General features: G+C 57.8%; 7 protein-coding genes, 1 long non-coding RNA gene and 2 other non-coding genes across 25 annotated transcripts; 6 read left to right on the plus strand and 4 right to left on the minus strand.

Annotated features, from left to right (window-relative positions):
- The first annotated feature begins 4643 nt into the window (after positions 1 to 4643).
- Positions 4644 to 7295, plus strand: GPIHBP1 (glycosylphosphatidylinositol anchored high density lipoprotein binding protein 1). 4 transcript variants are annotated; one of them, XM_044928919.2, is made up of 5 exons: positions 4644 to 5164; positions 5357 to 5467; positions 6008 to 6124; positions 6736 to 6846; positions 6950 to 7295. In XM_044928919.2, the coding sequence occupies exons 2-5, from the start codon at positions 5416 to 5418 to the stop codon at positions 7183 to 7185; spliced, it is 516 nt and encodes a 171-aa protein (XP_044784854.1). In that variant the 5' UTR covers positions 4644 to 5164; positions 5357 to 5415; the 3' UTR covers positions 7186 to 7295. The 4 variants fall into 4 exon arrangements, with proteins under 4 accessions (XP_044784854.1, XP_044784855.1, XP_006045197.1 ...); XM_044928920.2 differs by having other exon boundaries at positions 4644 to 5081; XM_006045135.4 differs by having other exon boundaries at positions 4644 to 5026.
- Positions 7296 to 13400: 6105 nt separating this feature from the next.
- ZFP41 (ZFP41 zinc finger protein) lies at positions 13401 to 22727 on the plus strand. Its single transcript, XM_025264919.3, is given in 4 exon segments — positions 13401 to 14150; positions 17434 to 17928; positions 17930 to 18961; positions 21594 to 22727. Coding segments are annotated over 2 exon segments (594 nt in total). The 5' UTR covers positions 13401 to 14150; positions 17434 to 17614; the 3' UTR covers positions 18210 to 18961; positions 21594 to 22727.
- A 4109-nt stretch (positions 22728 to 26836) lies between these two features.
- GLI4 (GLI family zinc finger 4) lies at positions 26837 to 33124 on the plus strand. 2 transcript variants are annotated; one of them, XM_025264910.3, is made up of 4 exons: positions 26837 to 26979; positions 28314 to 28482; positions 31220 to 31336; positions 32066 to 33124. In XM_025264910.3, exons 2-4 carry the CDS (start codon positions 28353 to 28355, stop codon positions 32986 to 32988), a joined length of 1170 nt encoding a protein of 389 aa, XP_025120695.2. In that variant the 5' UTR covers positions 26837 to 26979; positions 28314 to 28352; the 3' UTR covers positions 32989 to 33124. The 2 variants fall into 2 exon arrangements, with proteins under 2 accessions (XP_025120695.2, XP_006045200.2); XM_006045138.4 differs by lacking the exon at positions 26837 to 26979 and adding an exon at positions 27013 to 27266.
- A 118-nt stretch (positions 33125 to 33242) lies between these two features.
- LOC123329354 lies at positions 33243 to 35234 on the minus strand. Its single transcript, XR_006544748.2, has 2 exons — positions 34453 to 35234; positions 33243 to 34314 (listed from the first exon to the last, which is right to left on the minus strand). It is a non-coding gene; the product is annotated as an uncharacterized LOC123329354 (long non-coding RNA).
- A 44-nt stretch (positions 35235 to 35278) lies between these two features.
- Positions 35279 to 47681, plus strand: ZNF696 (zinc finger protein 696). Of its 12 annotated transcripts, XM_045162744.1 has the most exons (6): positions 37325 to 37463; positions 38120 to 38231; positions 38980 to 39053; positions 43516 to 43619; positions 44552 to 44658; positions 46121 to 47681. In XM_045162744.1, the coding sequence occupies exons 2-6, from the start codon at positions 38222 to 38224 to the stop codon at positions 47170 to 47172; spliced, it is 1347 nt and encodes a 448-aa protein (XP_045018679.1). In that variant the 5' UTR covers positions 37325 to 37463; positions 38120 to 38221; the 3' UTR covers positions 47173 to 47681. The 12 variants fall into 12 exon arrangements, with proteins under 12 accessions (XP_045018677.1, XP_045018676.1, XP_045018679.1 ...); XM_045162751.1 differs by lacking the exon at positions 38980 to 39053 and having other exon boundaries at positions 43520 to 43619; XM_045162743.1 differs by lacking the exons at positions 37325 to 37463; positions 38120 to 38231; positions 38980 to 39053 and adding exons at positions 41983 to 42257; positions 43194 to 43244.
- Positions 47682 to 57454: 9773 nt separating this feature from the next.
- On the minus strand, positions 57455 to 63197 carry LOC102391915 (DNA topoisomerase I mitochondrial). Its single transcript, XM_044928471.2, is given in 10 exon segments — positions 57455 to 57888; positions 58107 to 58138; positions 58141 to 58174; positions 59876 to 60052; positions 60254 to 60318; positions 60321 to 60420; positions 60664 to 60808; positions 61715 to 61850; positions 61853 to 61865; positions 63078 to 63197. Coding segments are annotated over 10 exon segments (1041 nt in total). The 3' UTR covers positions 57455 to 57669.
- Positions 63198 to 66210: 3013 nt separating this feature from the next.
- Positions 66211 to 68984, minus strand: LOC112577747. The gene is made up of 3 exons (XR_006640022.1): positions 68460 to 68984; positions 67198 to 67309; positions 66211 to 66545 (listed from the first exon to the last, which is right to left on the minus strand). It is a non-coding gene; the product is annotated as an uncharacterized LOC112577747 (transcript).
- Positions 68985 to 71514: 2530 nt separating this feature from the next.
- TRNAC-ACA lies at positions 71515 to 71586 on the plus strand. Its single transcript has one exon. It is a non-coding gene; the product is annotated as a tRNA-Cys (tRNA).
- A 17952-nt stretch (positions 71587 to 89538) lies between these two features.
- On the plus strand, positions 89539 to 98764 carry RHPN1 (rhophilin Rho GTPase binding protein 1). Its single transcript, XM_006045143.3, is given in 16 exon segments — positions 89539 to 89740; positions 92566 to 92681; positions 93700 to 93828; positions 94226 to 94301; positions 94850 to 94927; positions 95214 to 95338; positions 95430 to 95596; positions 95782 to 95975; positions 96327 to 96483; positions 96564 to 96668; positions 96895 to 97089; positions 97380 to 97456; positions 97662 to 97808; positions 97893 to 98054; positions 98389 to 98526; positions 98528 to 98764. Coding segments are annotated over 16 exon segments (2106 nt in total). The 5' UTR covers positions 89539 to 89659; the 3' UTR covers positions 98687 to 98764.
- Positions 98765 to 131567: 32803 nt separating this feature from the next.
- MAFA (MAF bZIP transcription factor A) lies at positions 131568 to 134038 on the minus strand. Its single transcript, XM_025264912.2, has one exon. The coding sequence runs from the start codon at positions 133888 to 133890 to the stop codon at positions 132832 to 132834; it is 1059 nt and encodes a 352-aa protein (XP_025120697.1). The 5' UTR covers positions 133891 to 134038; the 3' UTR covers positions 131568 to 132831.
- Positions 134039 to 136984: the final 2946 nt, after the last annotated feature.

Consider the following 136984-nt stretch of genomic DNA (forward strand, 5'->3'; position numbering starts at 1 on the left):
CGAAGGAAACTATAAGCAAGGTGAAAAGACATCCTTCAGAATGGGAGAAAATAATAGCAAACGAAGCAACTGACAAAGAATTAATCTCAAAAATATATAAGCAGCTCATGCAGCTCAATCCCAGAAAAATAAACGACCCAATCAAAAAATGGGCCATAGAACTAAACAGACATTTCTCCAAAGAAGACATACAGATGGCTAACAAACCTATGAAAAGATGCTCAACATCACTCATTATCAGAGAAATGCAAATCAAAACCACAATGAGGTACCATCTCATGCCAGTCAGAATGGCTGGTATCAAAAAGTCTACAAATGCTGGAGAGGGTGAGGAGAAAAGGGAACCCTCTTACACTGTTGGTGGGAATGCAAACTAGTACAGCCACTATGGAGAACAGTGTGGAACTTCCTTAAAAAACTGGAAATAGAACTGCCTTATGACCCAGCAATCCCACTGCTGGGCATAGACACAAAGGAAACCAGAAGGGAAAGAGACATGTGTACCCCAGTGTTCATTGCAGCACTGTTTACAATAGCCAGGACATGGAAGCAAAGTAGATGTCCATTGGCAGACGAATGGATAAGAAAGCTGTGGTACATATACACAATGGAATGTTACTCAGCTATTAAAAAGAACGCTTTTGAATCAGTTCTAATGAGGTGGATGAAACTGGAGCCTATTATACAGAATGAAGTAAGTCAGAAAGAAAAACACCAATACAGTATACTAACTCATATATGTGGGATTTAGAAAGATGGTAACGATGACCCTATATGTGAGACAGCAAAAGAGACACAGATGTAAAGAACAGTCTTTTGGACTCTGTGGGAGAAGGCGAAGGTGGGATGATCTGAGAGAATAGCATTGAAACATGTATATTACCATGTGTGAAATAGATCACCAGTCCAGGTTTGATGCATGAGACAGTGTGCTCAGGGCCAGTGAACTGCGATGACCCTGAGAGATGGGATGGGGAGGGAGGTGGGAGGAGGGCTCAGGATGGGGAACACATGTACACCCATGGCTGATTCACGTCAACATATGGCAGAAACCACTACAATATTGTAAAGTAATTAGCCTCCAATTAAAATAAATAAATTAACTTACAAAAAAACATGAGGGAAAATAAAGAAAGAAACAAGAGACAGAAGAGAGGGGAGCTGGAAGCACAGGAGAGCAGAAGAATGCCTGGGGTGGGGAGGCTGGAGTGCCGGGGAGGCCACAGCAGAGGAAGGGGCATCCAGAGGGTGGGTGACACTGGGCAGAGGGTGGGCAGGGTGCCAGTCTGGATGTGGCAACCTCGTGGCCCTTGCCCTGAGAGGCCTGGCTTCTCATAGAAATGTGGGGTGGGGAATCTGAAGGGGCAGGGGCAGGGGCGCTGACCAGCACCGTGGATGGGGGGTCCACCACAGGCCGCCCTGGGGGCAGGGGCAGGGGCGCTGACCAGCGCCGTGGACGGGGGTACACCACAGGCCGCCCTCGGGGCAGGGGCAGGGGCGCTGACCAGCGCCATGGACGGAGGTCCACCACAGGCCGCCCTGAAGCAGGTGCTGCACACTAGGGATCCCTGGTGGGGCTGGGGCGAGGGCAATGGGAGGTGAGACTCTCCGGGCTCAGTGTGGATGGGCTGAGTGTTCAAGGGTTAGAGAAAATTGACCTGGGGTGTGGACGTGTGGAGGCAGGAGGGGGCAGGATGAACAAATGGAGGGTAGGCGCCTGCAGTCAACAGGGGGCTCCTCCACCCCAGTGCGTCTCCTCACAGGGTCCTGGGGTATGGGCAAGTGGGTCCCATAAGACCACCCGGAGCCTGCTCCCTCTGACCGGCCCAGCCCTGCTCGCCTGTTTCTTGATAATGGATTTCAGGAGAGAGAGAGGCTTGGCCCCCATCAGAAACCCTGGGAGCTGCCTCATTGGCCAGTCACTGTGGGGCCATCGGAAGCAGAGAAAAAATCCATAAGAGACCTCTTGTGGCCCCTGCCTACCCAGGAGGAGGGTCTGGACTCTGGTCTAAGAAGGAAGGCAGTCTCTCTGCTCCCAGAGAGCGTGGGAAGGAGCCCAGAGCAGGGAGTGGGGCACGAGGGCCAGCGCATCTGCAGCCACATTTGCCCTAAAGGCCCCCTCCCCCATGGCTGTGTGCTGCCAGCAGGGCAGATGCCTTTCCTGCCCCCAGGACCCCAGACCTCAGCCCCTCAGTTAGAAACACTGAACATCTTTTCCCTGGTCTGGGTCCGATTCACGTTGGTGACCCCAGAGGCCTGGGGTAGCAGTTCATAGCCCAGGACAGGTCCACACAGCTCCCCAAAGAGAGCAGGGCCCATGCCCGCCCCCTCCAGCTCTCCCTCTACCAGGGCAGGAGGGGTGTGGATGGCCAGTGTGCCCTGTCCACAACTGGCACCGAGGTCTGATTCACTCGGCCAGAGGGACGCCAGGCCTGGCTGGGAGGGGACCCAGACCAGCAGTACCCACAGGGCCATTCTCAGGAGCCAGCCCGACTGAGCAGGGCAGAGCAGGCAAGGCCAGGCCCACGTCAGGCATGGGTCTTTGGGCTGGAAGCTGGGCCCCAGGCTGCCTGGGAAGAGCGCCTGTGGGTGTGGGCAAGGCTGAGGCAGAAAGCACTGACATCCAAGGGCAGAGGCTCTAAAGTGGGCCTCAGGTGCCCACGGGGCCTCCAGCCCTCAGCCTTGGCCCTGGGAGTTTGAGGGAGGCATGTCTCCACCCCGGGGGTCTTCAGGGAAGCCCTTGTCCTTGAAGCCTAGGGTCAGAGAGTGCCAGGAGGGGTCGATTTTGTGGTCAGAATGCTTGAAGACAGCTGGGTGGGGACGGAGCCAGCATATACTCACTCTGACCTGAGGACTAGGGGCCTTGACCACTCCTGTGGCGCCCCAGCCCTGGCCAGGCCTGGCTGTGACTGCGTCTGCGTAGGCAGGGAGAGCCCCCGTTGCCTCTCCTGGGATGGAACGAGGGAGCAGGGCAGGGCTCGGGGAGAGGAGGGATGAGGGGCACCCTAGGGTTGGGGGTGGTGAGGAGAGGGCAGAGTCCAACCCCGGCAGTAATTCCTAGTCAGTAAAGTAGTGATGTTAACACTACACACCCCTAGAGTTGTTGAGGACCAACAAAAAGGTATTTAATTTTAACTAGTGAATTAAATGATGCTATTTATTATTTGCATCTGGGCCAAGGAGGAGCTGGGCCTGTCTGGGGGGTCAGGCGGCAGGTGGAGACCCCCTGCTCCCTAACACTTCTGGGAACCCCCATGGGGCCCTGCCTGGGAGCAGCTCTTGGGAGCCCAGGTCAGAGCACCTGCAGGAGGAAGGCAGTGTGCAGGGCCAGCACGCGGGGCGACCGCGGACACAGGCCTGAGGAATGCAGAGGGCAGGTCCTGGGCCATGAGCACAGAGGATGACCCTGGCTGGAGAGAGATTTTGGCCTACAGATGGGGGCGGGCTGGGGACAGCTGACAGTCAGAAGCCAAGGCTGTTTAAGCAGCCCAGTGCCCACAGGGAGAGGACGGTGCACTGGTTCAGAAAAGCGGGTGGGAGGATGATGCTTGGTGGCTGAGACTGCAGAGGAATGCCATCCCAGCCGGCCCTGGGGGGACTCTGCCGGGCACTGTCCTACATACCAGCAGGCACTGGCTCTTGATGGCCATGACCGCTTTGAGAGCACGGAAGTCCACAGAGTCAGGGGAAAGAGGCCTAGGCTCAGGCTCAGGTGGTTTCGCCCAAGAACCAGGTCTCAGTCTCTGCTCCAAGTGCCCCTGAGGATGTCCCACCCATGGGGAGACTCAGGCTGGGCAAGTTCAGGGAGGAGCCCCGGTAAACAACAGGGGCGGGCTCGCAGCCCTGACTCCAGGCCTCAGTCTAGCCTCCTGCCCTGCCCCACCTTTCGTTGGCCTCCGGGAAGGGCTCCTCAGTGCCCACCCTGCGGCCCACAGAGGAGGAAGTGGGCAGCCCCTCCCACAGTGCAGCGCTGGCAGGAAAGGCAGGCTCCCAGCGGTCCCGGAGGCCGGCTCCGGAGGGCAGGGGGCCAACACAAGGGATGGAGAGAGAAGGAGGTATTGGTGGCACAAGACCTCTCTGAGAGTGTGACACGTGCAGATGGGACTGTGGGGTAGTTAGACATTAGCCGCAGGGAGGTGACAGGCGAAAAGACAAGAGGGGGTGGATCAAGCTAAGCCCCAACCATCTGAGGACCACCCCCCGACCTCAACCAGAATGGGCAAAACTATGGTCTGGCAGTGGGCAGTTACCCTGATAGAGAGACAGCGCAGTGACACAAGAGAACGCCCACGGCTGCCAAGGCTGCCCGCGCCCAGACTAGACAGGTGTACAACCTCTAGCAAACCCAGCTCATTATACCAACATTAATAAAGTCTACAGGTGGTTTCATGCTCCACTGGGTGGACTGTTCTTAGCAAATCTAGGGTAAGGGTGTGTGCAATAATGAACTTGTTAGAGAACTCACGACAGGCAAGCCAAGAGCCATCGCCTGTCACTCACCCACGATCGCACCGCCTCCTCCCCCATCACTCCCTAACCCTAAGGCCTGCCTCCTCAGCGAACAACTCCGTATCAACACCCTGAAGCCAGTGCGGAAGGGGCTGGTTTCTCCTCACAGAAACAGACGGCTCTTCCTCTGAGAGTGTTTATCAATCCTTTATCTTCCTGTACTTAAGCAGGAAGCAGTAGTTTGCAAATATGTGCTTGCTATCACAAGGACTCAGATGTCTGGTCCGGTCAACCGTTGAACCTCCTGGGTTGAAGCTCTCTATCTGTACACAGGGCACGCCACCCCCGGGCAGGACGGCCTCAGGACATCAGCGGGGACTGCGTTCCAGGGAGAGGAGGCAGCGGGGCGGAGGCCCTGAGGCGGGGCGGAGGGCAGCAGCGACCGGCGGGCCCGCACAGTGCTGCTGGGAGAGGGAGGCCTAGCAGGAGGACCACAGTTGGGTTTCACTCTGAAATGCTCTTAACAAGGCCCCTGGAGATGACGCAGCTGACTCGTGGTTGACGGTGCCGCTCAGCGGTCTGCAGCTGGAGGGTCCACGAGGCCAGGCTCCCACGGCTGCAGCCCGGACCTGGTCTCAGGGTCGAGACAAGGGGTGGGGGCTGGCCAGCCTGCACTGCAGGGCTGAGGCTGCAAGGCCAGGGCGGAACCGCTCAGGTGGACAGGACAGCCCACCGGCCGCCACAGTGGCTTCCCCTCCCCCGCCACTGGAGCCAGGGAGGGAAATGACCATCCCTGGCCGGGTGCCTGGCCTGGGGGCCAGCGTGAGGCCCATTGTTTGAGGCTGGAGCTGGGGGGCCCTGGGCCTTGGGAAGCCCCCGGCAAGGCCCTTTGTTCCACTTCCCACAGATTCAGAGCCCCGGTGAGGCCCTGGTGAGCAGACGCGGCAGAGGTGGCAGCCCCACAGGATGAAGGCGCTGGCGGCTGTCCTGCTGGCTCTGCTGTGGTGCGGGCAGCAAGGTAAGTGGGACGAGGGGTGGCCCTGCAGCGAGAGGGACGCCCAGTCCAGGCTGCAGACCCTCAGGGTCACCCAGCCCAGGGGCAAGACGTGGCTTAGGGAGGAGGTCGGGGAGCACCTGCAGGCCGAGGCCAGAGGGAGGTGGGTGGGCTGTGCTGGGTCCCCACGGGTCCCCAAACCTCCAGCCCCGGCCCCAACCAGACACCGGGGCGTGGGTGACCCTCCCCACCCAACCCCACCCAGTTTCAGCCTCTCAGGCTTCGGGGTGGCCGCCATCCGGGGGCCAGAGTGGGGGGCTGTGAAGGGCCAGCGCCCAATCCCTAGTGTCATTGGCAAGGATGCCGCCAGGCTGCACGCCAGTCAGGAGGTGGGGCGGGGCTCAGAGACCCAGGCAACGACCTCACCAGCTTGGGAGGGCCAGGGAGGTCAGAGGGACTGGGAAGGGGGTGCCGGACCGAGGGGAGGGGGCGCGGCACTGGGCCCCAAGCCTGTGTCCTCTGTGCCTGGGTAGTGGAGGTTTACAGGTGTCCCTGCGCGGCCAGGGAGAGGGCGGGCGCAGGAGGACGAGGATGATGACCAGGATGCTGGGCGCGAAGGCTACGACGATGAGGAGGAGGAGGAAGAGGAGGCCGGCGTGCCTGCGGGCAGCAGGGGCTCAGGTACCTGCCCACCCTGCCCCAGCATGGGGCCGCTCGACTCTGTTTCTCAGCACTCGCATGGGTGCCTTGAGGCTGACAGTGAGTAACCCACAGGCAGAGGCCTCCGCTGCGAGCGTCCATGCCCTCAAGGTGGGGGAAGGGGGAGGAGGGGCCCCTGGCACTCAGCACACCCTCATTTCTCACCCTGGCAGTGACCCCCAACTGCCATCTGGAGGAGGGGGCTAGAGAAGGAGCCAGTCCTGGGAGGGGCAGTGGCGCTGGGGCAGAGAGGTTAAATAGGAGTTCACCAAGCAGACAGCAGAGCCCCAGGATGGAGAGACCAGCGACTCAAAGGTCCTGGGTGTGGAGTCCAGTTCAGAAATACACATCTGTCCCGGTGAGGCACGGCAGCGGGGGGCGAGACAGGAGTGTAAGGGTGCCAGTCCTAGGGGGAGGGTGCAGAGGGCTCCACCAGGGCAGGGTTTGAAGGGGTCAGCTGAGAGTGGGAGAGGCGGACCGGAATTGGGAAGAGACCTCCAAGGGGAAGAGGCTGGGAAGCGGCAGGCGTGGGTGAGCTGGGGGCGCTCTGGGGGCTGTGCCCCTTGCACAGCTGAGCCCACCCGGCCCCCCAGGGCCGCAGTGCTACACGTGCCAGTCCCTGCACAGGGGGGAGAGCTGCAAGCAGGTGCAGAGCTGCGTGCTCCCCAGGACGTGCAAAGCCATCGTCTCCTCCTGGAACACTGGTGAGGGGCCACCGGGGAGGGGGCGGGATGGCGTCACCCACGCCTGTGAGGGGCCCCATCCCTGCCGTGTCCCGTCCCACGTGACCCGCTGTCTCCCCCACAGAGTCAGGTCCCCAGACCACCTACTCGGGATGGTGTGCAGACACATGTCAAGCCATCAGCAGAACGGTGGACGGATCTCTGACGACCATATCCTGCTGCCAGTCCAGTCTGTGCAACACCCCACCCTGGCAAGACCCCCAGGGGAGGGGGTCAGGCGGCCCCCAGGGGAGCCCTGCGACTGTGGCCGCCACCGTCCTGCTCAGCCTCCTGGCCAGCCTTCAGGCGATGGGGCTCTGAGTGGGGCGGTCCCTCCTCGCGCCCTGGCTGGCCAGCACTCTGTCCGCTGTCTGCTGTCTCCTGTCTCCTCCCCCAGACCATGGAGAATAAACTGGAAGCACCTGTGATGACCCCATGGCACTGGTTCCTCAGCCACAGCAGCCCTTCCTCGGTTTCCCCTTCCAGCATCCTGGCCTCCTCTCCCTGCCTGAGCATGGAGGATGGCCAGCACGTGGGCCTTAGGTCCAGGCCTCAGAGGCTCACAGGGTGGGTCCACACAACTCCCCGCCCCCAGCAGAGAAAACACTCACTGCATGCTAGCAGGGAGCCCACCCCAATTTGCTCCCCAACTTCTTGCCAAAAAAAAAAACCTCCATCCATCCATGAGAGGGGCGGCCCTTGTTGGGAGGAGACTTGGGGAGGAAGATTTCCTTGGCCTACAGGAGGAAAGGCCCCCACCCAGGGCGGCTTGGGGTGAATGGAATTAATGAGGGGCTGGAAGACAAAGAGAAAAGAGAGGGAGGCAGGTGGTGTATGGCTCAGATGGGACTTTGCAGCCAACCACTGAGCTTGGGGCGGGGACGGGGCGGAGGAGGGGGCAGTCAGGGAGAAGCGGGGGGGCAGGGCAGGAGCCCCACGGCTTCCCCAGCCTCTGCTCCAGCTGGATGGGTGTCGCTGGCTACTGGGCGCTTGGCCTCTGTGACTGGTTCCGGGATGGAGCCAAGTCCCAGAGTGGGAAAGAGAGGGCTGGGCTTCAGTTTCCCCGTCAGAGTGGTATGGAACAAGGCACAGAGGGCCCTGGTGCCCACCAACTGAACACCCCCTGGGCAGGGAAGCCCAGCCCTCCATCTCGGCTGCCCCGCGTCCCTGCAGGTAGAGCAGCTTCCCACCGTATGTTTCCCCTTTCCTCACCAAGGGAAACCTCTTAGTAAGGAAACACCAGCATCCGGGCACACGACAGTCCACCGACGGAGGCAACGCATCTGCCCAGGGTCACGCAGTTGGTGGTAGCAGGTCCGGGACCCAGCCCGGGGCTTCTGGTCAACAGCGGCCACCTTCCTGGGGGGCCATAGGCCGGTGGACAGCGGAGCCAGGGCACCTGAGCCAGAGGTTGCAAGCAGCTGGATGGCGGCCGAGACCCAGCTGGATCCCCAGGCCGAGTCCAGCCTGAGGTGCCAGTGGACAGTCACAGCCAGGGCCTTGTCACGGGGCTCGGCACTCAAGGCCAGTCCCTGGAAGGAGAAGCCAGAGGCCCCGGGAGGCTGTGTGGTCAGCCCCTCCTTCCTATCCGGCGCAGCAGCACCTCTGCGCCTTCCCAGGAGGCTGGCGGGGAACACATCCGTCCGGATCAGAGGCCCTGCTCCCCATGGCTGCCAAAGCAAATGACCACAAACCACACACATGAGTTATCTTATGGTCCAGAGGTCAGAAGGAGCGGCAGGGCTGTGTCCGCCTTGGAGGCCATGATAGTCCATTGTGTGTGTCAGCGTGCCTGGACTAAGGGATGCCCGTGCAGCTGGCAAAACGTTATTCCTGATGTTTCTGTGAGGGTGTTTCCAGAAGCACTTGACATGTGAATGGTGGGCCTGAGAAAGAAGATCACTGCCCCAGGTGAGTGGGCGTCACCCAGGCCATCCGAGGCCCAGACGGAACAAAAGGCAGGAAGGACCAGCTCCCTCTTCTGGAGCTGGGATGCTCATCCTCCCCTGCCTGCCAGTGTTGGAACTCCTGCTTCTCGGGCCTTTAGGGCTCAGAGGGAATGACACCACCACGGCCCCACTCTCCTGCTTCCAGAGAGTGGACTGGGGGCTTCTCAGCCTCCAAGATGGTGTGAACCAATTCCTCTGTGTGTGTCTGTGTCCTGACCTGCTCTGCTAATAAGGACACCAGTCAGCTTGGGTTAGGGCCACTCTCATGACCTCACGTACCTTAGTTCAGTTCAGTCACTCAGTCGTGTCTGACTCTTTGCGACCCCATCAACCACAGCACACCAGGCCTCCCTGTCCATCACCAACTCCCGGAGTTCACTCAAACTCATGTCCATTGAGTCGGTGATGCCATCCAGCCATCTCATCCTCTGTCGTCCCCTTCTCCTCCTGCTTTCAATCTTTCCCAGCATCAGGGTCTTTTCAAATGAGTCAGTTCTTCACATCAGGTGGCCAAAGTATTGGTGTTTCAGCTTCAGCATCAGTCCTTCCAATGAATATTCAGGACTGATTTCCTTTAGGATGGACTGGTTGGATCTCCTTGCAGTCCAAGGGAATCTCAAGAGTCTCCTCCAACACCACAGTTCAAAAGGATCAATTCTTCGGCACTCAGCTTTCTTTATAGTCCAACTCTCACATCCATACGTGACTACTGGAAAAACCACAGCTTTGACTAGATGGACCTTTGTTGGCAAAGTAATGTCTCTGCTTTTTTAACATGCTGTCTAGATTGGTCATAACTTTTCTTCCAAGGAGCAAGTGTCTTTTAATTTCATGGCTTGCAGTCACCATCTGCAGTGATTTTGGAGCCCCCCAAAATAAAGTCTATCACTGTTTCCATTGTTTCCCCATCTATTTGCCATGAAGAGATGGGACTGGATGCCATGATCTTAGTTTTCTGAATGTTGAGTACCTAAATCACCTTTAAAAACCCCCATCTCCAAACACAGGCCCATCCTGAGGTCCTGATGTTAGGACTTCAGCTCATGAATCTGGGGGCACAGTTCGACCCATCATAAGGGGCTAAGACAGGGCTCTGTTGGGGGCACAGAACATGATCAATATCCTGAATTGAATTTAAAGGAAGTGTTTGCCAGGGTGGTGGAGATGGGGAGGAGGGGCAGGGGCCTGGCTTGGCCCAGGGGGACCTGCAGGCAGACAGGAGCTGGGATGGCTGGAGCTTGGTTCAAAAAGCCAAGACTCGACTCCTGAGCACCAGGCCCCATGTGTGGCCTTCACGTGCATGGCTGGTGGCCAGGCAGTGTCGCCCGCTCCTGCTGGCTCCCTCATTACTCTGTCCATCTGCTCCTAAGGTTGCCTCTGTCCCCCACAAGCCCCATAGCCACAGCAGCCAAGCTCAGAGAGCCAGGTCCTTCCCACAGATCTTCTTCATAAATGCAAACAGTCCTCTACCAACCTGCAAACCCCATCCCCTGGGCCTTCTCCACCTCCTCTCCAGCTGCTGCACCAACCCCACTGGAAACCACCCCCTGGGATCCCCTGAGGTCCTGTGTCCCCACCCAGCCCTGGAGTTGGCAGCAAGCTCAGGGAGAATGCTGTATTCCCTTCTTTGCTGGGCTCACCCGAGTTACCAGCCGGACAAGGGGCTCGGGGGTCCTGTCCCAGCAGGCAGATCCCCCCCTGGTCACCCCACCCCACACTGGTTCCATTCATTTGGTGTTTTTTTCCGGACTTCCTCAGCACAGGAAACAGGTGGCCATGGTCACATTTCCTGTCCTTGTTCTCGACCATGAGAACTGGGTGAGGATGAAGCAGTGACTCCAAAGCAGGACATTCCTGAGGACAGAGATTCCCGGCCGTTGGCCTTGGACAGACCGAGCGGCGCCCTCTGGGGACCGCCAGGGTTTGCAGAAGCTGATGGACTCAGGCACTGGTCAGCAGTGGGAGTTGAGCGAGGCTGCCGACTCTGTGGCACCCAGTCCCACCAGGAACTCTCCGGAACAGAGGGGACTCAGAGCCTGGAAGGCATCTGGCCTGAGAGCAGGGAGGCGGGGACATGGGGATACGGAATGGCATTTCAGTGTCAAGAATGCTGACCAGAGCAGAGCAAAACTGCCCTCACCTGTGGGACCAGGGCGGCTCTGGGTTCCCACAGGTGGAGAACTGGGGTGGGGGCTATACTGGAGTAACGTGGGAAAAGAAGCCCCTCGGGGTGCCCCGTTACTCAGCTTCATAATCCTCTCAGAAAGAAAGCCAGGATACTTGGTGGAGGTGGAGGCAGGCGGGATCTCAGCCCCACAGAGCGGGTGTTCTGGAGAGGAGCAGTCCTGTGAAGTCCCAACCTCAGGACATCCTGGGCGAGAAACCCTTGAAGAAAGCCGCAGCTGCTGGGACACCCCCAGGGGCCAGGCTGTGATCTACCAGCTGCAGACACAGCCCTCCTTCGCCCAGGGTGCACGAATACCGAAGGACATGCGGGAATGCCCGGCTTCCCTTGCCCGGCCCTCTCCCAGTCCAGGCTCAGGTAATGCCCAGGGATTTACCTCCTAGTAGGTAAGTCGGAGAAGGCGATGGCACCCCACTCCAGTACTCTTGCCTGGAAAACCCCATGGACGAAGGAGCCTGGTAGGCTGCAGTCCATGGGGTCACGAAGAGTTGGACACGACTGAGTGACTTCACTTTCACTTTTCACTTTCATGCATTGTAGAAGGACATGGCAACCCACTCCAGTGTTCTTGCCTGGAGAATCCCAGGGACGGGGGAGCCTGGTGGGCTGCCGACTATGGGGTCGCACAGAGTCGAACACGACTGAAGCGACTTAGCAGCAGCAGCAGCAGGTCTGTAAGTGCGTGAACATCGGGAAAGTTACATAATTGGAAAATGGATATAGTTACCACCCATCCCTCTCCTTCAGCCGTAAGCCTGAGGGGGCGGATTTAGCTTTCCTAAGTAAATTTTTGTGACGCGTAGTAGAGGAAACACCCACGGTTCAGTAATCTGTGTCTCCAGGAAGAACCATCATAAAGTCGCCCAACTCCTCCGGTCCAGTGCACGCCCACAACACTCTCTGGATTTACCTCCAAGCCGCGATAGCTCCTATTTCCTGAACTGCAATTCCTTGGGCTATTCCCAACGAAACTTGCTTTTGCTGGTAAAAGAACTGGCTACCACTATATTATTGAACATAATATAGTAGCAACAAAGAGGGAGCAGAGTTGAATTTGGTCTTGAGTATGTTGAGACTGCAATACCTGAGGCTCCTGCAAGGATAAAGTCTAAGGGACAGATGCACAACAGGAGCCAGAGCCAGAGACACGTGAGAGAAGGCAGCATCTGGGGGCATCAGGGCCAAGTGCCCATTCACTGAATTGCCATAATGAGAGCCCCACCACCTGCCAGGCTACTGGAAGAAAACATCAGAAATAGAGAAAGCAAAACAGCCCACCCCCAGAAGAGTTGATTTTCTGGTGTGGGAAGGGAAGATGAACATAATAAACACAACAGGAAATTCCATAGCCTGTTGGAAAGCTGAAAGTGCTATAGAAAAAAAAAAAGTAGGGAAGGGTGGGTACCAGGAGGTGGAGGAAGAGGCAGAATGCTGTGGTATTACAAAATGTGATCACCACAGTGCCAGTGGTGTCCAGGACGTGCTCCTAACCAGTGAACTACAGCAGAGGTGATGGGAGGTTAGGTACCACGAGACTTCACCCCAGCAGACTGGGGCCAGAGGCTTTCTGCTGGCCCTGAAGGAGCACAGAGAGGGCCACGTGGCAGGGAACTGTGGGTAATCTGCAAGACCTAAGGTCAGCCTCCCCACAGCCCAGAAGAAGCTGGCCCTCAGTCACACAACCACCAAGAAAGGAAGCCTGCCAACAGCCACACAAGTGTGGAAGCAGATCCTCACCTCACGCTGAGAACCTTGACTGCGGCCTTCGGAGGCTGAGCCGAGGACCAGCTAAGCCTCGCCTGGACTCCTGTCCCACCGTGATATAACAAACGGTGGATAGGAAAAGTGCTATAACCGTGATAGAGGAAACCGTGGCACAACAGAGGAACCCTGATATAACAAACAGATATTGCTTTGAGCTGCTAAGCTTGTGATAACCACAAAACTAACACACCCAGGGTGGTCAGAGGTCAGGGGTCCCCTCTAGGAGGTGAGCTCTCCGCAGGCGGTAAGTGGGAGTGAGTCAAGAAGACAGCTGGGGACAAGTGTTCCAGGCAGAGGGAGTGGCCAGTGCGGCTGAACGCAGGGCACAGCAGGCCTGCTGCCTCTGTGGAACTCAAACAGGTGGCGGGGGTGGGGGGCACGAGTGAGGGAGGGGGTGCAGAGGGGAGCGAGGAGGGCTGGGGTGAGTGATGGGGGCAGGAGAGGAAGGGAGGGAGTGCGCAGGTCAGTGGGGCAAGACTGGGTGGGCGGCCGAGGTAAGGGGGCGTGTGCTGCGACGCGAGTGAGTGGGAGGAGCTCGGGTCGGGGGCGGAGTCACCCGTGGCGCACCACCGAGAGGCTGGGGCCTCGCCGCCTAGAACGGCACCGGAAACGCCGGCCCGGGAGCCGGCTCTTCCTGCGGGTACCGACGGTGGGCGAGGGGGAATAAACTAAAATGAGGTGAAACCAACTGCAGGGGCGGAGCCCTGCAGGGCGCACCACCGAGAGGCCCGCGACTTCGCTTCCTAGAACGGCGCCGGAAGGGGCGGGGCCAGCGGCGGGCCTTTCCGGCCGGCGCAGAGGCGCGGCTACTCGACTGAGAAGATTCCCGGTGCTCATCGCTGGCAGCTGGGGGTGCGGCTGGCCTTGATGAGGACGCGTCCCTTCCGGCCCAGGGACCCTGCGAGGAGCGCACCCGCCCCGATCTCCATGCGGGAACTCACTGGGTCCCTCTGGCGTCGTGTGGACCCCCCACCCAGGGCATCGGCCACCGCTCTCTCGGCTCCCTGGTTCCGCGGGGACAAGGGCGAGGTGCGCGAGGACTAGCTCCGTGCGAATCGAGGTGAAGGAGACCTCGGCCCTGCACCCGCGGCTGGCCAGGCTGTCAGGGCCCCTCTTCTCGGCTTCGACACCGCTGCGGGCCTTCTGACAGGCCCAGGGCCTACAGACTGCTTGGGTGCATGTTTGCCCTTGGATCTTAAACCCATTAGTAATCCCATCTCTCACTGAGACCCTGGCTTCCGAGGGCGATTGAGGTTACCAGGGAGTCCTGCTGCAGTTAGATACCCAAAGTTTCATGTTACAAGCGGCCTCGCCCGGAGAGTGAAGGAGCTACACTGAAGTGGCAGAGCACGTACCTTTAGGTCAGGGCTGTGGTCTACTCTGGCAAGGTAGATTGCGTTTCCTGCGTGGCTGTAGCAGTTACCAGGCCTACAGATCTGTGAAATGAGAAGACCAAAACAATGACCTCAGATCGGTTCCACTTCTAACAATTATTTTATTGCTTGGTGTGCACAGGGCTTAGAGAAGTGAATATGTCCAGTCTCTGCCATTAAGCACCTGCTTGAGTTAGGCCGACATGATGATGATCTAGAATGTTTTGGGAGCAGCAGAATGTGCAGTCTCCAGCCAAGTAACTAGGGATTCCGGAATGAAAAAGAAAAATCCTTGCCCTCAGCTTATCAGGAGACTGCACATCAGTGACAAGCCACAGGTGGAGTGACAAGAGTCCTTGTGGGAGAACAGTCCTTGGAGCTCAGCCAGCAGATGTCAGGCTCAGTGGGTCCAAGGACCACTCCTCTCCATCAAGTGGGTCAGCATAGAGCCAAGATAAGTTTACATCTGCCCTGGAGAGCCATGGGCTAGAGGGTTGATGGCACTTTCCCGTTGGTCTTGGTTTTCACCTGTTTCCTACTAAAACTAGACCTCAGCTCAAACTGCAGCCTGGCTGACTGGGGCTCTGGTCCTCTGCCCTAGTTCTACCTGCCTCCCCAGCAGAGATGCCCCCATATTTGTATGCTTCCTTCAGCCTAGATGACCTTCTGCCATCCTCAGTTCTGGCTCCCACCTAATGCTAAAAACAGCCTCCTCCCAGAAGCTACCTCCAAGAGAGCCTTCAGAGAGTGACACTGGCCTGAATCTGAGTCAAGTGTATGTAAACATTTTCATTTAGAAGAAACCAGATTCTCAAACTCTTGTCAAGATGGGAAAACTGTCCAGTCATTTTATGTGTTGCCTCTGTGCACGGGAGAGTGGATGAAGATTTAGTATCCACTTTGACTTAAAGGAAATGCAAAGGATTTATCCCTCAAAACATACTTCACCTGAAATGTTACCATCTAGAGCACCACATTTTGGAGTGAGACAGCCTGGCAGAATGTAGATGTCCCGGGAGATCAGGTGACCACACAGGCCATGGGAGGTCTCTCAAGGGTGACTCAAGGACTCAGAACAGGATCTGCTTTCTTGGGAAAGTGCTTTCTTCTATCTTGTGAAGACTTCTTTTGCCTGTGGTTAAAGACCCTGAAGTTTGTCAAGCTTTATCTTAGAAGTCCATTTGTTAGCACTGAGGGAAGAGACAGGTTAACGAAGCTCAGAAATAATACAGAGAAGGAATAGGTGAAGCTTCTTAACCAATGAAACATGAGCCATGCTGGTAATGCTTATACAGGTACCTGGGCCTGACCTGTCACTGGGACTGACTGATTCCTGTTTGAATTTTGTGGTGATATTAGAATGCTTTTAGATGGGATTAGGGACAGAGACTGTCAAATTTTTTAGATAATGCACTCAAGAGCCTAGCGGATGGTTCCCTGGGGCTTTGGCCCTCAGTGGACAGTCAGCTCCAGTTAAGGCCACAAGGAGAATGAAAGCCTGGTAAGGAAACAGGGCATGAGGTCAGGGAGGCTTCTCTGAGAAGAACCCTCAGAGCAGAGCTCTTAGTGAGTGATGGGCCAGCACCAGTTCTCAGGACCTGTTTGTGGGCAGCCAGGTGCTGAGGCAGGAAGGACTGGGAATGTGTGGTGAACCTAAGGGTGCTTGGGAAGGGGCAGGGCAGCAGTGTGAGGGGAACCACGGGGGATTTGGCAGGGATGTGATGGGGTTCACTGGCTGCTGGGTGGAGGATGCCACCCAGCAGAGGACTCAGGAGGGCCAGGGTGAGGGTGGGAGCGAGTTTCATATGGGTGATGGGCAGTTAGAGGAAGCACAAGCTGGAATCAAGATTGCTAGGAGAAATATCAATAACCTCAGATATGCAGATGATACCACCCTTATGGCAGAAAGTGAAGAACTAAAGAGCCTCTTGATGAAAGTGAAAGAGGAGAGTGAAAAAGTTGGCTTAAAGCTCAACATTCAGAAAACTAAGTTCATGGCATCTGGTCCCATCACTTCATGGAAAATAGATGGGGAAACAGTGGCTGACTTTATTTTGGGGGGCTCCAAAATCACTGCAGATGGTGATTGCAGCCATGAAATTAAAAGATGCTTACTCCTTGGAAGAAAAGTTGTTACCAACCTAGACAGCATATTAAAAAGCAGAGACATTACTTTGTCAACAAAGGTCCATCTAGTTAAGACTATGGTTTTTCCAGTGGTCATGTATAGATGTGAGAGTTGGACAATAAAGAAATCTGAGTGCTGAAGAATTGATCCTTTTGAACTGTGGTGTTGGAGAAGACTCTTGAGAGTCCCTTGGACTGCAAGGAGATCCAACGAATCCATCCTAAAGGAGATCAGTCCTGGGTGTTCATTGGAAGGACTGATGCTGAAGCTGAAACTCCAATACTTTGGCCACCTTATGCGAAGACCTGACTCATTTGAAAAGACCCTGATGCTGGGAAGAATTGAGGGCTGGAGGAGAAGGGGATGACAGAGGATGAGATGGTTGGATGGCATCACTGACTCAATGGACATGGGTTTGGGTAGGCTCCGGGAGTTGGTGATGGACAGGGAGGCCTGGTGTGCGGTGATTCATGGAGTCCCAAACAGTCGGACACGACTGAGCGACTGAACTGAACTGAACTGATGGGCGATACCTTCTGTGAGGGTCGCACGTGGCTCTCATGGACAGTAGCTCTAGAAGCACGTAGTCTGGTCCCAAATACAAGAAGTGGAAAAGGAGCAAATAAAGGGCAGGGAAACTCCACAATTGGGGGGCCACACAGCAGTTATTGGTCCATGGTGCACATGAATCCTGCTGGATGCAGGTGTGGAGATGCCACCCCTGGCAGAGGAATAAGAATTCTTTGGTTAGGGACTTCCCTGGTGGTCCAGTGGCTACGATGCCACCCTCCCAATGCAGGGGGCCCAGGTGGTTCAATCCCTGCTTAGGGAACTAGATCCTGCATGCCACAACTAAGACCTGGCAAAGCCAAAGAAATACATTAAAAAAAAAATTTCCTTGGTGACCAACTGAGTAAATGATGACATTTACCCAGATGAGGAAAACTGGGAAGAGTGAGATTGGGGTGGAGGTGTTCTGGGAAATCAGTTCTTTGGTCATGTCCAGCCTGAAACTTATGAGATGTCCGGGTGGCATACACCAGCAAGAAAGGAAGGGGGCCATGTCTGCATGCCTCTGCCCCCCCTTTCCCTGCCCATCTGTCCCTTTGTAACTCAGTTCCTCCCAGACATTCACTTAATCTAACAGTTCATGGTCTTGTTTCTCTCCAGCCTCAGAAGGGTCGCTGGTGCTCTTCTGTTGCAGAACTTCAATTCCAAGCTTGGAAAAATAAAGTCCTTTCTGAAGAAGTGAATTTACAAGGGAATTTGTAGGCTGGAGGATTTTGCCCCTGGCCATTCTCCTTGACCCTTGCCAGCTTCCAGGGGGCCTTCCTCTACCCTGGAAACAAGGATGGAGAAGCCCACAGGCAAGAAAAATAAGACCCGGACCCCAGAGGCAGAAGTGCACATGCAGAAGGACACTGCCAAAGAAGAGAAGGCATCTGGGAAAGAACAGCCAAACCAGAGCCCCACTTTGGCCCAAAAGCACAGGAAGGAAGCCCGCCTCAGTCCTGAGAATGAGAAACACATGTTTGAGGCCTTTGATGCTTCACTTAAAGATGACTTTGAAGGAGTTCCCCTGTTCACTCCCTTCCAGAGGAAGAAGCCCTACGAATGTAGCGAATGTGAGAGCCTCTTTAAGCACAAGATGGATTATGTTCGTCACTAGAGTCCACACTGGAGAGAAGCCCTTCCAGTGTGCCCGGTGCAGGAAGATATTCAGGCACAGCTCTGATGTGACAAAGCACTGGAGGATTCACCCCAGAGAAGAGCCCTTTAAATGTAGTGAGTGTGGCAAAGCCTTTAACTGCAGTTCCAATCTCCTGAAACAACAGAAAACCCATACCGGAGAGAAGCCATACAGATGTAAGAAGTATGGAAAGAACTTTGCCTACAGTTCATGTCTCATTCGCCATCTGAAACATCACCCATGGAAGAAGCATTGAACGTGGGGAAGCCACCCACCAGACTCGGAACTTTGTGCCTGTGAGAACATCCTGGCAGGCCTGCCTGGGGGTCCTTTTCCTCTGGAGTCTGAGTGGGCGGCGGGGGCTCCTGCCCTCACCAGAAGACCCACCCGAACCAGGTCAGCAAACACCCAAGCCATACAGAGAATCTCCAGGTTGAGACATCATGATAACAAGCATGCAAACTGCTGTCCAGATGGCAGGCTTGGACCCAAGCACAGCCCAGCACCTCCCACTGCTGCCTCACCTGTGGCACCCATGCTGGCCTCAGCCCTCCCACGGGCTCCTTTGAAGAGTGGTCTGCAGACCCTTTGCCCCCTGTGTCCCAAGTCCATCTCCATGCAGCCTGGCAGGAGGCCTGTGTCCCTGGGCTGGACAGCAGTGCTTCTGCAGTGAGCACTGGGAACTCCACTGTGCCCCCCACCTCGGCTGGCTGTGCCGGCAGTGATGTGCTTTGTCCCGTGCCTTCCCTCCTCTGCTGGAGCGCCATTCCTTAACCTTGGCCCCCATCCCCAGGAACTGGACTCCCTCTGTGTCCTCCCGGCTCAACCACCATCCCAGCTGGGCAGCCTGGCTTTCCAGGTGGACCACTCGGGACACTAAATGCTGCCACCATGGGCGCTTCCTGCCCTGGCCATGTCAGCCCCAGGATGTTGATGGCAGCTTGGATCCAGCTTTTGCCTACATTGCAGCTTTTCAGACACAAGACAGAAGGCCAGCTCTCTGTTCAGGTGAGTTCCACTTCTCCAAGCCTGGCTCCCAGTTCTGTCCCATGTCCTGCACATCCATGTGCTTGCCTGCCCTTGGCTTCCCTCCAGGAGTGGTCTGGCTGGGCCTCTGCGCTCTCCTGGCTGCGAGTGTGGCTTGCCCCAGAATTTCAGCACAGTATAAGAGGGAGGAGGGGCTAGAGGGATGAGGGGCCTGTCATCCAGGAAGTAATACAGCTTTTTATCAGTAAAACGTTGACACCTACATTTTCAGCTGTTTGGACCCAGAAAACTAATAATGACCCTGGTCTTGGGGCCTCCTCCATCAGAAGACAGGAGAGAGTGCTCCCAGTGCAAACGTCTCTCCAGGTTAAGACTCTTGTTCTTTCTAAAAGCTACAGCATTACAACAGCTCTACCTGCACCAGGCACCTCCATCCACAGCTCAGTGGGCCTCCTCCTGTACCAGCAGCCCGGCCCCGGGTGTGACCAGGCATAACCTGGCACTGTGATCCTGCTCACACAGTCCCAGAACTGGAGATGTGATGAGGCAGAATTGTTCAAACAGGTGCCGGGAGGCTGGCTTAGGGAAAACACACCTGGAATCCTGGTGGGAAAGATTGCTCTAAAGGATGCTACTGGGACATTTGGCAGACCTTGGGTCTAGACTGTCCACCAGTGGGGGAGGGGGGACATCGCATCCAAGTCCCCTGGTTTGATGGCCTGCAGCCATCTCAGACAATGTCCTTGTCGTGAAAGATGTCTGCTGTGGTCTTCAGGGCCACAGAACAAGGTCACAGTGTCTGCAGTTTGCTCTCAAAAGGTGAGCAAAGAAGCAATAACAACAATACACAGACACTGAGTGAGTGACCACACAGGCTGGCAAACCTTCTCTTAAGGGATGGATAATAACTGTTCTTGGCTTTGTAGCCATAAGATCTTTTTAGCCATGACATGCAACAGCAGTCAGAGCACGGAAACAAACAAGCACGACTCTGTGCCAATAAAGCTTTATTTTACCAAAGCAGGTGGTGGGCCGGATTTGGCTGATTCTAGACGAAAGGATATGTGACATGTCCTAGGAGTGTCTGCATCCGCTTCAGTTTGGTTTGTTTTTTATTTATTATGGTTTATAATCATGATGAGTATATTGTTATATATAAAGTATTGTTGTATAACACGTATTAATACCATAGATAGAAATATATCACAGGTACTGTAGAAAAATTAGCACTTTCTGTGTTAGTACGTCTCCCATGTTATTACCAATGGGAAGCATTTTTTGTGGCTACCTAATGATCTGTTCAATAAAAAGCCGACTTAACCATTTCCTAACATGTAGGCTGTTTCTAGTTTCAGTTCAGTTCAGTTCACTTCAGTCACTCAGTCGTGTCCTACTCTTTGCAAGCCCATGAATCACAGCACACCAGGCCTCCCTGTCCATCACTAACTCCCGGAGTTCACCCAGACTCACGTCCATCGAGTCGGTGATGCCATCCAGCCATCTCATCCTGTGTCATCCCCTTCTCCTCCTGCCCCCAATCCCTCCCAGCATCAGAGTCTTTTCCAATGAGTCAACTCTTTGCATGAGGTGGCCAAAGTACTGGAGTTTCAGCTTTAGCATCATTCCTTCCAAAGAAATCCCAGGGCTGATCTCCTTCAGAATGGACCAGTTGGATCTCCTTGCAGTCCAAGGGACTCTCAAGAGTCTTCTCCAACACCACAGTTCAAAAGCATCAAGTCTTTGGCGCTCAGCCTTCTTCACAGTCCAACTCTCACATCCATACATGACCACAGGAAAAACCATAGCCTTGACTAGACGGACCTTTTGGCAAAGTAATGTCTCTGCTTTTGAATATGCTATCTAGGTTGGTCATAACTTTCCTTCCAAGGAGTAAGCGTCTTTTAATTTCATGGTTGCAGTCACCATCTGCAGTGATTTTGGAGCCCCCCAAAATAAAGTCTAACACTGTTTCCACTGTTTCCCCATCTATTTCCCATGAAGTGATGGGACCGGATGCCATCATCTTCATTTTCTGAATGTTGAGCTTTAAGCCAACTTTTTCAGTCTCCACTTTCACTTTCATCAAGAGGTTTTTTTAGTTCTTCACTTTGTGCCATAAGGGTGGTGTCATCTGCATATCTGAGGTGATTGATATTTCTCCCGGCAATCTTGATTACAGCTTGTGTTTCTTCCAGTCCAGCGTTTCTCATGATGTACTCTGCATATAAGTTAAATAAGCAGGGTGACAATATACAGCCTTGACATACTCCTTTTCCTGTTTGGAACCAGTCTGTTGTTCCATGTCCAGTTCTAACTGTTGCTTCCTGACCTGCATACAGATTTCTCAAGAGGCAGGTCAGGTGGTCTGGTATTCCCATCTCTTTCAGAATTTTCCACAGTTTATTGTGCTCCACACAGTCAAAGGCTTTGACATAGTCAATAAAGCAGAAAGAGATGTTTTTCTGGAACTCTCTTGCTTTTTCCATGATCCAGTGGATGTTGGCAATTTGATCTCTGGTTCCTCTGCCTTTTCTAAAACCAGCTTGAACATCAGGAAGTTTACGGTTCACGTATTGCTGAAGCCTGGCTTGGAGAACTGGTTTCTAGTTTAGGTCACCATAAACAATGTGGTAAATATCTTTTCCACATTTAGGGCCAACGATGGGTTGCCAGAAATGGACTGATGGATGGAGATCATGCTGGCAAATACCTTCCTCCGGGTTGTGCCCCAGAAGTTCTCCAGCAGCTCACAGACAGCAGGTGAGTTTTAATGTCACCAGTTTGTTAGAAGAGAAGAAACACTCTAATCTGATGTCTTTGATTTCCAAAGAGGAGGCGGATGCAAAGAGCATGGTCTGTTGAGCCAGGGTTGCTGACGCACCCTCGTGCCTTGGAGACATGGGGCCTCGGCCGGTCCTCACCTCCCTGTGCCTCCAGTCCCCAGAGGTGACACTGGGGCACTGATGGTGCTCAGCCTGGTCACTGCCTGTGTGTAACCTCGTGCCACACGGACCCCCAGTTTAGCCACTGTCACCTCTGGTCACATGTTAGTGTCCTTAGTGGGCAGACATTGGCCCACAGGCATGAGAGGTGGCCATGCAAGCAGACAGCCTTCAGTGCCTCTCCCAGGAAAACAAGAGAGACACGAGAAAACAATCACGCAGCTCGTCTGCAATCAGCCACCGGCTCTTCTGCCGCCTGGTGTTTGGTGCAAATTGATGGTCTCATTTCTCATTTCTAGTGAGTTAACCATTACGACACCACACCGCCTCCAAGCACTGAACCCCACACCCTTCAGATATCAATCTGTTTTGATGGTTTTGTTGGCTGCTGCTCTTCAAATGAAACTCAAATTCCAGAAAAAGAAAACCTTCTAAGTAACCTGAGTCAAAGAAAAAACCATAATGAAAGTTATAAAATACTTAAACCTGAATGATAATGAAAATACAGCTTGCAGGAACCCATGCCTCTGTGGTCAGTTAATCTACGACAAAGGAGGAAGACTGTACAATGAAGAAAGACAGTCTCTTCAGTAAGTGGTGCTGGGAAAACTGGACTGCCACATGGAAATCAATGAAATTAGAACATTCTCTAACACCATACACAAAAATAAACTCAAAATGGATAAAAGACTTACATGTAAGACCAGATAGTATAAACTCCTTAGAGGAAAACAGGCAGAACACTTTTTGACATAAACTTGCAACGATATCTTTTTGGATCCACCTCCTAAAGTAATAAAAATAAAAACAAAAATAAACAGATGGGACCTAATCAAACAAAAGTTCTTGCACAAGGAAAGGAAACCATAAAACAAAAAGACAAGCTACAGAATAGGAGAAAATATTTGCAAATGATTCAACTGACAAGGAATTAATGTCCAAAATATACCAATAGCTCATGTTGCTCAGTATCAAAAAAACAACCCAATCAAAAAATGGCAGATCTAAATAGACATTTCTCCAAAGAAGACATACAGATGGCCAATAAACATATGAAAAGATGCTCAACATCACTAATTATTAGAGAAATGCAAATTAAAACTACAGTGAGGTATCACCTCACACTGGGTCAGAATGGCCATCATCAGAAAGTGCAAATAATAAATGCTGGAGAAGGTGTGAAGCAAAGAGAGCCCCCCTACATTGCTGGTGGGAATGGAAACTGGTGCAGCCACTGTGGAGAACATTATGCTGCTAAGTCACTTCAGTCGTATCCGACTCTGTGCGACCCCATAGACGGCAGCCCACCAGGCTCCCCTGTCCCTGAGATTCTCCAGGCAAGAACACTGGAGTAGGCAAGAACACTGGAGTGGGTTGCCATTTCCTTCTCCAATGCGTGAAAGTGAAAAGTGAAAGTGAAGTCGCTTAGTTGTGTCCGACTCTTCAAGACCCCATGGACGGCAGCCTACCAGGCTCCTCCGCCTATGGGATTTTCCAGTCAAGAGTACTGGAGTGGGGTGCCATTGCCTTCTCCGGGAGGACAGTATGGAGGTTCCTTAAAAAATTAAAATTAGAGATACCATATGATCCAGCAATCCCACTCCTGGGCATATATCCGGAGAAAACCATAATTCACTGAGCAGAGGAGTGGATAAGAAGCTGTGGCCCATTCACACAACAAAATACCATCCATCCATCCATAGAAAGAGCCGAGCACTGCCACCCACTACGACATGGGTGAGATCCAGAAGCATTATGTTTAGTGTAGGGGCCAGGCACGGAAGGACAAACACTGTATGATTCCACTTATATGAGTTCCACTTCACTATGTGTATTCATATAAATGAATTGCCCTGGAGCGGGCACATGCATGGGAAGTGGAGTAGCAGTTACCAGGTTGGAGGAGGGCGCTGAGGGTTTGGCAGGAACAGCTTCTGTTAGGTAGTGGTGACATGTACACAGCACTGGGAGTATTTAATGCCACTGAATTTCTTACAGTTTGTTAAAATAATAAATACTATATATTTTTTTACCACAACAAAAAAAGTCTGTTGAATTTGATATGCTAATAACAAAATGCAACTTTCTACAGCTGTCATCCATTTTAGCAACAAAAATGGCATTTTCTGGCAAGTGGAAGATGTGCTGACCCCCTGACCCGGAAACATCACTTGCTGACACGCCTTAGCAGAACTCTGGGACACGGGCTAGAGAGACACCTACGGCAGTATTTACACTGAAGCGGGTAGACGTGCATCAGCGTCTGCGGGTCTCAGACACAGCGCTGCGCAAAGACAGGAGAACATGCAGTGTGATTTCAGTCACTAGCTTATGCAAAGCCAAGAAAACAGCGTGTCATTTGGACGTGCACATGGGGAGAAACAAGAGTCATTCCCCAGCCGGCAGGGCTCTGTGTTTGGTGGCCTCTGCTTCCTGAGGTGGGTGGAAGCCGGGCAGGGTGTGATCCACCCCTGTAATTTCATCATAGCACATACACCCTAAGAAACAGTCATTTGTTTCCTCGCAATCCTGTTGCTAACCAGGGTGGGGTCCCCCCGCTCCAGAGCAGCATGGTCCTGTGACACCTTCCAAAGCTGAAACAGCAGAAAGCAAAGAGGCAGTTACCTCGTTAGAACACATCTCATTCAGGGTGCACGAGACAAATCAAGATGATGCCCCCAGACACGGTTAGCAGCCCTGGCACCTTACTGCTGAGCCTGGATCCAAAGGAAGGAGCTTGGCACGCCTGCTCTTAGCTGCCTCGGGAGCAGCTGCTGTAGAACAAAGGCTGAGCAAGCTTTTTTTTTCACTTTTTCCCTTTATTTTATCAAGGCTAAAATCCTCTTTGGATTTGTTGAAAACCAGGTACCCAAAAGCAAAGTGATGTAAAGCGAACTTTCAAAAAGCAGCAGGGACCTCTTTGCCTGGGAACAGAGCTGGGCCGTGTCATTGCTTGATGCCCGCCCCACAGACCCTCTGATCACTCCATCAGGGACCAGTTCTGACGTGCTCATCTGTCCTCCCCTCTGGGTCCTACCCACTTTGCCTCGTTAGAGTGGAGGTCCTCACAAGGGGCGATTCTGCCCTCAGAAGGGGATGCTGGTAATACCTGGGGACACTTTGGTTGTCACAGGCAAGGGGAGGAGTTCTGGCAGTTGGTGGGTGGGAGGCAGGGAAGCTGCTCAGAGCCCAGGATGCTGAGGGTGAGGACCCTCAACTCAGGAAGGGCTGAAGAGTCTCGAGGCCAGAGACAGAAAGTAAGAGCTGTCTGCTGGAGGTGTCAGAAGCTGGAGATCTGGAAGGGAGGCAGCTTTCAGCAGAAGCTTGTGCACTTGAGTGCACAGAAGCCCATTCAGGCTGAGAAGGCTGGCAGGGCCCAGGCACCCCAGACCATGGGGCAGATGTGGGCAGAAAAATGGTGATTGGCTGAGAGTAATTAGATCCCCTCAGGTCTCCCCAGCCTTGTAGGAAACAGAAGCCTGCCTCCATCCCTCTGAAACAATGAGCAGGACAGAATGAAGAAGAGGACGGGTGAAAGTCCAGCCCACGGCCACTTCTGTCCACCATCAGGGAGGACACACTCGAGGGTGGTGTGCACACTCATCAGCAGCCCCCCCTTCCCCAGCCATCTCCCCATCTCTGGAAGCAGCCACCAGCCACACTCTAGCCAGAACCCCAAGATGTCCTCACACCCACATCCCAGCCAGCAGCAGATACGGTCAGTTCTGTCCCCTACACGCCCTCCCCCAGCCTCTCTCCACCTTGCCCATCTCTCCCTTCTCTCCTGCCTCCCCACTGCCCTGAACTGACCTTAAAGGCACTCTTCACTCCCTGCTCAGGACAGTTTGCTGGCTCCTGGTACAAGAAGAATGAAATCCAGGCTCCAAATTGACTTTAAGACCACTGTCCAGCTTGTTTTGGAGGCAGGGACCTGTCCTTTTCCACACTGTACCCCTGAGCCTGTGTCTCAGGACCTGGTACCAGGTCAGGCAGAGGAGGGCAGGGGGTAACCTTCCAGAACCTACAGGGCTGGGACTCACCTCGAGTCTGGGGCAGGAATCAGCTGCTCAGGCACCTTTTCTCCAGCTCCAAGTGTGCTTCAGCCTCTTTCTCAGTTCTCATCCTGGTCTCACCACCCACCAAGGAAGGCCCCTCCCCACACACTTGGTCCTTCACATGTCCCTGGTTATCTGGTCTCTCTGCTGCCATGGCAGCCACCTGGGACCAGATGTCTCCTCCTCCCTGATGAGATCCTCAGGCCTGGGGCTGTGGCTCCTCTCTTGCTGTCTTCTGTCCTCTACCTGCCCAGACTCAGAAGTAGCCATGGGGAAGTAATTCCGCTGGACATCCATCCCTGGTGGATAGGTTCATAGAATCCTCCTCCAGCTGTTGCTTTTCCCAACGAGAGAGAGTGAGCCCACTTCTCTTTCTGGTTGTAAGATCTGGGCTGAGAAAGAGACTTAGTGAACATCAGGAAATTCAGGAAGAATTCCATGAAAAGGTTGTGGGAAAATTTGTAACACTCCTCAGGACCTAAAGTTTGGGAACACACTTCAATGGCAGGGTAGTTTAGGGGGCATTTGAGACACCCCAAAAAGAGAGGAGGACTGTCTTCAGCAAGTTCCCTAGCAAATGATGGCCGTCCATGCTAGGGAAAGAGATTCCCCCGAGGATGCTTTGGGTGGAACTTTTCTTCTTGCGGAAGCACTCCAGTGGCTGCACTCCAGTGGCTGTAAGAACTGTGCTTGTAGAATATGTGTGAGCCATCCCTGCCAGGCGCGCGCTGCTCTGGAAGTGTGTGCAACCGGGGACCGAGAGCTCAGCAGACGAACCTGGGGCGACTGACCTCGACAGGCTGCGGGCACCTGTGATCAAAGGCCACAGATACTTGTGGGGCAGGTTCACCGGCCTCCGGCCGGCGCCGCACGAGTTAAGGAACTCCCCGCCCCCCGCGGCGCCCCGCCCACCGCCCCGCGAGGTCACAGAGGCAGTGGTCCTCCCAGCACCCAGAGCGTCCCGGAAGTGCTCGCGGCCGGGCGGGGCGGGACGCGGGTGCACTTCCGGCCGGCGCCCGGGCGGCCACCTCCCGCTCGGAAGGTGAGTGGGTACCGGGCAGCGGTGGTGGAGGCTGCCGGGGCGCCCAGCCCCACTCGCGTTCGCGCGTTGTCTCCGCGGGCCGGGCCCGGCCCCTGCAGCCGCCGCGACCTTGGCCTCGACCGGGGCTGGGGGCGCGGGTGGGGGCCGCAGCGGGCACACTGTCCCCGAACGGTCGCGGGTGTCCGTTTGCGGGGCGCCTCCCCACCCTTCCGGAACCCCAGAGACGGGAGCTGTGGCAACCACACTCTGCAGACGGGAAAGAGGCTCAGAGCCGCCTCTGGCCCGAGGTCGGTGGCAGGACGCAGCCCGGACTGCATGCTCTCTGCTGCCAGGCGCGCGGAGTTCGGGCCCTTTCCCGCTGGGCACAGGCTCCAAGCTGGGGAAGAGGGAGTAGACAGGGTTCGTCCCTGGGCCAGTGCCGTTTGTGTCCCCTCCGCCTTCAGCCTGTCACAGCAGCGTGGAGGTGGAGGGTTTGCGTCCATGTGTGACTGCCACCTCCCCTCAGACAGCCAGGGTAGGGGTGGCCGTGCATTTGCCCGGCTAAGTCCCCCGGGTATTAACTAAGTGATTTGATGGGTCTTAGCGGGGGTGAGAACCTGCACCCAGGTTCAGGGCTGCAGCCCCACGCTGTGGCAGTTTACCTAGCTGCCGGTGACCCTTGCCATCATTAGGGGCTGAGGTGTGGTGGGGGCTAACCTCGAGGAGCCCTGTGGCGGCTGCCTCCCCGCTTCCTTGAAGCAGGTACCGTCTGCACCATTGCTGGATGTACGTTAACTTTGGCTTTTCTCCTGCCCCTTTTTCACCCCCAAATAAGACCTTCTACTTCATTAAAGTGTGAAAGAAAAACTCTCCCCTTGGTCGAAGCTGTTGTTGCAAACCGGATTAAAGGAGGGTGTTTTTGCCTGAGAGGAGACTGAGAGCATCGAGGTGTGCTGGGGCCAGGTCTGCAGCCTCTGAGGGCTCTGTGGAGGGTTTTCCTCTCTGGAAGAGTCTCCTAGAGAGTTAACCTGGAGTGTTCATGCTCCAGCAGGCAGGGTTCAGTTTTTGTCTTCCCCAGAGCCAGCGGCCCCTAGCCGTGACAGGAGGTTTTTCTGGAAGAACAGCCTGCTTCTCTCGCTGGGCAAGGCCTTGGGTTGGGAAAACATTCTGTTCTTGTAGGTGTGCTGGTGCTGTGCGCCTGGTGGAACTAACAGTTCCAGCACTCTGGGCCCCACAGTTTGCCTCTTGGAATTCCTTACCCAAGGAGGGAGGCTCCGCCTGTGGCTGATTGCCACCCCCTACCCCTGGCACATCCCTCTGACCCCCTCATCCTGCCATGGTTTTCATTTTCCCAGGTCCCCGGTGTGCACTCCTTCAGCAGGCCTTGGGGGAAGATGGCGGCCCTGGGGGACGGTCAGGAGCCCCCTCATGTCCTGTCCCCGGTCAGTTTCCAGTCACCCGGGACACCTGGAGCCCACCACCATGAAGCCCAACTTCACCTCCACCTCCACGGTCATCAACATGGTACTTGCCTCCCTGCACCATCACTGTGGGCAGGCAGCTTGCTGGGCACTGGGGCTCCTGCACCCTGGTACCTGGGTTGGGACTCGGGCAGTGGTGGTTGAGCTTTGGGCTGAGCTGTGTGAGCCGTAGCTCCCTAGGGGACAGTCCCCTGGACTGTGTTTGTTTAGGGCATCAGGGCTGCAGAAAAAGCAGCCTTGATGGCCAGGCCTGTGTGACAGAAGCAAGTCACTTTGTCTCTCTCTTCCAGCCGTTGCTCCCATGCCAGGAAAATAGTGTCTAGAGATCTGGGCAAGCTGGTTTGGGTGGGGACCCCTGTGCGGATGGAGCCACCAACCTTGCTTCAGCCCCCAGCAGGATCTGGGGGTGTCCAGGTGTGGAAATAGCCAACAGCTGGTTGGGGAGGACGCCCCAGCCCTGTGGCGTGTGGTGCCCCGGGGCCCTGCTCACACTCAGTCATCAGAGTCTGGGGCTTCCTTCCGTGCCCCACGTTCCACAGGAGGCCTGGCCTCACACCTCTCGCAGTGGAGGACACAGATGCTGGTGGCAGCTGGATGGGAGCCCAGATGTGTCCCATCGCTCTCAGGGCAAGTCTGAGCCTGTGCCACTGTCCTGCAGAGCTGGCACTGTGCCCAGGGCCCACTCTGTGCCCAGGGTTCTCACTCTTGGCAGGTCCTGGCATTATAGCAGATGATGTTATGGCAGCTGAGATGGGCTGAGCAGCGGCTGTGCTGGGTGCCGACTGTGCGCTTAGGGCTCTGTGCGGGGACAGAGGAGGCCGGGGGTGGGCACTGAGCACACGGGGACAGTGAGGCCCACGGAGGTCACGGGGGCAGCCTGACGTCGCACACAGCTGAGATAGCGGGCCAGTCGAGGATGAGCAGGTGCTCCCAGCGTGCCCTGTGACGGGCCAGGCTAGGGCGTGTGCAGTGGGTGTGGAGCTTGGCGCTACCCTCAAGGAGCCCAGACCCTGCCCCCTGGGCACACAGTGGTTTCAGGGCCCCCACGCTGCCCCTGGGGGCCTGCACTTCACCTCCAGCTCCTCATATCACCCTCACACCAGCCTGGGGAATAGGACCTCCTGTCGCCACATCTCTGATGGGGACCTGGAAACCCAGACCTGAGCCAGTGGAGACCAGCAGAATCCAGACCCCACAGCCTGAGTGAAGCGCTTGCCCTCAACGCCCCTGTGGGCCCAGCGCGCCACGGCTCCTCCCCGGGGAGGCAGACCAGCAGGACACAGGACTCGGGAGGGGCTGCCCTGAAGATAAGAAGGCTGGTCCCCAAGCCCCTGCAGAGCAGGGCTGCCCCTGACTTGATCTCGTCCAGCCATGGGCAGCATTGGTCCAGAGGCTGGTCTTGGGTGCTCTGAGCCATGTCCAGGTGCCCTGAGGTGCCTGAGGGTTGCCCCATAGGAGGGAGTGGGGCTTCACCCCTCCCCACTGCATCCAGGCTGTTTTCCAGGGCAGAGAGAACCCCTCAGACTTTCGAGCCTTTCCTCTGCTGCTGAGGCTTCACTCTTCAGGGGTCCACAGAGGCCTCTGCAGGAAAGCCCCAGCATCTCAGGAACCTGCCCAGGGCCCTCCAGCCAGCGAGGCCAGGACTTCTGGAGCCCCAGCCTCCCGATTCCTGGGTCCAAGTTGGTGAGATGGGCCAGAAAGAGCGTTCGGGAGATCCACCCTGGCAGGCCTGGGGTCCCTCAGACACAGCCAGGCCTGAGCCCAGCGACCCCCCCACCCCCACCCTCCCCACCTCAAGGACCATTTCTGAACCTGCGGCTGAGCAGAGTGCTGGACGCCAGGCAGGGCCAGAGGGTGTCCTTAGAAGGGGAGCCCTGGTCAGCTCGAGGCGGGCAGGGAGCAGCATGGGCCGAGGGGACGGGGCCTGGTCCCTGGCAGGGATGCTGGGTGGGGGGTGCAGGTGTGGGGCAGGGCTCAGCCCCTCTTCGCTCGCAGCTCCCAGAGACTAAAGCGGAGCCACGCTGCACTGGGCTGGGCGGCGGGCCTGGCGCAGCCCCTCAGGGACTAGTGCCCTGCAGATGGGGGGGCTGGACCCCTGGGGCTTGCAGGCTGGAGGAGGGAGGGGCCCCTGGCCAGGAAGCAGTCTTCCCAGAGGTGCCCCCGGCTGGCGCCTGAGACTGAATTCCAGGTACCCAGTGGCCAACCCCACCCACCCTGCTCCTCTCCTGCAAGTGTGTCCAGGCCCAACAACACACTTCTGGGCTGTTTTACACAGAAAACTTTGAGCCAAAAAACCACCCACTGCCTTCCCCCTGGAGCACCAGCCACACCAGCACACTGTTCACTTGAGCCTCAGGCCTGGGGCCTGTGGCCAGAGTCAAGCAGGCCTGTCCCTGTTGCTAGTTGAGGGTGGCCTGCCTTCAGGCCAAGCTGTAAGCCTTCCATCAAAACCACCCTGGAGGTGCCCAGCATAGGGGGACACAGCGCTGAGCTCTAAGAGGCTGTGTCAGGATGCGGCCGTATGAGCAGGCTGTCCACCTGGCAGGCCGGGCCTGGCCAGCCCCGGACTTCACGTGGTTTAGTGAGTGGGTGAAGGTTGAGTGACAGCAGCCCAGAGCAGCCAGCGCTCCAGGCCCAGCCCCTGCCTCCCCACTGCAGGGCAGCCACGTGGTGTCTCGGGGCCCCTCTACACACCCATCTCCTGAACACTCCAACCCTTTGTGGCTCTCAAGAGCCTCCAGAGGAAGGGAAAATGAGCCCCAGCCCCCTGTGACCCCCAGGCTTCCCCAGCAGCAGCCCTGAGGTGCCCTCCCAGCCCCCACAGGAGCAGGAGCCATCAGACCTGGACTTCCAGGAGGTGGCAGAGGTCCAGATCTGCAGAGACACCTGCTGGTCAGGTGAGTGAGCAGGCCACACCAGGGCCCTGCCCGCAACACAGCTATCTGCAGCTGCTGCCCACCAGGCTCCTGGCTATGCCCACCACACAGCCAGGCCCCCAGGCCCTTCTTGTCCCTGGCTCGGAGTGCGCTTCCATCCCCCACAGCCCGTCCCCACTGATGCCCATCCTGTTGCCTCCACTGTCTTGCTGTGAGTGCTGCCCAGGCCCCCGTAGCCCCAGCCTGTCCAGGTAGTGTCTGCCCCAGCACCACTGGCACCCCAGGCCGGCACTTGGGGAGTTGTCCTGGCCCTCCTTCGCCCAGTGTACTTCCCCCCTGCCTCCTCTAGCCCCCTAAATCAAGCTCTGGCCGCATCCCTTTCTCCCCAAGGCCTGGACCTGGCTTCACCCGTCCAGGCGCTTAGCCCCTCATTTCTTTGCTGCCCCACCCTACCCCACCTCTCCCCCAGAGAAGCCCTTGTGGTGTCTCCCGGGGGTCCCTGAAGCAGCTCAGGGGCCGCAGGGGCCTGGAGAGGCGCCTCCTCGGAGAGGACGTGGCAGGCGCTGGCATCCCGGACCAGCAGCCTCGGGAGCAGGGCCTTTTCTGCTTGGCTCCGAGTTTGAACTCCTGTCCGCCCCGCCCCCGAGCAACCCACAACGTCCCGTCCGCTCCCACCCTGGCGCAGGCACCCGGGGTGGGACAGGGTCCCGTGAGGGACGGCCTCTGAGAGCCCTCCGCCTCTCGTTTCAGGTTCTGAGTCGGAGCCGGAGCAGGCCCCGTCGTCTCCCAGCCCGCACGGTCCTGAAGACGAGGTGCACCAGGCCGGGGGCGTGCTGAGGACCCTGCTGAGGAGGCTTCCCCGCAGACCCGGGGGTGGGGACCGCTTTGGGCAGGAGCCCAGCCTGGAGCGGTCAGCAGGCCAGACACCGAGGGCCGGGCCCCGTTCCCAGAAGAGAGACACCTGGCTCGGGTCGCAGGGGGCCTCCGGGACGGAGGGCAGCTCGGGACGCACGGCCGAGCTGGCGGGTGGCCTGAGCCGGGGCTCAGGTCTCGGGACCCAGCAGGGCGGCCCACGGGGCGGGAAGCCGCACAGGTGCGAGGCCTGCGGCAAGAGCTTCAAGTACAACTCACTTCTGCTGAAGCACCAGCGCATCCACACGGGCGAGAAGCCCTACGCCTGCCACGAGTGCGGCAAGCGCTTCCGCGGCTGGTCGGGCTTCATCCAACACCACCGCATCCACACGGGCGAAAAGCCCTACGAGTGCGGCCAGTGCGGCCGCGCCTTCAGCCACAGCTCGCACTTCACACAGCACCTGCGCATCCACAACGGGGAGAAGCCATATGAGTGCGGCGAGTGCGGCCAGGCCTTCAGCCAGAGCTCCAACCTGGTGCGGCACCAGCGACTGCACACGGGCGAGAAGCCGTATGCCTGCAGCCAGTGCGGCAAGGCCTTCATCTGGAGCTCGGTGCTCATCGAGCACCAGCGCATCCACACGGGTGAGAAACCCTACGAGTGCCCCGACTGTGGCAAGGCCTTCCGCGGCCGCTCCCACTTCTTCCGGCACCTGCGGACCCACACGGGAGAGAAGCCCTTCGCCTGTGGCGCCTGCGGCAAGGCCTTCGGCCAGAGTTCCCAGCTCATCCAGCACCAGAGGGTCCACTACCGGGAGTAGAGAGCGCTGGGGACACGCGGCAGCAGCCTGGGGTCGAGGCGGCATTCTCGCGGAGGGCTCCTGCCTGCGCGCCCTCCTGGTTGGCACAGCCAGCATCACATGCCCTGTCCCGAATAAATTCTTTGTGCTTGATGGAGACGAGAGGAGGCCCGGGAGCTGACGTCATCACCATCTTGGGCTCTGCGCAGGGTGTGGTGCAGATTGCATGTGCATGTGGGTCAGTAAATAACAAAAATGGACCTAAACCTGGAGACTTCAGTTGGATACAGGGGGGTTTTATTTTTACACGAATAGAAGCAGTGTACCATGATGGCTATGAAAATCGACTGGAATTTAAAGCCCAACTCTACACTTAACTGTAAGGTTAGACAAGTTAATCTCTCCAAATTTTTCTAATTAGGAAAAAAAGATATTAGGGCTCTCCAGAGAAGCAGAGGCAGTTGAAGAGACGGGTAGGTTAGGAATCCGCTCGTGAGGTTACGGAGGCTGACACCCCAAGACCTGCAGGGGGCTGCTGGAGACCCAGGAGCATCGATGGTATAGCTCCAGTCTGCAAGCCGGCAGGCCCAGGACCCAGGAAAATGCAGTGTTTCAGTCCAAAGGCAGAATGAGACTGACACCCCAGTTCAGCAGTCAGGCAGGAGTTCACTGTTCCTTGGCCTTTTTGTCCTATGCAGTCTGACCGGCTGCGACCCATGCACGTGAGGGTGAGGAGCCCAAGCACTTTACTCAGTCTACTGACTCAGATGGCCATCTCGCCCAGAATAATGTTTGACCATATATATGGACACCCTGTGGCTCAGTCCAGTTGACACATAAAATCAAACATCATTAGCAAGGATAAGATCGTACTTGATGTCGTAGAGTTGGCCTCATTCCTCCTGGGATGAGAGAATGAGGCCTCATTCTCTCTGGGATGCAGACCAGAGCTCAAAGGAGCCCCAGACCTATTTGCTTCTATTTTACCCACTAGAGGGTAAGGGAAACATCCCAGAGAAGGGTTCTGTTGGGGTCTTAGGCCACTTGCTGTCCATCTCTGGGCTAGGGGCTCTAACGAGGGAGATAGGCTCGGAGATTGCCATTCAGCCTGATTCAAAGTCATACCCATGGCTTGTGTCAGGATGCTGGGATGAGCAGACAGAACCACAAGTTCCTCTGCCCACATTTTTAATACCGTTATTGTCCACGTGCTTGTCTTTGTCGGTTGCAATGCATCATTCCATATGGGGCTACCTCGGTATCTTCATAAGTCTGAACTGGACGAGGGGTTCGGCTGGACCCAGACTCCCGAGAAAGGAGCATCTCCAAGGCTGGGGTCAGAGCTTGCTGAAAAACAGATTCCCAGACCCCACATCAGGGAAGATGGATTCAGTAGATCTGGGGTGGGGCCAGGGAATCTAGATTTAGCTCCAACACCCCCAGTGATGTTGATAGTGTGCCAGGCTTGGGGGCCTATGGACTCACCCAGCCCCTCAAAGCAGGTGTTTCTGCATGGGCGACGGTCCCAGCCGTACTCAGACACCATCTGGAAGGGGGTCCGGCACTTCTGGACTGCCTAGCTGAGGCCGGGGTCTGCCCTCCAGCACCAGCCCTCCCAGTCCTGCCCTCTGGGCCTGTCATAGCCTGGCTGTACTCAGTGGAGGAAGAGCCCTCAGGATTTGAAGGTGGTGGTCACGCTAGGGGCCGTCTCCTCGCCCCTGCAGTTCTTTCCTAAGTGCTGGGTTCCTTCAACTGGTCGCAGGGATCGTGGACATGCCTCAGCAGCGGACAGTAACGTTCTCACCTCAGACCAAGCCAGCATGCGCCATTCCTCCCCTGGGCCACCCCAACAACCCAGAATTCGCCTCCGCCTCCCACCCCCTCCACCAGAGTCTTCTGAGTCATGAGTTGGGTGGTGTCCCTTGCTTGCTTTCCAGAGTCTCTCCTACCGCGCTCAGGGCCTTACGCGCTGGGCCTCCTTGCCCTTTCCCTCCCAGGCTGTCTCGGCCTCACCGCCCGGTTCTCCGAGGTCCCACAGCCAGTTGCTATCCAGCACCTCGGACAGCTCCAGGGAAGCGCGCCGGTCCGAGCGTAGGTGCACCGCCCCGAGGCTCTCAGGCTCAGCCCAGTGGCTCCCGGGGTCTCCTCTTCGCGGACTCCTGCCCCTGGCAGGCCCCCTGCGGGCCCCCCACCTCGAGCTTCCGAGAGTTCCGGGAAGTGCTCGCGGCGCGGGGCGGGACTTGCTGTGGGCGCGGCGTTCGCTCGCTTCCGGCTCCCGCAGCCGCGGGGAGGAGGCGGGGTGGCCCCGCCCTGCGGGTCCCTCGGCCCTGCGGCCCGGCTGGCGGGGGACGCGGTGTCACGGCGGGCACCCTCGGGCCTTCCTCCCACAATCCCCACGACCCCTGACCGCAGAGCTACGTCCGTGCGCCAAGAGGGCGTCCCCCGCCCGCTGGGCCCAGGGACCCGACGGCCGCAGGCCAGGTTCCCAAATCATGCTTCTTCCACCTCATTTTCGGGAGTCCGCTGGAAGAGTTGACAATCCCGGGAGAGGCCGGGTTTCGCTTTGGAAGAAGTTCGTCTGGGAGTGTGCGGGCGGAGCTCGTGAAGTCCGGACCGCTGTGCCCCTGAGGGGAGCTCCCGGCCTCGGGCACGGCCCCATCCGCGCCGCTGGGGTGTGTTTCCCTGGGACCTCTCCAGGGATCAGCACGACGTCCTCGTCTCGCCGACGCCAGCGCTGTCACCCGCTGTAACCTCACCTGCCACTGCGCCTGCCAAGGGCACCAGGCCAGGCTCTCCTCTTCCGGAGGAGGGGACCCAGGGACACGGTACTCCCCTCTCGAGCCCCGGGCTGTGTCCCTTTGGCCACGGTCCTGACCTCGGCATCTGTTATTCAGTGTGCGGCCCAATCCCCTCCCCGCTGCCCTGCTGCCTCGCCCCAGGGATCAGCCAGATTCCGGGTCTCAGGGGAAACTGAAGGCTAGTCCTCAAAGAGGACAGGTTTTAACAGATTTTTTTAATTTTTGTTTTAATTTTAAAGGTTTATTTGAGCAAAAATCATTTGGAATCAAGCAGCTCCAGACCGGAAGTGGTTAGGAGGGCTCCCAGATTTCTTTTTTTTAACGACACTGCCGGTTGGGGAGTGGGGTGGGGGAAGGGGGTGGAGACAGGTAGTGAGTTGGAGATCGACTTGTACACACTGTTATATTTGAAATGCATAAACAGCAAAGACCTACTGAATAGCACAGGGAATTCTGCTCAATGTTATGTGGCAGCCCAGATGGGAGGGGAGTTTGGGGGAAAGCTGATACATGTATATGTATGGCTAAGTCGCTTTGCTGTCCACCTGAAACTATCACATTGTTAATAGGCTATACCCCAATACAAAATAAAATGTTGAAAAACATTTTTTAAAAAGAAGATGAAAAAATAATAACATTTTGGGAGTTTGTTCCCTTCTCACACACTTCCTTTCCCTGACCTTGATCCCTGTGTAACCCCATCCCAGACACGGGGTTTAATTCCCTTGTTCCCTGAATTAAAGAGATGACGCGCCTTCCCCAGGTCTCTGCATGCTCCGGTTTAGAGGCTGCTGTCATCTGCTGCCTCCCCTTCTGGCTTCAGCTCAGAGTGAGGAGGAGATTCCAGGGCAGGAAACCCCGGAAAAGGCAGAACCCCAGTGTGTCCAGGGGACAAACACCTCAAGTTTCCGGTGGTGGGGCCAAGGACCTGCCGGACTGTGCAGAAGCCATCAGGGTTCCCAGCTGGCAGGGCTGCCACAAGAGACCTGCCCGCACCAGGCGATTCCTGGGGAGGAGAGGAACCAAGACCTTGAGATGGGAAGCAAATTCAGCCTCACCGCCAGCCTGTGACCCGCCAGGGAGACCACACAAGAGAGAGGTTGGGCGCCGTGAGCCCGGCTGTTTGAGCCACTCCAAATCTAGCAGGCGTGGGGAGCCCCAGCCTGGGAACCAGCTCTCCACCAGCCTGTGGGACCCAAGGCCTCCCCGCACGGGCCAAGGCCTGGAGCGGCAGAAGCTGCCCCTTAGGGAGAAGCCTCACCAGTGCATGCAGGAGAGTTTTCGGATGGACATCGGACTAGAGGATCCACACTGGCAAGAAGCCATCTCATGTAGCCAGCGCGGGAAAGCCTTTGTGCACAGCTCCCAGGTCACACAGCCCCCACGGTTCCACAGCAGAGAGAAGCCGGTTGCGTGTCTGCGGTGCAGCCCTTCCTTCAGCCAGAGCTCCAGCCTCACTCAGCACCAGCGGGGCCACCCCGGGAAGGAGCCGTATGCCTGCCAGGAGTGCGCGGCGCCTTCAGCATTAGCGCCTTCCTCAGCGAGCATCCACACCGGGGAAAAGCCCTCTGAGTGCAGCCGCACCTTCAGGGCCCTGTCGGACTTCTTCCAGCACCAGAGGCTCCACACTGCGGAGAAGCCTTTTGCTGTGCTAAGTGAGCAGGGCCTTCCTCTGAGCTTGCACCTGAGCCAGCGCAGGTAGGTTCATGACGCAGAGTGAACCAAGGCAGCCAGTGGGGTGGGGTGGGGTGGGGGGGAGTTGCACTGGGGCCTCTGCTGCACCGAGCTGACCCTGCACGGGAGGGCTCTGGGGACACTGCGGACGCCTGCGGTGCTTTGGTGCAGGCGTGCAGAGAGCAGCGCTCAGGCGCGCCCTGAAGCTGGCCCCGGCACCTGCACCCCGGTTAAGACGCCTGCGCTGGCTCCCTCGCCCGCAGCCCTGCCGGGCCTTCACTGCCCCCTGGGCCGCCCGGTAACAGTGCGAACAGAGTTCCACTGGCTCCCCCTGGCAAGCGGGACGGGAGGTTGCGGCAAGGCGGCAGCGCCCTTTCACTCGCTGGGAGATCTGACAAATATACTGTTGAAACAAGCTCCGTGGTCACCCTGATGGCAGCCCTGAGAAAGGCCTAGACCAGAGGTCGGGCAATGGGGAAGAGCACTGCAGTACACACCCTTCAAGCGTCCAGTGGGCTTTGCATATGTGCGGACGACGAACTCTTTTTCTTTACCCAAAATTTGCCGGCGCCTAGGTGCGGGGGGTGCGGGGGGGTGAGCCGCGAGGGGCGGGGACGCCAAATCGAAGTCTAGCTGGAGCAACTCTTCACTGTATTTTGAGTTTTGTACTGTGTTTTCAGCCTTGTGGGTCCTTTTTGGTCATGGGGCTGGTCGAATAATACAGGGCATAGTCCCTGGCTTGGAGAACATAGTTGAGAAGTGGCGGCCGTGTCTGGACGGTCATGTTTTCAGGTAAGGCCCCTGTCTGTCTACTTGGTGTCTGGTGGGAACGAAGGTTCTGGTGTGGGAGATAGGATTTGCGTGGTTGGAGTATTTCTTTTGGGAACAGTGGTCCTCCAAAATATTGCAGGTTTTCCCTTAGGATGTGTCTTGAATGCTATTTCTAGTTTTTAGGTCATCCTTTTGAGATGTTTTCATTTTTACGTGTGCTTTATGATTTGTAAAATGTTACACATAAATAGTGCAGTGGAGGATTGGGCATGTATTCAGTGTTTACTGATGCAGGAAATGCCTCAGACAGAGGCTCCTGAGGATGGGCTGGTGGGAGACAGATGCCGGGAGCCCCGTTTGTTGGAGATTCTGGGAGAGTGTCCAGAGGGGCCCCCGGGGACGACGGGGAGTCCAGGGCTGAAAGAGTCGCGGGCTGCAGGTACTTTGGATCCCGGCGATGGTCCAGCTTCTGCCCTTTGGGCCACGTGGCTTATGTCTGTATTTTGCCCTCTGCCCTTGCATTCTGAAGCTGTTTCTGAGCCCAAAAAGATAACGTCTAGGCAGTTGGTGGGGCTTCAAACTACCTGTTCCCTCCCCTCCTGGCCTTTTTGCTGCCCAGCTGCCTGCCAGAAAGCCTGTCCACTGTACTTGGCTCCTTCATCCCTCCCCCCTGCACCATGGCAGGTCTGCAGGCTCCAGCACTCTGGGCAGTAAGAGGGAAGTAGGAAAACCAGCGGGCTTCATTCACTTCTGTGTCCCGCAACTGCAGTGGCCAGCAGCAGCGTTCCAGCAGTGCCTGTTCCCCTAACTGGGCCCTGGAAGGTGGAAGGCGGCAGAGCAAAGGTGCTCACCAGGTTTCTCTCTCTCTCTCTCTCTCGGTTGTTAATGTCAGAAGAGGTGATGGACCCAGGGCAGGGCCCAAGGAGAGTGTGGCTGAGGGCAGGCAGGAGAGGGATTTGCACTGTTCTCCAGGGGATGTGAGTGGAGGAACAGACCCATGTGTGGTTGGGGCCACAGGCCAGGCTGAGTTCAGCTCTCCCTGCCTCGGGCTGGCCCAGCCCTGGCAGCACTGAAGCCCCTCCACTCCTCTGGGCACTGGCCAGCTCTCTGGGGCCCAGAGCCTAGACATGGAAGCCAGGTGGACCCCCTACCCATTCACAGAGCAAGTGACACTGGCTTGGGTAGCATGTGGGGTCAGGGGGTTGCTACTGGAACCACCAGGAATCTGGTGGTCAGGGAGGTCTCTGTCCCCTGCCCACCTCTCATCTCTGCAGGCCCTGTGGCATCAGGCTCTGACTGCTCAGGTCTGACATCATCTCAGCCCAGGCTGCAGAGGACACAGCCCTGTATCCCCACAGCTGCTGCACAAACCCTAGAGAGTCAGGTCACAGGCCCATCCTGGGGAAGCTGGTGGTATTGGTTCCAGAATGATCTAAAGAAGAGAGGGCAGGGGCACGCCCCAGAAAGAAGGGGTCCCAAGCAGAAGCAAACAACAGGCCCCCTAGATGCACCCCTGATCCTGCTGGAGAAGAAAAGCCAGTGCACATCCCACGAGGAAGCCGTCACTAGAGCCCGAATGAGAAAGCTCGCTCTGGCACCTGGTTGCGGAAGCGACAGATACATGATGGGACCCCGTGGGGACGTCTGGAGGAGAATACCCTCCACCATCTGCATCCTGGGACGTCAGCGTCGGCCTCTTTGGCGCCATCAGAAGGCAGACTCAGCGTGCAGTTTATGGTCTCCTTTGAGGCTTGCAGGGGAGACAGGCTTAATCCATTTCTACAAGCTCATCAACAAGCTCTGTTTGTCAGGACTTCACTTTTTTGATAAAACTTGACAAAGCACATTTTCCCTATTATATAAACAGAATATATTGTAGAGAATATGGGAAAAATGCAGAAAAGTAGAAAGAAATCACACTAGTTCACATCACATGGCAAAACCATACCTTTTAACTTTTTATATCTATACAAATTCTTTTTTCCCAAAATCTTTTTAGGATGGTTTGCATCCATTATGCCTCTTAGCTCCATAACCCTTTAGTGTGTGTTCCCTACATTCAGGGATGTTCTCTTACAGACCCACAGTGCAGGCACCAAGCCCAGGTAACTGGACACCGACACAACGCCCAGCCAAGCGGGGCCTCTCATCCTGTCCATGGTATATTCCCTTCAACCCAGCATCCAGCGGGGTCACATCTAGTCTCTGGTTGCCATGTGTCCTTAGGAATCTTCAGTGTGGAGCAGTTCCTCAGCCTTTCTTTTCTCCCCAGAGATGGTTTATTAGTTGCAGGGAAAACATGGTGCCCACAGTCAGAAAACCAGACAGCAGGGACCATGTGATCCAAATGATCTCTAGCCACTGATGACTTGGTGGACACCATGTCGCTACATGTGACACCCAGAGGACACATCGTTGCAGGATTCCAGCGGGAGAGGCATGGCCTGTGTCCAGTGATGAGGGAGGGGAAGGGAATGGGCCAAGGCTCAGAGCGAGGCAGCAGCGAGCCGGACAAGGTCAAAGACTGGTGACTGGTTTCACAGCTGGGGGAGCTGGAGGAAGAAGCACGACTGGAGAGGGGGTGAAGGCTGGGGGCCAGCGTCGGGCTGAGGGAGGGAAGGCCTACTGCCAGCTGCCCACTGGGCCTGTGTGCTGAGTGGGCTGAGAGCGTGGGTGGCTGCCAGAACAGAGCAGAGGGGCAGTGCCAGGGGCCGGGGTCATTTCAAAGGCTCTCTGCGCTGTGGGGGTCCCAGAAGGTGTTAGGATGGGGTGGCTGAGGAGCAATACAGGAGCATCTAAAGGAAAGTGCCTGGAGCATGGAGAGACAGCCCAGTGCCGCGCTGGGCACAGGACATTCGCCGCCCAGGCCCAAACCCGTGTCTGAGGCTGACGCTGGAAAGGTTTCTTGGCCGGGGTTCAACGCAAGACCCTGTGTTGATCCACTCTGCACACAGCCCCACCGCGTAGCCTATGGGGCTCAGAGAACGCCAGCCCTCCAGACCTGAATCCTGCCCACAGGCTCTTGAGCCCGCAGGGGAGACCCCAGTCCTGGCCAGCCTCTCCTCTCAGCGTAGGAGATACGCCAGGAACGAACCGGCCAGGCTGTGCCCCGGCTCGTGCAACCCGAGGAAACCGTGAGATAGCAAAGCCCTCAAGTGTGTGGTCGCTGCGGACCAGCGGGGAGGGACCAGCCCGGGGACACAGGGCAGGCGGGAGGAGGGGGTCCACCTGCCAGGACCAGCCGCCGTGAGGCTCGGGCGTCCTGCCCTCGGCGGATCTCCGTAGGGAGGGCGGCCCAGGGCTCTCTCCGGCTCTGCCTGCTTCTTCCCCCGGGCGCTCCCCGCTTTCTCCACGAGCGCCGGCCTCCTCCGTCGGTGCCTTCGCCCACTGCGCAGTCAGCAAGGTCACCATCCCGAGTGACGACTCCGGCCTCGGGCCCGGACCCGGTGGAGGCCACGGGGTTGGCGGGGAGGGCTCGCGCGGGAAGGGGAGGGCCCGGGAGGCGTCCCGGAGGTCTGCGGAGGGAAGCCCAGCAGGGGCGGGAGCGGTGAATGTGAAAGTGTACGGACAACCGCCGAGGGTCGTGCACGCGAGGCTAGGGAGCCCGGCCCGGACTCGCGCAGGCAGGTCAACGCCCCCAGCGGCTCCGGCTGCTGCCCGCGTCCCCCAGGGCAGCCGAGTGCCGGTCCTCCGGCGCCTAGAGCGTCACCGGAACTGCCTCCGCCGCCTGGGAGGGCGCTGCTTCCCGCGAGCGGAGGGGCTCCGGGTGAGTGCGGGCGAGCCTGGGGCTCGGCGGGGAGAGGGCGGGGTGCGGACGCCCGGCCGCGCAGGGGCAGGAGACCGAGACAGGCCCGGGGGGCCGGGCACCGGGACCCTTGTCTGTCCCCGGCTGCGCTTGTGAGAAGGCTCACGTCTCGGAGGAGAGCGGAGGCGGCGGGCTGGTTTAACCTCGTCGGGGCCAGACAGAGCCTCCCCCGCCCTGGCTGACGCCGCGGGACAGCCTCCATGCCCCAGGGTGACGCCCCGGGACAGCCTCCGTGCCCCAGGGTGACGCCCCGGGACAGCCTCCGTGCCCCAGGGTGACGCCCCGGGACAGCCTCCGTGCCCCAGGGTGACGCCCCGGGACAGCCTCCCCCGCCCAGGGTGACGCCCCGGGACAGCCTCCGTGCCCCAGGGTGACGCCCCGGGACAGCCTCCCCCGCCCAGGGTGACGCCCCGGGACAGCCTCGTCCGTTCCCTGAAGTGGAATCAGTCTGCCTGTAACGCTTTTGTAAATTGTTGCGTTACCAGCAGTGCAGTGCTCCTTGTCCTTTCCCAAGGGTGCATGAAGGTGCTTGTTTGCCTGATTGTCTCAATGCTCCTAAGGGGCCACTGCTTTTAAGCCTTTGCTACTTTTAGACTGAAACATATTTTAATTTTCATTCTTAATTGCCTACCACGTGGAACAATGTGGGACCTGTGTTTAAAATATATATATTGGCTGCTTGTTTATTTTCTTCTCTGGTTACCTGCTTGTAACTTTTATTAGTTTTTCATACTTTCTTATGTATATATAATGAGATATCTTGAGGCTATGAATCCTTATCTGTGTTGCAGGTATCTCCCGTTTGTTTTTTAATCTGTTTTTTATTCCAAATGTCCTGTGTAGTTAAGTCTGTTAGACTTCACCTTTGGTGTCACGCTTAGCAAAAGCATTCCTCAATTCAAAATTACACCATTCAGATCACTTTTTATTTTTTTGGTTTCATGTTTTTATATTCAGATCTTTTATCAAGAAAAAATTTAAATACAAAGAAATGTCTCCAGACATTTATGCATGTGTGTGTGCTAGGTCTCTTTGCGACCCCATGGACCATAGCCTGCCAGGCTCCTCTGTCCATGGGATTCTCCAGGCAAGAATACTGGAGTGGGTTGCCATGCCCTCCTCCAGGGGAACTTCTCCAAGGATCGAACATGCGTCTCTTATGTCTCCTACCCTGGCAGATGGGTTCTTTACCATTAGCACCACCTGGGAAGCCCAAGGACTGCTTAAAGGTGCTGGTTCGTCCCTTGTGGATCTGAGACCACAGCAGGCAGCTGACAGGTGCTGCCTCATCGGTCTGGGCTCCTCATCTGCTGGGAGGCTGGGATGAGGGGAGCTAGTGTGGCCTAGACAGAGTTCCCACTAGTTTCTGGGGTGTTTGCTTATTCAGGACCTTGGTTTATAGTGAGGTGGCTCCTCCAGGGCAGGCTCTGAACCTCCCTTCACTGAAGGAGCTCTGACTTCCCCCCTGTCATTTTCTCCCCTTTTTCCTCTTTCTCCCAGGCAGGGGTCCCACTGTGGGCATTTCTGCAGGAAGCAGCAAACAGAGCCCGGCCTGGATCTCCAGACCACCACGGAGAGGGCTGCCCTGATGGACACATGCACAGGTGAGGGGGGTGGGGTGGCCCAGCCCAGAGGGCTGTCCTGGACTAAGGGATGTGGGGACAGCTTAGGAGTTGGAGCTTCCCCATCGACCTGCCTGGCGGCTGTGGAGATGTCACTGGACTCTGGCAGCTTCTGACACTCACAGCGCCCCACCTTCATGCCTTTGGGCTCCCTGCACCCCACCTCCTTTGCCTTCCAGGCCACTTTTTTTTCCATAATATTCGCTCGTTCAGCTGCACCGGGTCTTAGTTGTAGCACGCGGGCTCTTTTAGCTGCTGTGTGTGAACTCTCAGTTGCAGCAGGCGGAGTCTAGTTCCCTGATCAGGAGTCGAACCTGGGCCCCCAGCATTGGGCGTGTGGAGTCTTTTCTCCTAGCCACACTCTGCAGCCCGATGTCTCTCTGGAACCTCAACCTGGATACCTCTGAGAACAAGAATTTTGTTTTTCAAATTGTAGTTGACTTACAATGTTGTTAGTTTCAAGTGTACAGCAGAGTGATTCACTTATATGTATATTCTTTCTCATGTTTTTTTCCATTATATGTTATTGTAAGATATTGAATATAATTCCATGTGTTATACAGGAGGACCTTGTTTATCCATTGGGTTGCCCAAATAATTTGGGTTTTTGGTAAGATGTTACAGAAAAACTTGAATAAACTATGTGGCCAATCCCAGGGTTTTTTGTTTATATTGACTTCCTCTATTTTTTTTTTTTTTTACCAATATTTTATATATAGTAGTTTGTATCTGCTAATTCCAAACTCCTAATTTATGCCTACCCCCTTTGCTCCTTCTCCCTTTCCCCTTTGGTAATCATAAATTTGGTTTTGGTCTGTGAGTCTGTTTTGTAAATAAGTTCATTTGTATTAGTTTTTTAGATTCCACATATAAGTGATATCATGTATTTGTCTCTGACTTACTTCCCCGGTAAGACAGCATCTAGGTCCGCCCGTGCGGCAGATGGCGTCATCTCCTCCTTGGTGGCTGAGCACTGTTGCATTGTCTGTGTGCGCCACACCTGTCATCTGTCGATGGACATGTAGGTTGTTTGCATGTCTTGATTGTGAACCCAGTGCTGCTGTGAACACTGGGTTGCATGTATCCTTTTGAGTTTTCCCCGGATATATGTCAGAAGTGGGATTTCTGGATCATATGGTAATTCTGTTTTTGGTTTCTAAAGGAACCTCCATACTGTTTTCCATAATGTCTGCACCAGTTTACATTCCCACCAACAGTGTATGAGCCCTTTTCTCTACCCCCTCTCCAGCATGTTATTTGTAAACTTTTTAGTGATGGTCATTTTGACCAGTGTAAGGTCTCTCCTGTTGTTTTGGTTTGCATTTCTCTAATAATTACCAGTGTTGAGCATCTTTTCATGTGCCTGTTGGGCATCTGTGTGTCTTCTTTGGAGAAATGTCTGTTTAGGTCTTCGGCCCATTTTTTGATTGAGCTGGTTTTTTGTAAATGCGTTGGATGAGCTGTTTGTATATTTTGTAAGTTAAGTCCTTGTCAGTCACAACACTTGCAAATATTTTCTCCCATTTCTGTAGCTTGTTTTGATTATGGTTTCCTTTGCTGTGTAGAAATTTGTAAGTTTGATTAGGTCCCATTTGTTTTTGCTTTCATTTCTTCTGCTTTGGGAGACTGACGTAACGAAACATTGCTATGGTTTGTCAGAATGTTTTGCCTGTGGTCTCCTCTAGGACTTTTACGGTATCACATCTTACATCTAAGCCTTTAGGCCATTTTGAGTTTATTTTCGTGTATGGTGTTAGAGAATGTTCTAAACTTCGTTGATTTACATGCAGCTGTCCAGCTTTCTCAGCACCACCCTATGGGTGCTCTGGAATGGAGGCTTCTCTGCTAGAGGTGGCCTGTGGCTCTGGGGCATTGAGCAGCCTCCCTGGCTTTCCCCACTTGGTACTAGTGTGACCAAAAGTGGGGTCGAGCTGCTCACCACCTCAAAAGCCAATAGAGGCAAGGGTGACAGAAAGGAAAGTTTGCTTTATTTTGGATGCCAGCAACCTTGAGTTGGGAGGTGGGGGCAGTCAAGGCCACAGTGTTGTCTCAGGGAGTCCAGGATCTGAGAAAGAGGCTGGATCCCAGCATGTGCCATCCGCACTGCTTGCCCCTGCATCCCCGGACCTCTGCTTTGTTTCCTCCTGCTCTGCTGCCAACTGCTCTCTGGGCTCCAGTCCATGTGGCCAAACCAGGGAGTCACCAGAGCCTGACTGAGGGTCTGTCCCCAGGCCTGAGACCGGGTAGACTGAGATTAGAGGCTTGGGCTTTTCTGGAGTCTCAGGAAAGGACACTGACCACCCTCCCCCGGTCCCTCATTCATCCTGAGACAACAGGGGTTAGAGGTGGAGAACTGGGCAAGATGAGGACAGGCAGGATAACAGGCTTGCTGTCAGCTCTGTCAGCACACAGCTCTCCAGCACCACCTCTGTGTCCTTAGCCGAGTTCTCTTCTGAGTTGTGTATCTCTGCCCTCTTTTCCAGCTTTCCAGGCTTCCTTCTGTGCAGCTTCAGCAGCTGAGCACAGGGCTCAGAGTGCAGAGCTGATGCCTCGGCAGGCGGCCCTGAAAGAAGGGGGCTGTGAAGAGGCCACGCCAGGACTGTTACAGGGTCCTTCCCAGACACTGGGGCTTCCGGACCCTTGTGGGAATGAGGAAGCTGCAGAGAAACCCAGAGGTTGCCCTCGGAGACATGAGGTTCATGAGGACAGAGTGTCCGGGTCAGAGGTCACCCTGAACACAGCGTCTGCAGTTGATGGGAGAGGCCCCTGGAAAGGACGGCCTTACCGATGCAGCACCTGTGACAGGAGCTTCAAATGCTATTCAGACGTGGTGAAGCACCAGAGCATTCACTCTGGGGAGAAGCCCTACGAGTGCAGTGACTGCGGGAAAGCCTTCATCCACAGCTCCCATGTCGTCAGGCACCAGCGCATTCACAACGGGGAGAAGCCTTACATCTGTAAGGAGTGTGGGAAAGCCTTCAGCCAGAGCTTCAACCTCATCAGACACCAGAGGATCCACACAGGAGAGAAGCCGTATGAATGTGCTGAGTGCGGCAAGTCCTTCAGTCAGAGGTCAGACGCTATGAAGCACCAGAGGATTCACACAGGGGAGCGGCTCTACGAGTGCAGCGAGTGCAGGAAAACCTTCATCCACAGCTCAAACGTCGTCCGGCACCAAAGGATTCACCACAGAGAGAACCCCTACGAATGCAAAGAGTGTGGGAAAGCCTTCAGCCAGAGCTCCAACCTCATTCAGCACCAGCGAGTCCACACAGGGGAGAAGCCCTATGCCTGCCAGGAGTGCGGGCGCGCCTTCAGCCGCAGCTCCTTCCTCAGTGAGCACCGGCGCATCCACACCGGGGAGAAGCCCTATGAGTGCGGTGAGTGCGGCCGCTCCTTCAGGGCCCTGTCAGGCTTCTTCCGGCACCAGAGGATCCACACTGGGGAGAAGCCCTTCCGCTGTGCGCAGTGTGGCAGGGCCTTCCGCCTGAGCTTTCACCTTATCCAGCACCAACGAGTTCATGGCACAGAGTGAACCTGCTTTGGGGTGAACGTAGAGTAAAAGCTGAGTAAACACGGCTGGAGGGTGGGTAGCACGCCCTTCAGTCTTTGTCAGCACCCCGAGGCTCGTGCGCTGTGCTCCACGGGCCACAGGAAGATAACACTGTCTTGTGGTCTGTGAGCTGCCCGTGGACACCCGAAGTCTACCACTGCCTCCGGGAGCAGCGGAAAGGAAAGAGGCTAGGGAAGGAGACTTGATGCTGACAGGTGCCTCTGAAGCTGCTGTACTTCATTTTCACAGCACTGGGGTTTCCTGGAGTATACTTTACATGAGGTGCAATGCCCAGCTCTTAAGTGTTTGGTTATATAACAAATACAACCTGTTCTGACCTTTATGACTACCACACTATCAAGATGCTGACTATTTCCATCAACCCAGAAAGACTCCTCGGGCCCCTCATCCTTAAAAGCAACCAACAGTGTTGTTCTTGTCACTATAGTTTTGCTTGTTCTGAAATGTTACATAAATAGTGATATAATTTATACTCTTTATGTATTTTTCCCTGTGCTCAAGTTTTGAGGTTTATCCATGCATCAGAGGTTTGTTTTTGTTTTTTTTATGTTCATAGCACTTTTGAAAAGTGGTCACTGTTCATGATCTAATACCTCGGACGTCACGATACAGCAGCTTTACTGACACCTGTAAATGTTACTTGCCAGATAGGAAGGGAGAGGTGTCTTTGTTGGGGATGCTACTCTGAGTATCATAAAACTCTGCCATAACAAACTGAGTGAGGTCATGTTACTAAAAGCTGACTGTAATGTAACCTGGCCACAAGTCCTGGGGGTCCAGCTGCAGGACCCAAATCTGTAGTGGCCAGGCTGTGGTTTGTTGCCCCTTCAACAAACCCATGAAGTTCCCTTCATGGGAACTGTCTGCTCTAGATTAACTCCTGACTGAATTATGTGGGTCCTGTAGCTGGCTGGGATTTCCAAAACAGTGGCTCAACTCGAGGGCTTCTGTTGGTACATGTTTGTTTCATGGTGTCCGCTCAGGTGACAGGGCTGTGGAGCCTGTAGGGGCAGAGGTGCTCTCAGAGTGGATTCAGTGGCTCCACAGCACTGGGCTGCCGGCTCCTGGACCAAAGTGAGATGGAAAGCCGAGCCTGGGACTCCCATGCAGAGCCAAGACCCAGGTTTGTGCTACCTCCCAGGTATAACAGCGCTCTAGAGGAAAGCTTGCCCTGCTTAGACTCTGGTGGCCCTGGATCATGAGGTCAAAGCAATGAATTTAAAGAAGTCCCCAAGCACACAGGACAGCATCTCACTGAGGGTTAGCAAAACCAGCAAAGAACAGATACAGACCACAAAGAACTTCAGATTATTGAAACTACCAGATAATGCAGGCATGAGAACAGTTATGTGTGAATGTTTAAAGAAATATTAATAAGACCTCTTCCCGCTAAAACCTGGAACAAGACAAGGATGCCCACTGTCACCATTTCTATTCTACATAGTACTGGAAGTCCTAGCCACAGCAGTCAGACAAGAAAAAGAAAACATATCCCAACTGGAAGAGAAGAGGGAAAATTACCATTACATGCAGATGACATGGTACTGTATATGCAAAGCCCTGAAGAGTCCACACAGAAACACTAGAACTGATAAAGTGAACAGGGTGACAGGATACAATGTTAACATACAGAAACCTGTTGCATTTCTTTACACTAACAATGAAATACTGGAAAGGTGTTCACGTACTGTTGAAGCCTGGCTTGGAGAATTTTCAGCTTTACTTTGCTATTGTGTGAGATGAGGGCAATTGTGCGGTAATTTGAGCCCCAGCAGGATGCTGGCAGGCGCTGGAGCAGTGGCTGTGCAGCTGGAGCGACTGTGAGGAGAAACCCCACATCCAAGGGCACAGGAGAAGCCCCAGCAAGATGGTAGGAGGGGCGAAATCGTGTCTAGAATTAAACCCCATACCCGCCAGAGACGCTCAGAAGGCTCAAACAAACCTTGTACACACCAGGACCCAGCGACCCCATAGAGACTGAGCCAGAACTGTGTTCAAGTGTCTCCTGAGGAGTTCTGGGTCAGCAGTGGGCTGCCTCAGGGGCAGGGGCTCTGGGTACAGCATACCTGGGTATGGCATAAGCCCTGTTGAAGGAGGTCCCCATTAACCCCACCATAGAGCCGCTGGAACTTACACAGGACTGGGGAAACAGACTCTTAGAGGGCACCATCAGAACCTTCTGCACCAGGACCCAGGAGAAAGGAGCACTGACTCCAAAGAGACTGACTCAGACTTGCCCATGAGTGTCCAGGAGTCTCCAGTGGAGGCGTGGGTCGGTAGTGGCCTGCTTCAGGGTTGGGGGCACTGAGTATAACAGTGTGTGCGTGGGACCTTTTGAACGAGGTCGCCATTATCTTTCTTATCCCCACCGTAGTTTGGCCTCAGGTCAAATAACAGGGAGGAAGCACAGGGCCAACCCATCAACAGAAAATTGGATTAAAGATTTACTGAGTATGGCCCCGCCCACCAGAACAAGACCCAGTTTCCCCCCTCAGTCAGTCTCTCCCATCAGGAAGCTTCCATTAAAGGAGAGAATGTTTAAATTGTTATCTATATCCTGGAAGTTCCAGCCATTCTCAAGACCCAGACTCATCACCTTCAATGTTTAAGCCCAAGTAGACAACAGCCAGGGGCTTGCCAGGTGGCGTGATGGTGAAGAGTCCACCTGCCAGCAGAAGATGTGGGTTCAATCCCTGGGTGGGGAAGATCCCCTGGAGAAGGAAATAGCAACCCACTCCAGTATTCTTGCCTGAAGAATTCCATGGACAGAGGAGCCAGGCGAGCTACAGTCTGCCATGGGGTCGCAAAGAGTCAGACACGACTGAGTGGCTGAGCACGCTGAGCACAAAGACAATGGCCAGCATGTCGTGCCAGCCTGCAGCTGACACTGGAGGGCCCAACCGCTTGGATGGGCTTCCACGACTTCCTGTGGCCCCGTGCAACCACCACAGTAACGCGACTTGCCGGGGTCCAGCCCCGGTGGATCCAGGGGATTCAAAGGGGAGACGGCTTTGGCGATCAGAAAACAACAGCTTACTTAAATGTTAATTAAAGATATAAAGAGTGGTTAAATAAGGATAGCTCAGTGAGAAAATTCAGTGGAGAAAAGAGGCTGAATAATTCAGCCAGAAGGTGAGAGAAAGAACGACATGGGGAGACCAAGCTTCGGTGAACCAGGCCCGCACTTTATTTTCCAAAGTAGTTTTTATACCTTAAGTTATGCATAGAAGATAATGGGGGAAGGGGTAGAGTCATGCAGTAAGCCAGGCTTTCTTCCTGCAAACTTATCATATGCAAAAGTTTAGGTGATTTGCATCATCTTCTGGCCCGGAGGCCTGTTAACATTTTAAGAAACTTATTTTTCTCTAAAGGTGATTATTCTAAAGTCAGGCACCACCTTCCAAAAGCATTAGATAAAGTTGCATTCCTATAGGTCAAAGGTGTGGTGGGCTGTAACAAGAAAAAGAATTAACTCAAGGGTCCAACGTTACAAACATTAAAGCTACTACTTACACCAATTATATTAATACACTGCCAGGGACACAGCAGGTAAGGGATAGGGAGACTTAGCAAACATTGGCCCAACAAGTGAAAAACCCTTCACCAATACAATTTCTAATCAATCTTTTAACCGCTCAAAGGAATCTGTATTCAGACAGTTTAGAACATCTCCTGCCTCTCACAGGTGGGAGGCTCTGAGCAATCATATGTGGCCGGAAAAACCTATTCAGGCAGGCTAGAGGACTTCCAAAGGAGTTTGTAGGTTGAAACACTATCACACCCAGGAACTTTATTAACTGGAGCTATAAGTTAACTCTTTTTTTCTTCAGAGAGAGGTAGTGGGGGACAGCCCCCCGTAAAATCAGAGGTGTAGGTGAGAGCACAAAGCAGAAAGTAGGCAGACTCTGGTTTTGGGGGTAGATGCTTGAGAATTTCCAGGGGGACTCCTGAGGCTTGATCCCGCCTTTGCATATGCCGAGCCTCCTTCCTCATGACCTTTGCCTCGGGGGGAGCTCCTGCTCCCGGCAACGACTCTGCACTTTAAAACAAGTTCACAGACTCAGGGAGTGTAACAACATGAAGCAGAGTGAACAGAGAGAGAGACCCACACCTGGACACAACACAATGAAAGCACAGACCAACAAGATGAAGACCTCGAGGAGCCGGAGAAAGACTCAGTCACACCATCAGCCCACTGCTCAAGACAAGAGGAAGAGGCAGGAGACAGCGGGCCATGTCCTCAGCGCACTGAGAGAACACCTGTCCTAGAACTTGCTCCCAGCAGAACTACTTTTTGTAGATAAGGTGAAAACATGTATAAGGTGAGTAAAAACTCTGAGTTCATTATTAAGCAGTTTTCACTGGAAAGACTTCTAACTAAAGTTCCTACTAGAGAAAGAAGAACAATGATTTCCAAATGATGGCCTTCAATACCAGATGAATGGCTGATGTGACTGAAGAGCCACACTGTGTGAGGACGCACGCTGAGCCCTTCACAAGAGCACGGGGGCCAAAGGGACCCTCAGGCCCTAAAAGCCTCCTCTGTTGGGAAGAGCTGTAACACACTCCTCCGACACGACTGCAGTGACTTAGCAGCAGCAGCAGCAGCAGAGTAGTTTAATGTAATTACTAAATATAAACTGTATATGTTTCCAATCGAAGAAAAAATGCAACTTAAAATCAACAAAAACTTACTATATCAACTGAAAAATAAATAGAATAAAGATCTGAAGATAAAACTGATTGATCAGAGCAAGATGGCAGAAACCACCCAAAAAGGTTCATAATCACAGTAAACCTGACAAGACCAACGTCCAGTTGAAACAGGAAGGCTGGTGGGAGGAGCCTGTAACCCAGAACAGCAGCACCTGTGAAGACAATGTAGGCAGAGGCAGGGGTCCACCGAGGGGCCTCTGGAGGCGAGATGCCCACCCATTTGCCGTGTGAAATGCCGGAAGGGCTCTGGGGCTGGAGACAGCAGGTCTGCAGGGTTCTCACTGGAGAACAGGAACCATCTCGGACAAAAGACAAAGTTCTGCCATCAGCACCAACCTCACGGGCAACCGCACTCAGCTGCTCCAGAGGCCGCAAGGCCCCTGTGCTCAGAACACCTGCCTCGTCTCCACAGGTGGACGACCAGCACCAGTGACCAAGGAGGTTCTCAATGTGCATACAAATTCAAAGCAAAGAGAAGGGACCTTTTGCAAATGCAAAGGAAACAGAGAGTGCAAGAAGTGTAGAAAAGGTGAGTGAAGCGGGAGTCAGTACTCCTAAGGAGATAAGCAAGGAACTGTGTCCACTGAAAGAGAACAGCATGGGGCTGCCCTGGAGGTCCAGTGGTGAGGACTCCCCTGCAGGGGTCACAGGTTTGATTCCTGGCCAGGGAACTAAGATCTTGCATTTCATGCAGTGCAGTCCCCACCAAAAGAGAACAGAATAGTATTTTTAAAGGAACAGTTTAAAAGAAAACAAATCTTAGAAACTACATGTGGTAACCAAAATTAAAAACAAAGAAGATTGAGAGATTGAGAGATAAAGTTGAGAAAATCTTTTTAAAGGAATAAAAAGACAAGGAGCTGGATAAGATAGAAAGATTATAACTAATAGGAGTCCTGGAGGCCGGGCTTCCCAGGTGGCCAGTGGTAAAGAATCTGCCATATGCAGAAGACGTGGGTTCAATCCCTGGGTCAGGAAGATCCCATGGAGAAGGAAATGGCAGCCCATTCCAGTGTTCTTGCCTGGAAAATTCCAGGGACAGAGGAGCCTGGCAAGCTACAGTCTGCCATGGGGTTGCAAACGGTCAGACATGACTGAGTGACTGAGCATGCAGGAATGGGGATGGGCGGAGAAACCAAAACAGTGGGAATGAAGTTATCAGGGAAACAATCTTAACTTTTTCCTCAGAACCGAGAGACACGAAACACCAAGGCTATAGCAGCTCCCAGTGCCCGCCACAAGCAGCAAAGGAAGACACACCGAGGTTCGGCGTGGAGAGAAGACAGCATTGGTGAGCAGACTGCACGGAGCCTCTGCAGTGCCTGGAGGCCAGGGACAGCTGCACAGCGCTCTGACAGCTGCAGCCGGAGGTGCTTCCCCACCTGCAGGCCCACACACATAGTCGGGAGTCCAGGGCGCGGCCACAGTGTCTCCCAACAGGCAGACTCATGCCCTTTTTTTCACTGCTGTTGTTGAAGTTATTTGCAGGAGGCTACAAAAACAAGATCCCAGACATGGGGGCGGGGAGGGGAGATGGGAAGCGGGAGGAGGAGGGGTCCGGGGTTGGGGGTCCAGGAGACGGAACTTATTAGGGCTTCCCTGAGAGCTTAGTTGGTAAAGAATCTGCCTGCAATGCAGGAGACCCCGGTTCAATTCCTGGACGGGGAAGATCACCAGAGAAGGGATAGGCGACCCACTCCATGATTCTTGGGCTTCCCTGGTGGCTCACCTGGTAAAGAATCCGCCTGCAAAGTGGGAGACCTGGGTTTGATCCCTGGGTTGGGAAGATCCCCTGGAGAAGGGAAAGGCTGTCCACTCCAGTATTCTAGCCTGAAGAATTCCACGGACTATATAGTCCACAGGGTTGCAAAGTCAGACACGACAAAGCGACTTTCACTTTTCAGGAGACGGGAAGAGGGTGGGGGTAGCCCAGGAAATAGAAACCACTGCAGACAGAGGCCAGGGCAGGGAAAGCACCAGGAACGAGGAGGAGCTCCAGACCTGGAACTGAGTTGTCCCTCCAGCCTGCAGCCAGGATCCCTGCTTTCCTCCCACACAGGACGCCCCCGACAGCACCGGGAGCCCCAGCCACAGGCTCCTCTGAGCTTCAGCGGGCCTGGGTGCAGAGGAGGGGGCCTCTTGAGACAGAGACCTACGAGCTACAATGAAAAGCACCTGCCCCACCTGGAATTGTAAGACGACCCGCCTGCAGCTCCTGGAGCCTCAGGCAGACAGTGGACCAGTCTCAGCAGGACGCCCCACTGGTCATGCACCCCTGGGACCCACGGACCCAGATCTCCCCCGACTCTGCCGAGACCAGGCCCTGAGGGCACAGACTCCGTGCCTCCAGCTGTGGGGACCTCGGCTGCTCGCTCAGGGGCACGTGGACCCACCCACCCACCAGGAAGAGACAGGCAGGGTCGGCACTCGGCCACCCTCCCGTCCATTCAGGTGAAGAGGTGCAGGGAATGGGGGGTGTCCCTACCCGGTGCTGGGACAGAGTGTGGGAGTTGGGGGGACGGGCCACATGTGGGACAGCCAGGCCAGGGGCACCTGCCGGGAGGGGGGACGCTTCAGAGCAAAGGGCCGGGCGTCTGCCACCTCCTGTGTGACGACGCAGAAAATACTTCACTGTACAAAACTCCCCAATAGGCTTTAATGGTGAAAAAAACCCACAAAGTCAGTCCCAGCGAGGCAGGGGAGGTACTCCTTTAAAACTCCAAGTCTTCACCCACCATGTCAAGCGCCCAGGTGAGCTTCTCCCTCTGGGTCTTGTAGACCTTCTCCACAGGCACCTCGGACTTCTTACCCCTGCCCAGAGGAGAGGGGGTTCTCGGGGGCCGGGCACGGAGGCCAGGGCGCCAGGCTACCTGACCTGTTTCTGGCACGGCCATCAGGGGCTGAGGGACAGGGGCCAGTGTCCCCGGGGCAGCCCAGGTGGCCTCCGAGTACGGCACCTGGGAAACGCCCATGGGGCACACGGGCAATGCAGCCGCCACACCCCTGTGGGTGGGGCAGCTCAGGGTCCTTCCACAGCCCAGAGCCCTCAGGCAGAGAGGACCAAGGACCAGGTTTGGCATCAGACACACCAGCCAGCCAGGTCCAGTCACAGGAAAGACCTGTGCTGACCCCAGGGCCCTGGGGACTGAACTGGGGCCACTCGGGGGTCCAGTCCCTCCTCCAGGTCACGCACCAGGTGACGCTGATCCGGGGGTCTAGGCAGATGAGCTCGGAGGTGCCCAGGGCCACCTGCTTACTCTCCTCCTTGTCGGTGGCCTGCGTGCTCACTCTCAGCAGCTGCTCCTCCAGCTTCTCCAGCAGCCGCCCCCTCTTCTCCAGGGAGCTAGCAGAAGCAGGAGGGGCCGGCCCCCGCGCTGGCATCGCCCCCCTCTGCTCAGGGCCCGGTGAGCCCAGTGTTGGGGGAGGGCCCGCTGTCCCCCACAGCCCTCCACCGTCTCCAGGGTGAGCTCCACGGGACCGGGACTCAGGGACGCCCACCCTCGGGATGGAGTGGGGACCCTCCATCCAGGTCTGACAGCACAGGAAGTGAAGTACGAAGCACACGGAAAAGGGGGCAGAGGACAGGATCAAACGTCTGTGAGGCTCAGCGCTTACTCCCAGCACCTTAGAGAAAGGCTGATGCATCGAAGCAGGATGCAGCTCTCCGCCCCACAGGCCCGTCCTGAGCCGTCCATGCGGCGCCCCGCAGATGGTGCGGGGCAGACACCCAATACCCACACGCACTTCAGCCCCAGGCCTTGTCTCAGGGACTCAGGCCCAATCCACCCGGACCCGAGCGGAAGGACCGCGCATGGGGAACACCCCCACCAAGGCCCAGGCAGCCCCATCAGATGCTGCCATGGGACCCAAGACGGCGCCTGTCCCAGGCTGTGGACGGGGTGGGCTGCAGGCCCAGACACGCTATGTGGCGGCTGCCAGAGGCCAACAGGCAGCTGCTGATGCCACCGAGAGGACTGGCAGGAGGGGCTAGGGGCGCCGGGTACACGAGTGTCATGGAAGACACGCAGTCCGCCAGCGGCTGCCCGAAGAGCCTTGCTTTCCACTGAACAGAACACCCTCGGACCCAACGGCTGGCGTTCTCACTTGCAACCTGTGACTGCAAGCGCCCGTGCGCACCTGAGGACACCTTCGTGCTATAAAGCAACCACGGCGGCAGGGAAAAAGGGGCGCCACCAGAAACAGGGGCACAGACGGGAACCACGGGCGGCAGGGCCCAGCAGAGTGGGCCGGCTCCTGGGGGATACCAAGCACCGACCCAACAGGGACACGGGCAAAGCCACCACCCAGTGATTTAAAACTGCCCACAATGAATGGCCCGAGCCCAGAGGCCTTCACTGGTGAACTCTACCGAGTAGCTAAAGAAGAATTAACTCCAGCAACTCTTCACAAACGGTCACAGACGAACAGACAGCAGAGAAGGGACAACTTCCCAAGCCCCTCCAAGACTGGTGTCTCCCCAACACTGGGCCAGGGGCTGGGGGCTGTATGAGGTGGCTGCACCTCAGAACCCTGTGAACGAGCCTCTGAAGGACAGGACCACGCAGCCTGGCGCTTCTCCCCTGCACTTCTGGGCTGCTCTACCTCTGGGCACAAGTGTAGTGTGTGCTAAATCACCAAGTATGACCAGAAAAGACAACCACAGAACTGGGAAGGGAAAAGAAGGTTCAGCCCGACTCAGGTGGGCTGGGCCCTCCAGACACTCACCTCTGGGACCTGCCATCCCCTCAGGATGTGTGGTCAGCCCGCGCCTCCTGCAGCTCTGTCTTGGCCTCGGCCACCTGCTGCTCTTTCGCCTCTATCTTCAGGGGAACAGGGGCCCGGTCGGGGCCACTCTTGCCCCACCTGGTCCACCCCAGAGACCAGCGTCCATAGCCTGTCATCCCCACGCCCTGAAAGGGTGCCCATCTGTCCAGTCAGGGTGCCAGAGCACTGGCCCTGATCATTCACTCTATGGCCAGGGGACAGGGTGAGGCCAAGGTGCCCCAGACACACAGCCTGCTCCCCCAGACCCAGCCCCTGCTCCACTGACCTCCTTCCTGGACCAGAGGCCCTTCCACACCACTAGGCCACACAGGCAGCGTCTGGCTCCCCCCACCCCGAGCCAGCTCTCCCCTACTGGCAGCCCTGAGTGTCCTGAGCACCTCCGAGGGCCATACAGCCCCAGGGAAGATGGGGGACTACACGGCCACCCTCAGAGGCCCTCCACGGTGCCCCCCGCGCACCTGGGACTGAAGCATCTGCATTGACTTCTCAAAGGTCTTGGGCGTTGTGCACTGATGGTTGCAGAGAAAGGCAACAGCCCGGTTTGCTCGGTTGTAAGACAGAAGTTTGGCAGCTATGCTGTCTTCAGCTGGAAAACGGGGGTCAGGAAGTAGCAGCCAGGACCGCCCAAGTATGCGTGTGCCCAGGAAGCCCACCCCCCGCGAGGGCCTTGCAGGCAGGACTCAGGAGAAGGACCTGGGCCCAAGGCCTCACGGCAGGGGCCTCGACAGACCCCACCTCCACGAGAGTTGGGATGAGGGGCCCAGAGAGGCCAGAGCACTTGGACGGTGGGGCAGCAGGGGCAGAGGCAGCAGGAAGAGGGTTCCCACACCCCAGGGGGCCGTGCGGAGCTGGGGGGTGCCTCAAGCCCGACTCGCCAGGGCAGCGGACAGGAGACCAGGCAGGGGGCCTGGGGGGCTCCATCTGGGGCCCCTGACCCATTCCCTCGGGCTAAGCGAGCTACACTCCACCCCAGCCACTGATCACATGGCTCTCATACCAGCCCAGCAGCCAGGCACCAGCGCACGAGCAGGCGCCCTGACCCCACACAGACAGCCGCTCTCCTCGGGGCAGCGCTTGCAGCTGGCCCTGCAGCATGATGCTGGCGTTGTAGGTCCAGAACACCCTGGCCGTCAGGCCATCCATCGGGTCCTGCAGGTGCCTGTTCAGGCTGGCAGTCTGAAGGTGGCAGGGAGGGTGGGGCTCAGCACGTGGCTTCCTTGGGGACAGTCTCACAGCGCTCCTCCCAGGCCCTGCCCCCGGCTCCCGGGTGGGATGGAGCTGCCAGTGAGATGGAGGGCCCTCGGCCTTTGTGTGCAAGAGAAGGTGCCGGCCAGTTCTCACGCTCACCCCCCTTGTCAGACCAGCCGTTGGGTCACCCCATCGGCACCACTTACAGTCAGCCTGTCAAAGAGCTTGTCCCGGGGCCTTTGTTGTCCATGAACAGCTGCAGGTTCCTGTACACCTGCAGCGGAGGAAAGACGCCGTTACGGAGGCGCCCTCGTCCCCAGGCAGGAAGGAGCTTCCTGAGGATGAGCAGAGTCAAACGAGGGTCCCAGATGGACGTCTGCGCGACGGGTCCCGGCTTCTCCCGGAGCAGGCAGAGCCATGTGGGGTCACGTGCCGTGTGTCACGGCTGTCCTAGCCAGGCTGGCGCCACCCCCGTCCCCACACGTCCACAGGCGGCCCCACATCCACAGTCACACTCATCTGACGACGCAGGGCACCCAGGGACGTCCACGGCCCCATGGCCCCATCCCCTGCACCCTCGTTTCCCTCCCCATCCTTCTGAGCGAGCGTGAACACCCTCCTCCTGTGTCTCCAGCCAGCCCCGCACTGCGTGTGTCCCACGGGGCTGGACACCCAGCAGCAAGCTCCCGAGTGACCAGGACGGCCCATGTCCCCCGACCCGGTCAGTGCCTGAGCAGAGGGCCCAGCCCTCGCCCTCTGCCCCGTGTATATGCATGAAGGTATGGCCGCCGGGAAGGGCCTCGCCACCAGGAAGGGCCTCACCGCTCACAGCCCGACTCCAGCCTCCAGACCGGTTTACAAGGCGGTTTCACCAGAGCAGCTCCGTGGAGACACGACAGCAGCAACGGCTTCTGTCACCGAGGCCCCAGTCCCCGGACAGCACTCCCTTTCCTCCCACTGGTGCACGCCCGAGCTGACTTCAGATGCCCGGCACCCACTCCTGAGGGGGCGTTCCTCTGTCGCCTCGAGAGTCTCCCCAGATTCCCTGCTCTGTGCTCGGGCTGCCCGTCTGCACGTGAGGCGCGTGCAAGGTACAAGTGAGGCGCGCGTGAGGCGCGCGTGGTCAGTGCCAGGTCTGCTCTTGCTGAGATGTGGGCCCACCCAGACGGAGGTTGATGCCGTACGGCTTGCCACTTCAGAAGGGGTGGGAATTCTGACTTCCCTTCAGACACGTGTGTACACCAGCAACTTACCACCCCCAGCTTGACCCATCTCTCCATCAGCAGGGGCATGGCGCTGAGCCCACAGGCTCAACCCCTGAACCCTGTCGTTCACAGAGGGGACCCCGGAGACACTGCCAGTGACCACACCCAGCCACATGCCCAACAACCGCAAGACGTTTCCCAGATGTGCTGGGAAAAGTGTGTGTGTCGGACTGAGCAATGTCCCCTCAAAATTCACGTGCTTCTCAGAACCCCAGAATGTGAGGTTTTGGGAAACAGGGTCTCTGCAGGTGCACTTAGTTAAGACAAAGTCACAGTGGGGTGGGGTGGGGTGGGCCCTAAACCCCCAGGGCCCTGTCCTCACGTAAGGAGACAGACGTGGTGATGCCGGAGCAGATGCTGCGGTGACGCAGCCTCGAGTCCAGGTGGACAGGCGCCTCCAGACACCAGGGGAGCTGGGAAGGACCCTGCGCAGAGCTGCAGAGGGCACATGGCCCCGCCAGCAGCCTACGCTTGACCCGGCCTCTCACACACCGCCCTCGCCCCCTAGGACGGCAGCAGCAGCGGGCCCAATCCAGGCCGCGGGCCTTCTGTGACTCTAGAGGCTCCGCTGGCTCAGCCGGGGCTGGCCTGCAAGGCAGACCCTGCCGCCAAGCCTGACCGGCCAGGCTAGCGGCCGCTGGAGGAGAGCACCCAGACGGAGCAGCAAGCTCACCCCAGCACACTGCCCACCACCCTCACCAGGCACTCACCAGCTTCTCCACCAGCACTCTGTTGTGGGAGCGGATCGAATCCTTCCCCAGGAAGTCAAACTCCATGACGTCCAGGGAGCCGCTGACCTCTGGGTACAGCTAGAAGTGCTCCACATGGAGGGAGCAGCAGCCACCAAGTCCGCTGCCCTCCTCCCCATTCCTGGCCTGCAGCGCCAGCTGGGCGGACCCCCGTCAGGGCATGGCGCATGTGCCCTTGGGGACACACGCACAGACGGGCACACGCCTGCCCCTCCCCCGGCCCAGGGCACCGGCTCAGAACACAGAAGGCCCACTGTCCACCCCCGTCCATCTAACCCAGCCTTTGCCACCGACCAGAGCACCATGAGGAGCCCGGGGGAGGCTCGGGACCACCCGCACCCTGTCGATGAAGTAAAGGACCACAGCGCGCTGTCCTGTCCTCATCTCTGGAGATGTCCAGGTGGTTGGTACTGGGAACAGATCTTGCCCACAGCCCCTTTCAAGCGCCAAGCCACCTCGTACTTCCCCCAGTCTCTCTCCCCCCCAAAAAAAGAGCAAGGAGCCCCCTTCAAACAGGGAACTGCTGACTCTCCTCCTGGGCCCCCTCTTAACCTGCTCCACTCAGGGCAGGCAAGCAGACTCCAAACTCAGTTAAAGACGGCGTAAACTTAAATTCCTTATTTTTTAAGACCAATGGCCACTGGACACACTGTGATTCCAAAACTGGCCAGTTAACGCCTACGATCTCAGGGACTCCCTGCCTAAGTGGCCCGGCTAGGCCAGGGAAAGCAAGGTCACACCCAGCACACCTTCAGCTTGGAGCCAGGGTTCAGCGTGACATACTTGATGAAGTTCTGCACGTTCTCCGTCCATGCTGCCAGCCACATGACTGTGCAGTCGCACCCGACCTCCTTCCACTGGGGGCTGGCTGGGGGCTCAGGTACTGTGGAGTCCCTGCAGAAGGAGAGCGACCCAAATCCAATGATCAGGATCCCGACACACCAGCCAGACGCCCTCTTCTCCAACAGCCATGGGTACCGCCAGTGCTAAGTCTGTCTCAGAGCCATCTCGTCGCCCAAGCCGCTCCCTTGTGCCACCACCCCTGGCCCTCAGCTCCTGCCCATGACAGGCTCCTTCAGAGCTGCCCCAGGGGTGAACCCCATGTGTTGCGAGCCATGGCAGCTGCAAGGGTCACAGGTGGCCCTGCACTCCCGACAGGCCTGGGCTCCCAGTGTGCACCTGCCGGCCCAGCTCGGCTGTGACCCCCACAGCGGAAGGACAGGAGCTCCTGCACGCCTGTCACCACTTGAACCATGGAAAACCGTTCAAAGTACATAGATGTGCGCTCCCAGTGGGGCAAAATCTCAAGCGTGGGGCAGGGTGACGAGGGCTGGTTCAGCAAACAGCACCCAGGCTGCTGTAGACACGTTCCTCTGCAGGGAAGGCGCCCTCCAGTCCACCCCACAGAGCCTGGAGTGACGGTGGGACACCCTGCGTCGGGCCCCCTCCCAGGTGAGAAAGTGAGAGTTGCTCAGTCCTGTCTGACTCTTTGTGACCCCATGGACTGTTCAGTCCCTCAAATTCTCCAGGCCAGAATACTGAAGTGGGTAGCCTTTCTGTTCTCCAGGGGATCTTCCCAACCCAGGGACTGAACCCAGGTCTCCTGCTTTGCAGGCGGATTCTTTACTATCTGAGCCACCAGGGAAGCCCAAGAATCCTGGAGTGGGTAGCCTATCCCTTCTCCACAGGATCTTCCCAACCCAGGAATCAAACCGGGGGCTCCTGCATTGCAGGAGGATTCTTTACCCGCTGAGCCACCAGGGAAGCCCCCTCCCAGGTGAGGGGTGGGGCCACGGGCACCTGCTGCAGTTGATGACCACATCCTCCGGCAGGACCCTCCTCTTCAGCCTCTTCATCTTGAGGTGGTCGCCCCAGCCTCGGACTGACCATGGCTCAGTCTTGAAACTGCCAATCTTTTCGCGGTGCCCATCTAAGGGTAGCCAAACTCTTGCTGAAGTTTTTCCTCCTCTTTTTTTTTTTTTATTTTTAAACTTTACAAAATTGTATTAGTTTTGCCAAATATGAAAATGAATCCGCCACAGGTATACATGTGTTCCCCATCCTGAACCCTCCTCCCTCCTCCCTCCCCATACCATCCCTCTGGGTCGTCCCAGTGTACTAGCCCCAAGCATCCAGTATCATGCATCGAACCTGGACTGGCAACTCGTTTCATACATGATATTTTACATGTTTCAATGCCATTCTCCCAAATTTTCCCACCCTCTCCCTCTCCCACAGAGTCCATAAGACTGTTCTATACATCAGTGTCTCTTTTGCTGTCTCGTGCACAGGGTTATTGTTACCATCTTTCTAAATTCCATATATATGCGTTAGTATACTGTATTGGTGTTTTTCTTTCTGGCTTACTTCACTCTGTATAATAGGCTCCAGTTTCATCCACCTCATTAGAACTGATTCAAATGTGTTCTTTTTAATGGCTGAGTAATACTCCATTGTGTATATGTACCACAGCTTTCTTATCCATTCATCTGCTGATGGACATCTAGGTTGCTTCCATGTCCTGGCTATTAGAAACAGTGCTGCGATGAACATTGGGGTACACATGTCTCTTTCAATTCTGGTTTCCTCAGTGTGTATGCCCAGCAGTGGGATTGCTGGATCATAAGGCAGTTCTATTTCCAGTTTTTTAAGGAATCTCCACACTGTTCTCCATAGTGGCTGTACTAGTTTCCTCCTCTTCTTTGAGCTTCTGCATTAATAAAACACCATGTCGGCTTTAGTGGTGAAGAGACAGGACGCTTGCCACGTGAGCAGGACTGGTCAGAGCCCCTTCACTGCTGCAGCAGCCTGGGCAGCCCAGCGAGGCAGCAGGCCCAGCACAGGGCGCGGCCACGGCGGTCCACTGTCACCACGAGCGGGAAGTATGGGCCCACTGGTCCTTATGGCAAGGTCGCTGCTTCACGTGCTCCAGGTAGACACAGCACTTCTTAAATATGTCCAGGTTAGGGGCACATAACTCAAAATCAGCTGAGAATAACAGAGCGGAATCCAAGTCCCCTTCACCACTCTCTCTTGGGGCTCATCTAGAAAAATCCCTCAGGAGCAGTTTTTGTGAGAAATGGGGTCGTTTTCTGCACCACCAGCTGCCTCCCACACGAGACCCCAGAAGCCCAAGCCAGACTGAGCCCTGGGGCAGCCTGACCTGCTTCTCCTCCCTGGACAGGGCCTTCTGGGAAGCAGCCTTGTCCACAGAGTGTCTGTGGATCTCCGTGAAGTCACACCTGTCCAGGTGCTTGATGACCTTCCTCTCTTCTGCTGTCATTTCCTACATGAAACCATACACTCCCATCATCTAACGCAGGCAAGGGTCACACAGGCGGCGGGGACCCTCCTCCTCTGCGGCGGGGGTCCCACTCCACAGGGAATGGTGATGTCCCAGAAGCAGGAGGAACAGACACCAAGGCCACCCTGACCAGCAGCCTCTGCAACTGTCCCCCAAGAGAGCCCCTTCAGGTAGCTGCCCAGGCGTGTAGGCAGTGAGCTGAGGTGCCAGAGCTTCCTCCCAGTGGCCCTGAGTTGGGCCATGTGGCTGCATCCAAAGAATGGTCCCCACCAGCTACCGTGTGGACTGCACGGCACTAATGGGCTCTTCACTCACTATGAATGTAGGCGGCCTGCCACCCCACAAGTGGTGGGAACACGCACGTGCTTGGCAGCCCCTAATTCAGCCACACACACACACACACACACACACACACAGCCCATGGCCCAGCCATCCCCTAGGTACCTGTGGAGAAGGGGATGCACGGCCCCAGAGCGCCCTGTGAAGCACCCAGGTGCCCAGCAGCCAGAAAAGGCACACAAGTGGCCCTAGGGCCTGGCCTGGAGCAGCCAGAAGGGCCTGGGCGCACAGTCCACAGGCAAAGCCAGGGCGGGTGCAGGTGTGCACACACCCACCCAGCACCTCGCCTTCAAAGAGTTTCCCAGGGGGCAGAAAATGCCCCTCCGGCCCCCCCACAACCTCCCCTTCCCAAGCCTGGCTCTGCCTGCTCCTGAAGGGGCAGCAGAGAGGGGAAGGCGGGCCAGCGTCTGACAGCCCGAGGCGTACCTTCCGCCAGTCACTGAAGAAGTTGTTTTGGAAGACTTTTTTTGTATACTCATGATCCAACATTTTCCCATAAAACGTAGCAACCTCCTCTGCTGCTAAGCTCAGCATTAAGGGCTTCCCTGCAGACATGGAAGATACGTAGATGCAGGGGGCTGGCCCTCACCCTGCTGCGCACAACGTCCTACGCTTTAAATCACTCTTTGTTACACACATTGTGCCGTATCAGGTTATAAACTCGCCAAGACCAAGGAGCTCTGATTTTTTAAATTCCGAAGCACACGCTCAATTTAAGAAGATGACCACACCTGAGCATCCTGGAGCATGTGCCGGGCCCCGGCAGAAGGCAGCCACAGGTGCTACATTTGTCCTGCTTTAATGATTCACTGAGAAGCGAAAAGCAGAGGAGAAAAGGAAAGATATAAGCATCTGAATGCAGAGTTCCAAAGAATAGCAAGGAGAGATGAGAAAGCCTTCCTCAGCGATCAATGCAAAGAAATAGAGGAAAACAACAGAATGGGAAAGACTAGCGATCTCTTCAAGAAAATTAGAGATACCCAGGGAACATTTCATGCAAAGATGGGCTCGATAAAGGACAGAAATGGCATGGACCTAACAGAAGCAGAAGATATTAAGAAGAGGTGGCAAGAATACACAGAACTGTACAAAAAAGAGCTTCGCAACCCAGATAATCATGATGGTGTGATCACTCACCTAGAGCCAGACATCCTGGAATGTGAAGTCAAGTGGGCCTTAGAAAGCATCACTATGAACAAAACTAGTGGAGGTGATGGAATTCCAGTTGAGCTATTTCAAATCCTGAAAGATGATGCTGTGAAAGGGCTGCACTCAATATGCCAGCAAATTTGGAAAACTCAGCAGTGGCCACAAGACTGGAAAAGGTCAGTTTTCATTCCAATCCCAAAGAAAGGCAATGCCAAAGAATGCTCAAACTACCACACAATTGCACTCATCTCACACGCTAGTAAAGTAATGCTCAAAATTCTCCAAGCCAGGCTTCAGCAATACGTGAACTGTGAACTTCCAGATGTTCAAGCTGGTTTTAGAAAAGGCAGAGGAACCAGAGATCAAATTTCCAACATCCGCTGGATCATGGAAAAAGCAAGAGAGTTCCAGAAAAACATCTATTTCTGCTTTATTGACGATGCCAAAGCCTTTGACTGTGTGGCTGACAATAAACTGTGGAAAATTCTGAAAAAGATGGGAATACCAGACCACCTGACCTGCCTCTTGAGAAACCTGTATACAGGTCAGGAAGCACAAGTTAGAACTGGACATGGAACAGACTGGTTCCAAATAGGAAAAGGAGTACATCAAGGCTGTATATTGTCACCCTGCTTATTTAACTTATATGCAGAGTACATCATGAGAAACGCTGGGCTGGAAGAAGCACAAGCTAGAATCAAGATTGCTGGGAGAAATATCAATAACCTCAGATATGCAGATGACACCACCCTTATGGCAGAAAGTGAAGAGGAACTCAAAAGCCCCTTGATGAAAGTGAACATGGAGAGTGAAAAAGTTGAGTTAAAGCTCAACATTCAGAAAACTAAGATCATGGCATCTGGTCCCATCCCTTCATGGGAAATAGATGGGGAAACAGTGGAAACAGTGTCAGACTTTATTTTTGGGGGCTCCAAAATCACTGCAGATGGTGATTGCAGCCATGAAATTAAAAGATGCTTACTCCTTGGAAGGAAAGTTATGACCAACCTAGACAGCATATTCAAAAGCAGAGACATTACTTTGCCACCAAAGGTCTGTCTAGTCAGGCTATGGTTTTTCCAGTGGTCATGTATGGATGTGAGAATTAGACTGTGAAGAAAGCTGAGCGCCGAAGACTTGATGCTTTTGAACTGTGGTGTTGGAGAAGACTCTTGAGAGTCCCTTGGACTGCAAGGAGGTCCAACCAGTCAATCCTAAAGGAGATCAGCCCTGGGTGTTCTTTGGAAGGAATGATGCTAAAGCTGAAACTCCAGTCCTTTGGCCACCTCATGCGAAGAGTTGACTTACTAGAAAAGACCCTGATGCTGGGAGGGATTGAGGGCAGGAGGAGAAGGGGACGACAGAGGATGAGATGGCTGGATGACATCACTGACTCGATGGACGTGAGTCTGGGTGAACTCCGGGAGTTGGTGATGGACAGGGAGGCCTGGCGTGCTTTGATTCATGGTGTCGCAAAGAGTCGGACACGACTGAGCAACTGAAGTGAACTGAACTGAATGATTTACTTTGCTGCTACGTTCACGCCGAAATTTCCAGATCAACAACACCTGCAGTGTGAGGATGCACATCACCACTTAACAGAAGCAAAACTAAAGTTAAGGCTTCAGAACAGATGTGTGATTAACTGTAGCAGCTGCAACCTTTAAACACCTTCCCATTTGCCCAGTGACTTCCAACATTTTACTCCAAGCGCTGGCACTAGGAACAGCTCGGTGGAGAAGAGGGTCCAGCTCAGGAGCGTGAAGGCCAGTGCGGGGAGGGCCTTCACTACGGAGTTCTCTCCGCTGTTGTACGTTTGAGAACCTTTATCACAGAACACTGGAAAAATAAATACACATTAGTTTGATAGTAAGAAGAAGGTGGTCAGGATAAAAGAACACAGTTCTTCCCCAAACTAGCTTCTGAGGAAAAGGTGAAGAAGACAGAACCAGATGAGCTGCCAAGGCCCAAGGGGCTCAGTTACTGCCCTGCTAGCATCCCCCTCCCCACGGCTGGGCTGCCCAGGTGCCCTTAAGGGGCAGAGCTGGTTCTGACAGCCATGGAACCTAGTCTAGCTCGGGAAAACAGATTCTAAACCGAAACCTACATCAACGGCGTTGCAGGGGTCAAGGAAAAGATGTGGCTGTGTGTGTGTGCTGGCTGAGCATCCCCCCAGGGACAGGTTCCTGCAACCCAGCAGGAACCCAGGGGTCACCACGGGGTCACCAGGCCCCCAAGCAGGCAAGTGTTGCAAGATCCCCAGCGAAAGAGCAGAGGCCTCCCCGGGGCGGCGCCTTGCAGGAGCAGGGACAGCCTGCCTGCGACCAAGTGTGAACCACAGACTTGGCAGTGGCCTGGCCTGGCTCCAGGTGCACGGGTCAGCTCGGATCCAGGTGGGAGAGCCACCTACAGAGCAGGCCTAGGTGGCCAGTTACCGGATGCTGAAGGCGGCCCTACCCACGGCCACTTGAGCCGCCGGGGCGGTCCTCACCGTCGTAGAAGGACCTCCCTCAGGAAGGGGCTCGTAGGGGGCCGCGAACCACGGGCCTCTGTGCTCCAGCTGTGTCCACTTCACGCCGCCCGGGCTCTTCTCCTCTTCCCGCCTGGAGGACACGCGAGAACGTTCGCACACTCACACTGCGCACAGGCCCTCCTCGCAGCCCCGTAGACTCCACCCCCGACTGAATCAGGCGAGGGGCCAGGTCTCCCTGCTGGGGGCGGGGCGCCGGGATGGACCCTGCCCGGCCTCAGGCCACTCCCCTCGTTAAACAACCCACCGCATCTCCCAGGCCCAGAGGGAGGAGTCCCGGTGGCTAGTCCAACCCACTTGCGCAAAGTTGACAACCGCAATTCGAAGCTTTTTCTTGGAATGCATCTACTGAGGGTGCTCCAGCGAAAGGACCACTACAACCCTGCCAAGCTTCACACTCGGGCCTCACCCCTCTGTTCCCCGGACGCTCCCTCCCCACCCCCAGCAGGGCCCGAGCCCCCAGAGGCAAACTCTTTACTGGCTGCAGTGGGAATTGCTGACAGCACCTGAGGCAGAGCAGGGCCACGTGGATCACACTCAGTGAGACACTGCCCCGGAAGCACTAGGCTAACAGAGCTCCAACAGGAGCTCCTGAGCGCAGCGCCATGCAGGTGTGAACCCACCCTGCTCTCTGGAAAGGTGGCATTTCAAGCAGAGGAGAAGCCCACCGCCCTCCCTCTACTCCACACCCCCTCACAACTCACCCCCACGTGTGACCACAGGGCCTCTGCCCACATCCCCCAGGAAAGAGCCCGGGAGCACCGCTGGCAGAAGGAAGCCTCAGCTCGGAGCACAACGGCCACTAGGGGGACTGATCGCACGTTATGTGCCCACGATCAGAATGAATGGACTGAAGCTCCTGGAAACCAAGAAACTGGGAGTCCGGTGCGACGAGAGGCCCGTGTCAGAGCACACCCATCAGGTTCAAAACCACACTACGGTGCTGAGGCCACGCACAGCTACATGAGCAACAGATCTTACCAAAGCCGAACGGAGGAAGAAACCGCCAAATGGGGGCCCCTGCGGAGCAGGGGTGAGAAGTGGGGGCTGCACCCCCCCCCCCAGGCACGTCCGGAAACATCACGCGCTGCACCTGCGGCGTAAGGTCACCTTCCGGGGAACCCAGGACCACGCGCTCCAGCCCCGCCCAGCAGCAGAGGTCCGGGGTCTGGGAGGAGCCGCGACGCGGCCTCCCTGCGCCTTTGCCCGTGGTTTTCGCTCACCTCACCGGCTCGGCGGCCGACCCTCTCTGCCAGGGCTGAAGCCCTTGGGGGACGTCGGGACGCACCCTGCTCTTCAGGGCCCGCGTGCAAAAGCCCCGGCCCGCCCCCGCGGCGGAAGCCGCGCCGGCCGAGCACAGGGCGGCCTGGCCCTGGGAGGCGTTCTTCCTCCGCGGGGCGTCTTCTCGGCCCCACGGCGGGCCCAGGCAGGGAAATGCGGCCCCCACGCGATCCCTTGTTCCCGCCTTGCTCCTCCGCCCTGAGCTCTCTGGACAGCCTCCCGACGCTGCGGACAGGCCCTGGATTCAAGCCGTCCCGCCGACCCCTCCGTCCCCAGACCGTGGCTGACAGCCGCAGAATGCGCACGCGGCCCCGCGACCCGCGCGCAGCTCCTCCCCACGGCGGCCTAGGAGCAGCAAGGGGCCGCACTCATTAGGGGCCGCAGGAACACCCAGGGGCAGGGCTTCAGCCCGTGCCCCTCAGCTCCCGAGGGCACCTGGTAGGTCCTCCGTAATCACACGCTCGCCTGCACACCTGGCCAGACATGGAGGAGGGGCACCTCCATGCTGTCGGAGGGCCCTACAGGTGAAGCTGGGTCAGGGCACCGTGCAAACACCAGCGCCACCTCCCAGGCGGCCCCGCGCGGCCCCACACTGCGGACCAGCCCCTCGCTGTCACCCCGTGCTCCTGAGCCCGCCCTCCTGCACCACTGTCCCTGGATTTGACCCCCGCTCCCGCCCTGGGCAGGACGGTCCAGCGACAAGCCCTCTGGGGCCGCCCGGTCCAGAGAGCTGCCAGTACAGGGCAGAGGTCCACCACTTGTCAACCGCGTCAACCTCCTGCATCTGTAAGACGGGGCTTAGGGACTGTGGGAGGTGGGCACGCACAGTTGTCAGCATGCACCCAGAACACACGCAGCAGGCTCAGGCACGCCTGCCAGTGCCCCTACCCAAGGGGCAGCCAGGCTTCCACAGAGACAAGCCTACCCCCACATCCCTAGTAACCCCACCCCTGCCACCAGTCCCTCAGTCCCCACGGACACTGGTGCAGAGCTGCACAGCTGCAAGGGCTGGTTCTCAGCACCCAGGTGGCCATGGTGGGGGTCACCCCAATTTTGGAATGAGCCACGCACCGCTGACTGAACACACACTAGGACAGCAGCAGCTGGTGCTCCTTAAGGCCACCTTCTGCCAGGTGTGCTTAGAGGCCTTGCATATTTCTCTTGCAGTCTTTCTAAAATCAAGTACATGTTGCACCTTCAGAATCCTGAAGCCACTGTGTTTCAAATCCAGACTGCAATTCTGTAAATGGAAATGTGGCAAGACAAGAACTGTAAGAAATCTAAAAGGAAGCAGAAAAAACATCTGACAAAGAGTCCAACACCTTTTCATGATAAAAGTTAAAAAAAAAAAAAAATTCAAGAAACTAGGTCGGAGGGAACCTCCACCTGAGAGCAGCCAAATGCCCCACAGCTATGTGACACTCCAAGGTGCCTCGGCCCCAAGATCAGAACCAGACCTGCTATTCAACACAGTCCTGGAGGCTCTGGCCAGAGCACACACGCAGGAAAGTGACTAAAATATATCACAGTTTGAGAGGAATAAGTAAACTGTCTTTATTTGCAGGTGGCAGGATCTTGTGTATAGAAAACCAATAAGATTCTACAAAAAAAAGCTATTAGAGCTAGTAAGTTAATTCAACAAAGTTATGAGGTACAAGATCAATACATGAAAATCAATTTTCTTTCTTTATACCTGTAGTGAATAACTTAAGAAGAAAATTACTAAACAACTTTATTTACAGTAACACAAAAAAAGGAAAATGCCCAGAAGTAAATTTAACCAAATAGGTAAAAGATTTGTACATTTTAAACTATAAAACATACCGAAAGAAATTAAAGAAGATGTAAGTAAACCCATCATATTTGTGGACCGGAAGACTTCATTTTGCTAAGATGTTAATATTCCCCAAAGTGATCCACAGATAAAACCTAATCCCCCATCAAAAGATTGACTTCTTTGCAGAAATTGGCAACCAATCCTGAAATTCATGTAGAAATACAAGCTAACCAGAATAGCCAAAACAAACTTGAAAGAGAAGAACAAAGTTAGAGGACTTACATTCCAATTTAAAAATTTACAATAAAGCATCAGTAATTAAGGCAGCATGGTGCTGGCATAAAAATAAACATACAGATCAATGCAGTAGAACTGAGAATCAAAAATAAACCCATACGCCTGTGGCCAATTGATTTTCTACAGAGTCCCAAGACCATCCAATAGGAAAAGAACAGTCTTTTCAACAAGTGCTACTGAAGGAAGACACAATCCTTGCAAGTTAAAATGGATTAAAGACCTAGAGCTAAAACTATAAAACCCTAAGGGGGGGGGGGGGAACAGGTTGTGAACCTTCATAACCCTGGATTAGTTAATGGTTTTTAAATGTTTAAAAGCAAACAAAGATAAGACAGCTAAAGTGAACTCAAAATTTAAAAACTTCTGTGCTTCAAAGGACACCATCAATAAAATAAGAAGAGAATCCACAGAAAGGGAGAAAAAGTTTGCAAATCATGTCACTGATTAGTGTTCAGAATGTATAAAAAAAACTCTTACATCTCAACCAGAAAAAGATAAACAGCCCAGCTAAAATCAGAGGCAAAAACAACCAGATACTTCTCCAAAGAGACACAAATGGTCAATAAGCATGCGAGATGCTCAACATCCCTACCCACCAGGGAAGTGCAAAGCAAACACCCACCCACGTCATAAGCCTTCACCTGTCCCTTCACAGTAGCAATTCCACAAACAGTAACCCTGTTTCCAACACAAGGGAAACAAGACTCAGAAAATCTTAACTTCCCAGAATCACTCCGTTGGATGCAGCAGATACTCACCCCAAGACCAGCAGCCCCACTTCACAAGGCATGAAACTGCCCAGTAGAAATGTGACACAAGCCACACACGGATTTTAAATCGTTTAGAAACCGATTTGATTTTTTATAATATAGTTAATTTCAACCAAAATATCTTAAGTATTGTCACTATAACGTATAATGACTTCCCTGGTGGCTCAGACGGTAAAGCATCTGCCTACAATGCAGGAGACCCGGGTTCGATCCCTGGGTGGGGAAGATCCTCTGGCGAAGGAAATTGCAACCCACTCCAGTACTCTTGCCTGGAAAATCCCATGGACGGAGGAGCCTGGTAGGCTACAGTCCATGGGGTTGCAAAGAGTCAGACACGACTGAGCGACTTCACACACACATAACGTATAATAAACATAAAAAAATAGTGAGTTCACATTCTTCTTCCTACTATTGAAATCACCAAGTCTCCGCTGGGGCCAGCTACATCACGGATGCTCACAGCCACTTGCGGCGGGCGGCCACAGGTGGGACAGCTCAGGTAATGGTTGACAGTCCTACGTCTGCTCCTCTGCTCAGTGGCTGCGTGACCACGAACAAGTTACTTAACCTCTCTGTACCTTGGTGTCCTCATCTGAAAAGTGGAGATAGTACCGACCTCATCAGGACTGGATAAAAGCAATGCAGACACAGAACAAACGCTTCATGGGGGCCGGTTCTCACCAGCATCACGTGAGACCTACACGTCAAAGCTCTCCGGCCCCCACTACAGCATTCTGGGGTACCCACCACAGGCGTACAACTGGCAGAAAAGGCCAGCACTGACAGCGTGACCTCTTCCTTCCGGCTCTCAAGAGCCTGAAAGAGGCCTGGAGGCGCTGGGGGCACTGGGGCTCCCCCGTCGTGACAGGCTGGGGGCGGTGACCGACGGCGGGGCGGGGCGGGGCGGGGCGCGGCGGGGCGGGGCGGGTCAGGGGGCGGGGCGCGGGGCGGGGGTACCATCTCCACCTGCCTGCTCCTCCTGCCCCCGCCCTGCGGTGGCCTCCCTGGGCCTGTTCTTGCTGCTGCCTCCGCACGTCGCCCCGACTGGCTTCTCCTCGCTGCCTCTCTCCAGGCCACGCCGACGCTTCTGTCGCTTCTGCTCCTGCGTGTCCTCCCCCGGCGGGCGGCGTCCGCGCTCAGAGGAGCCCCCCAGCTCTGCACCCCCGCATCTCCCTTCCTCTCCTTCCGGGGCCCCTGCCCCACCTGTGTTCTCTTTCCTTCTTCTGTCTTTTCTGGAAACTACACTCTCTGATGCGGCCTCGCTGCCAGCACCCCATCGTTTCATCCTCTTCTTTAACCTCTCCAGCCCCCGTCTTTCCCCGGCTTGATCTCACCCAGCAGCCGCTTGCTCCCCACCAACTCTACCCCACTGTCGGTATCGGCCAGCGTCCCCGCAGGGGACAGTCCTCTGGCCCCCGTCCGCGCATCTGCCCAGCAGCGCCTGGCGCCCGTGTCCCCGTCACCCGCCCGCGCCCCCGACCCCCTGCTGAGGCCACCCGCGCGCCTTCTCTCCCCGCTGCTGCCAGCCCCGGCTCCTCGTTCCTCAAGCCCTTTCCGCCTTTTCTCTTCCGATTTTCTCCTTTTATTTTCCTTCCATTTGCTTTCCACTTTCGCCCCATCCTTTCCCTGCTTGTGTCCACTCGCTCCTCATCTTCTTCTCCCAGGGAGCGAGGCCGCAGGACCTTCTCATCCTGGCCGCTGGCCGTGCTCTGCAGAGCCCCGTCTTCAGAGGACACCCGGAGAGTACCAAGGGCCATCTTCCTCTAGCTCCCAGGGCTTTGTCATCGCCTCAGAACCTTGCGCAGGAGAGAGCCCACAGAGTGGGCCGCGCTGCCCGCTGATGCCTGCCCTTCCCCATAGGGCTGCCAGCAGAGGGCACCCCACCCAGGCCGTGTCCCCGCTGCCCTTGAAGCAAGCTCAGCAGATGGCGTGTGTCTCAGCCCTGGTGTTCCTCATCAGGAGTGGGCCCAGGGCGGCGCACCGCCCCGTCCACCAACCACGAGGGCAGAGGGCACCCAGGCTCCACAGACTCATCTCATAGACATTCCTATTAGCAAGGCGGGCAAGTCAGACAGTGAGGTCACTCACTGTCTTCTACTTTCTGGCCACACTGCAGGAGACCACACACCACAGACGGAAGCTGTGCCCCCCTGAAGTGGAACCACAGAGTCCTAACCACTGGACCTTCAGCAAAGTCCCCGCTGTCTTCCTATACTTGCAAGACTGAGCACCCAAGCACAATTACTTAGAAAGCTGATCATGATGTAACACCTGAAGATGTCACCTGGCCTTTTTTCCTGGACAGCTTTTCACGATATTTTTCTTCACTGGCTTGCTGATCTCTGCAGATCCAGAATACAAAACTAGACATAAACACATAGATTCACTGCTCACTTAGAAAGCCCACCACTTTGAAAACAGAGGAAAGATTCAAAATAACAGGGAGTACAGAGTCTCCAGTCTTTTCAGTGGACTTTTCTCTGTTTTTCACAATGTGCTTGGAACTACGAGCATATTCACACCTGCGGGTGGGGGGCTGAATGAGCACAATGGCAGTCTGACACAGACAAGCCTCTGGAAGCTGCGAACACCCCTGGCATGCCAACAGGAGACCTGCTGGGGCTGCAGAAGGAGCAGCTGGTGGGGCCAGCCTTGCCCCTCACCAGGCCCACCTCTGCCCGGTCAATACTGACTGCCGGAGAATCATAAGCTTAGAAGAGCGATCCTTCAAGAGTAACCTCTAGGCGGCACCTTCAGGAACAAAACCCAAACTAAACAGAGTGATCAGATATAATGGGCAGAGGCAGGGCACCCCCTCAGCCGCCATGCAAACACCCCCACAGAGCAGGCCCTGCGGGGACCAGGGACGAGGCTGGGAGGTACAGCCATCCCACTACCAGCTGACTGACCACCCAAAACAGCCCACACCCACAAGGATGGCTACTCCAGGAGACAGTGAAGGACAGGGAAGCCTGGCATGCGGCAGTCCATGAGGCTGCACAGAGTCGGACACGATTTAGTGACTGAAGAACAACAAAAAGAATGGCTACCACAAAAAAGATGGAAAATAACGATCATTGGCAGGGATATGGAGAACTCAAGCTCCTCGTATGTTGCTGGTGGGATGTTAAACTGTGCGGTCACCTGGGAAACAGCATGGCAGCTCCTGAGCCAGGCAAACAACTCCCACGAGACCCAGCAACTGTGCTCGAGGTGTTCAAAGCACTGCATGTGTGGTCACAGCAGCAGCATTTACAACAGCTCAGAGGTGGGAACAACCCAAAACACCCACCAGCAGATGACTGGATACTCAAAAGGCAGTATGTTCAAACAGAAAAATATTTTCAGCCATAAAAATGAAGTACTGATACACAGGCTACACTGTGGATAAATCTCGAAAATACATTAAGTGAAAAAAGCCAGACACAAAGGGACAAATACAGTATGGCCCACTTGTACAAAATACTCGGAATAAGGAAGTCCATAGAAACAAAAGGCCGATTAGAGGTTGTCCAGGGCTGGGCGAAGAGGGAAAAGAGCAGTGTGGGGTTTCCCTTTGAAGTGATGAAAAAATTCTGGAGTTAGTGCTGATGGTTGCCCAAGACTGTGAATGTACCTAGTGCCGCTGGATTTTACACTCTGAAATGGTTAAAATGAATTTTACATTAAATGAGTGTTATCACGATAAAAACAAACACAAAAGGAAAGTTTCTGAAATTTTCTGACATTTTCCAGGAGAGAAAAAGGAAAGCTGGAAGAGAACACCAGGCACGGAAGAAACCCTGCCTCTGCCCATAGCACGGGGCTGCGCCTGTATGTCTGCCCAGACAAGCAGGTCCCTAAAACTTCAGCAGCAGGTGGCCACTTGTGATGCCATACCACAACGTGGAGGTGCGTGGGCTGCAGAGCCTGCTCAGAGTGCGCCCAGGGCTCCCAGTGAGCCGGAGAGCCAGGAACAGAGGGAGGGAAAGAGGGCAGGGGGCACGAGGCAGCAACAGCAGCCAGAGAGGGAGCAGCCCACCCCCACCCCAGCCCAGCAGACCTGACAGGATTCAAGCCAACTACTTCTGTACTTGGAGGCCAGGCGCTTCATTCCAAACTGGAAATACAATTAGAACAACAGAGCTCGAACTGCCTGATTTTAAAGCTTAGACTCCTTCCAGCATGAACTGAAACGCAAATCCTGTCATCAAGCCACGCAATTGTTTCCAGCACCAAAGTTTCCAAAAGCAAAACCTACCCTGGTTTTTTCCATCAGGTTTTTTTATTGGTTTTACTAGACAAAGGGAGCTATTTACACTGGCGTCTGAGACAAGAAAGTGGCAGAAAATAGGATGTAAAGAAAGGTCAGTGACAACTATATGCCTAATGCCTTTTAAACTGTTTTTGGTTCTGTTCTTTGAAACAGAATTTGGTTACATTGATTGTTAGCTTGTTTACAATTATTTCTGACAAGATTCTTTATTTAAAAGGAAAACCATGAAAAGGAGGACCAAGGGCAACTGAGAGGGCCGGTCTTCAGGTCGGTGGCCTGACGTGTGGGCTCTCACAGAACAAGCAGGAGATTGCTTCCCTGCGGCAGCTCGTTACCGGTCACTCTGTGGTTCTACTGCATTCTCAGCCTCCGCCAAGTGAAAGCGAAGACTGGATTAAAAGCAGGGAGGGCAGGTCCCAAGTCCACTGCCAAGGCCAGGCTCAGGACAGAGGTGACGTTACTGCCCCTCCCACCATATCCTCACCTCCTGCACAGAGGAAAGGGACACAGAACAAAGCTTGCCCAGTGTCTTTGGAAATGGAGAGGGTATTTTCTTCTTTCAGGAGAAGCGACCACCGCCAGTGTGTCCTACAGGTGGCCCCTGGAAAGACCAAACATGATCCTCAGGAAGTGAGCGAGTCAGATCCAGGCCACTGAGACACCCCTGGCCAGTGACTTCCTTAGAACTCAGTAAGCAGGTGGCAGCCACGCCAAAGGGCTCTCAGGAGGAATAACCGACAACCCCCCACCAGGCCCGATCCCAAGGGCCAGGCACAACGCAGAAGGCAGCCTTCTGAAATTAGAAATCAAGGTACTTCACAAGAACACGAAGTGCATATTTTAAAACCTATCAAGATGACATGGAAATGAAGAAAGGCTTGTGGGTTTAAAAAAAAAAAAGAATATAACTTACTGAAGACTGTAAGCTTAAAAATGGAAGATTTAACAGCAAATGAACGATTCAAAACTGGTCTTTCCCACATCTCCTGATTTTTTGACTTGGCTCCTTCACTTTCTGTTTCTTTGGGTTTTCTAGGTTCATCTGGTCAGTATTCTCCCTCTTCTTTTAATGAAAAAAAAAAAAAAATGTAATGTGAATCCCAAGGGAGGAAATGCAAAGCCAACACTGAAATGATGACTCCGGCTGGAAGAAACACAAACTTCACAGGAGAGTGACAGGCTTGCCCCTCTGTCTCCCTCCCCAGCCCGACAGTCTCCTTGCTTGGTACCACCTGGGCCTCGTGTGTGTGCACAGGCTGCTCCCATCCTATTTTCCGTTAGTCCAGGGATCGGGTCAGTTAGACTAGGCTGTTTCAAGAGCTGAGCCAGCTCATTAACAAAAATCACAATTCACTGAGCAAAGGCCACTTCTGCCCAGAAGCATTCAGTTACCTCCTGCTGCTGCTAAGTCGCTTCAGTCGTGTCCGACTCTGTGCGACCCCATAGATGGCAGCCCACCAGGCTCCCCCGTCCCTGGGATTCTCCAGGCAAGAACACTGGAGTGCGTTGCCATTTCCTTCTCCAGTGCATGAAAGTGAAAAGTGAAAGTGAAGTCGTTCAGTCGTGTCTGACTCTTAGCGACCTCCTGAGGGCAACCTTATCCTTCACCAAGAAAGGCTTCAAACCGGATACTGGACCATCTCCCATCATGGCTTCTTTATCTGTAATTGTCTGTCTCCAACTGTAAGAAAACAAAGTTGAGATGCCTCACAGAGGAGCCCAGGTGGGCAGCAGGTCAGTCGGTGAGGAGGTGAGCCTGGGCCCACGTGCAGGGGCAGCCTATTGTCCGTCATACCTGTGGCCGGTGGTCCCACTGGCCGCGTCTACCTCTAAAACACAGCAAGAGCTAAATCACGTCCACCCACAGCCAAGAGAAGAGCAAGGCCCACTGCTCAGGACGCCTCTCTGAATCTCCCCCGGGACTGACAGGCCCGCCAGCAGGTGCTCGGTGTCCTGACACCATTACCAGGGAAACGGTCTCTAGGCAGAATTTCAGTTAACAAGTCCTGAGCATTTCCCTGCATTTTACGTGTCATAATCTTTATATTTTTAAACATCACAATTGACCATCTTGAAGGCAAGCATAACTCCACTGGAAACAGCCCGTTTGCCAATTCTGCGTGAGTACTTACGGCCTTAGAGGCACCGGCCAAAAGGAAAAGGAAAAAAATGCTGTTAACTTGGGGTGTTTGTTACAAGATGAATGTCAGTAGGCAACAAAGAGAAAGAAGGCAGCTGAGAACTCAGGAATGCGGAGGGTGGCTCCACGACCTGGACGACCCAGGGGTGAAGGCGGAGACTCAGGTCCAGGGCGCTCCCCTGCCCCAGAGGATGTGGCCCGAGCAGCGGCCCAGGCCCATTCCCAGCGCAGCCGCTCGGGCTCAGGGCCCTGCAGGCTCGTGCACAGAAGGGGGACCAGAAGGAAAGTCCCCCTCCGGGCCCCACTCGCCACGCGCTCACTGGACCAGGACAGTGGGGGCAACAAGGAGCAGCCCAGGGCCAAGGCCTCATAGGAGGTCTTCGCCCAAGTGTGTGTGAGTGTGAACACATGTGTGTGAACGTGCGTATACACCTGCAGGCTGGGTTTGGGGAAGGGCTGGTGGGGGTGGATGTGATGGTGCAGACACCGGGTTGGCGAGGTGCTGTCAGGTTAGGGAAGATAACCACCCCCTCCCATTGCATTTAGAGCGTTGAATGGACCTCAGTGGGCAAGACAGCTTGCGGGGCAGGGACTCCTGTGGGCAACGCTGTGCCTGGTCCCTTGGGAGACAGCAGTGAGGTCGGCCAGCTCAGGGTGATGGAGCTGGGGACGAGAGGAGTTGAGGATGGCACTCAGGGCTCCAGGTTTCATGTCTGCATGGGTGGGGTGTCCTGTGACCCTAAAACCCCATCACAGGTAAACCACCTAAAAACATACCTTAGGTGAAAACAGAGGAGGCCGTTACAAACATGCTCCTTATTTTACAATTTGGTTGTTGTTTTATAACTCCTGGTGCCTTTGTTTGATATTATTAAAGATTCCATTTTCCTACTCTCTTAACAAATGGGTGTTAGGTAAATAGCTGTTTTCCTGCTTTGGTGAATAATGGCCAGACGGAAGTCTTCCGTCGTCTCTACGACCTCTCGCTGCCAGCCAAGTGTGTGCGGTGCAAGTTTTGCATAAAGATGGCATCTAATCTACAATTGCGCCTGGATTTGCTAGAGCCTCACGGAGGCTGAACTCATTTTATTCTGAACGCCACAGGAGCGATAACCAAAAAAGGATACCATGAAGGCGACATCTATCATATGCTTCTTAAAAACCCCATTGTCAGCATCAGTGACAATGGCATTACCGCTCAGTCACTGAGATTAAAAATTAGTCATACGTGGAAAATAGAAACAGGTTTTCAGGGAGAAGGAAGCTTTGGTTCCACTGAATTATGCCCCTTTTTTGCTTGGTAAATAAATGATGCATATTTTCTGATGATATATATTTTCGAGGGAAGCTACGTCTAGGTGGTCCAGGATTTGGCATAAGAGCCTTGTTGTCAGTTGACTGAGTGGGAGGTGGCAAACACATTTCATAAATTGCATCCCAGACAGCCTGACAACAGGGTGTTCAGTTGTGACGTCAGAGTTACCTCCACCCAGAAACTGAGTCTTTCTGGATCAGGTCGCAAAGGAATGAGTCTTTGGAATGAAGGGTGTTTTCCTTCTCCTAGGTGCCACAGTCTATCAGAGGCACAGTCCATTTGCAAAGCACACTCGGCTGCCCCCTCACCCATTTAAACCCTGGCTAAACCCAGGCATCCGGGCAGCCACACGCCAGCGGGGGCCCCCCTGCCAGGAATCCCCACTCCCTGTCCTTAGCTGTCCCCCTCCTCCCCTGCTGTGACCTCCAGCACCCCTCCCCGGCCCACCTCTCAGCGAGGACCTTGCTTCCTATGTCACCAACACGCAGCAGCAGCCGGCAGGGAGCATCTGCGTCCCCCACCCACGTGCGCCCTGCCTGTGACCCGGGCTCTGCCTCCTCCTGTACCTGCGGCTGTACCTCCTGTACTTCCTCCTGACAGGTCCTGGCAAGGTCTCCAACGCCCTCCACCACCTTTCCTGGCCGTGTCCCGTGGGCCGTCGGCAGCGTGGGACAAGGCCACACTCATGGGCGCTCCTTGGAGCCCACCCCTCCCGCCCCGTCCCTCTGGCTGGCTTGTGGCCCAGCCCTGCTGCCCCAGCCACTCCTCCTCTCCCTGGCGCTGCCATGAATGGCCGTGCCACCTGTCCATGACTGTCCCAGCACAGGCGGCCCTGCCTGCAGCCTGCCCCAACCTGGCCTCCACTCCTCCAGAGCACAAGGTGGTCCTTCGGCCACAGGATCCACCAAGAGGACTGTGGGGAGGCCTCAGTGGGGAAAGACCTGCAGGCGCCTCCAGCCGTCTGCCCGGGATCAGACCAGGAACCGCAGTGCTCTGGAGCCCTCACCTTGCACTGTTGTAAGGATGAAACCAGTTCCCCAGAGGCGCCAGGAAAATGTCTGTGGAGCCAGGCCACAGTTCCAGACTACAAGGACCTTCCTTAGACCTCATCCGCGTAAAGAACTATTCCCCCAGAAGCACCTTCCTTGCTCAAAGAGACCTCTCCTTACCACCCCACATGCACCACGTGTCCTGGAGGGAGAGAGCGCAGACGTGGCCAAGGAGAGCATGCTGGGCACTCGGGGACCCGGGCCAGGTGCCCCAAAGAAGACTTTTCAGGAGCTCTCTCTGCTCCCAAGAGGCTTTTATAGGTGCCCTCTGCTCACTTCCCCCCAAAAAATGACTCTCAATTTGCCTTCAAATAAGAATAAATACGTGTGTCTGTTCCCTGAGCCTTTGACAGCCCTGAGCTGGCCCCGGGACTTGGGAAGGATTGATGGCCCCGCCTCACTGGGAAGCCGGGTGCATCTTTTACTAAAGGTGGTTTCCCAATGATGAATGGCTTTCTCAGGAACACAAAATTGTTGATTGTATTTACAAACAATTCCTTTTTCACATCCCGTTGATTCTTCTCCAGCGTCAGTCCCTCGGTGACGCCCTCACAGTGATGCATCGGTGGCTATTACCACCATTGATTAAGGCTTCCTGTGGTCCTGCGGTGCCTGGTATGCCATTTGTCACAGACAAGTGGCTTGCACACAGCAGTATATCATGCTCCCTTCGGGCTTTACGGTTATTTATTCTTCAATTTATGTTGCGTACCCTCTAAGTAGAGGCACACACCAAAACTCCAAAATCTTAGCATGCCACAACAGTGAGCAAGTATGTGAGTAATGGAATTCTTTGCCAATCCTGGGCCTCCAGAGCCTGACTCCTCTGCCCCTCATTCTGAAAAAAATGCAAATGTAAATAAACAGTGTCAGCACCCTCCTAATTGAGACTTGGGACCAGGGAGAAAGTCAATGAAAGTGCCACAACTTTTCACCAAGTCATCTGACATTTAGCAACAAACTGAAAGCTCCCAGACCCAAATTCTGCAGTGCCTCATCAAAGTAACCCGATCCAGACCGGACGGGAATTTTCTAGAATCAGCTGCTCTCTCTGGGTTTCTCTGTCCCACCTCCTCCTCCTAGTACATTTTTGGCTCCCTTGGGCATTCCCCATGGAGCAGGATGTGTGTGGAGAAGGTGCTGGATGCCGTGAGGGTCCTGGCTCCTCCAGCTGCATGGCCGCTGGGTCTTGGGCCAGCCGGTGACTCTCCAGATGGGCTCTCAGAACAGAGCCCAGCTTTCTTCCAATTCAAAGATGGTTCACATTGAGAGCCCATCTGGTTTGCATGTGCAAAGTACCGATCCATGTAAAATTGTGAGCCAGAGCCCATCAGGACTTGTACTGCCATGGAGAAAAATTCATTTTCTCACAGTTCTGGAGGCAAAGTCCAAGATCGAGGAGCCAGCCAATTCAGCTCCTGTAAAGACTGACTCTCTTCCTGGTTTGCAGATGGCCACCTTCTCACTGTGTCCTCATGTGGCTGAGAAAGCAAACTCTGGTCTCTCTCTCCTTTTATTTTCTTTGGTCCCACCATACAGCTTGTGGAATCTTAGTTCCCCAACCAGGAACCAAACCTGGGCCCTTGGCAGTGAAAAGTGGAGAGTCCTAACTATGGGCCCGCCAGGGAACCCCCTGGTATCTCTCTTTTTATAAACACACTAATCCCATTGTGGGGTCCCCACCCTCAGGTCAGTTCAGTTCAGTTGCTCAGTCACGTCCGACTCTTTGAAACACCGTAGACTGTAGCACACCAGGCTTCCCTGTCCATCACCAACTCCAGGAGCTTGCTCAAACTCATGGTCATCAAGTCAGTGATGCCATCCAAACATCTCATCCACGGTCGCCCCCCTTGTCCTCCTGCCTTCAATCTTTCCCAGCATCAGGGTCTTTTCCAATGTCAGTTCATTGCATCAGGTGGCCAAAGTATTGGAGTTTCAGCTTCAACATTAGTCCTTCCAATGAACACCCAGGGCTGATCTCCTTTAGGATGGACTGGTTGGATCTCCTTGCAGTCCAAGGGACTCTCAAGAGTCTTCTCCAACACCACAGTTCAAAAGCATCAATTCTTTGGCACTCAGCTTTCTTTATGGTCCAACTCTCACATCCATACATGACTCCTGGAAAAACCATAGCTTTGACTAGATGACCTTTGTTGGCAAAGTAATGTCTCTGCTTTTTAATATGCTGTCTGGGTTGGTCATAGCTTTTCTTCCAAGGACCAAGTGTCTTTTAAAAATTTCATGGCTGCAGTCACCATCTGCAGTGATTTTGGAGCCCAAAAAAATAAAGTGACACTGTTTCCATTGTTTACCCATCTATTTGCCATGAAGTGATGGGACCAGATGCCATGATCTTAGTTTTCTGAATGTTGAGCCTCAAGCCAACTTTTTCACTCTCCTCTTTCACTTTCATCAAGAGGCTCTTTAGTTCTTCACTTTCTACCATAAGGGTGGTGTCATCTGCATATCTGAGGTTACTGATATTTCTCCTGGCAATCTTGATTCCGGCTTGTACTTCATCCAGCCCAGCGTTTCTCATGATGTACTCTGCATATAAGTTAAATAAGCAGGGTGACGACATACAGCTTTGATGTACATCTAACGCTAATCACTCCCACAGGCCCCACCTCCAAATCCTATCACTCTAGGATTATGGCTTCAACACAGGACTTTGGAAAGGGGGTAAAATTCAGCCCATAACATAGTTAGCTTAACATTAGCTACCTTACCAAATTATCTAATTAGTCCTAATAGAGGTTTTTTTGGTTAAATTTCTTGCATGGAGGTTTCCACCTTCTGGGGCTGACCGGCTGCCCCTCCCAGGTGGATTCTGTAACAACAGGGGCGGAGCAGGCAGAAAACAGCAGGTTCTGACACTCAGCTGTGTGGGTAGAGCCATGAAGGGCTTCCTGCCCTCTTCTCGGTAGCTGTGAGCCTCTGACCTTTGTAAGCCGTTCCATGTCTCTCCGTTTTCCACAGGCCGGGATCCTCTAAGGAGTGGGAAGGGAGGAGTGGGGGGTGGGCCAGGATGGGGGTCGGGGCGGGGGGGTCTGCTCTCAGATGGATTTGCTGCAGGACTGTCGAGTCTAATGCCCCTTCTAGCAGTTTGTTCTAGACAGAATGTGGTCCACTGGAGAAGGGAATGGCAAACCACTTCAGTATCCTTGCCTTAAGAACCCCTTGAACAATATGAAAAGGCAAAAAGATAGGACACTGAAAGATAAACTCCCCAGGTCGGTAGGTGCCCATTATGCTACTGGAGATCAGTGGAGAAATAACTCCAGAAAGAATGAAGGGATGGAGCCAAAGCAAAAACAACACCCAGTTGTGGATGGGACTGGTGATACAAACAAGGTCCAATGCTGTAAAGAACATTATTGCATAGGAACCTGGAATGTCAGGTCCATGAATCAAGGCAAATTGGCAGTGGTCAAACAGGAGATGGCAAGAGTGAATGTCAACATTCTAGGAATCAGCGAACTGAAATGAACTGGAATGGGTGAATTTAACTCAGATGACCATTATATCTACTACTGCGGGCAGGAATCCCTCAGAAGAAATGGAGTAGCCATCATGGTCAACAAAAGAGTCCGAAATACAGTACTTGGATGCAATCTCAAAAATGACAGAATGATCTCTGTTTGTTTCCAAGGCAAACCATTCAATATCACAGTAATTCAAGCCTATGCCCCAACCAGTAATGCTGAAGAAGCTGAAGTTAAACAGTTCTATGAAGACCTACAAGACCTTCTAGAACTAACACCCAAAAAAGATGTCCTTTTCATTATAGGGGACTGGAATGCAAAAGTAGGAAGTCAAGAAACACCTGGAGTAACAGGCAAATTTGGCCTTGGAGTACAGAATGAAGCAGGGCAAAGGCTAATAGAGTTTTGCCAAGAAAATGCACTGGTCATAGCAAACACCCTCTTCCAACAACACAAGAGAAGACTCTATACATGGACATCACCAGATGGTCGACACTGAAATCAGATTGATTATATTCTTTGCAGCCAAAGAAGGAGAAGCTCTATAGAGTCAGCAAAAAGACCAGGAGCTGAGTATGGCTCAGATCGTGAACTCCTTATTGCCAAATTCAGACTGAAATTGAAGAAAGTGGAGAAAACCACTAGACCATTCAGGTATGACCTAAATCAAATCCCTTATGACTATACAGTGGAAGTGAGAAATAGATTTAAGAGACTAGATCTGATAGAAAGAGTGCCTGATGAACTATGGGCGGAGGTTCATGACATTGTACAGGAGACAGGGATCAAGACCATCCCCAAGAAAAAGAAATGCAAAAAAGCAAAATGGCTGTCTGGGGAGGACTTACAAATAGCTGTGAAAAGAAGAGAAGCAAAAAGCAAAGGAAAAGGAAAGATATACCCATTTGAATGCAGAGTTCCAAAGAATAGCAAGGAGAGATAAGAAAGCCTTCCTCAGTGATCAATGCAAAGACATAGAGGAAAACAACAGAATGGGAAAGACTAGAGATCTCTTCAAGAAAATTAGAGATACCAAGGGAACATTTCATGCAAAGATGGGCTCAATAAAGGACAGAAATGGTAGGGACTTAATAGAAGCATTCTGAAAGAGATGGGCATACCAGACCACCTGACCTGCCTTTTGAGAAACCTATATACAGGTCAGGAAGCAACAGTTAGAACTGGACATGGAACAACAGACTAGTTCCAAATAGGAAAAGGAGTACATCAAGGCTGTATATTGTCACCCTGCTTATTTAACTTATATGCAGAGTACATCATGAGAAACGCTGGGCTGGAAGAAGCACAAGCTGGAATCAAGATTGCCGGGAGAAATATCAATCACCTCAGATATGCAGATGACACCACCCTTATGACAGAAAGTGAAGAGGAACTAAAAAGCCTCTTGATGAAAGTGAAAGTGGAGAGTGAAAAATTTGAGTTAAAGCTCAACATTCAGAAAACTAAGATCATGGCATCTGATCCCATCCCTTCATGGCAAATAGATGGGGAAACAGTGGCTGACTTTATTTTGGGGGCTCCAAAATCACTGCAGATGGTGATTGCAGCCATGAAATTAAAAGACACTTGCTCCTTGGAAGGAAAGTTATGACCAACCTAGATAGCATATTTAAAAGCAGAGACATTACATTGTCAACAAAGGTCCATCTAGTCAAAGCTATGGTTTTTCCAGTGGTCACGTATGGACATGAGAGTTGGACTACAAAGAAAGCTGAGCACTGAAGAATTGATGCTTTTGAACTGTGGTGTTGGAGAAGACTCTTGAGAGTCCCTTGGACTGCAAGGAGATAGATCCAACCAGTCCTTAGTCCTGGGTGTTCATTGGAAGGACTGATGTTGAAGCTGAAACTCCAATACTTTGGCCACCTGATGCAAAGAGCTGACTCATTTGAAAAGACCCTGATGCTGGGAAGGATTGAGGGCAGGAGGAGAAGGGGACGACAGACGATGAGATGGTTGGATGGCATCACCGACTCGATAGACATGGGTCTGGGTGGACTCTGGGAGTTGGTGATGGACAGGGAGCCCTGGCGTGCTGCGATTCATGGGGTCGCAAAGAGTCGTACATGACTCAGCGACTGAACTGAACATTGGTCTATCCTTGTTTTCCCCCTTTTCTGGGGTCAACTTCGATTGTTCACATTTGGGAACAGAATCATCCATCTTCTCCAGACCAGTTTACCATCATAATGCTTTCTCACGGTTTGTAATATCTCCCTGTGCATTGGTAATTGGTCTCTTTTCCTTTCTTGATGTGGTGTATTTGTGCTTTTGTGGGGATCCAAACCCATCCTTGGAGAAGGCAGTGGCACCCCACTCCAGTACTCTTGCCTGGAGAATCCCATGGACGGAGGAGCCTGGTAGGCTGCAGTCCATGGGGTTGTGAAGAGTCGGACACAACTGAACGACTTCACTTTCCCGTTTCACTTTCATGCATTGGAGAAGGAAATGGCAACCCACTCCAGTGTTCTTGCCTGGAGAATCCCAGGGACGGGGGAGCCTGGTGGGCTGCCGTCTCTGGGGTCGCACAGAGTCGGACACAACTGAAGCGACTTAGCAGCAGCAAACCCATCCTGGTTGTACTGACAGACAGAACCCCAGTTATTTTGGGACAGCACACAAGGACAGTGCATCGCAGCCTCCCACACGAGGCCATGTGACAACGTTCTGGGGGAACTGGGGGGACATCTTGTTTTCCTCCTGATGCTTCTTCCTCCCTGGAAACCGGAAATGAGCCCAGAGGAAGTAACCTCACCTCCACTGTGAGGCTCACGGTCTGTGGTGGACACCCCTGCAGATGCACCTTCTGCCACCACCCACCTGTGAATGGTGACCTGGGGAAAAATAATAAACATCTCACTCCCCAGGGCTAAGCAATGCACCCAATCTTATGCAGTCAGAGGCAGAGCCTAGCCGATAAAAATCTACCCCCCCACCATTGGGCCCTTTGGGGATTAATCAACTTTTTTCCCTCAAACACTCAGTTTCTTTGCTATGTAACTGATGTCAGCTTTAAATGTTTTGCTATTTCCTCCTCCATTTTTTTAATTTGGTTAACTTATTTCACATATATATGATACCTATATAGTAATAAAGTCACATAAAGTTACAGAATTTCCTTTTGTTCTATAAATTTTATATAATGTTATTTACTTTCTAGTTATTTTTTAGGTAACATGCAGTTTGTGTTCTTTCTTCTAATTCATGCCTTATTTAGAAGTATCTCTTCATTTCCAATAGTTTCCTTTTATTTTGGATGGTTTTTGTTGTCAATTACTAGACATCCATTCTTCAAAACACAAGTTTTGGGGTTACTTTGTTATAGAAGGTTTGGAGTTTTGCCAGCCTCAGGTCTCTAAGACCTGCTGAACCAAGAAGGAACCTCCTCCGGCGCCCCACTGCCTCCCCAGGGGTGACTGCTTGTAACTCTCAGCTGCAGATTTGGTGTTGAATCCCACAGTTCTGAAGAACATGCATCTGCAACTAGAGGTTTTTATTTCTTTATTTATCTATTTATTTATTTTTGGCTATGCTGGGTCTCCGTTGCTTTGTCCAGGCTTTCTCTAGTTGTGCTCAGTTCAGTTCAGTTGCTCAGTCGTGTCCAACTCTTGCGACCCCATGAATCGCAGCACCCCAGGCCTCCCTGTCCATCACCAACTCCCGGAGTTCACTCAGACTCACGTCCATCGAGTCAGTGATGCCATCCAGCCATCTCATCATCCTCTGTCGTCCCCTTCTCCTCCTGCCCCCAATCCCTCCCAGCATCAGAGTCTTTTCCAATGAGTCAACTCTTCGCATGAAGTGGCCAAAGTACTGGAGTTTCAGCTTTAGCATCATTCCTTCCAAAGAACACCCAGGGCTGATCTCCTTCAGAATGGACTGGTTGGATCTCCTTGCAGTCCAAGCGACTCTCAGGAGTCTTCTCCAACACCACAGTTCAAAAGCATCAATTCTTCAGCGCTCAGCCTTCTTCACAGTCCAACTCTCACATCCATACATGACCACAGGAAAAACCATAGCCTTGACTAGATGGACCTTTGTTGGCAAAGTAATGTCTCTGCTTTTGAATATGCTATCTAGGTTGGTCATAACTTTCCTTCCAAGGAGTAAGCGTCTTTTAATTTCATGGCTGCAGTCACCATCTGCAGTGATTTTGGAGCCAAAAAAAATTAAGTCTGATACTGTTTCCACTGTTTCCCCATCTATTTCCCATGAAGTGATGGGACCGGATGCCATGATCTTTGTTTTCTGAATGTTGTGCTAGTGGGGGTTATTCTTCCTTGCCGTACACGTGTTTCTCCTCGAAGTGACTTTTCTTGTAATGGAACACAGGCTCTGGATCACGTGGGCTTCAGTAGTTGTGGTGCTTAGTTGCTTCATGGTATGTGCAATCTTCCTGGAACAGGGATCAAACCTGTGTCCTCCGCATAGGCAGACGGGTTCCTATCCACTGCACCACCAGGGAAGTCCCGGACCACATGCTTCTGCATCTGGAACTCTGCTTTCTAACTGAGGCCTTATCTACTGACTTCCCCCTCAGCAGGATGAAGCTTCAGCTTCTCTCACCCACTTCTTCACCCTTCCCCTCTCCCCTCCTCCTAACAGAAACTCCTTATGGTGGTCCTATGGTCAAGCTGCCAGGACAACCTGAAATACACAGCTAAGTCAGGTCATATCCCGTGTTACATTTTATTTTCCTCAGAGTTAACAATTACCTTATTTTGTTGTTACTACTGTTTCAGATGGCCAGGGTTGGCCAAGAAGCTTAGCTTACCGGATTTAGCTCTGGGGAAAGACAGCATCTGGCGGGGCCATCTGGGGAGGGGCCCAGGGCTCTGCACCGAGGCATGGCAGGGACCGTGGGGAGATGGTTACAATGGACAAGGCTGGAACTTTATCAGAACCTGATGAAGATTTGCTATGGCTACTGCTTATGCTCTGGTGTTCCTGCCCCTGCTCTTCGGTGAGGTGAGCCCCACATGAAATCTGAGTGCGTTCCAAAGTTGCCATAACTGCTGCTGCTAAGTCGCTTCAGTCGTGTCCGACTCTGTGCGACCCCAGAGACGGCAGCCCACCAGGCTCCCCCGTCCCTGGGATTCTCCAGGCAAGAACACTGGAGTGGGTTGCCATTTCCTTCTCCAATGCATAGAAGTGAAAAGTTAAAGTGAAGTCGCTCAGTCGTGTCCGACTCTTCACGACCCCATAGACTGCAGCCCACCAGGCTCCTCCATCCACGGGATTTTCCAGGCAAGAGTACTGGAGTAGGGTGCCATCACCTTCTCCCTGCCATAACCAGAGAAATTATGAAGGGCCTGGGGTAACCCTGCAAGGAGAGCAGGTTAGGGAGAGTTTGGTTCTGGAGGCAGGCCGGTCCCAGGAAGTAAGTCAGTTCTAGATGTAAGTGGTGCAAGTAAGATGATTCTGGAAGCAGGTTGCCAAGGGGGGTTCTGGAGTGTGGGCTCCAGAGAAGGGTTCCCGAGGAAGGTTCTGGAAGCGGGTTCTGGAAGTGTGAACAATGGACGGCACCGCACTGGGGCCACCAGGCCAGAGCCTGGGTCCCCGAGTGGAGACAGAAAAGCGGACCTTAAAGGCTGCACGGGCGCTCGTGCCAGGAAAACCGTTAACAAGCCATTGCGGGTGTTTTCGGATTAGCCCTGAGGAGGCCCCGCCGCCCGGCGGGTGGAAACCCGGCTGCCCCTGGGCCCTGCGCTGCGCCTTGTTTTTCCCTTTTCCGCCGGCCGGCGGTTGCCAGGGGCGACCGCATTCCCCGGGGGCTCCGCGGGCGCGAGTGGGCAGGGCCTGGCTTCGAGAACCACCTCCCTCACGCTCTGGTTGACCAGCGCTGCTGTCCGTCGGAGTCGCCGCGGCCGCCGATTGGGCAGCGGGAAGTTTCGCACGCTCGGCGGCCTGCGCCCCGCCCCTCCTGCCGGCGGGGCCGCCACCCCCAGGCGAGGGCAGTGCCGGGTCCGAGCACCCGGGGTCCCTGCGCCGGCGACGGCCTCCAGGCGGGCGCGGCCCGAGCAGCGGGCGGCGATGGTCCCCGAGGACAGATCGGACGGCCCGGGAGCCGGCAAGGAGAGCGCCCGGCTGCAAGCGGCCGGCACCGTCCGCAAGGTGGGAGTGCCCGACGGCCGGGGGGCGCCGGGAGTTGGGTTCCCAGACCCGGCCGCTCCTGTTGCCCGCTGCCGCCGGCGAGCGCTGGGCTGCGGGATCGGCGCTGGTTTCTCCCGTCCGAGCGCGCCGCTGGACTCCGGGGCGAAACGTCGCGTATCGCACGCCCCTCAGAGGCAAGGTGGGCTTAACGCTGAGGAACTGGGGACCCGTGCGGAGCCAGAGCCCGGCCTCTGGGCTCCTGTCTAGTGCGTTTGGGGGACCCCTCCTGCGTCGACCGAAAGAGGTCGGAGCGCAAGTGCAGCTCGTGGTTTTCTCTAACACTCCAGGACCCCCTTCTCTGGCAGGTGCTGGCTCTGGTCAGTGACAGCCCGTGGCCTTCGTGTTTGTTCCTGGCATCCGTCATTCCTCCTTTCTTAGCTGTTCTCTCTCTCCTAGGGCTGTTCAGCTGTGCCCTGGCCACCCAGCTCTGTGTTTGATGGAACTTTTAGCAACAGGTGGCTGATGCACCCGGGTACAGGAAATGGCTGGAGGATTTCCCAGCAGGGTGGTTTGTCCCTCCTCACTTCCCCGCACCTCTGCCCCCTCCTGAAACCCCTGATCCTGCGGGGGCTGTGGACTGTGGACTATTTCCAGGAGGACTGAAAAGCTGTACAAGGGAGGAGGGTGGAGACATTTGAGTCTGTGTCTGAGGAGGAGACGTGCTCTGGCTGCCTCACCTTGCAGCCTGGGAGCCTGGTCATTCCCTGGGAGTCACTGAAAGGCTTCCCAGTGTTTATGCCAGGACTTGGGCATCCACATACACAAGAGTTTTCAGTCCGGTACCACCAAGCATAGCTGCACCTGCACCAGGGAGGGTGTGAGGCCTGGCCCCACCAACCATCTTCCAGTCTGTTACCAGACCTGCTCTGGCCTAGTTGCCTGCACACTTAGCCAGTTCTGGCCACTGCCCCTGCCATTTCCTCCTGGGCTTCTGGGGGCTCCATTAGACCGGTGCTGCCAGGGCTGCAGCAGGGAGGGTGTGGGAGAGGCTCGCTGCTCTTCTCCATCAGGTGGGGGTTCTTCCACACATGCGCGAGCTGGCAGACCCCTTCACCACCCGGTGTGGAAATGGGGGTGAGCACCACCCAGCACTGCACATTCGGCCACAGTCGCGCTTCCCACCAAGTCATGCAGCCAGCCTGCGTCCTGGAGGGCACGCTGGGGTCACGAGGCCATGAGGGTTGCTGGCTGCAGGCCTCAAAGGGGACTGTGGTCTCCTGCCTTCAAGCATATCTCTCCGGGGGCACTTGACATTGGACACCCGATGAGCTGTGTTGACAGACAGTCCCGCGGGGCTGGCAGCCTCTCCCCAGTACATGGAGCGCCCCTCCCCAGGCAGACAGCCTTGCTGCTCACTCAGAACCTTAGGCTGGAGCTGTGCAGTTGGACCTTCAGAGGGAGAGGAGTAGAGCTTTGGCTGTGGCATGCCCCCTGCTCCGGATTCTCAGGCCTCCTGGAAGGGAGACTGCCCGTGTCCTCTTCTCATTCCCTTCTGCACCAAGTGGGTATGGGAGGTACCATGGGGAAGAGGTGAAGGCCAGTGGGAAGACACTCAACCAGCAGAGCGGAGAGAGGAGAGCCGTGTTTTGTCTTCTTCCTGCCTGATGCCACCTTGACACCAGCCCCCTTTCCATCTACAGATGAGGACTTGCCCAGAGTCCCCCAGCAGGCAGTCATCCAAGGTGGTTGCTCTCTCTCTCCCATTGTTCAATGGGGACAAGTCCCCTCTCCCCAGTTACCTCAGGACCACTTGGAAGTCCCAGAAGAATGCTTCCTCCTGCAGGAAGTCTTCCCTGATTGATCTCTCCTGAGAACACTGGAATGTGGAGGAAATGTTGGGCCGTAATCCAAGGTGGCCATGTGCCATGAGTCTTGTTTGTGCAAGAGAGTAAGGCCTTCTTTAGGGTGCCTCCTGCCTAAGCTGGGATAAGCTATAGCCCCCAGAAGGCGGGGACTGCTCTTTCTGTGGCAGTGCGGACATACTTCCTCAGATTTGTGCAAGACAGGGGCCACTGCAGAGAGGCTGCATTAGCCCTGCACGTCTGTGCCTTCAGGGTGGGGTCCTGGGAGGCACTGTGTCTTCTTCCCTGTTCTGTTCCAGGGCCAGGAGACCACTTGAGCCTGAGGACATGGTCCAGGGAAGAACATTCTGAGAAGTCCTTCCCAACTCTCAGGCTGGTGACCGACCAGGCTGGGAGGTCCCTAAATGGCCGCAGCTGCACCAGTCCCACTGGGGCCCTGAAAGCCCCTCCCCTGACAGAGGAAACCTCTCACCCTTTGAACCTGCCACAGGGCTTTCTGCCTGGGGCCCGTGTGCAGGGCAGAACCGCACTGAGACACCTCAGATGGGGCTGTCAGAAGGCCTGGCCTGCTGCCTGTGAGCGGAGTGAACCTTGGGGCCTGTGGTTTGGGCATTTGCCGCAATAAGTGGCCAACTGGGATGGAGCCCGGCCACAGCGAGTGTGGCCCAGAGGAGACCCAGCACCCTGCAGGCAGGCTGCTCTCCATCAGTGCCCTGGCAGGAGCTGGCTGGGCATCCCCTCCACCTAAACGTGCGCAGTCTGGCGTTTGTGTGGGCGGGACGGGTCGTGGGGGTTACAGAAGGAATTCAGAAGTGCAGGAGGATGCTGAGAGCAATTGGCCATCTCCCGGTGGGGCTCCAGCTGGGCTGCTGAGCCCCAGAGAGGCACCCTATGGGCCCAGCGTCTTCCCAGGGCAGTCCAGCCCTGTCCCTGCCCGCCATGTCCTTACTGGCCTGGCCCCAGTGACCTGTGGCCTCTCTGCAGGGCTGTGACCTCTCGACAGATTCGCTGCATGGCCACCTGCAGAGCCGCAGGGCCCGGATCCACCAGCAGATCGACAGGGAGCTGAGGATGCGGACAGGCGCCGAGAACCTGTACAGGTGGGCGCTAGCTGCCCAGGACACCCACCCAGGGCTGGACCCCCAGGAAAGCAGGGCCATGTTCCCAGAGTCCCCCGTGAGGCAGGCTCACCCAGGGCAGGGCAGTGCCATGGTGGGTGCCTGGTCTTTTGGTCCACGTGTGAGTCCATGACCAGGCCTCCTGTTCAGGCTCCCGAGAGGCAGGGCTGGACTTCGCACCAGAATCTGGGGTAGCCATGGTGCCCAGCTGGGACGCTCACAGGTGACTCAGGCCCCCACCTCAGTGGCCCTCACTGGCAGGGTCAGCTCAGGGCCAGCCGGGTTCTGTGCTAGGCTGGAGAGGATATCCCCACCCAGATGGACATAGCAGCTGCACTTTTTAGGCTGAGCTGTGGCAAGTGACAGGTGTCCCAAGGTTGAGGACCTGAGAATGAGTCCTTGAGACAGGAATTCATCTCTACCTTGGAGCCTGTGTGCTCACACCTTCACACCCACCTGTTCTCCGGGTGCTGATCTGAGGCCTGGGGAGGGGGCCCTGCTTGGCCGAGCCACCACCAGTGAGCACAAAGCCAGCTGCAGGCCGGGGCTCCGCCAGGCCCTCCTTTTCCTTAGCAGCCCTGCCTCCCTGTCCACCCCATGCCTTCCTGGGCACCCGCCGGTTCCTCTGGCAGGCACAGAGGGAGTCCAACCCCATCTCTCCAGGGAAGTTGCCTTCCAGTCTCCAGAGGACAGGCATGAGCCATGTTCTGGGGGAGTGAGAGGTGGTGGGGGGACTCACACCCTGGAAGTTCTGGGTCCGAGCACATGTACTCGGGCCAGAGTCATGACACATGTACGGACAGGAAACTGCATGGCCCACAGGGAGCTTCAGAGAAGAGGGGGTCATCTGGTGGGCCCTGGACCCCACCACTGCCCCCCAGGGTGGCTGGGCCCCTTGGCACATCACTGTGGAATGGGCTCCGGAGCTTGGGCTGCGATGAAGGCCTGGAGCATGGGTCCCCTGGCAGCGCTAGGGCTTCACCTCAGCCTCCTCCTCTAGAGCCACCAGCAACGCCCGCGTCAGGGAGACTGTGGCCCTGGAACTGAGCGACGTCAACTCCAGCCTGCAGCTGCTGAAGGAGGAGCTGGCGGGGCTCGACAGCAGCGGGGACACGGGCCAGCCTGAGAGGTGTGTGTGTGAGTGTGTGCAAGGACGTGGACTGGCCCCAGAGGCACGTGTGCCTGCAAGTGTGTGTGGGGACATGGACTGGCTCCAGAGGCGCGTGTGCATGTGAGTACGTGTGGGGGGACACGGACTGGCCCCAAAGGCATGTGTGCATGTGAGTGTGTGTGGGCACACGGACTGGCCCCAGAGGCGCGTGTGCATGTCAGCGTGAGGGAGACCACCACCACCGCGCCTGTGTGTGCAGGGCCGGCATCCAGGCAGGGCCTGAGGGATGTGGCATGGCATTCCAGAATCGGGGGGAGTGCGTCCAGTGTAGCAGGCGTGGTAGTGGGTGACCCCAGGGCCACCGAGGACAGCGGAGTCCAGTCCTAGGGCCTGGACTCGTTGCTTCTGGTTCTAGCGAAGGCGTCACTGCCCCCATGATCCCCCTGGGGCTGAAGGAGACCAAGCCCCTGGACTGGGCAGCCCCCCTGAAGGTAAGTGGTGGCCTGGGCTTGGCTCTCAGGGGCTTCCTGGTCAGCAGTCTCACTGAGGTGAGGACTCAAAGGGAAGAAGGGTCTGACCCGGAGCCACCTGGCCTCCACAGCCAGAGGGGATTTTGATCGGGTGGGCTTTGCAGAAGAACGCACCCTGGGACGGATGTCGGCAAAACTGGAGGTCCCAGGACGGCTGCCGGGTCCCTGACTCCTGCTCTGAGGGTTCTGCTGGCTGGGGGCTGCCCCCTCTAGTCAGAGCCTGTGCTGAGAAAACCCTCAGGTTCTGGGGGACCTTGTGGGGGCTCCCAAGCCCCTGCAGCCAGGCCAGCGGGAAGGTGCCTCATCCTCTGCCTCGGGAGCCCGCTGGCAGGTGGCAGGTAGCACTTGGCTCGTGGGAGTTAATAAGGGTAAGGGGTTCCAGTAGAGACATCCCCGAGTCCCTGGGCCCCGCATCTGTGGCGGGGGTCCCCTCACTATGGGGCTTCAGCCATGTCGGGCTGGGAGGCTCCAGGGAAGTCCCGCGCCCACCCTCCCCCCCGCCACCTCAGGAGCTGATCTGCAGGCACTTTGGGGAGGATGGAGCTTCCTACGAGGCTGAGATCAGGGAGCTGGAGGACCTGCGGCAGGTGGGTGTCAGCACCCCCAGCCCCCACGTGAGAAGACTGCTGGCCTTTGGGAATGGCTGCTCTGTGCCCGTGCCCACCCCGGGGACCCTGCCCAGCCTCCCGCCCCAGCGCCCTGCAGGCCCCTGGAGTGGCACGTGTGGTCCCCAGCAACTCCCGGGAGGGCACGTGTGACTATGTTCACCCCCAGACCCTGGGGCACCCCCTGGAGCTGTGACATCCCAGGGGCTGCCGCGTGTGCCCTGGGGCGGGCGGGGGCGGTAGGACCCAGCTGACTTCCATCTGGCAGGCCACGCGGACCCCCGGCCGGAGCAAGGCCGGCCTGGAGCTGCTCACGGCCTATTACAAGCAGCTCTGCTTCCTGGAGGCACGCTTTGTCAGCCCTGCCCGGAGCCTCGGGCTGCTCTTCCACTGGTAGGGGCTGGGGTGGGCAGGAGCCCCGGGGTCGTTCCTGAGACCCCCAGCTTCTTGTGGGAACTCCTCCCAGCCTGACCCAACCCTGCAGGTACGACTCACTGACAGGGCTTCCAGCCCAGCAGCGGGCCCTGGCCTTCGAGAAGGGAAGCGTGCTGTTCAACATCGGCGCTCTGCACACCCAGATCGGGGCTCGCCAGAACCGCTCTTGCCCCGAGGGCATCAGCCGTGCCGTGGAGGCCTTTCAGAGGGCTGCCGGTGAGGCTGCCAGACCTCACAGCTGTGCCTTTGCAGTCCTTACTTTCAGGCTCGAGGGCCAGATTTGGGGTAGGGGGGACGGGCGTGGTGGCCCCCTAGCCTGAGGGGCTCGGCACACACAGGCCCTCTGTGAGGGGCTTAGGGCGAAGGCTGGGCAGCCCCCCTGAGCCCCGTCTCCCCCGCAGGGGCCTTCAGCCTCCTGAGGGAGAACTTCTCGCATGCGCCCAGCCCGGACATGAGCCCCGCCTCGCTCTCCATGCTGGAGCAGCTGATGCGCGCCCAGGCCCAGGAGTGTGTCTTCGAGGGCCTCTTGCTGCAGGCCCCCGGGGCCGCCCACGACTGCCTGGCCCAGCTGCGCCTCGCCCAGGAGGCAGCCCAGGTGAGGGTGGGGGGCAGCTGTCCCGGGGGACTGGCCAGGCTGCGGCTCTCGGGTGCCCGCTGAGCTGAGGGGCGGGCCGGGGCCAGGAGGAGCGGCTGCAGCGTCTCTGGAAGCCAGCTGTCCTCGTGGGCCCCGGCGGGGGGCACTGTTCAGGGTCCCGGGGCCCTGAGTCCCCACGTCTGGGGCGATGCCAATCAGGGCAGGGACTGGGGGCCCCGACCCCTGACCTCGTCTCGACGTGGGGCAGGGCCACTGGGAGTTTGGTGGAGGAGGGGCCCCAGGGTGGGCAGAGGCCAGGGTCCAGGCCACCGGGCTCGCGGCAGCCCCCTCTGTCCTCCTGTGTGCCAGCAGGTGGCGGCCGAGTACCGGCTGGTGCATCGGACCATGGCCCAGCCTCCCGTCCGGGACTACGTGCCCTTCCCCTGGACCACCCTGGTGCATGTGAAGGCGGAGCACTTCCACGCCCTGGCCCACTACCACGCGGCCCTGGGCCTGTGTGACGGCGCCCGTGAGTGCCCCGCCCCGCGTGCCCGCGTGCCCTGCCGCCAGGTGCCTGTGCGGCAGCTCACTGCCCTCTCTGACCTCCAGCGGTGGCCGAGTCGGAGCTCCCTGTCCTCGAGAAGGTGTTCCTGGCCTCGGCTGAGGCCCGGGGCCCGGCGCTGCCCCAGGAGCGCGAGGAACGCAGCAAGCTGGGTGAGGCCCTAGGCCCCTGCCGGCGTGAGCGCCCCACTCCAGCCGTCACTCCCCATGGGGCGCCAACAGTGCGGGGGGCTTCCTGGGCAGGGCAGGCACCCATGGGAGGCAGCTCTTTCCCGGCAGACCCAGGATGAACCTGGAAGCCCTGACCTGCCCTCCTCCAGCTGCATGTGGGGTGGGGGCCTGGAGGGCCCCAGCAGCATGAGACAGCTTGGTCCCACAGGCAAGGCCCACCTGAGGCGGGCCCTCCTGGGGCAGGAGGCAGCGCTGCAGCTGCACGCCGTGTGCCGGGCCCTGCGCCGGGAGGACCTGCTGCAGGCCGTGCTGGCCCGGGCACTGCGGCGCTCTCTGGCCAAGTACTCGGAGCTCGACCTGGAGGACGACTTCCATGAGGCCACCGAGGCCCCTGACGTCCAGCGTGAGCACCGGGCCCCGGGGTGGGTGTGTCTTGGCCCCAGCGCGGGCGCCAGGCAGAGGCCCCTGCGAGCGAGGTCCATGTGCCACAGAGCGCCCTCAGAGCCGCTGTGACAGCCCCTCGCTGCTCCGTGCCTGCCCCGTCCCCCCAGGGGCGTCAGACGCCAGAACCACCAGGCTCCTCCTGCTGGTGGTGCCCAGAGGGGCCCGAGTGCACGGCTGCACTTCGGGCCACCACCCTGGGACCCTGAGCCTTGGACTCAGCCCTGCCTCCCTTCACCTTCATCCTTTCAGCTAAGACGCAGCAGAGGCCAGAGGGCAGGACACCCAGCTTCTCCCGGGTAAAGGTAGCTGATATCTTCCACCGGCTGGTGAGCACCCTCCCAGGCCTCCCCCTCCTCAGCTCTTTCCTGGCACTCAGGCAGGTCCTCGAGGGGGGCCCCACCCTGCCCAGCCCCACTGCTGACCCACCAGTCTCTGTCACCGAATGGAGAGATGAGGGCAAGGGTGCTCCAGGCCGGGGGGCTCCTCCAAGTGCAGCAGCCCAGCCCGGCCTCTGACCTCTGACCCCCCCAGGGGCCCCTGTCCGTGTTCTCAGCCAAGAACCACTGGCGGCTGGTGGGGCCCGTTCACCTGTCTCGAGGAGAGGGAGGCTTCGGCTTCACGCTGCGGGGAGACTCGCCTGTTCTCATTGCTGCCGTCGTTCCGGGGGGCCGGGCTGCGGTAAGGCCCCCTCACCGGAGGGCAGGGAAGGTGGAACCACCCAGAGGTGGAGGGGTGCTGCAAGACTCTCCCCGTCTGCTGCAGGAGGCCGGCCTGAAGGAGGGTGACTACATCGTGTCGGTGAACGGGCAGCCGTGCAGGTGGTGGAAGCACGCGGAGGTGGTGGCCCAGCTGAAGGGCGTGGGTGACGAGGGCGTGAGCCTGCAGGTGGTCACGCTGCTGCCTGCTGCCGAGCTGCCCGTCTCGGTGAGTCCCAGGGCCTTGGGAGGGTGTCCCTAACTCCTTGTCCTGCCCCGGCCTTGGCCTTTGGCCAGGCCCCAAATACCCACGGATGCTACGACGGTGCTGGGACGGTCCTCCACGAGGCCCAGCCCGCCCCTCAGCTGCTCCGGGCAGAAGCTGCCTCTGGAGCGCTGCCCCCCAGCAGGGCAAACCCATGGGGGCCCTGCTCCGTGGCCATTCTCACATGGACCCCCCACCCCCTGAATCCCCACCATTTCTTCCCTTGGCACTCACCAGCTGGCCACAAGCAGGCCAGGCCAGGGGAGCTGACCCACATCCATTTCCATGGTGAACACAGGGGGACCGCCGGCCAGCCCTTGGGGGGCTTCTGAGGAGCCAGAAGGAGTGTGGCCAGGAGACGCCAGTGCCCTCACGAGGCAGCCCGAGGCCCAGGCCCCTCCTCGGCTGGAACCGCAAGGCCAACAGGGGCAAGGCTGGAAGGAGGCTGTCCCCAGCCCCACAGCCCTGAGCTGCTTGCTGCCCCCTTATCCTCTGGGTTGCCCAGGGTGGTGGTGAGGGGCCGGCTCCCCCCACACAAGGGCCCCAGCACAGGCTCCAGCTGGCTGGGAGCGAGGACCCCGTGCAGACCTTCCTGATCCAGGACCCAGGAGCTTCAGCCAATTAGCTGCCCCACCCAGTGCCCAGAGCTGCCCATTAAAGACGATGTCCGATGAGATGTGTCTGAGCCAGTGCCGGGGGCCAGGTGCAGCGCCCGCACGAGAAGCGCCACAGTTACTCAGCACTGAGTCCCACGTGCCAGGAGACTGTCTGTGAGCTGCCCTGTCCTCCTGTGTCCCGACTGCCCACTAGAGGGCAGCTGCCTGGGTGGAGGTGTCCATGGACTCCTCTCGGACGGGGAAGGAGCTGTTACGGGAGAAGGGGGATGTGTGGCAGCGGCCCCTCCAGCTCAGATGCCCGCTGCCCCTGTGCTGGGCTCCTGAGGCCCCTGGCTGAGCTCTCCCGTCCCCTTCTTCCCAGCATGCCACCCCCTGTCCACACCCTCCCTCAGGACCACGGCCCCAAGCCCAGCTTCTCTTTGGCCCGCAGTGACCCCTGCTGAGCACCCCCCACTGGTCCACCTGGCGCCCCATAGGCTGGAGAAGGACCAGCTTCCCTCCTGCCCTGCCCCTCCCTCCACAAGCAGCCCAGGTGTCCACAGCATGGCCTCTCACCCGAATGGTGTCCCAGCAGAGGCCAACTACTGCATGCCTTCTGCTGTCCCTCCGTGCAAAGAGTGGGACTCCCTCCCTGCTTCCGTACCTCCTGTCCCCTCTTCCGACCCCGTGTGCATCGAGGGCCTCTGACCCCAGCCAGGTTCCTGCAGTCCAGTCCTTTCCGGAGCTGCCTGCCTCACTGCAGACCAGGCCCTACCCCCATGTCCCCTCCAGCCAAGCTCCTTACGGCCCTGCCTTGTCTCCGCCCCCACCCCACCCCTCCAGGCTCTCCTCCCCCTGCCCCGGCCCCACAGTCGAGCCTGAGTGTCCGAGGCCGCTGCTCCGGCTTGAGGGGTGTCTATGGGGCCGTCTCAGCCTCCTTGCTCCCAGGCCCAGCACAGAGGGGTACCCTCAGCCCACCCTTGCTCCTTTGTACTTCTCCCCAGCCCCTTTGGCACCAAACTGGGCTTCTCGGACCGTAACCTTCAGGGACCACCCCGCCTCCCCAGCCACGCATACTGGGAACAGCCCCAGAGACCATGACGGCCACACTGCCCCAGGCCCCACGGTGGTGTGGCTCAGGGCCTGGCCCCAAAGGAAGGGGTGGAAGGTGGGAGAGGTTGCCGTCTGCAGTTCTCGCAGGGATGGGGGGGGGGGGTGGTCCTGTGGCCACCAGGGGGCAGCCACAGCCCGCTCACGAGACTACAGGAGGCGGGGTCTCTGGGCCATGCAGGGTTAGGGAAGGGCGGGCAGCAGACCCCGGAGAGAAGGAAGCTCCCCTGCTGACCAAGGTCCAGCCCCTCTCAGCACATCAGGCCTGTCTCTTCCGTGGGGTCCCCAAGCAGGAGCAGCCCTTAGGGATCTGGCCCCTGCTCTCTCCCACCTTCATCAGCGTTACTGGGGCTGGGGGGGAGTGGGGGCCATTGGCGGGGGTGAGTGTGTGAGGGTGGGTGAGGGTGGGTGAGGGTGCACAGTGTTCAGAGTGGGAGGGCAGGGCTCCCCCCAGCTGCCCGAGCCAGCGGACAGGACATCCAGGTGCGTCCCTCCTTGACCACCTGCCCCTCCCAGGAGAATGCCCCTCTCAGCAGAACCTGCCAAGGTCACCTCAGCTCGTATTAATTTGATTAATAAAACTGTGCATCAAGGAAGCCATTACACGCTAATCAGGGACGACAGGACTGGCAGGTCCTGTCCAGAACTCAGCAGCGTCCCCGCTTCCAGCAGCCGACCTGGACCCAGGAGGGGCTGGGGCCGGGAGACAGCTACCACCTGCTTCTCCCCCAGGCTGGTGGGGAGGGCCCGTCCCAAGGCCCACACCCTCCCAGGCTTCCCAGGCAGCCTGGCTCCGGGCCCTCGGGCAAGCCAGGGCCTTTGCTCCCCTGGGTCAGGGGTGGCTGGGCATCGACCTCTCCAGGAAGCAAGGAAGTCTCTTTCCAGATGGGAAAGTAGGCGTTGAGCGAGGGGAACAAACCGGACAATGCCCCCAAGGAAGGTGGGGGCTCCGCCCGCGCCCTTCCAACATCCTGTGTCCACCTTCACCCAGCACCCCGGGGTGGCCCGGCCCATCTGGTCTCCCTGGCACCTCCCTGGTGTCCCCAGACGGCTGAACCAGCAGCTGGTGGAGTCCTGGGCTGGCTCCAGGAGGCCTCAGGGATGAGGTCATGGACACAACTCTGGGCCTGGCAAAGCCCCCAGTGGTCAGCTGTGGGCCGACCCCCACCCAAAGGGCAATACTGCACCCCCTTGGGGCCAGGACTCAGAACAAAAGACTAGCCTGGCACCCAAGGGTGAGCATCACCACATGCCTGCCTCTCAGACAGCAGCCTGTGGTCATGTCAATGCATGGCCTGGCCTGGCCCAGGAGAGAAGCCCTTGGCTTCTCCGAGTGTGCTGGGGGCTGTCCAGGCTGTGCAGGCTGTGCCCCGAGAGCCCCCGGGTCCTCTACCCTGATGGGCTGGCTTGTGGGGTCCACACACGAGCGGGTGTGTGTGTGAGGAGGCGTGTACCTGCCTGACTGTCCACTCTACTCTGACATGTCCAGGGTGCGGTCTCTTCCTATCCACCTGCCCCCACCAGCCTCACTCTGCATTTGACCTGTTCTCTCTGCCTCCTCGATTCTGGGCTGGGATGTACTCAGCCTTCCTCAGACACGGCCACGTCTCAGGGCCCAGCGTTAGCCCCCACTCTCTGGTCCAGCCACATCACGGTTGTTGCTGTGCCCCAGATGGGCCGTGGGCCACGGATGGGCACCACGACCACTCCTCCACACCAGCGGCAGCAGGACACTGCCCTGTCCCCGTGCCCAGCGCAGAGAGGGCCCACGGAGGACATGGAGAGCTGGGGGCTGGGGGAGGGGCTGGGCAGTGAGCAGACGGATGTCTCCCGCGTGTGCTGTGCCCGCGACCGTGCCCCCTCCTCGGCCCGCCCGGCAGGGACGTCTCACTTTCCAGGGCGGTCCTCCCCTGCGCAGGGAGGTCGAGGTGAGCGTGCGCTGCGATCATTTTGCTTTGCCAACAGAAAACCGCCGAGAGGGGAAAAGGCAAACTCCGTTTCGCTTGGGTCAGCAGTGAGCCAGCACAGATTAATGCGCGGAGAGGCAGGCGGACGGAAGGGAGCCCAAGGCGGAGGCAGCAACGAGGTAGGGGGAGGGGGAGGGATCAGAGGCGGGGCCCGGCGGACCACAGCAGGGCCAACGGCTTGGGGCCCTTCCTGGCTTCCCTCTCCCCGCCAGGTTCACTCTCCCTGGGCTCCTGCCTCAGCTTCCACCTGCCCCTGATCCCCCTAGAGGCAGGGTTGACCCAGGAGCCTCCAAAACAGGGCCCAGATCAGTGCTACACGCCAGCCAGAACCCTGCTAACCGTGGCCACCTGGGGGTTTGTGCCCTTCACCCCACTGGACACTGGCCCCTGGGCTGAGCCACAGGAGTCAGCACTCAGGGATCCAGGGCCAGTCTGCGAGGTGCTGTCACCCAAGCTCACGGTCACCGGCGGGGGCGGGCAGGACGGGCCAGGGCCCCGCGGATCCGGAAGTGGGGTGTGGGAGGCGCAAAGTGGGAGAAGCAGCACTTCCGACCCTGAGCTCAGCCCCCAAGGCCCTGTGGAGGAGGCTGGGGGTTACAGGTCTGCTGGTCGTGGAGGCCGGGAGGTAGGGCTAGAGCGCTGGGGCATCCCGAGCCCAGGACGCGGGGGGCACAGTGTGTTGCCAGCACCCCAAGCCGGAGCCTTTGCTGGAGAGGCTGAACTTGCTGCCCGGCTGCAGGGGGCTCAGTGGTGGCCCCAGACATGCAGCCACCCAGAACTGTGAATGGGCCCGGTTTAGGAAAAGGACCTTTGCTGGTGTGACCACCTAACGGTCATGGGATAAGACCATCCTGACTACTGGGATGGGTCCTAAATCCACCAACGCGTTTCGCAGTAAGAGACAGAAGGGGCGAGGTCATGTGAGGACGGGCCAGTGACTGGAGTGGTGAGGCTGCTACCCAAGGACACCTGGAGACACCAGAAGGCGAAAGGGACCACGAATGGTCCTCTCTGGCCTCCGAGCAAGCACAGCCCTGCTGCTCTGCCAACCCTTCAGTCTCAGACTTTTGGCCTCCAGACCTGGGAGAGAACAAGTTTCTAGCACTTTAAGCCTCCAAGTTCATGGAAATACAATAAGCCAACCTTCCTCAAGACCCCGAGTTTCTGGACCTCAGTTTATCCTTCCGTAGCAGACGTGACCCTACAGGGCTCAGGCGCTGGTTTAGAGTGGTGGGCTCAGCTCCGTCGTTCATGAGAAACAACCCCCACCCTGTTCGGGAAAGCCCGCCTCACCCCCAGATTCTGAAGCGTGTGGCTGGAGCACTCAGCCACAACAGCCTGAACACGTGCATTTCCAGACTTCCAGCCAGAGACTGACCAACTCAATAAGGCAGCCACAGACACCCCCGACCCTGCCCCTCTCCCCGGGCCTCGGCGTCCTGGGGGTGCGGAGCCTTCTGTGCTGGCCCCCAGGGGCTCTGTGCCTTCGGGGTGTCTCACTATCTCTCAGATGGGCTGTGGGCTCAGCCCCAGGCAGAGGGGAGGCTGTTCTAGCTGTGGCCAGCGAGCTGAGGCCCCAGGACCGTGGGGTGGCTCAGAGCCTGCGTGGAGCAGTGGCCGAGCCCCTGGCTGTGTGTGTTGGGGGACTGAGGCCTGGGGGGCTCCCAGGCTTGGCCAGAAGCCCCACCCCACACACACACCCTGGCCAGGCAGCCTAGCAAGCTCTGCCCCGCACCAGGGTCTGTGCATTCAGGGGTCCTGTGGGCGGGTCCACCTCACCGAGCTCCTGTGGGGACGGTGCACCCAGGTGCGGTCACTGCAGGTGAACTTGGGAGTCCTCACTGGGGACGTCCGAGGAGTCGGAGTGCAGACCAGGCCCAGGGTCCATGTGGCTCTAGCGGGAACACTCCCCCACTCACCCCCACGAGCCTCCGTCTCCCAGCCCCAGGGGGTGAGGGCTTCCCCGGGCAGTGCGCCCCCGCCTGCAGAGTGTCGCTGGGCCTCCACTTCCCTACCTGTGAGCTCAGAGCCCTGCTGCAGGGGGCCGGGGGCCGGCCTCGGTCCTGGAGGGGACACGCCCACTGGGACCCCTCTGCTCAGGACGTCGATTGTGTCAGCCTTGCCAGCACGTGCTCACACACACAGCCACCCCCTGCCAGGCCCTGAGGACCCCAGGCTGGGTCCAGGCCCACAGGGAGCGCAGGAGGACGCACCAGGCCTGGAGGGCATGGTCACCCCAGAAATGCAGGAGGGCCCACCTCACTCCAGGGACCCCCTCCAGGCTCCTGGGCTCTCACAGGCCTCTGCCACTTGCCGCCGCTCCCCTCCACTCCTGCCAGGACCCGCCTTCACCACCGCCACCTGCCCCGCTTGCCCCGCGGCTGGGGCCAGCGCTCAGACCAGCAGCAGCTCCACCTCTGTCTCACCAGCACCAAGGGCTCCGCTGGCCAGCGCAGCGCCGCCTCCCCACCCGTCCCCATGGCCACCAGCACCTCACCCCCACTGTCACCAGCATCCACGTCAGCACCCCCCACATGGCCTCCGTCAGCACCCCCGGCCAGCAGCACCGTCACCTCCATGGCCTCATGCCCCCACTGGGGGAGGGCACGACCTCGGGGCTGCACCCTGCTCCCAGAAGGCCCCTGGAGGCCCGGACCCTGAGGACTAGGATTCGCAATTCCGGGAGGACATCTGTGAGGCCTTCGGAGCTGGGTGTGGTGGGGTGGGACTCCAGGAGGCAAGCAGGTCGGGGTAGGTCGGCTCAAGGAGACCCACTGGGCTTGGGCTGTCAGGGGAATGAGGGGCGTGTCCCTGGAGGCTGGGCATGGTCTGGGGCTGGAGGGGAGGGCTGTGGGTAGGCCCGGGAGGGCTACCTGAAGCCTGGCAGAGGGTGGTTGGGCGGGAGGGGTGCGGGACAGCTTGGAGACCCCACAAGAAGATGCGAGGGGGAGAATCTCAAGGAGAAGGAGGGAGGGGAGCCCGGAGCACTGTCAGGGAGCAGAGAGAGGAGCGGCTGAGCCTGGGAGGAAGAGAGGGGTCAGCTCTTCCCCGCCCCCAGACCAGCCCTGCTCAGACTGGGTGGCTGCATCTGCAGGCCTTGCGGACCCTGAGGTCTCTGGAGAATGGAACTGGGATGAGTCCAGGAAGGGCAGGGCCCTGCTGGTCAGCGGCACAGACCAGGCTGGGGGGCAGCCCTTCCCAGGCCGGGGTAGGAAGAGAATGGACAGAGGCCTGGGCAGGCCGCACTCGACATCAGCCCCTGGGGGTCAGAGGTCTAGCCTTGTCTTGACCAGGAGGAAGGCCTCTGCGGGCCTCCCTTCTGGGAGCGGGCCTCCTGCCTTGCTGCCCCCTGTCTCTCACACACCGCCTCTGCTCTCTCCTCCCCAGCCTGGGGCCTGCGGGTTGGCAGGCGGTGCCTGAGGCCGACGCCCACCCAGGTAGGGGCCCCGCAGGGTGCCTCCCTGGGCCCAGGCCTAATGCAGTATTAACCGCCCCCAGGCTCCATGCTCCCTTCCCCCTCGGCCCCTGGACGGGTGAGCCAGACGTGCATTAAGACAAGAGTGACTTATCGAGCTGTCAGTGGGAGCGTTTTAAGACAGAATTATAGGGGAGAGGAAAAAGATTTTTACCAAATTAATGAAAAATCAATCTGGCCTCAAAAATCCATTAGCCTTCATAATGCGCCGGTTACAGGCGGAGCCGCACAATCCGATAGCAGCCGTTAAATACTGCAGCCCCCTCCCCCACTCATCGCCCCTGGGTGCTTACTTCTGAGAATGACACCTGCCGCCCCGCCCCCCAGGCGTCCAGCCTCAGCCAGTCCACAGCTCCCACCCAGAGACCCTCGGAGGCCCGCACCCTGGACCACTGTCCAACTGGGCAGGCCTAGGGGGTCCCCCAACAAGACCCAGGGCTCCCCGGGGACTGAGCGAGGTGGCAGTATGGTGAAGAGGGGACAGATGGGATGGGGGAGGCTGGCTGAGGGTGTGGGTGACGTCAGTGTCCACACAACTGGCCGCACGGGCAGAAGGCAGGCTGTGGTGGGCAGGGCTCAGCGCGTGTGGCTGTGAGGGTCAGTGTCACCCGCGACGCTGTTGCAGCTGCTGAGACGGGCTGGTGCTGTGCGGATGAGGAGGCCCCGCCAGCCCAGGCGCTGCGCGAACTGTTGAGCCCTGGGGTGGGCATGCTGGGCCCAGGAGGACAGGGTGGGCCCGCTCCTGGGAGCTGCCTCCTACGGAGGCAGGTGGCATGCCTGGACCTCCTCCCTCAGTGGGCTCTGTCACTGCATGGAGGCCACAGGGCCTAGGGCTTGGGGGCAGCAGGAGGCTTCTGGCTGACCCCAGACCCAGATGTGACCAAGGGGCCTCCTTCCCCAGCAAGAGAAGGTGGCCAGTGGCGGGAGGTCCGCCATGCCCACCAGGGGCCTGCACTGGGCCAGGAGGCCAGATTGATTGACTTTCCATTAAATTGGCAAATCTCTCTCGATTTCTTCCCTCTCTCCTGGAACCCTGCCTTGAAACGCCGCTGGTCTGACAGCTGCATCCGTCAGCAGCCCGGTTCCCTCTGACCCTCCCAGGAGGCGCAGACAGCACCCTCCTTTCACTGTGTCCCTGGAGGGGCGCCCTCAGGCCTGACCTCAGTCGGGCAGGACCCCCGGGAAAGCCCAGGGCCCAGAGGGCAACCCCCTCCCCTGGTCCTTTTCCTCGGGGCCCCCGCCCAAGTGTTCTAGTGACGGCCACACCCCCCTGCCCTGTGCGCCCCGACTCTGCCCCCGCCCCACCCAGATCATGTCTTACAGTCTTTGCTGGAGCCTCAACTCTGAGCTGTCACCTTCCTGCATCCTCCTGGGGCTCTGCTCACCTCACTTGTTCATCATCCATTCATTCGCATGCTCTTGACCATCCTGGGGGCTCGCCCTGCCAGTCCCCGCTGCCCAGACGCGGCTCAGGCCTGGTCCCTGCCCCCAAGATGTGAGTGGGGAAGCCAGGCAGGTGAGCAGAGGGCCCATGGGGTGGGGCAGGAGGCCAAGCTACGGGGGGACAGAGGGGTCTGGCCACCAGGAGGGTCTGGGGCAGAAGTGGTGCTGGCTGGGGCCTCACAGTGGGTATGGAGGAGAACGGCGCGTGGTCAGCCAGGCAGGGGGAGCCCAGGGTGGGGGCAGCTGGAGAAACCCCTCGGGCCCTGCACCCACCCCCCTGCCCCTGGGGCTCGCTACTGGAATGGGTCACACTCAGGGGTCCTCCCACCATGGGGAGCCCCAGCCCAGGGGGGTGACCGCCCAGGGATCCGAGCAGAGGGGCGGCAGGCAGCACCAGTCCCCCAGCCCCGCGGCGCCCCAGCCCCTCACCCACCAGCTGGAGCCAGACAGTCAGACGGGCAGTGGCGGGCTGTGGTCTCGTGGATCAAATCCCAATTCATTAGCGGTGCAGGTCTGGGCGGGAGGGCTGGTGTGGGCAGGGGGCCGAGACCACGTCTGCGGTTTTCCAGGTGGCCTGGCCGCCTGGCTCCAGAGGCTTCCAGACCCCATCAAGCGAGCCTGCTCCCAATAATCAATCGGGGGTGGCGCTTGCCAACATGAATCCCTCAGACCGCGGGAGGCCCAAGGTGACTCGAGCCTGGCCTGGCCTCTGTGGGGCGCGCGGGGCGGCGAGGCCCGGGTGCTCTGTCCTGCGGTTCCCTCTCTGTCTAGGGCGCCCTGGTCGGGGGGCTCTGCTCCCTTTTTCGCCCCCTCCCCCACCTCCGGTCCCTCGGGTGCCACCTCCTGCTCTGGTTCTTGCGATCACACCCCTCCCTCGCCAGTGGGGCACCATCAGTTCTCGGGCCTGTACCTTCTCATACCTGGGCAGGTCTGGGGGCCCAGAACCAGCCAATGCAGGATGGGGCCAGGCCCCCCAGGTCACAGAGCCCCGCGGAACAGGCTGGCAGTGTGCCTGCTAGGGTTCAGAAGTCACAGCCGAGTTTCCACTTGGCCCAGTATCAGGAGTGTCTGGTACCCCCGCCAGGGTCAGCCCACTGGCCAGGTCTCAGCTCTGCCCATTGGTATGATGCCAAGGTAGCCTCAAGGATGCCCCGGCCTCAAGGATACCCCGGCCTCAGGGTGGACCCAGCAGAGTGTGGTGGGCACGAGGCAGGCGGTGAGTCTGCACCTGCATGCCCCCCATAACCCTGCACCCAGTCACACCTCCCCAGGGCCCGGCCCAGCCAGCATCCTCTGATCAATGGCCAGGCAGGACCTGACATCCCAAGCAGGGGCTGGATCTGCTGACCCAGGCCGGCTGGCCCCGTCCTGTCCAATCAGTCGATAGCAGAACATCCTGTGCTGTGCTGCTCTCAGCACCCCAGGGACCCTTGGCCCTCAGAGACCCTCAGCAGGATGCCAGCCGGGACTACAGCCACAGCGGGCAGGTCCTGGGAGCCAGGTGGTTGGGTGGGCTGTCAGCTGCAGGCTCCTGGGCCTCTCCACCCCACCCATCTCCCTGGTGGCCTCCAGGGCCCTACAGGGTGGCCCCCTCAAGCCACCTGGGGTTCTCTGCCAGGCCTTGCCCCCAGGCCTCCTGCAGGGCTGACCTCCCACCTCTGAGGCATTGCCTTGTGGGGAGAAGAGCCTGACAAGAACTTAAACTCCCACCAGGGCACTGGGAGGAATTCCTGGGCCAGACCACTCAGTTTAAAGAGCTTTCTTATTTTTAGCCGGACCACGTGGCATGTGGGACCAAAGATCCAACTCACGCCCCCTGCATTGGAAGAGTGGCGTCTCAACCACTGGACCACCAGGGAAGTCCTAGAGGAGCTCCTAGGAGACACAGCTGTCTCAGGGGTGGGGACCGTAGAAGGACGAATCCCCGTCACCGAGCTGCTCACAACAGGGCCAGTGAGCAGCCCCTGGCAGACAGCTGGGGCCCTGCCTGCTCAGACGGCTGCCTCCTCTGTCCCCGAGGACAGCCCTGAGCTCCCCACACGGCTCGCACACCTCGTCCTGCACTTCCGTGAGCAGCTCGCCCGTCAGGCGGAGCTTCCTGCCCTTAGAACAGGGACTCCAGGAGGAAATTAGCCAGCCTGGGGTCAAGCCTGGACCATCAAGGGGCTGCCAGCCGGTGAGGACTGGGTCGCGGCAGGGGCCGTGGGGTGGTCGGTCAAAGGCTGTGTGGGGTCGGCAAACTCAGACAGCAGTCCGGGGCCCCTCAACCAGCAGGACCACCGCCTTCAGCCCTTTGATCCACAGTTCCCCGGGTGGCCTAGTGACCTTTTCACTGCAGCGCTGGCCCTCCAAGCCCTGGACCCTGACACAGGTGTTCAGGTTCATGGGGCTGAGCCTGAGCTTCTGTTTTAGTGCCCAGAGAGGTTCCGAGACCTGTCCAGCGTCACACAGCATTTGGGCAGTCAGTGGACCTAGACACTCACCTCTGGGCCTGTTCAGGCAGCTGGTTAGGGTCTGACTGGGAGCCCCAAAGGGCAGGCGCACCTTCTGTCTACCACCACACCCCCCTGCCGTGGGCAACCCCCACCTCAGTGCAGAGTGGAAGCGGGAGGAGGGAGGGCAAGGCCCCTTCGCTCTCTGCCCTGGAGGTAGGCTGCACCCAACAGCCCCCCGTGGCTGACTTGGCATAGGGACTTGGGTTTACCTGTTCTTGGAGCCAGAGTTTATGGATATTCCTGAAGCGGAAGGTCCATCAATTATCCTCGGAACGTGGCCATTTCTCTACTGGGAGAACATGCAGTTTTCTACACCTCGGAAGAGACGCCGGGGTGGATCGATCGCTGAGCGAGCACCATCTAAATCCTCTCTGGGCTGGCGGCCTCGCAGGCAGCTGGCCCCCTCCCTGTGGGACCCCTGCACTGCCAGGTCAGCAGCCCCCGCCTCCCGCTGCTCGCTCGACAGGGCAACAGCCGTGACCCCTGAGATGGCCAGTCTCAAGTGCCCCCCCTCCCCCGGCCTGAGGACCCCCACCTGCCCTGTGGACACAAGCCTGCAGGTGACACGGGGATCCAGTGAGGAGCACCTCGGGGATTGGGCCTGCCCAGTCCCCACCAGGGATCCAGGTGGTCTCATGCCTGGGAGAGCTGCCCGCCTGCCCTGCCCAGAAGAGGGTGGGTTAACTGCAGAGTTGAAAAACTCCAGTTCAGTTCAGTTGCTCAGTCGTGTCCGACTCTTTGCGACCGCATGGACTGCAGCACCCCAAGTCCGTCACCAACGACCATCTAGAAGTTGGCCTTTTGGATGGCCTTTTTATCATGAGTGCAGTGTCAACAAGAAAACGCCCGTCCCCCAGCAGACCCTCCTCTGCCCCCACCCCCAGCCCTGCTTCCTGCAGCCCCAGCGTGGGTCTCACGGGGGCAGCAGGTAGTCTCCTGAGCCCGGGCCTGTCCTGGGGGTGCTGCACTCCCAGCCTGGCCGGGAACATCACCCGTCCCCCTCCCCCACCCCACTCGTATCCCCCAGGCTCCCTCGGCCACTGCCGCCCCACCCAGGACATCTTCAGAGGAGGGCCTGCTGGGCCCAGGAATAGAAGGAAGAGGTGAGGCACACAGACCTCTTAGTACGGACTCCGAGGCCAGGTGCTGGGTGTGGGTGTTGAGGGCATGGGACATGGTGCACTTAGATTTTTTCAAATCGCATTAAAATATATTTCACATAAATGTCTCCATCTGAGCCATTTTTCCGAGCACAGTTCAGTGGCATTAAGCACATCTACCTTGTTGTACAATCTGTACCACCATCCGGCTCCAGAACTTTCTCACCTTCCCAAACCGAGACTCTCCCGGCCTAAGAGGCCACGCAGGGCCAGAATGCCGCCCAGCGAGGGGCAGGCCTCACCCTGGGAAGGTGGGGAAAGCCAGGGGAACCCCTTGGGTGGAGGCTTCAGTGGAGGCAGCACGGGGGAGGGGAGGTGGCACGGTAACTACAGACCTGCAGCAAACTGGTGTCTCCAGGCAGCCGGAGGCCCAGAGGGTTTTTACCGTCCCTGAAGCCCTCGGTCGCCGGTCGGCCGCAGCCCTGAGCTCAGCATCCCCGTGTGAGGCTGGGAGGGGCCTCAGCACTCAGCTCCCACTCCCTCCTTCCCCCCAGGGCCACCGGAAGAGCTGTCGGAGACTGCGAGGCCTGTCCTGTGGGTCTTCAGACACCAGTTCCCAGCTCTGCCTGCCAGGCCGGAACTGCCCGTCCCTTGGGGGCCCTGCGGGGGGCAGGGCCAGATCGGAAGCTCCCCCAGCCTCCTCGATCGTATTTGTCAAGGGGCCCATTAGCTGCTGACAGCCGCTTCCCCGGCTGCCCGTCTTGGGGCGGGGCCGCGGCCCCCAGACCCCCATCAATCACTGACCCTGGGGTCTGCAGCCCCCACTGCCTTGCCCTGGGCCGAGGGCCCTCAATAGGACTGATCGTCCGGGAAGCACAGGGCAGCTTGTGCAGAGGCGGCAGCTCCCAAGCCGGGAGGGGCAGCATCAATCGCTGCCCCCGCCCCTCAGCCCTGTGCTGGCTGGTGGACAGAGCACATGCCCCGCCCTTGGGGAGCCAGGGTCAGGCTGGCCGCAACCCCACCCCTCATGGCCCACCCTCCAGAGGGGGCCCGAGGCTGACCCTGCTGGGTCTCCAGGCCTGTTTTTGCCCATCACCCGGGCTAGAGGGTGCATGGGAGCCAGTCAGAGCCCAGGAGGGTGCAGCCGCGGGTCCTGTTGGGCTGACAGGCCGGCGTGGACGCCGCGGGAGCAAAGAGCCACCAGAAACGTCTGGCCGCTGGCTCCTCCTGTGGAGTCTGGGTGCGGGCCTGGGTGCAGGTGATGGCCTGGCCGGCCCAGCAGCTGCCTCCAGTTCGGGCCTGCCCAGCAGGCTGTGGTTTATTTATATGACGAGGTTTATTTATTTATAGGGCTCCCCCTGGGCGGTGCCCAGCCATGGACTGGGAGCTCCAGGCGGCTGCAAGGCCCTGAGCCCCAAGTTCCTCAAGGCCCGGCTGCAGAGGGCCCACCACAAAGCTGGCCGATGTCCATCCCCCACCGGGAAGCGGTCTTCGAGTGGGTGGGGAAGCAGGGGCCACAGGGTGAGGGTCGCCGAGGGGTGCTGGGCCACGACGATGACACCAGCTCTCCAGCGCCGCGTTTCCGGAGCACCACGCCCTGACCGCTGGCAGCTGCTGGGTGCCCTCCTGGTCATGACTGCAGGAGGCTGGTGGAGATGAGTGGGCCTGCGGGTGGGGCAGCCTGGACCCTGCCGGGCCCTGCGGTCACAAGACTTCCCTCCTGCCTGTCCAGGGGCTCCCCTTCCCTCCAGGGTCTTCGGGTAAAGCACAGGACCACACCTGCATACATACTTTACAGAGGTTATGAATACTCTTCGGTATAAGTATTTCCCAAATCAGGAAGGGATATACTTATACTCAAATGAAGTTGTTGATCTGAAATCTGACTATGGCCAGGCCTCTTGGGATTTTATTTGCTGAATCTGGCTGCCCTCCAAACACTGGATGGCAGCTGCCCAGACACCCTGAGGGGAGAAGCAGCCCCACCCTGCAGAAGGGCCGAAGAAGGGCCCCAGGGCTGCCGGGCCAGACCTGCCCTGCCTGCCTCCTCCTCACATTTCAGCCTCCCATCTGCCCTGTGCCCACCCCCCGCACAGTGCCTGGATTAATTTGGGAAGGATAATGTTTATATTAACCGTTCATTTATCGACGTCTGCTTGCTAGGTCAATAGCCAAATTTATTGTCTCACAAGATGGGCCTTATTGAGCCATGTACGCCCCTCCCCCAGCCCTGGGTGGAGAGACGCTGTCGATATGCAGATGGCTGACCTTGGGCCTGCCCATCTCTGCTGGGGGCTTAGGGTCTCCTGGGAGAGGCTGCAGAACCAGAGGAGAGCACCCCCAGACCCTACCGTCGTTGTGGCCCCTTCAGCAGTCAAACCTTCCCTCCTGGGCGGTGGTGGAACTGCCAACAGGCCACGGCTGGGACCCAGGCGGGGGAGGTCAGAAGCTCAAGGAGATGGGGGACAAGCCCACTGGGCACCTGCCGGGTGATGAGGAGGTGGGCAGGAGACAGCTGAAGGCCTCAGTGCACAGTCACGCGTGGTGGCTCAAGGCGGAGCCTGTGCGGCGGGGTGGGGCGGCCAGGGCAGGGAGGAAGCAGAGACGCCAGGGGTGCCTGAGAACTGGCCCCGCCCTGACACCCCCGACACCCTAGTTACAGGGTCATGTAGACGGCTGGGTTGTGTAGACGACTGATGAGGACCCCTGCGTCAGCACGGAGGTCCTGTGCAGACTGGGGCGTGTGCAGGCCATGCCCACTGCCAGCTGAAGGGGAGACCATGCCCCCAGGGCCCCTAAACTTCCCCATATTCCAGGCTTGCCCCGGTCCCAGGGGTCAGGGTGGGCGCTTGTCCTCCTGTCTGTAGGGTCCTGTGCTGCTAGACTGGAGTCTTCCAGTCGGGGAAGCTGCCAGCGCCAGGGTCCTGAGCAGGAGTGGGCAACAGGCTGGGGCCAGGGGCCAGCGGAGGAGGCTGCCCAGGTCAGGGTCAGCAGGGGTGGGCTGAGTGGCAGGCGGTTCCGGTGTCTTCTTAAGGAAGGCGTGAGAGAGGAGGGGTCTGGTGGCTGGTGGGGAGCAGAGTTGTTGGGGAGCTGCTTCTGCTGGAGGCCCACCCCGCCCTGAGCCCCTCCCAGGTCCCCCCTCCCCCAGCCCTGCGCTGTGATACCAAGGGCTCACTTGTGGGTGGCAGGTGGTCGGTGGGTCCAGGACAGCGCGGTGCTGACCAAGATGCCTCCCTGAGTTACAGCCTCCGGGGGTACAGGGATGATCAGCTCGTCCGGGGAGCAGGGCCTAGAGGTGGGGAGAGACAGGGGCTGGGAGGATGTATGGGTCCCCTTGGGGCAGGTGGGCCCCAGCCCCTCAGAGACCCCAGCCCTCCATGCCTTCACTCCAGGCCCCACATCATTTTGCTTTCTCCTTTGATAGCTAGCTAGTTGCTGCTGCTGCTGCTGCTGCTAAGTCGCGTCAGTCGTGTCCAACTCTGTGCGGCCCCATAGACGGCAGCCCACCAGGGTCCCCCATCCCTGGGATTCTCCAGGCAAGAACACTGGAGTGGGTTGCCATTTCCTTCTCCAATGCACGAAAGTGAAAAGTGAAAGTGAAGTCGCTCAGTCGAGTCCGACTCTTAGCGACCCCATGGACTGTAGCCTACCAGGCTCCTCCGTCCATGGGATTCTCCAGGCAAGAGTACTGGAGTGGAATGCCATTGCCTTCTCCGAGCTAGCTAGCTAGACAGGTGTAAATATAGAAATAAAATTAATAGAGTTTGGAGGGAATTCAGTGGTTAGGAGTTAGGTGCTTTCCCTGCTGTGGTCTGTATTCAACCCTTGGATAGGAAACTAAGCTCTCACACACACAGAATTAATAGACTGCTTTTGAGCTCTTTTTTTTTTTTTTTTTTTTTTTGGCTGCATCGCACAGCATGTAGGACCCTAGTTCTTCCACCAGGGATCAAGCCCGTGCCCTCTGCATGCAAGGCAGATTCTTAACCACTGGACCACCAGGGAAGTCGCTTTGAGCATTTTTATATTTATGGAAAAATGAGCAGGAAGTAGAGTTTCCGTGTACCCCCTCATCCCTCCCCACCACACCCCTGGCACACACGGATCCTTTCACTATCTCCATAGTTTTGCCTTTTCCAAAACAGTCATAGAGACTGAATCACACAGTATGTAATTAGATCAGCTCTCTCCTTTAGGGACACGCGTTTAGGGTCCCTCCATGTCTTTTCATGGCTGACAGTTCTTTTCTTTCTTTCTTCCTTTCTTGTAGCCTTGAAGAAATCTCTCTGTCTTTTTTAAATCGAAGTGTAGTTGATTTACAATAGCAGGTTAGTTTTAGGTACGTGTAAGCAAAGTGATTGTTTTATATATATATACTTTTTCAGATGCATTTCCCTTATAGGAAATGAAGTACAAAATACCGAGCACAGTTCGCTGTGCTATACAGTAGGTCCTTGCTGGTTATCTATTTTATATACAGCAGTGTGTGTATGTTAATCTCAACCTCCTAATTTATCCCTACTCATTTCTTTTTCCATTAATACTCCATTGCCTGAACGGACCACAGCTTCCCCGCTCACCTGCTAGAGGACTGCTTGATTACTTTCAAGTTTTGGTAGTTATGAAGGTGCAGGTTCTGTGCAGATGCAAGTTTCCAGCTCATTTTGGGTAAAGACCAAGGAGCAGGATGCCTGGATGCTGTGGTAAGGGTATATTAATTTTGTGAGACACCACGAAGCTGCTTCTAAAGCGGTTGCACCACTCTGCATCACCCCCAGCAATGGATGGGGGGGCGCCATTGCTCCACACGGGTACCCATGGTCGGGTTTCCTCTTTATTTCCAAATAATCCGTGAACGTGGCTCTCTTGATTTTCCAGCGTTAGTCCTCCTGGACAGCCTTCCTCCTCAGAACGGGGGGTCTCCAGGCCCTTATCCTGCTCTGCCCACGTCCTCAACAGTGCCAGGTGTGGTTACAGCGCTCTCTGGCGGGTCCTTACTGCAGCAGTGTAGACCTGTCCACAGGTGACACTGTGAGTCCCCCAGCTTCCTGGAGCCAGTTCCCCCAACCAGGGCTCCGTGCCCGCGGCTACTCTCAGCAGTGTGACGCTCCCACGGCCTCCTGCAGGCCAATCCTGGACCTTCTGTCTGCAGGGCGTCCCTCGTCCCGGGATGACCTTGCCGCTCCTGTGGCTGCCCCCGGGCCTCTCTCCTGTGCCAGATTCCCTTCTCTGGGGACCCAGTCTTCCTCCTCACTGGTTTTCTCTCACAGCTGCTGTCTGCTCACTTCCGCAGGAAGTACCCTGAAGGCAAACCTCCGGGGACTTGGCACACCTTAAACTGTCCTGATTCTACACCCCACTGTGCAGCCAGCCCACACTCTGGCTGGAAGCCAGCTCTGGGGGACACTCTGTCTTCTGGCTCCTCCCCTTCCGATTTCCTTCGTTGCCTGTGACCTGGGCCACCCCTGCCCTGGTCTCTTCGGATGTTCTCTTTGTCCTAGGGTTGGGGAGTTTCAGACTGATGTTTGGCCTCTTTCCACCGGATGTCATGGTCCAGGAGTGAGATGTCTCATCACCCCCAAGCCCTGACGGGCAGCACGGGACCCCTGCAAAGATCCCACCTCTCAGGACAGAAGAGGGTGCCCCCTCCCCATGCAGCCGTGCCCCCCGCCTGCCCCCACCACCTCGGCCACCCAGAGCGGGCCGAGGGAGACCGAGGAATAGGTGGGCAGCCAACCGGATGCCCAGGCAGGGCAGGGGCTGGGAACCCAATGTCCTGCTTGGCAAGGGGGAGGCTAGGGCAGGCTGGAGGCTGAGGAGATGCCCCCACCCCGGGCTGAGGTCACCTTCCAATCTCAGCCAGCTGCATTATTCATGTCGCGGCAGAGTGACCTGAAACCCAAGCCCACGGCTCCAGTTCCCTCTGCGGAGCCCAGGGCCTGGCAGGAGGGCCAGGAGGACTGGCCCACTGAGGGGCACCATCACTGGCCAGAGCAAGGGTGAGGGCAGGGGTGGCTGTGGGTACTGCCCACAAGAACGTGCCCAGGCCCTGTCCTCCCCATTCCCTGGCCTCTCTGCCATGGCTACAGGTCACCTCCATGTCACCTCCCCAGGAAGCCCTCTCTGACACTGTCGCTCTACCATCCACAGCCCCTGTGATCCAGCCATGTGAACCTGGCCCCTGTGAGTTCGGCCCCAAACCCTGAAGGCAAATTCTGGGCAGGTTCTTGGCTCCTTGGGGTCCCCAAGACTCCTAGTGCTGGGTGGGCACTGTGGCCACTTAACCACTCAGGGTCTGGGGCCCCTACAGAACAAAGCTTCTGGGGGACAGGAGCCTGTGGCCCTTCTCAGCCTTTCAGCGCCTCCCTCCCACCAACACATTGTGATAAATATTACATACTTCACTTTGGTCAATAGATCTAATTAGGAAAACACTGAGCTGAATTTCATTGCTTTGAGAAAATAAAGCAAATGCAGGCCAGAAAGAAATTCTATTTATTTTAATAAAAGTGCATCAGGCCTAGTGGTTTTTAAAAGAAGGCCACACCCTACAGCCCCTCCCAGGTCCCCACAGCAGCCATCTGCCTCCAGGGCAGGCATCCCACCCCCTACCGCCACTCTCATACCCTCCAGAACCTTCCATAGTCTGAGCCCAGGGACCTCGACAACTGTGCACTGCGGTCTCTGGGCTGTAGCACGCCCACGCCTGTCCTTCAGTCTCCACCCTGCCTGTCCCATTCTCCCCGAGGACCACAGCATGGTCTCCTCCAGTGCTCAGAGCACCTGGCCCTCTGTGGATCTCCTCCCACCGCCCACCCCTGGTGTGTGGCCACCCCCATCCCTGAGCCTGGCCCACCACACTCAGCACTCAGCCCACCCAGGGCAGCCAGGAGGCCAGGGAGCCCCCTTCGGAGCAGGGACCCAGTCAGCTGGCCTGGGCAGCCTCTCCCAGCAGCCCCTCACACACCTCCTGCTTCCATCCCAGGGCGGCTTCAATTATCCACAAGCCAGCCAGTTCCAGGGACCACCACCTCCTTCCAGAAAGTCTTCCCAGTCCACCGCCCACCCCTCATCCCCAGGGGAGAGGGCAGGAGGTGAAGCCGCTCAGAGCAGACCTAGGCTCCAGGGCTCCAGCCCTTGCTCTGCCCTGCCTGCTGCCTGCCCCCAGGAGCCATGACCTCCTCTTTGGTCTCCAGCGCCCCCCTTCCAACCCAACTGGGGGCCTCACAGGGGCTTACAGACTACAAGTCTGTGCTCAGACTGTGCTCAAGACAAGTGCTCAGCTGGCCGCAAGAGTCAGGGGACCTGCCTCCCCTGGACCCTTAGAGACAGCCCATAGGGGCAAGGCCAGTGCCCTAGGACCCCCGCCCTGTCCTGTGTTTTGAGGCTGTGTGCCCACCCCCGCCGCCCCATACCCCCCATCCGCATCTGGGGGCAGCCAGCCTGGAAGCAGCTAAGATGGCCCACCATCCATGCCCTGAGGGTGGGTGCCCTTTTAGCTGGATCCTTGGTGTAGGGGTCCCCACGGGACAGCCCCCAGGAAAACAAGGGTGTTTTTCACCTTCTAACAAGGAGACAAGGGTGCTGGGGGTGACAGTTCAGCTGGGCCTCAGAGAACTCTTTGTTGCTGTACTTCTTCTTCTGTCTTTAAACCTCTGTTTTCTACCTAATCTTTGGATGTCCTGTGTGTGTGAGTCCTGTCTGACTCCTGGCGACCCCATGGACTGTGGCCCACGAGGCTCCTCTGTCCATGGGATTCTCCAGGCAAGAACACTGGAGTGCGTTGCCTTTTCCTTCTCCAGGGGGTCTTTCCGACCCAGGGATCGAACCCAGGTCTCCCGCATTGCGGGCAGATTCTTTACCGTCTGAGCCACCAGGGATGTAGTGTACATCACCTCAAATCATCATCGGGTCCCACGCCCTGCCACCCAGAGCAGGGGTGCGGAGCGAACAGCTCACCTGGGCCGCAGGGGCAGCCCGGGGCAGGTGCCATGACGCAGAGGCAGGCAGAGCCCGTGGGGGGATGCGAGGAGCAGGGAGAGCCTGCTGGAGAAGGCGAGGGACAGGGAGGGCTCGAGGGAGGGGTCCCGCGGAATGGTCCCCGGCCGCCCTGGGAGCCCCGGCCGCGCGTGCGCACTGGCGGCCCGGCCGGGTGTTGCGCAGCTGCGACTTGACAGCTGCGCCCTCCCGCGCGTTCCCACCTCGCCGCGCCCGGGCGCGTCGGGACAGCCGCGGGCACCGGCGGTGGCAGCTCGGCGTGTCACCTCCCTTGCCACCCGCGCGGCGCAGCGGGCACGCGGGCCCTCCAGATGCGCGGGGCCCGGGGCGTCCTCGACGGAGGAGGGAGTCCGCCCGGAGCAGCGCCATCTGACGCCTCCTCCATCCATCCGCCCCACCCTGCGCGCCGCCATCTGTCTGCGGTGGAGCCGAGCTAGGCCAGGGGCCAGGGCCGGGAGGGCGCTCCGGCCGTTCCCCACGGCCAGTCGTCCCCGGCCCCCCGGCTCGTCCCGGGTGACGCCCCTGAGGCTGGGGCGAAGCAGGGCAGGGAGGGTGTAGGAGCTGCGGTGCCCGAACCTCTGCGGAGCCGAAAGAGGAGCCCCTGGGACCCTCCTTCCCAGGACTCCGCTCTGGGGCCTCCTCGGGTTCAAGCACGCCTGACTGCTGTAGCCCTCAGTGTGCCCCGGGTCCTGCAAGGCCCCCAAGCCCGCGTGCTGCCGGCTCCAGCTCTCCAAGCGCTCCCTCCAGGCTCCTCGGGTTGGACCCTGAGTGCCCTTCACCTCTAGTAAGCGACCTCCGACCTCCGCAGCCCGGGAGCCGCGAGGAGCCTGGGGGGACTTCGCCGCTGGTTCACTCTGCGTGGCCCCTACTCAGGACCGCTAGCGGGGTTCCCCTGGCCCCCGGGGCCATGCCGCCTCTCCTCGCTTTGGAACCGGGCTGAGCAGCAAAAAGCCACGAGGGGGGCCGGCCCCACTATCCCTAGAGGGAGGCTCCCCATCACCCTCCACTGTATTTACAGATGAGGCAGCAGAGGCTTCGAGGGGGTGTGGCCATCCTCTGGCCGTCCCACCCTCTGCACCTGCCCATTGGCTCCTTCAGGGAGAGGGCGGGTATGGTCCTCCTGCCTAGGGGCAGTGGGACGGGCTGCCCCCCAGGCCTGACAGTGCAGGGCAGGCACTGTGGGCTGGAGGAGGGCCCCAAGAGATCTCTCAGAGAGACCCGATCCTTGAGCTCCGCCCCCCACCTCCAGCCTTTCTTCTCCCCTCTCCCTGCCCCCTCCCCGTTTCTTTCTTTTTTTTTTTAATCTTATTTGGTTGTGCCAGGCCTTAGTTGCCGGCTGCAGGGTCTTTGATCGTCACTGCAGCATGTGACCTCTTAGTTGCAGCATGTGGGCTCCAGTTCCCCAATCAGGGATCAAACCTAGGGCCCCTGCATTGGGAGCTCAGAGTCTTATCTCTGGACCACTGGGAAGTCCCTCTTCTGATTTCATCAGTCTTCCCACTCCCCACCCCGGGTCCATTCAACCCGATGACCTTGTGGGGAAGTGGCCACTCAGAGGAGATGGGCTGCAAAGGTGTGGGGGTCTGGCCAAAGTCACCTGCCTGTTAGGCCACTGGGTCCCAATCCCTGTGGGTTTGTGGCTGCTTGGAGTGAGGGGAGAGCTGGAGGGCAGAGGGGCCCAGGGGTCACAGATGGGTCAGGACCCTAGAGAGGGCAAGGGCCCTGCCATGCGGTGTGGGCATGCTGCCCTCGCGGCCAAGAGCTATGGTCAGGGCTGTAGCCAGGAGCCTGAGGACACGTGCTCCCTGGGAGAGCTGTCTCCAGAGAGAGGGACTCCCTGCCACTGGGCGAGCTCAAGTCCTTTGGGCAGGGGTGCTGAGGTGGAGAGTGGCAGGGGGGCCGATCTGTCCATGGTGGTTGGAGAGGGACAAGAGAGGCCCAGGGCCAGGGCCAGACCCAGGAGACGCAGGGAGCAGAGCGCTAAGGACAGGACCTGAAGACTAGGGCTGACCTGAGGGTGGGGCCGGCCTGGGAGAGCAAGACAGCGGCCCAGGGGGGAGGAGCGCCCACTGCCAAGGTTGCCCTTCACCCTCCTCCAGGCTCAATCAAGCTGCTAATTAGCATCCTGACCACTCAATTAATTAGGCTGTGCGTGCTTAATTATGACAGAGTGCCCGGCGGGGGTGGGGCAGCGTTATCAGCCTGGGCCCCCCAGGAGCCGAGGTTTATTGACCAGAAAAGACATATGAGGAGACCCTGGCAGCAGGGGGTTGCCGGGTGAGTGGAGGGGTAGGGGAGGCAGGCAGGAGCCCCTCAGCCCTGTGTGTGGGGGGCAGCCCCATGTCCTTAGCCCAGTTCCCACCCAGGTCCCTGGGTGACCCTTTCCACACCTCTAGTCCCTGAGTTTCTACCTGATGTCGTTTCAGGCAGGGTGGATGTGTGGCCTGGAGTTCCCAGAGTGGAGGCCACACCCATGCCCAGCCCTCTTCTCTTGGGGCCTGGAGCAGGTGTGTGCCCATGCCAGCCAGGTCACCTGGCATGCTCACCCCCAATCCGTCTGCCAAGCTGTTCAATTTATGATGGACCACCAACCACAGTGGCAAGGCTCATGGTCCTCCCAGACAAGCCCAGCCTAGAGACTACTGTTCTGTGAGCAACAACAGTCAATTTGGCGTTAGTTTTTCTCCGAAATGACAAGAGGTTGTGTCTTCTCTCCCAACTAGATGATCACGAATCTAGCAAGGCCCACAGTAGACACCTGTACCTGACGCAGTGGTGATGGCGGTGATGGTCATGGTAGAGGTGGTGGCGAGGTGAGGGGCCCTGCCTTGGGATGCTTCTTATAGGCTTGAGTGACACAGCCTGGCAAGGCTGAAGGAAGGTGCCCTTGTGTAGGAAAAAGCGCAGGGTGTGGGCCCCAGGGACCTGGGCGGATGTTTGGTGGGCTCTGGGCTGCTTCTGGCTCCTGACCTCACTGTCCATGTGGGGAAACCAAGAGTAGACCTCCACTTGACCTTTAACCTCTGTCCCAGACGGCCTGTCCCAGGCACACAGTAAGGCCACACTATTGAGGACCCCAGTGCCCTCTGCCCAGCTGGGCCTCGGAGGTGACGGGGACCCAGAGGGACAAGCATGAAAGAAGAGAGACTGGGGCGGGGTGGGGCCCAGGGCCTCTGAAGTGGGGCTGAGCAACTGGAGGCAGCTCCCTAACGTGGGAGGCGAGGCCAGAGTCCACAGGGGTCTTCCCAGCACTGACCTGCAGTGACTGAGACTCCCCCACTGTGTGCCTGCGCCCCCAGGCAGTCCCTGCCGGAAGTGGTGTCTCAGCAGAGACATGGCAGGAGCAAGGAGTCCAGGCCAGACCCAGAGGGAGCCTGAAGCTTCCTGGGGAGGGAGAGAGGCATGCGGCCCTGTCCTGGCTCTGGTGGGGGTGCCCTGGGCCCCTGCGCTGGCCTGGGACGGACTCCCATCAGCTCTGGGAAGCTGAGAGCCTAGCCTTCCCCAGAAGGCAAGGCCAAAGAGGACCCCTGTCCCAGGGGCCACGGACTGGAGGTCGGTCCCAGGGACAGGGTGGAGCTGACCCAGCTGAGAGGGCCAAGGACTGGTACCCCCCACCCCCGCGGCCCTGGTGGGCGCTGGGAGTCAGATACAATTACTCACTCCGTGCATCATAATTACTGCAAATAGCCCATTAAAGAGAAATTACCATCAATATGATATTAGCAGACAGCGGGGAAATGAAGAAAGAAAAGTGCTTATTCTCCCATTGTCCCCTTAATGGGGACACGGGCTGGAGAGGCAGTGCCACCCCGCTCACTGACCTGACCCTCTCCTCACCGCCTTCAGGGGAAGGGCCTGCAGGCCCAGGGGCCACGGCCTGGACTGGCGCAGCCCTCCACCCTGCCCCTCGCAAACCCAGCTCCGGGGGCCCCGGCCGACTCAGGCTGGCCTCCACTGGCCACCCAGCTGTCTGGTTGGGGCCTCCCACCCCAGACTCTTGGGAAGAGCCCAGCGATAGGAGGGGTGTGAGCTCTGCCCATCCTGGCTCAGCGTGGGAACACCCCTCAAGTCCCAGGAGCCCAGACTTCTGTTAGACGTGGCGGCGGGGGTACAGGTATCACTTCCTGGAGTCTCCAAAATAACGGCCAGCGTGACAGAGAAGCAGAGAGAGAGATGGTCAGTGGGACCAAGAGATGGTCGGTGGGACCAAGAGCTGGAGAAAGGACGCCCCGCTGAGGGCGCAGGAGGACCCTGCGGGCAGGCGGAGGGTCTGCTGGCAGAGCCTGTCCCGCGGTGGAGGTCTGCCTCGGAGGAAGCTGGCCGAGCGCGGGATCGGGGAGGGGGGGGCATGTGGCCAAAGCGGCTCTCTGTCCCCAGAGCACTCGGGGACCTGTCTTGGTGACTGATGGCCAGGAGGCTACCTGTACCCAGAAGGTACTTTCAGGACGAAGGACCCCGAAGTAGGACAGAGCAGAGAGCCAGGGGGTTGCCTGACCCTGCCCTGTGCCCCTTGCCCCACCTGTGTGCCAGGCCCCCATCTGGACTGTCTCTGGTGGTAGCAGGTGGAGCCCAAACTTCAGCCTTGAGGAGACGGCACCACGGGTGGGGGTCTCAGGGAGCCCTCCCTGCTCAGCTGAGGGTGCAGATGGAGACAAGGGCCTCAGTACTTCTTAAGCAACCCAGGTGAGCTGGAGTGGAGCGGGAGCCAGAGACCGGCTAGGGGGGCAACCATGCACGGGAAAGGTGAGCGCTCTAGGAAGCGGCGAGCCAGCGGAAGGGAGCCCTCACAGGGTCAGCCCATCTCTCCACCCCTTTTCCTGTTTTCCCCTTCCAACAACTATTTTTTAAGCGTGTAGTCTGTGCCAGGCACTGTCATAAGCTCTAGGAAACCAACGGTGATGTCACGCAGAGGCTGCCCTCCTGGAGCTGACATTGTGGTGAGGGGAGACAAGTGAGTGACCAAGTAAGGTGTATTAGAAGTGATAATAGCCGAGAGAGAAGCAAGGCTGGCTGAGGAGTGGGGAGCAACGGGGGCCCCAGTGGTGACACAGGCTTCTAGAATCTGCAAGTGCAAGATTGAGGAGGTTTCTGAAAAGAGGGGAGAAGGGGACAGAGGTGAGCAGGTTCTGATAGGAGAATAATAGTTTTGGAGTTGCCCCATGGCTTTTTGCAGCATCCACTTACCTGTCCACCCACCCACTTACCCACCCACCCATCATCCACCCACCCATCCAAATACCTCCATCCATCTATCAACCATCCATCCATCCTTCTATCCAGCCACCATCCTCCTGTCTTCCCACCTGTCCTAGCCCTCCATCTTCCTAGTCACCCATCCAGTTTTCTGTCTGTCCATCCATCCACCCAGGTAGCCAGCCAGCTCATATGTATCAAGTGTCTCTTCACTCCACACGGCCAGTCCTGCCCAGGTTGCAGCTGCTACCCCATTAGTGGTCTGGACTGTGGGAGTAGGAGTCTTGGGGTCTGGATCTGGCCCCTGGATTGGGGACCAGTTGCCTGGGGTTGTAAGTCATGCTTTCCTGGATCATAATCTCGACATGACCCTAAATGCCCTGTCCACGCCTCAGAATTTCTGAATTCAGCTTAATTCAGCTTCCCAAACTCAGTAGTATTTGCTGAGTGACGGGGACGGGACTAGCCCCCAAGAATAACCCCTGGTGCACAAGTCTGGGCAAAGGCAATGCAGGCACAGCCCCAGACTGGAGGTGGAGGAACTCTGAGGAGTGGGGGGTTGGGCAGCTGTGTGCCCCTCCTGCACTTCTTCCTTCCCTGCCCGCCTCCCACTGGGGCCAGGAGCCTGGCATGAGGCTCCTGAAGGTGGTGGCTTCCACAAATGTGGTCATGGTTTGCAACCCCTTTTGCAAACCCTGCCCCAGTGCACCTGGAGAGACATGTCCTGCTCCCCTCTGTACAGAGCCTCCTCTTCCAGGAAGCCTTCCCAGACTGACAGAGGACTTGCCTTTTCTCCTTTATCCCTCAAAAGGACCCTGGTGGACACGGGTGTGGACAAGGGGAGCTCAGTGTCCTTTTCACCAACGAGGTGATTGAGCCCACAGAAATCACTCCTCCTACTTTCAGCTGGTGAGGAGCAGACTGGGAACAGAATCAGGTCTGACACTGGCCTTGGTGTGGGTGGGGTGGTGATTGGGTTCCGGGTGCCTGGGGAGCCAGCAGAGGTGTCTCCCCAACCAGACCCGGCCCCTAGGCTTGGCCTCTGCCGACCCAGACTCCCATGACCCAGTGCCCAGGCACGGGCAGCCCCACTCTGCTCCAGGGAAGGGGCCTTGCCTGGCTCCAGGTGGAACCCTGCACACCACCCTGTGCTTCCTGGATTCGTGAGGTGTCAGGGTGCTGGTGGTGTGTTTGCCAGCACCCACAAAGTGCCTGAGGGGCTGCCCTTCGGGGGCACCCAGACCAGACTCCGACCCTGGCTCTCCTGGGGGGCTGGTGGGATGGAGGGACCGGCTCTGACCACTGTTGGGGTGGAGGCTCTGGGGCCAGAGTTACCCTCACCGCAGCCCCTCCTCCACTATAGCCCCATGGGGTGGGCCCCACCTCTGGCTCATGCCTGGCTGGGCACCCCTGCCCCTGGTGGCTCTTCGCCTCTCCCCTCCCGACCCCTCCCCCACCATCCCACCCCACCCCTCCCCCACCTTCCACACCCCACCCCACCCCCACACCCTCCACACCCCTCCGCACACCTTCTCCCTGCCGCTGCCCCGCCCATTTTACTGTCCGCGGTGCTCACCTCACTCTGACTTACTCTATCATTTACTTAACTTGCTGACGGGCTTCTTCCTAATCGAGCAGAGCCCGCCCCCAACCCCCAGCGCAGCCCCTCCAGCGCACCAGCGCGGCCCCCGCCGTGTCCAAGCTGCGCTCACACCCGACCGCCCCGGAGTAACAGGTCCCAGCGCGGTGCTTCCACGCGTGTCCCGCGGCGACCCAGTCAGAACGTCTCACACACTGAGACACACATCTGGAAGTGCCACCTCGACACCCTCTGCCACTCACACCCGCAGTCACGTGTCCCAGCCTGGGAAGGAACGGCGGCCCTCCTCACCTCCGCAGTCAGCGCTGGAGGAAAGCCTCCTCCGGCCCAGGGATGCGGGTCAGGGACCATCCCCCACCACCCACCAGGGCCCCTCTGGCTCCTTCCCCAGCTCCACACTCTGGGGGTGCCCTGGAATGGGGAGGGGTCAGTTGTGTTGCGGCCCCAGCCAAGGGCAGTGGAACTGGGCTGATCTGCTGGCCACATGGCGGGACCTTCACTGCTCATGGTGGGGCGAAAAGCCCTCTGTCTACCGACTGTGTCTGGGGTGGATGAGCAGGGGACCTACATAGGGTTCAGCAAAGGGGATACTAGGAAAGGGTCAGAGTCAGCTGAGGCGACAAGAAGGAAGAGCCGCCTGGGAGAGGAATCAGAGAGCCCTAAGGCCCCAGAGCTGTGGTCAGACCCTCAGGAGCTGGGGGTGAGGGCACTGGGGAGCCACAGGCAGCTCCTGCCTGGAGCTGAAGAGGAGAGACCAGAAGCAGGAGGGAGAAGCTGGGGTCAGGCTCTGGGTGGGCCCTAACCTCCGCCGGTTGTTTCAAACCCCTGCTGTCTCAGGGGAGCAGAGGGCATCCTGCTCCTGCTGTGTCCTCAGCGCTCCCTGGGGCAACTGTGCCCTACAGAGAGGGAGCCATGAGGGGTCCCCACTGCTCCCCCAGGTCTGTCACTGAGGAAGAAGGGGCAGCGGGACCATCCTTAGCAGAGCAACTGGGCACCTGGGCATCATCAGCTGGTCTCTGGGGCCCCGCTGAGCCTCCTCCCCCATGCCCAGCCTCCACACCCAGCCCCTCATCTGCAGAACGAGCCATTGCCACCCCAGGACCATTCCCAGGAGGCCATCAGGAGATCTGGAGTCTGGTGCATGCTGGACACTCCACGACATTCCTGGGCTCTCTCTAAGGACAGGGCGGGACAGAGGGCCATCAGAGGAGGGCCGTGGGAAAGAAGGGAGGCCGGTCCCCTGGAGGGCTGGGACCAGACTAGAGCGATGCAAGTGTCCAGGTGGAGGCCCAAGGGGCAGGGTGAGAGGAAAGGAGATGGAGTGGGATGGGATGGGGCTGAGGGCAGTGGTCTGGGAAGGCGGGGGCCTTTGAGCCTGGCATGGCTGATTGTAGCTGGCCTCAGCCCCCTCCATGGGGTGTCAGCCAGCAAGGACTCCAGAGTCAGGGAGGCCAGCGTGGAGGGCATGGTGAGGCTCATGGGAGAGCAGGGCCAAGAGAGACAGGCGGAGGGCTGCTGCCGCGGGCAGCTGGAGCACCCCTCCCCCTTGGCTCCTGCCAGCACTGGGCTGACATCCCACACCCACCGCCTGCTTCTTTCAGCACCACCCCCTGACTTTTGGGGGGTCTCCCTGCAGGCCTCTCTACCCCCAACACTTGGCTCCTCCTGCGACCAACTCGGGCCCCAAAGAAAACCTGGTCTCTGCCGCCTGCTCTGTGACTTCAGTCTGAGCGCCCTAGAAATGCAAGTCAGGCACCTGCATTTTAGCAGGGCTCTAGCCGAGTCGTGAGAATGTTCCGACCCGGTTCTCCTCCCTCGGGGAGGAAGCAAGGTCCACCTGGAAGCTTTCTTAAGGAGGGGGCCAGGGATGAAGAGGAGCCGGGGAGGCCCCGCCCCCGCCCGGTGCCCCTGGCCGGCCCCTGGCTGGCCCCGCGCCGGCGGTCGCCGCCTCATCCTGTCCCCCGCCCCCGCCCCCAGCCTCCTTTCCTGCCGGGTCGCGGGTAATCGGCTGTGACAGCTCGAGCCCTCCGCAGCTGAGCGGTGTCACTGCGCATTAGCAGGCGCTGAGCCCGCCAACCGCAAATTACTCGTCGCTGCGGCGCCGGCGGCGACAGCCTCGTGAACAGCCCGGGGCACGTGTGCCGTGGGCTCGGTCCCAGTGAGGGTGTCGGGGGGCGCGCCCCGCGGCCCCCTGTTCCCGGCCGTCCCCGCAGCCCACCCCTTCCAGCACGGCAGCCCCAGCCTTTCTGCCGCCCCCAGCCTTGCCGGTGCCCACCGCAGCCTGGCCCCCACCGCCGGTCCTCGCCCATCTCCACTCATCTGCTCCTTCGGAACTTGGCCCTTAGGGATGGGAGCGCGCCTCCGCCTCCCGGGCCGGCGTTCCTCCGCCGGCGACCAGGAGCCAGCGCCGGCGGCCTCCGCGCTTCTCCGCCCCGCACTTGCCGAGTTCAGGCCCTGGCTCCCCGGCCCTCCCTGGCTGGCCTCCAGCGAAGTGTCCTCTGGGCCCTCTGGGGGTGGGGGCTCCGGCCCTAAACTCTGCCCCATGGGGACGCTGCAGCCCGGGCCCGGCTCCCCACCCCCTACCCGAGGGACCATCACCCTCCACTCCCTACGCAGCGCCCCTCCCGGAGGTCCTCTCAGGCAGCCCCACCCTCAAAGAGCTCCTCTTGCCTGCACGCCTCACCCCACCCCTCCCGGCTACATTCTCCTCCCCCAGATCCCTGCCAGGAAAGTTCTATCCCAGGTCTTGGGGCCCCAGGTGTCAGCGGTGGGTCTCTGCTGCCTGCCCCCGCCCGGCGCCAGCCCCTACAGCTGGTCTGCACCACTGCCCCGGGCTGGAGGCGGTGGGCTCCCTGCTCCCAGGTCTGACCTCACCTCCAAGAACAGGCCTGGCAGGCAGTAGTGCCTAGTGGATAGTTCCGAGTGAATGAATGAGCCCCCTCCCCTGGAGAAAAGGAGGCCTTCTTTTCCAGACTGGCTCTTCTCCACTGGGGCCAGTGTCCCCTGGTGGCGAGGTGGGCTGGGCTTGTATCTGGGTGGGCGGGCAGGGCCAAAGCCGAGTTCCCAGCACCCTAACAGGGCCTCCCCAGCAAGCGGGTGGGGGTGACTCTGGCCTGGGGAACTGCTGACCCAGGGAGGGCCCAGGGAGGTGAGTGGGCTGGTCCTGTGCTCAGAGCCGCAGGCAGGGTGAGGTGCTCGGCAAGGGGACAGCTTTAGACTCCCTCAGGACTGACTGGTGGCCCTTCTCTGTCCCTCAACTGTCCCCTCCAAGTGCTGGGGACGACACAGCCTGTCATCACTGTGGCCAGCTCAAACCTCCCGCTTGTCTGCTCCCTGGAGCAGCTAGAGGTGAGGAGACCCAGGCCCATGTGGCTGAATGTGCGCCCATCCTGGGGATGGGGGGGCCAGGGAGGAGGACACCTTGGCCTTGGCTGACCCCACCCCAAGCAGCTATAAATAGGAGGCCAGGGAGGGGCCTGCAGACAGTCCCCTCCAGAGGGCAGGGCTGCTGTGGAAATGGAGAGGGGTGGGGAGGCTACAAATGGAATTGGGGTGCCCCCAGTATAGAGCCCCCTCTGTAGGGCCAGCAGCTGGGGAAGGGGGCCAGAGCCTCTCTCTTGGAATCCCAGCTCAGGGTTTTTGCTGGAGCCCTTAACCAGCTGCAGAGGGCAGGCAGCTGTGGTGTGTGTGAATGTGTGTTTGGGGTGTAGGGACCCCTGCACCAGTGGAGGGGGAGGCCCAGCCGGGTGCTCTGCCCATGGGGCGGGGCCTGAAATGCTGCCGCCCCCAGAGGCTGGGGCAGGCTGGGGTGGGGTACAGGTGACCAGTTCTCAGCTCAGGCAGCCTCCCTGGGCTGGGAGCTGGGGCTGTCGCGGCAGGAAGCCCTGGGGATCCCAGCGGGCAGGGAGGGACTCCCTGAGGTGGGGCAGCCTAGGGGAGCTGTGTGCGGGCCACAGGTGTGCAGCTGTCTACGTGTGGATCGTATGTGTCACGTGTGTAGTGAGTTGACACGTGAAGTGTCCAGCGTGTTTGTGTGAGTGTGCCTCCCTGTCCTCTCCAGGGTCGCACTCTTGGCCCCCAGGCCTCAGGAGAGCGACTCTGGCCCCTGGGAACACTGCCTGCACGCCGCCCTCCAGGCTGTCCCAGATCTGCTCTAACATCCCAGGCCCCCCGGAATTGCCGCCCCCTCCTTTCCTCCAGGCGCTCAGCCATCTCTCCCCGCTCAGGGCAGGGCTGTCATCTTGGTCTGGCCTCCAGTCTCCAGTGGCTGAGGCGAGTTGGGACTCACACTGAATGAAAAAACGATTCCCCCCAGAGGCGGGGGCAGGGTGGGGGGTCGGGGGTGGGCCCAAGGCTTCGAGGTGCAGCTTCTGTCTGCAGGATGGTTCAGAGAGCCTCCTCCCAGAGTGTAAAGGGTGGCGGTGTGAGCTGGCATCGCTGCCCGCCCAAGGCGCTGGGTTAGGCTGAGCTGGGAAGCGAGGGGCCACCACGGCCCCTGAACATCCAGTGGGCACGAAAGCCCAGAGACCTGGGCGTGCAGTGCAGCCTGGACGGGCAGCGCCCTCCACCCCAGGCTGGGACCCTCGCTGCCCCGCCAGGTCCCTCTCAGCCTGGTCCAGGTGGCTCCAGGGTCTCGGTGCAGTCACTGCCCCTCACACCTACAGGACACGAGTTGCATCACAGGCACACACGTGGGCACAGACACCCCGAGCACTGAGCGCGCCCGAGATCCCCAGGTGTGGTGAGGCAGTGGCCCTCCACTAGGCACCTCCCTCCTGGGCCCCCACGGGCTGCAGCGATCCTTCCGGGGAGGGCAGAGTTTCAGCTCCCAGCACCTATGGGGGCGGCACCCCGCTAGAAGGGGGCGCCCTGAGGGAGCACGTGGGGGCCTCTGCTCTACTCTCCACAGGCTGCCTAATTTCCTGTAGGAGGTCTGCTGCTGCTAAGTCACTTCAGTCGCGTCCAACTCTGTGTGACCCCATAGACGGCAGCCCACCAGGCTCCCCCATCCCTGGGATTCTCCAGGCAAGAACACTGGAGTAGGTTGCCATTGTCTGCATCCCCTCAAAAGCTTTCGGGAAAAGATTTGTCTCTAAACTCACACATGAGCGCTCCTCCTGTCTCCCTGAATAATTTCCAGGTCTTGTAGGTTCATTTGTCTTCTCCATTTTATCTTAGAGGGAAAACTGGAGGAAAGAAGGGGGTGGGGAGGAAGGAAAGGGAAGGAGGGAGGAAAAGGAAACAGAAGAGGAAAGTGAAACCAGCCCGGCTCGGCGGCCAGCAGACGAACCCGAGCAGGAGCCCAAGCTGCGCTCGCTTTGCGGTGGGGGTGGCCCCTTTCCCAGGCCTCCCCAGCCCCCACGCTGGATCCAGGCCCCGAGAACTGGGCTCTGGGAGGCCTGGGGTACTGGAGGGAGCCTGGCTCCCTCCCCCTAAAGAATACTGTCAGGCCCGCAGCCCTCAACCTGCTTTCTCTGCCAGGAGGACTCCCCAGTGGTTCCTTAGGCGACAGCGGTGAAAACTAAGGTGCCCTCACCCACACCAGCCAGTGGCCGGCCCTCCCAAGCACGCAGACTCTGGGCTCCTCCTTGGCCAGGCTGGCAGGGACCCTCCTGGCGCCCCCTGGCCATGCTGCAGCCTCCCCAGCTACCCTTAATTCATCCCCATCCCTGCATTCCTACTTCTCTCTGCAGCAGCAGTTTTGCCCACCGAGAGAAGCCTGCTCCCTCCCGGGAGGTTAGGTTGCTCAACCTGTGTTTGGGGATTTTGCTCCATTCCTCCCGGAGACCCAGCTTCCTGGTTCTAAGTTTCATTCTAAAGCAAAGAGGGAGGGGGCGGCCTTCGGTTTTGCTCTGCCTCTTGGATTGAGACTCTGAGACCAACTCAGGTGATGTCCTCTCGGGAACCGCAGCTCTCCCAGCCCAGAGGAGGAGCTGGTGCCCCCCAGACAGAATAGTGGGGTGCTCTGCCGAGGCCGGCGGGCTCCAAACGTGCAAACCACAGGGTTCACCAGACCCTGCCCCAATCGCAGTGTGAACCGAGGTACTGGCCAAGCATCCTGCGCTGACCCCAGGCCCCTGCGCTGACTCCAGCCCCCCAGGGCAAAGTTTCCAGGGTGCTGCCCTGCCCGTTGCTCCCGCAGTCCAGGCCTTGGTCCTGCAGGTGGGAGACCGCAGGCTCAGGAGAGCTGAGGACAGCGCTTGCCCTGCCCAGGACACATCGTGCTACCAAGGGTGGCCTTGAGCCCGGGGTTGCGTTGGGCTGTTGTGGGGGTCGGGGCCTCACTGTGCGGCCTCCTCCCCACGGGGCAGCTCGGGGGCAGGTTCCTACCAGTCGGGCCCTGGCAGCAGCCTTTTTAAACAACTCCGGCCACTCCCCCCTTCAACGGGGGTGGGTCACCTGGAGCTAAGGCAGGGCTTAGTTTGGGAAACTCCTTTTCTTTCTATTCAGGAAGAAATACAGCAGAAACGAAAACCACAGAAAAAACAGCCAGGCTCCAATAACTTTTGGATCTAAATGAATTTATTTTGTGTGTTTTTTTCTTTCCTCAGTTTCGTAGCAAATGAAAAAAGAACCCAACGAAACCCCACAGCACAACAAAACTTGCAAGGAGTTGGTATCTCCTGCAGTTGGTATCTCGAGCAGGCGTGGAAGGAGCCCAGGCCGGGGTGCAGGGTGCCGTCAGGGGCTGGGGGCTTAAAGGGGCCAGAGCTCGGCCTCCCCTCCCTCTTCTGGCCACTCCAAAAGTGATCAGGTCGTTTAAAAAAGAATCCACAAACAAAACGAAACACATTTTAAATTAAAATAAAATTATACACTTTCTCCACCGGACTCCATGCCAGGAGATTCAGGCGAAACCTCCTCTCAAAAAAAATTTTTTTTTCTGCTAGAAATACTGTGCATTACTTTTTTTTTTTTTTTCACTTCTCTTGAGGGTTAAAATAAGATATATTTCCCCAGGAGCCATAAATACAATCTGGTGCATAGAGAAATAGCAGCACGGAAGTCCCGGCCAGCTCCCACCCCCCTCCCCCCACCCCGGAGTACAGTAGGGCAGCAGGACTGAACACAGCATAGATAATGCTCCTCCATGTCAATCTCTAGGGGACGCCAGTGGCAGGGTGGGGGGCAGGCGGGCAAGCGGGCAGGCAGGGGCCAGGACCCTCCGAGCGAGCGACACATGCTAGGACACACGGACATCCGAGGGCAACCCCGGCGGGAAGAAGGGAGCTTCTCCGGGGTTTCCTTTTCTGATCACCGAGCAAAATAAATATAAATACTTCGAAAATAAGTACCGCTTCGAAAAGGAGTACAAAAGGCCTGGGTAGGGAGGCCAAAAGAAAGGAGACCAAGGGTGCAGGGCGGCGCCGGCTGCCCGCGGCGGTCCGGGTGAGGTCGGACGCACAACCGCGCTCCACGTATGTACAAGCGGACGCCAGGAAGGACTTCGACCCGGTCCAGCTTCCTGGGAGTCGCCGTGCTCCGAGCAGAGGAGTTGGAACAGCGTCGGGATGGCGACCCGGGAAGGTGCGCAGGCCGGGAGAGAGGAGACCGCGCCGAGGGACGGGCCTCTGTCCGGCGCCTGCAGACAAGGCGCGCGGGGCCGGCCCGGCCGGAGGCGGTGGCACTCACGCGGGGGCCGGCGCGCTGGGGAGGCTCGGCGCGGCCATGCGTCCTCGCCCTGAGCTGCGGAGTCCAAGTCCAGGCCCCCGGCCGCCCGCGCGAGCCTCTACTCGGCGGTGGCGCTGGCTCTGGGCCCCGCGCTCACAGGAAGAAGTCGGGCGCGCCCTTGGCCCCGCCGGGCCCGGCCTGCGGCGGCGAGGACTCCCGCGGGAAGCCGGCCCCGCCCGCGCCCCCGGGGCCGCCCCGGCCGGCCAGCTTCTCGTATTTCTCCTTGTACAGGTCCCGCTCCTTGGCCAGGCGCCCCACCTCCAGCTTCAGCTGCTCCACCTGGCTCTGGAGCTGGCACTTCTCGCTCTCCAGAATGTGCCGCTGCTGCACCCGCTTGAAGCGGCACGACTGCGCGTAGCCGCGGTTCTTAAGCGTGCGCCGCTTCTGCTTCAGCCGGATGACCTCCTCCTTGCTGAAGCCGCGGAGCTGCCTGTTCAGCTCGCGCACGGACATGGACACCAGCTGGTCGTCGGAGAAGCGCTCCTCCAAGCGCACGTGGTGGGTCGTGCCGCCGCCGCCGTGGCCCGCGCCGCCGTGGTGGTGGTGGTGATGGTGGTGGGGCGCGTGGTGGTGGTGGTGGGCGGCGTGGTGGGTGCCGTGGTGGTGGCCGGCGCCCATGTCGTCCGCGCCGCCGCCGCCCGCGAAGCCCTGGCCCCGGAAGGCCTCGTAGGCCGCAGCGGCCGCTGGGTGGTGCGCGCCGTGGTGCCCAGCGTGGTGGCTGCTTCCGATGAGCGCCTCCACCGCGTCCTCGGGCGTCAGGTTGAGGGCCTCGGGGTTAAGGTGGTGCTGATAGCCACTCATCCAGTACAGATCCTCCAGCGCCGGCTTCCCCGAGGCGCCCCCGACGGCGCCGGGGCCCCCACTCGCCTGCCCCGGGGTGGCCCCGGCCTGCGCCGCGCCGCCGCCGCCGCCCCCCGCGCCGCCGCTGGTGCCGGGGCTGGGCGCGCAGAAGCTGGGTGAAGAGGGCACGGAGGAACACGGCGTGCTGAGCGGCGTCGAGGACAGCGAGCCAGGTGGCAGTCGATGGCAAAAGCGCTCGGCCTCGGGCGGCTCCTTCTTCACCTCGAACTTCATCAGGTCGAAATCGTTCACGTACTCGATGGCCAGCGGGCTGCTGGGCAGCTCGGCGCCCATCGCCAGCTCCGTGGCCATCGCCTGGGGGGCCCCGCCGCCTCGCCCGGCTGAGCCCCGACGGGAGGCGGGGCCGGGGGGGGGGGGCGAGCCGAGGGCCTGTCCCCCCCCTTCGCTTCCCACGGGCGGTGGGTCCGGGAAGCGAGAGGCGCGGACTCCGAGCCGAAGCGCGAAGGGAAAAGTTTCACTCTGCCAACTCTGGGGTGGCCAATGGGGACGCCGCCGGTAGGGCCTTTCGCGCAATCCTGGGTCGCTCCCCAGCGGATGCAGGCCGGCCGCGGTCCCCTGTACGCCCCCGCCAGCGGCCCGGCGATGGCCGGGCGGGCGGCGGTGCAGCCACCGCCTCGGGCTACTTGGGTTCCCCGCGCTCCGCCCGCGAACGGCCAGCCCCGCCTCTACCGCCAAGCTCCGCGCCGCGCGCTCCCCTTTATAGGGCCGGGCGCCTGGGCCCGCCTCTCTGGGAGGAGTACGCGCCTCCGGACCAATAAGAGCCCCCGACCCGCCACCTAATTTGCATATCCCCATGGCAACCAGGGGCCCAGCTGTCAGTCTCCTGCAGGGAACAGCTGTGGGAAGGGGTGGTGACCCGCTGCCCGGGAGAGGAGGGGCAGGGCCCTCTGGTGGCCGCCTCGGGGGGCTGCACGGGCAGGGCCTGGGGAGCCGGGGGCGCGCGGCGGGCGCGGGGCCAGGCCTGCGGCCTCCGATGCCTCGCGTCCTCCACGGAGTGGCCAGAGCTTCGGGGATCGGGGCGAGGGGTGCTCCTTGGTTACCTCGTCTCCCCGCCGCCGGCTGGCCGTGACCCCGCAGCCCCTTCCCAAGATTTTTTCCGTCGGTCCATCGGGGAGCCCGCGTTCAGCCTGCTAGCGTAGTGGCGGGGGGACATTCCGGCCTCTCGACACGGGTGACGCTGCGCGGCCTGGCCGGGCGCTGCGCGGGAGCGCTGGTTATTTTTAGCTTCGCGGTTCAGGCGGGTTCAGGAATTTAGTCAACAAAGTTGTTGGCACCTCGGTGCGGCGGGATTCACCGCCGGGCGCCCGGTGCCCCCGCTATGCGGTGCAGGTGCAGAGGGAGTCGCGCGCGGAGCAGCGAAGGTGGGGTCAGGGACCCGAGCGTGGGGGCCGGAGCCTGCGCGGCTGGTGGGACTTGAGGCTCAGGGGCTGGACCGACCCGGCACGGGCGGGGCGCGGGGGCTGTCCCACGGCCGGAGGGCTGCCAGGCCTACACCACGTTAGGAATCGGCCCCCAGCTGCCCATCCGCCTAGATCTGGCCTCCTGGCGGAGAATGGGGCTCAGAGCTAGGTGGGGGCGGGGATGGGGGTCGGGCGCAGGTGGGAAGCCTCCAACGCGAGAAGCCTTGAGAGCCGGACTAGGGGACCAGAGGTGGCCGGTTACCCAGGGCTTGGTGACTGGGTAGTAATCTGTGGAGCCGCGGGTGTGCCCAGAGCAGGGGACCTCTAGGGTCAACTGAGATGGGGCCATAACCCAGAGAGCCCTCCCCTCATTCTCTATACTATTATATGACTTCTACAGTTTAATTCATTCTTAAATGCAACCAACCATCTGTGCACAGAAGGAAAAGTCTGGAGAGACTACAGGCAGGACGTCACCAGGGGCAGCCTAGCCATGTGCTGGGGGCATTTATCTATCAGGGCTTCTACCTGGTTCCTCACAAGTGTCTAGTATTTTATAAGAAAAAAACTGTCGCAATGGCAAGTGAAATCTCACTTTTTAATGTACATGGAGGTGGCCCCGCTCCTCTCTCCTCTCCCCTCCCACAGGGATGAACCCAGCCTGGGTGCTCAGGGACATGTGTTGCCAGGTTTGGGGCTCTCTTTAAAGCCCTCTTGAAAGAGATGGGAATACCAGACCACCTGACCTGCCTCTTCAGAAACCTGTATGCAGGTCAGGAAGCAACAGTTAGAACTGGACAGGGAACAACAGACTGGTTCCAAATAGGAAAAGGAGTACGTCAAGGCTGTATATTGTCACCCTGCTGATTTAACTTATATGCAGAGTACAATCATGAGAAACACTGGGAAGATGAAGCACAAGCTGGAATCAAGATTGCCGGGAGAAATATCAATAACCTCAGATATGCAGATGACACCACCCTTATGGCAGAAAGTGAAGAGGAACTAAAGAGCCTCCTGATGAAAGTGAAAGTGGAGAGTGAAAAGGTTGACTTAAAGCTCAACATTCAGAAAACGAAGATCATGGCATCCAGTCCCATCACATCATGGCAAATAGATGGGGAAACATTGGAAACAGTGGCTGACTTTATTTTTCTGGGCTCCAAAATCACTGTGGATGGTGATTGCAGCCATGAAATTAAAAGATGCTTGCTCCTTGGAAGGAAAGTTATAACCAACCTAGACAGCATATTAAAAAGCAGAGACATTACTTTGTCAAAAAAGGTCCGTCTAGTCAAAGCTATGGTTTTTCCAGTGTTGTGTATGGATGTGAGAGTTGGATTATAAAGAAAGCTGAGCGCCAAAGAATTCATGCTTTTGAACTGTGGTGTTGGAGAAGACTCTTGAGAGGTCCTTGGACTGCAAGGAGATCCAGTCCATCCTAAAGATCAGTCCTGGGTGTTCATTGGAAGGACTGATGTTGAAGCTGAAACTCCAATACTTTGGCCACCTGATGTGAAGAGCTGACTCATTTGAAAAGACTCTGATGCTGGGAAAGATTGAGGGTAGGAGAAGGGGATGACAGAGGATGAGATGGTTGGATGGCATCACCGACTCAATGGACATGGATTTGGGTGGACTCCGAGAGTTGGTGATGGACAGGGAGGCCTGGCGTGCTGCAGTTCATGGGGTCACAGAGTCGGACACGACTGAGCAACTGAACTGAACTGAACTGAAAGCACTTGGCGTTCAGAGGAAAGCCACAGCTCAGAGGGGAGACACTGCATGGCAAGCTGGTGGTCCATATGCCCATCTGAGATGGAGTGAGCCCTTGCATTGGCCACCTGGCCTCTGCTCCTCATGGCGTGGCTTCAGCCAGGCCACTGGACCAGGCAAGAGTGTGGTTCCAAGCTCGGGAAAGTGCTGGGTGGAGCCAGGCTGGTGCAGGTGGGGGTCCTCCTCACAGCTCCTGGCCCCAGGCCAAG

Source organism: Bubalus bubalis, chromosome 15 (assembly GCF_019923935.1).
Source record: "Bubalus bubalis isolate 160015118507 breed Murrah chromosome 15, NDDB_SH_1, whole genome shotgun sequence".
In the NCBI taxonomy this organism is placed as follows: domain Eukaryota; kingdom Metazoa; phylum Chordata; class Mammalia; order Artiodactyla; family Bovidae; genus Bubalus; species Bubalus bubalis.

Excerpts from the sequence above, each read along its gene's own strand:
- GPIHBP1 (XM_044928919.2), top strand. The coding sequence starts at position 5,416 with ATGAAGGCGCTGGCGGCTGTCCTGCTGGCTCTGCTGTGGTGCGGGCAG. Across the intron at positions 5,468-6,007 it reads GCTGTGGTGCGGGCAGCAAG|GGAGAGGGCGGGCGCAGGAG; the intron begins GTAAGTGGGACG and ends CTGCGCGGCCAG. Across the intron at positions 6,125-6,735 it reads TGCGGGCAGCAGGGGCTCAG|GGCCGCAGTGCTACACGTGC; the intron begins GTACCTGCCCAC and ends CCGGCCCCCCAG.
- GLI4 (XM_025264910.3), top strand. The coding sequence starts at position 28,353 with ATGGCGGCCCTGGGGGACGGTCAGGAGCCCCCTCATGTCCTGTCCCCG. Across the intron at positions 28,483-31,219 it reads CCTCCACGGTCATCAACATG|GCTTCCCCAGCAGCAGCCCT; the intron begins GTACTTGCCTCC and ends TGTGACCCCCAG. Across the intron at positions 31,337-32,065 it reads CAGAGACACCTGCTGGTCAG|GTTCTGAGTCGGAGCCGGAG; the intron begins GTGAGTGAGCAG and ends CTCTCGTTTCAG.
- ZNF696 (XM_045162741.1), top strand. The coding sequence starts at position 36,511 with ATGACGCGCCTTCCCCAGGTCTCTGCATGCTCCGGTTTAGAGGCTGCT. Across the intron at positions 37,464-43,515 it reads TTGCACCTGAGCCAGCGCAG|GCAGGGGTCCCACTGTGGGC; the intron begins GTAGGTTCATGA and ends TCTTTCTCCCAG. Across the intron at positions 43,620-46,120 it reads CCTGATGGACACATGCACAG|CTTTCCAGGCTTCCTTCTGT; the intron begins GTGAGGGGGGTG and ends CCTCTTTTCCAG.
- MAFA (XM_025264912.2), bottom strand. The coding sequence starts at position 133,890 with ATGGCCACGGAGCTGGCGATGGGCGCCGAGCTGCCCAGCAGCCCGCTG.